The 137,913-nt window shown below is 50.5% G+C and overlaps 7 protein-coding genes and 2 pseudogenes across 7 annotated transcripts; all 9 read left to right on the forward strand.

Annotated features, from left to right (window-relative positions):
- The first annotated feature begins 6,872 nt into the window (after positions 1 to 6,872).
- On the forward strand, positions 6,873 to 11,711 carry LOC128950310 (keratin, type II cytoskeletal 4-like). Its single transcript, XM_054295192.1, has 9 exons — positions 6,873 to 7,376; positions 8,085 to 8,302; positions 9,373 to 9,433; positions 9,823 to 9,918; positions 10,010 to 10,174; positions 10,398 to 10,523; positions 10,895 to 11,115; positions 11,323 to 11,357; positions 11,461 to 11,711. Exons 1-9 carry the CDS (start codon positions 6,873 to 6,875, stop codon positions 11,709 to 11,711), a joined length of 1,677 nt encoding a protein of 558 aa, XP_054151167.1.
- A 4,826-nt stretch (positions 11,712 to 16,537) lies between these two features.
- On the forward strand, positions 16,538 to 21,303 carry LOC128950333 (keratin, type II cytoskeletal 1-like). Its single transcript, XM_054295215.1, has 9 exons — positions 16,538 to 17,149; positions 17,774 to 17,988; positions 18,185 to 18,245; positions 18,554 to 18,649; positions 18,790 to 18,954; positions 19,839 to 19,964; positions 20,215 to 20,435; positions 20,821 to 20,855; positions 20,960 to 21,303. Exons 1-9 carry the CDS (start codon positions 16,538 to 16,540, stop codon positions 21,301 to 21,303), a joined length of 1,875 nt encoding a protein of 624 aa, XP_054151190.1.
- Positions 21,304 to 25,701: 4,398 nt separating this feature from the next.
- On the forward strand, positions 25,702 to 37,499 carry LOC128950311 (keratin, type II cytoskeletal 3-like). Its single transcript, XM_054295193.1, has 19 exons — positions 25,702 to 26,280; positions 27,050 to 27,264; positions 27,410 to 27,470; positions 27,631 to 27,726; positions 27,894 to 28,058; positions 28,165 to 28,290; positions 28,499 to 28,719; positions 29,022 to 29,056; positions 29,141 to 29,472; positions 32,085 to 32,172; positions 33,886 to 34,403; positions 35,264 to 35,478; positions 35,624 to 35,684; positions 35,845 to 35,940; positions 36,072 to 36,236; positions 36,345 to 36,470; positions 36,584 to 36,804; positions 37,083 to 37,117; positions 37,225 to 37,499. The coding sequence occupies exons 1-19, from the start codon at positions 25,702 to 25,704 to the stop codon at positions 37,497 to 37,499; spliced, it is 3,630 nt and encodes a 1,209-aa protein (XP_054151168.1).
- An 11,943-nt stretch (positions 37,500 to 49,442) lies between these two features.
- LOC128950312 (keratin, type II cytoskeletal 1-like) lies at positions 49,443 to 54,261 on the forward strand. Its single transcript, XM_054295194.1, has 7 exons — positions 49,443 to 49,979; positions 51,237 to 51,454; positions 52,182 to 52,242; positions 52,849 to 52,944; positions 53,259 to 53,423; positions 53,507 to 53,632; positions 54,037 to 54,261. The coding sequence occupies exons 1-7, from the start codon at positions 49,443 to 49,445 to the stop codon at positions 54,259 to 54,261; spliced, it is 1,428 nt and encodes a 475-aa protein (XP_054151169.1).
- A 5,596-nt stretch (positions 54,262 to 59,857) lies between these two features.
- On the forward strand, positions 59,858 to 79,009 carry LOC128950314 (keratin, type II cytoskeletal cochleal-like; annotated as a pseudogene).
- Positions 79,010 to 84,928: 5,919 nt separating this feature from the next.
- Positions 84,929 to 90,385, forward strand: LOC128950335 (keratin, type II cytoskeletal 7-like). Its single transcript, XM_054295217.1, has 9 exons — positions 84,929 to 85,384; positions 86,373 to 86,587; positions 86,960 to 87,020; positions 87,643 to 87,738; positions 88,326 to 88,490; positions 88,570 to 88,695; positions 88,940 to 89,160; positions 89,411 to 89,439; positions 89,910 to 90,385. Exons 1-9 carry the CDS (start codon positions 84,929 to 84,931, stop codon positions 90,383 to 90,385), a joined length of 1,845 nt encoding a protein of 614 aa, XP_054151192.1.
- A 15,140-nt stretch (positions 90,386 to 105,525) lies between these two features.
- LOC128950334 (keratin, type II cytoskeletal 4-like) lies at positions 105,526 to 112,079 on the forward strand. The gene is made up of 9 exons (XM_054295216.1): positions 105,526 to 106,071; positions 107,176 to 107,390; positions 108,421 to 108,481; positions 108,755 to 108,850; positions 109,602 to 109,766; positions 110,246 to 110,371; positions 110,929 to 111,149; positions 111,498 to 111,526; positions 111,641 to 112,079. Exons 1-9 carry the CDS (start codon positions 105,526 to 105,528, stop codon positions 112,042 to 112,044), a joined length of 1,863 nt encoding a protein of 620 aa, XP_054151191.1. The 3' UTR covers positions 112,045 to 112,079.
- Positions 112,080 to 116,744: 4,665 nt separating this feature from the next.
- Positions 116,745 to 122,119, forward strand: LOC128950332 (keratin, type II cytoskeletal 5-like; annotated as a pseudogene).
- A 4,149-nt stretch (positions 122,120 to 126,268) lies between these two features.
- LOC128950340 (keratin, type II cytoskeletal 6A-like) lies at positions 126,269 to 133,844 on the forward strand. The gene is made up of 10 exons (XM_054295221.1): positions 126,269 to 126,287; positions 128,012 to 128,577; positions 129,137 to 129,351; positions 130,964 to 131,024; positions 131,645 to 131,740; positions 131,973 to 132,137; positions 132,516 to 132,641; positions 132,843 to 133,063; positions 133,359 to 133,393; positions 133,558 to 133,844. Exons 2-10 carry the CDS (start codon positions 128,014 to 128,016, stop codon positions 133,842 to 133,844), a joined length of 1,770 nt encoding a protein of 589 aa, XP_054151196.1. The 5' UTR covers positions 126,269 to 126,287; positions 128,012 to 128,013.
- The last annotated feature ends 4,069 nt before the right edge of the window (positions 133,845 to 137,913 follow it).

Below are 137,913 nucleotides of genomic sequence, written 5' to 3' on the forward strand. Positions count from 1 at the left end.
GTGCCCAGGTCCCTTTTTGGAGGTCTGGCTGTGTTTCGGGGTGCCAGGACCCATCCTGGGCTGTCAATATCTGTTTGAGGGTCCCTCCTGGGGCATCAGGACCCTTCCATGGGTGCCAGGACTTGTTTTGGGATGGCAATCCCTGTTTTGGGGTGCCTGGGTCCTTTCTTGGACGCCCAGAGCAGTTTTAGGGTGTCTGTGCCCACCCCGGGCTGCCTGGGACCGTTTTGGCACATCAGGACCCACCCCAGTTTTGGGGGGACAAGGTCCTTGCTGGGGTTCCAGGACCCATCTTGGAGTGCCAGGGTTTTTTTGGGGGTGGCCAGTTCCCTCAGGGAGTGCCAGGGCCCATCTCAGGGTGCCGGGGTCTGTTTTGGGGTTCCCGGATTCCCTCTGGGGTGCCAGAACCATTTCCAGGGTACTTGGGTCAGTTTGGGGGTACAAGCACCCACCCTGGGCCCTCAGAGCTCGTTTTGGTGTGCCTGGCTCTGTTTTGGAATGCCATGGCTTGTTTTGGGGTGCCAGGACCCCCTCTGGGACATCAGAATCCATTTTGGGGTGCCTGGGTCCCTTCCTGGGCTCATCCAGGGGTACCAGGGTCTGTTTTGGGGTGCCCGTGTCCCTCCAGGGTGGGGTCCTTTTCTCTCGGGGCGCCACCGCACCCCAAAACCCCTTGCTGCCCCCCGCCCCCCATTTTGGAGCAGCGGGGGGGGGGCAGCTTCCTCGTTTGGGGGTCCGGGGCCCCCCCAGTTGGTTTGGGGGTGTCGAAGGGGTGCCCTGGGCTGTTTGGGCTGGTGGAGATTTTGTGGGCACGGGCCATGTTTTGGGGGGCTCGGAGCCGTTTTGGGGGGCTCGGAGCCGCTCTGGAGGGTCCTCATGGGGCGAAGGGGGCCCCCCCCCCTCCGGTCAATCATTAACCCCTCGGTGCCCGGGAGGGAGGGAGGGTTTGGGGCTGGCAGCAGATTCGGGGGTCCCTCCATGGCTTGGGGGGTGGGTATGGCCACAGGGTCTGGCGGCCTTGCAGGTTTTGGGGTGTCCCCCCCCCCCCAGTTCTATTCGCGGGCCGGGGGGTGACCCCTGGTGTCCGTAATTAGTGCCAGCAGAGGGTTAATTAATTAATCTAATTAATGAAGGAGCTGGGGAGGCGCTGCAGTCCCGCAGCGCATTGAGCCCTCGGGGCTCTCCAGTTCCCCCCCAGGGGTTTTGGGGACCCTTCCCCGGTTTGGGGGGGCTCCCTCAGAGCCACCGCGAGCCCCTCAAATTTGGGGAGTCCTCTCGGAGGCCCTGGGATTCGGGGGGGCCCTGAGCTCCTGGGGGGGCCTTTGGGGTGAAGGAGGGCGCTGGTTCGAGGGGGGACTGACACTGCCCCCCCTTAAAAAAGGGGTGCGATCAGCGGTGCCCCACCCCCCCCGGGGGGTTAAATTGGGGTCACCTCCCTGCACCCCCTTCCTGCCCCTCTGCCCCCATGTCCGGTTTTGGGGGGGGGGGGGGCTGGTTTGGGGGCTCATGGGGTTCTTTGGGGCGGGGAGGGGTTGGAGGTGTTTGGAGTCTCCCCGCAGCCCTCAGAGCCCCCCGGCCCGCCCGGCCCGGTGATTTTGGGGTTCGCGGGCGCTGGAGGGCGGCAGAGGAGCGGGAATGGAGCCGCGGGCGGGGCTGCGGGAGCCGGGAGGTGGAACACCTCAATTTCGGGTGGGGTGATGGGGAATGGGGGGTCCCCATTGGGAATGGGGGGTCCCCGCCCGGGTCCGGCTCCACGGGGAATTTGGGGGCTGGGGGGCGGTGGGGGGGGTGGTATCGGGGGGTGGATCGGGGGGCAGATGGGGTTAGGGGGGAGCCTGATGGGTTTGGGGGGGTCGGGAGGGGTCCGGGGGAGTCTGGGGTGGATCTGAAGGTGCCGGGGCGGGGGGCAGGGGGTGGGTCTGGGGGTGTCTGGAGGGGTTTGGGTGTTGGGGGCTGCGGGGTCTGGGGAGGCTGGGGGTCGGGGGGGGTCTGAGGGTGTCTGCGGTGGTCTAGGAGTAGATGGGGGGTTCGGGGGGCTGTGGGGAGTGTGGGGGGTGCAGCCGAGCGGGGGGGTCTGGGGTCGCAGGGGTTTCGGGGGTGTGGGGGGATCTGTGGGGGTTGAGCCCCACGGACCAGTTTCCTCCTGGTTGGAAACTGGGGGGGCACGGGGCCCCTGCAGGGAAACAGGCAGGGATTGTTTGTGGGGGGAGCTGGAGCCCTCCGGCTCGGTGGGACCCCTGGGAGGTCACCCCGTGTCACCCTCGGCCCCATCTGGACCCCGGCGGGTGGGAGAGGGCCCCTCCCGTGACCCCCTCAGTGCCAGCACCCCCTGCTCGCTTCGCCCCCTTCCCCACGCGGGGGCACCCCAAGTCAGGGACGGGGCAGCCACGGGCGGTCTCTGGGGGCGGGGCTCTCACCCCGCCCCGCTGGGACACTGCGAGGGGAGCTCGGGGGTCCCGGGGCACCCAGAGCGTCCTGGGGAGGGATTTGATCCCCCCGATCACCCAAAGCTGCCGGCACTGGAGCTGCGGGCGCTGGACGTGCCCGGGGAGGGAAACTGAGGCACGGGGACATCGCGGGGATCCCTCCCCCCGCAGGATCTGACCCCGAACCCACCCTGGGGGTTCACGCCCAGGACCTCGGGCTCCCCCAGGGCTGGGGGGGCAGGCTGAGACCTGACCCAGCTCATCCCATGGGTGGGGCCGTGACTCACCCGCCCGGGGGGGCCCCTTTGGTCTGGGGGGTCCCTGAGCCTTTCGGAGCATTGAGAGGGAGCCGGGAGAGGGGACCCGGACCCTGGGGTCCCTTTGGGCCCATTCTGGGGGCCTTTGAGGGGTGCTGGGGGACATGGGAGTCCTCCGGTGTCTGGGGCTGGGGTCGAGCTCAGGGTGTTTGGGTTTCACAGCTTTGGGGGTCCTGGCTCCTTCTGGGGTCACCTGGGTTCCTCTTGGGATGGGGGAGTGGGGTGAGGGGTTTGGGGGTGCTGAACCATTGGGAGTGGTTCTGGGGCCTCATGAGGGCTGATGGAGGAAATGTGGGGGACCCTGCCCTTTGGGGGTCCCCCTGTGTCTGAGGATGACATCAGGCCCGAGGGACTTGGGGGTTTGTGTTTCCCCCCCAGATTTTTCTGCTGGGGAACCTGAACCCCCATTTCCATCCCTGAGGGTCCATCCAAGCTCAGACCCCCAAATCCACGAATGGGCTTCTTCTCCTCCAACCCCACCTCCCCATGGAGGGGATCCCCAAAATCTGGGGGCTCAGACAGACACTTCCTGCCCCTCAAATGTTCCTGGATCAGGGAGTCCTCAGCCCCCATCTCTGTCTTTGTGAGACCCCCCCTCACAAGCTCAACCCCCCACAGATCCAGGCCCTGAATGGGCTCCTTCACCCCAAAACCCACCTCTCCACAGAGGGGACCCCCAAAATCAGGTGCTCAGGTGGGCACCTCCTCACACAGACGTGTGAGGGTGTTTTTGGGGGGGGGGGGGGGTCTCTGCCCCACAGTGGGGTATCCCTGCCCTGTATTAGGGGTTGGTCCCTTGGCTGCCACCCGGGTGGGGTTTTGGGGTGCAGTGACAAGCTGGGGCCTGTCGGGGCAATTAACTGCGTAATTAGCGTCAGGAGGAGCCGCCCAAACCCTCGGTACTTTCACACGCACACCCCTGCACTCCTCTGCTCCCGGCGCCCCAAACCTCCTCCCGTACCGTCCCCACGATCCCCCACAGCCCCTGAGGCTCTGCACCCCCAGACCCAGCACGTTTGGAGTCAGCGTTGCCTTTTTAACTGGGGGAGATGTGCAGCGCCCCCAGAGCTGGGGAACCCCAGGAAGGGGGCCTGGGGGGGTGGCTCGGGGTGTGGTCTCGTTTTTGGGACCCCGGTTGGGCTTTGGGGTGCACTCCGGCCCTTTAGGGGGTGTTCTGGATTTGGGATCCCAAGGGCCTGGGGATGGTGGGGGGGAGATGGATGCCGGCATATCCTGGGGGGCAGCCCACCTCTTTCCCACCCTCAGGAATTTGGGGACGGGGTGATGCTGCAGCTGGGGGCCTACTGAGTTCAACCCCCCCCAATCCCAATGGATTTCCCTCAAAAACACGGGATCCCCCTACCTTGAGCACCTGTCCCGACCCTTTTAACACTGAATTGACCCCATTTTGGTGTCCTTGTTTGCCCCACACGTGGGAAGAAACTGGGGGACCTGGGTATCCAGTGGGTCTTTATTCCCATGGCATATTCATATGGATTCCTGTGGGACCCCCAGGGTCAGCCCTGCCCCTGTCTGGGGCCCACCCCCATCCTGTGACCCCCAGAAGGGTCCTCACCCCCTCATCACGGGGACCACGTGGGGCTGCAAGTGAGTGCTCCTTCCTGGGGCTGCCTCCCCAGCGATCCCAATCCTCCTTCCCTGGGATCTGTTTCCCAGCACTGGGGCTCAGATGAGCTTTCCCTCTGGCTGGGCATGGACAGATCCCCCCCCGTGACAGTGGGACAGCAGGAGAGGTGGCCCCAATGGCACCACAACAGGAATGAGCCAGCCCGCCCCTGGGGGCTGTGAGCGCTGGGACTGGGGGTGCTGTGAGCTCCTGCTGCCAGCCCTGCTCCCGCCGTGGATCCCGGGGCTCTCGGCAGTGCCAGGTGCCGCCCGTCTTCTGCAACACCTGCTTTGATCTCCCGGGAATCCATCTTGTTGTTCCAGCCGCCACCCCTCCTGCTCCCAGCCCTGCAATTTCCCAGCTCGGTGGCTGCCAGCGGAGCAGCCAGGAGTTTCCGGATCTGAGGTTTTCCCAGTTGAACCCAGTCCCAGCACGGTTCTGGGGTGAAAACAGCTGGATTTGAGCTCTGGTTCGGCTTCACATTGCCCTGGCTGGGACTGCTGGGCACCCGTGCTGGTGGTCCCATGGGATACACGGGGAAGGTGGGAGGTTGGGGTGCTGGGTGGGTGATGGTGGCCAGTGTTGGGTGGGTGACAGTGGCCAAGACTGAGCAGAGGATGGTGTCCAACGTTGGGTAGGTGATGGTGGCCAACACTGAGTGGGGGATGGCCCTCCATGGGTGCCAGTGTGTTAGGTGGGTGATGGTGGCCAACACTGGTGGGTGGATGGTGGCCAATGCCGGCTGGTGATGTTGCTCAGAATTGGGTGGGTCATGGTGGCCAGCACTGGTTGGGTGACACTGGCCAACCTTGGACCCTCAGCTTTGCTCCTGATGCATTCCAATCCCGGCAAGTGCTGGAGCATCAGAGATGCTCCACCTTGGAGTTCAGGAGGGATTTGGGAGCTGATCCCACGTCCCAGTGAGGTGTCTTCACCCCTTGGTGGCAGGGTGGGGCAGGGCTTTGCTGGCCCGGCAGCTGCTTGGGCAAGTGCTGGGCTGGCCGCAGGGCAGCAGCTGGGCCAGGAGCTGCCGCTGGAGCCACCCTGGGAACTCCTGGCAGGAATGCTCTCCGCCCCGGCTCCAACAGGTTCATTCGGTTTTGGGGCTGATCTGCCGGTTGCATAAGGCGAGGAGAAGCAGCCGCCGCCTTCTTCCGCCAGTTCAAACCGCTTCTCCAGCTGGAAAGCTGGGGAACCCCGGAGGGTGGGAGGGGGTTTCCAGGTGGGACTGGGGCATGCAGGACGCGCATTGTTCGAGGGGAGCATCAACTTCCCCGTTCCCTGCGCTGCAAATTCCCTGGGGCTGAAAATCCTGGAGCTTCAGGAATCCCCAGTGAGATTCAGGAGGAAACACCGGGACATGCACCCAGCCCTAGATTTACATCTCTTCAGTGAAAAAAAAAGCCGGGGTGAACAGTCTTGGAGGTGAAACTGGTTCCACAAACTCCTCCCAATAGACGGGATAATCCAGAGCTGGATTTTATTGGCAGTGTGGGGTTGGGGGAAGTTTTGAGGCTTTTTATTTGTTTTAACAGTGGGATAAACCGGGATCTTCAATGGACGCAGCTTAACACCTCATTTAAATAGAAATTTAAAGCAATTAAGCAATTAAATTGTGTTGTTTTAACAATGGGGTAGGCTGGGAGTGGCTTTGCTGAATACTATGTGCTGTGGAGGGACTGGAGATCCACAGGGACCCTCAGGAAACATCGCAAAATCCCTGGAAGGTTCCTCAGAGGAGGGATGTGAGCCCCTGTCAAAGCTGTGGGTCAGGGAACAGTCTTGAGCCTGCTGGGGTGTGCCCAACACATATATTGGGATATTTCAGTCTCTGCAAATCCCAGCGTGTCCCGCCCAGCTCAACTCGTCACTCAGAGGAATCCGGAATGACTTCAAAATGCTTCAGAAGGTTTAAGAAGGTTTTAAAATCACATATTGACATAAAAGTAGTTTTAGAACCCTGCCCAACACTAATGCTCCCAGTTGTGAAACGCTTTGGACAACCCACATCACCCCTCCTCGGAGCAGGAGGTTGAAACTGAGTGCATCTGAGGGTGTGCCTGGGAGCCTGGGTTTTTGTTGGAATTCAGTGAACCCAGCCACTGGAGTCAGGCCGAAAGTGACAGATTTAGCTAAAACAAGGGTTTCCCTCGAGGGTGTGATACATCTGAGAGTTCACGGGGCTTTGGCCACGGCCCAGGGAATTTGGGTTGGAGTTCGCCTCCAACACCAACAATACTTTTGTTTTTCTTTGCACTCTGGGGAGTGTTTGCAGGCAGGTCATGGTTGTGCCAAAGTGAGGAGGGCGTCCTTTCAAACCTGAAAACAATGAAGAGAATGAAACAATCCCCAAAAGGTGACATCTCCACTCCCCCCTGGCACCGACCAACTCCCTGTGCCCATAAAAAGGGGCACCCAGCAGCTGCTCCCACAGACTTGGCTTCTCTCGCCTCTCAAGCCCCAGCCTCAGCTTTTTGCTCAGAACTTTGGGGACCCTTCACCATGTCTCGCCAGTCCTGCGCTCTTGGCAAGGGGTTCAGCTCCAGCTCTGTGTGCTTCGGGGGCAAGAGCAAGGTCACGTTTGGCTCCATGCCCCGTGGAGGATGCCGGGGAGCTGCCGGCGGCTTCAGCAGCAGGAGCCTCTATTCCCTGGGGGGCAGTAAAAGCACCTCCTTGGGAGGGTTTGGGGGTGCCTGCAGAGGCTTTGGTGGCCAAGGAGGCTTCGGCTTTGGGGCCGGAGCAGGATTTGGGGGTGGCTATGGTGCAGGGGGCTTTGGTGGAGGCTCTGGCAGTGGCTTTGGTGGCTTTGGTGGAGGATTTGACGGTGGGATGGGGGGCCAGGGCTACCCCCCATGCCCCCCGGGCGGCATCAGGGAGGTGACCATCAACCAGAGCCTGCTGGCCCCCCTCAATCTCGAGATTGACCCCGAGATCCAGAAGGTTCGGACACAGGAGCGAGAGGAGATCAAGAAACTCAACGACAAATTTGCCTCCTTCATCGACAAGGTTTGGAGGGGCTTCACTCCAGGATGGGCTCTTGAGGGTGGGAGTGACAAGGAGATGCTCATCCAGGGGCACCCAGAGCTGCAGTTGCCCAGATCACCATAAACTGAAGGTGTTCAGAGCTGTTTTTAAGGGGAAAATGGGCTATTTTATGGGGAACATTGGGCTACTTTGAAGGAGCAGGTGAAGTTTTTTGGGTGTTTGGGGCTATTTTTGGTGGGATTTTGGCTGCTTTAGGCTTCTTTTAAGAAGATTATGTGACTTTAGGTGACGAGCTATTTTAAAGTAGAAAGTGCAATTTTTTAAAAAATATTTTCATGGAGATGTTTGGATTTGGGGTGCTTTGGACTCTTTTTAAGGAGAAGATGGGATACATACTGATTTAGGCTTTTTTTAAGGAAGCAATTGGACTTTTTGGGTGTTTTGGTCTATTTTGAAGGTGTTGGGACTTTTTTGGCTATTTTGAACAAGAAGATGCTGAAGCCATGAAGTTCATTGTGTTTCTTCTGTTTAGAGGCTCCAAAATTGGGAAGGGGACGTGACCCCCTTTTTCCCACTCGCCCCATTCACCGTGGTCCTACCTGTCCTGTAGGACTGGGGAGTTATCACACATTAAACGGGAATAAGATATGGAAAGCACATGGGGGAAAAAAAATCAATAAAAAGATGGGGTTTTGAAGGGAGAATCTGACTCTTTCCCCACCTGTTCAGGTCCGGTTCCTGGAGCAGCAGAACCGAGTCCTGGAGACCAAGTGGAAGCTGCTGCAGGAACAGGGTGGTGCAGGAACGGGGGGCAGGAACCTGGACCCTTTCTTTGAGACCTACATCAGTGGGCTGAGGAAGCAGCTGGATTGTCTCTCCAGTGAGAAGCACCAGCTGGACACAGAGCTGAAGAGCTTCCAGGACATGGTGGAGGACTTCAAGACAAAGTAAGTTGCTTGAGGTGTCTGGTGGTGAATAATCAGAGAGAAAAACTCACTTCAAACAGTGAAAAAAAGGAGAAATATTGATAATAATAATCAGTATTGATTTTTTTTCCCCGATGGTTAGAAAATGTAAAATGTTTTGGGAAAAGTGAGTTTGGATGAAAAGTGGTGCTTTTTCAAGGTATTTCTCAACTTTTCTCAGATTTTTTCAATATATTGCTTGAATTGTGTTTCTTCCTGAAGGAGGATCCTCCACTCTTTGTCTTCTTCAAGAAGGAATTCCTTAAGAATCAGTGACATTGTGATTTAATTCATTAATCAGTTGCTAAACCCAGCTCTAATTTCCTTATGGATTTCCTCATGATTCTTTCACATAATATCGTTCAGGATTTGAGGGTTTCTGGTTTCTGTGGAAGGCTGACAAGAAGTAAAAAAAAATAAATATTTCCTGCTGTTAGTTATTATAATATATAATTTGTTTTAGTCTATAAATATGAACATAAAATGTGTCCAGTTTGAAAAAATAGAACAAAGACTGGAGAAAGGAATCCACTTGAGGAATTACAAAAAACATTGGGCAAAGAAGTCTGGGAATCATGGGAATCCACAAGACCTGGGACCTACCAGAGGCTGCTGAGTGAAAATTGACTTTATATATGGAGACAAACATCTGGAAAATTTGAGTCCATTTGGGATTCTGGGGTGTCCTGCGCAGGGCCAGGATCTGAACTCGATGATCCCTGTAAGCCCCTTCCAAATCAGGAGATTCCACAATACCTGTGAGGAGCTGAAGGTTCTTGGATCTTGTAGAAGGAGCTTGGAGTGGCTGCAAGCACCAGGACTCCCTTTAGCAGAGCCAGAATTCCTCTTTCCAGGCTTTCCTCACCCAGGTGCTGGAAGTGCAGGAGCCAGGGCTTGTCCTGAAAGGCGAAGTGCAATTCCCTGTCCATAAATCTCCCTTATGGCAGATCTATTTTTGCTGGGTTTATGAGTCTGAGGCCAACAATGTTCATTAGCCTGAGCCGGAGCCAAAACAAGCAGCCTGATTCCATCTCCCTCCTTCCCATCCACAGGTACGAGGAAGAGATAAACAAAAGGACGGCAGCTGAGAATGAATTTGTGCTCCTGAAGAAGGTCAAGTCCTTGCTTTCACCTAAAGGGACTCCAGGAGAGCTGGAGAGGGACTTTGGACAACGGCCTGGGGTGACAGGACACAGGGAATGGCTTCCCACTGCCAGAGGACAGGGATAGATGGGATATTGGACAGGGATTTTTCCCTGTGGGGGTGGGGAGGCCCTGGAATGGATTTCCAAGAGAGCTGTGGCTGCCTGACCCCTGGAAGTGTCCCAGGCCAGGCTGGACGGGACTTGGAGCAGCCTGGGAGAGTGGAAGGTGTCCCTGTCCATGGAAGGGGGTGGAATTGCATTTAAATCCCTTCCAACCCAGACTGTTCCATGATTCCATGAAATTTTAGATTAACTGGTGTGTGCTGAGCAGGTTTTCTCATCCCATCTCTGCTACAGGACGTGGATGGAGTCTACATGGCCAAGGTGGAACTCCAGGGTAAACTGGATTCTCTGTCAGATGAGATCAACTTCCTCAAGTGTCTTTACGAGGCCGTGAGTACTGTGGGGCACTGGGATGGGGGAGAGTTGTGGCACCGTAAGGAAGCTCTGGAAGGGCTAAATCTGGGTTGGGCATCACCTGCAGGAGCTGGCCCAGATGCAGAAGACGGTGTCCGACACCTCGGTGGTGCTGTCCATGGACAACAACCGGAGCCTGGACCTGGACAGCATCATCGCCGAGGTGAAGGCGCAGTACGAGGAGATCGCCAACCGCAGCCGGCTGGAGGCCGAGTCCTGGTACCGATGCAAGGTGAGGGTCGCACACTCTGCTGGGGCTCTCCAGTGTCCAAGAGAATGGGACAGCTGCTACTGGTGGCAGCTCAGGCCATGGCAAGATCTGGAGCGTTGCTGGTGCTGGCCCATCCAGAGTGGACCTGGCACCGATTTGCTCTCCTTGGCTTCCCTGCGGTGATGTGGGAGCAGCTGTGAGGTTACAATGGACTCAACATTCTTCTCCTGCTTCATCCCACCAGTATGAGGAGCTGCAGGCAACCGCAGGCAAGCATGGAGACAGCCTCAAGGACACCAAGACCGAGATCTCAGAGCTCAACCGCATGATCCAGAGGATCCGGGCAGAGATCGACAGTGTGAAGAAGCAGGTGGGGGTTATGTTTTTGGAGGCAATGGGGAGGACCTCTTGGTCACGCCTTTTGAAACTTCCCTGAAGGGAAAAAAGTGTGGTGGGAATTGTTGGGTGTGGGAGGGACCTGGGAATAGCTGAGCCTGAGTGGCTCTGGCACATGTTGCCCAGAAAAGTTATGGATGCTCCATCCATGGAAGTGTCCAAGGCCAGGTAGGACATGGCTTGGAGCAACATGGGATAGTGGAAGGTGTTCCTGTGCATGCTCCAGATCATCTCTAAGGTCCTGTCCAACCCAAACCATTACATGTTTCTGTGCTCTGGGATTATGGCTGCATCTCTCACTGGCTGCTCCCACCCTACTCATCCCCCCCATGCCTTGCCCTGCAGTGTGAGACCATTCAGACGTCGATTGCGGATGCAGAGCAGCGCGGGGAGGTGGCTCTCAAGGATGCCAGGGATAAACTGGCTGAGCTGGAGACAGCCCTGCAGAAAGCCAAGGCTGACATGGCCCGGCAGCTCCGGGAGTACCAGGAGCTCATGAATGTCAAACTGGCCCTGGACGTGGAGATTGCGACCTACAGGAAGCTGCTGGAGGGCGAGGAGTGCAGGTGGGTGGGATGCAGCAAGAATTCCAGTGAATCCTGATCAGTCAATGGGAAAAATGTGTACCATCATCTTCATAAACATTAATGGTGTTGTTATGAGTCGTGGACCGTGGTCCTGTGGCTGTGTCAGTGGACCAATCCTGACTTCATGGAGTTGAACCCCTCCAGATGCTCTGGCTGGATTTGACCCTCCATCTCGTTTCCTTGCAGGATGTCTGGAGAATGCCAGAGCTCTGTCAGCATCTGTAAGTACTGTTCCCCCACAGGAGTGTGGTGGGCTGGGACTGGTGTTCCCAAACTTCTTTGTGGCATCAGAGGTAACCTGGTGCCTTTTGTTCCTCTCTGCAGCCGTGGTGGGCGGCAGCAGCTCCGTGGGCGGTGGATATGGCAGCGGACTGTGCCTTGGAGGAGGAGGAATTGGCTTTGGAAGCGGGAAAGGCAGCTGCAACACGGGCGGTGCTGGTTTATGCTTCAGCCTGGGTGGGGGTGGATTTGGTTCTGGGGGTGGATTTTGCTCCCTGGGTGGGGGATCTAACTCGGTGGTGGTGGGGGGATCTGGCTCCATCCTGAAGAACAGTGGCCCCACCAGGAGGGCATAGGAAAGGGATCAACCCCCTGACCGCGGCAGCCGGAGGAGAAAGGGAGCGAACTGCACGATGACCCCCCAGTGACCACCTGGTAAGGACTGAGATTCCCAACAGCAGCCAAGAACAGCTCAATCCCTTGTGCTGGACATCAAGGTGCCCAGCTCTCCTTTGGGAGCGGGACCTGCCCATTCATGGGAGCCCCAAACCTGGCTGGGATGAGCCCAGCACCCTCCAAGCAAGAGGTGCCCGACCCAGGCAGGAGCGGGGATGGATCCGAGCGCAGCTCCGAGTGTGCAGGGGAGCCTTGGCTTCTCTCAGGCTCTTGTGCTGGATCCAGCCGTGGTGCAACTTTAATCAATGTTACTCATCAGCCGCAGCTCGAGCTCCAAAACAGGAATTTCCTCCTGGTGCCTTGGCTGAAGATGTTTCTCACCCAACTGACTTTTTAGTTTGCTCCCCCAGAAGTTTCACTCGTGCTGTTGTAAAATGTTTATTTTTACTCAGGGTTCACCTTTTCCTTGGGACCATGGGAACAATCACGTGTGTTTGCTTAAGCCTTTCTCCTTGGCATGTGCCATCCCCCAATAAACATAAGAGGCAGAAACTTGGTGTGGTTTTCTCCCTAACCAAAGAGTTTCATGTTGTAACAAGTCTCATCTTCTGATGAGATCTGAAAACATTTCCTGACTTTCTCCTGCCCTTTGAAGTCTGAATTTAAAGGAACTCAGGTGAAGGGGCAACCGGGTCTCCTCTCGCCCCTCTGTCTCCAAAAATGTGGGGAGTTTGTGAGTTTTGCAGAACAAGGTGGGTCTCACTGGGGAGGCTGAAGGGACATTGGGTGTAAAATGACAGTGACACAGTTGGGGGTGTCATTGGTGACAGCCCTGGGAACGAGCCTACTCCTAGCAGAGAGAGAGGCAGCCCCTGGATCCTCCTGTGTGTCCTGCAGGATCCCCGGACGTGGCAGAGATTGTTGTTCCCCCATTGTCCCCACCAGGTCTGAGCAGACTTTCAGGGTCTGTAGATTTTAGGAGACTCTTCCCTTCCTTCTTCTCTTCCTAAACCCTTTCCATGCTGGAGTTAGGCAATTTGGGATGTTCCCCAGCTATCCCACCTCTCCCTGGCCACTGTGCCTGACCACACAACTGCCCATCCTGTCTTCCGAGGTGGCCCCAGCTTGGGGTGCCACAGCTGGAGCTCCCAGGACACTCTTTGTGTGCACTCCAGGTGCTTTAGGAGCATCCTACCATGGTTAGTGTGGGAGAAGGAAGAACAGTCATCACCCCTACAAATAATTTGGAGTTAATTCCTTGGTGTACATTATTTTGGACCCAGCCCTGCAGCTTTTCCTACTGTCTGCACTCATCAAGGATCCATGGATTGCTCTTAAGGCATCTCCAAAAGGTAACTGAGACCATGGGAAGGGACCTTCCCCCCCTGCTCCACCAAACCACACCTCTCCCCAAAAGCAGAGTATTTGGATAAATTTCGATCCCCAAACTCCTGCTGTGGTTTGACCTCTTGCTCAGGAGACCTTGAATCACATCCCTGGCCAACCACAGCCTGTGCTTGGGGTGACTCATCCCATTTCTCCCATGTTCCATTCTGAGCTGGTAAAGGCTGAAGACATCCAGTACCAGCAGTGACAGGCGGAATGTCACAATGGAATGTCACAATGCTGCCAGCACGGGCTTGTCACTGCTTGGGTGGGGACAAGGTTTGAGCGGTGGTTAAACATTCAGGGAGTTGTAAAAGTGACCTGAAGTGCTGTTGAAAAGGCATTGACTTCCTTCGGAGTCACCCCAATCCCTCGGAGTCACCCCAATCCAAAGTCGCTCCCAGCAGTGACTCCTGCCTGAGGAGAGACAAAGGGCTTCTCCAGGAACACAAAGGCTGTCGCTACAACAAACACACTTACAAGTCCCTCCCTTTTTGTTCCTGGGATTGCACCAGCAATTAGGGAAAAATTATCCCAGGCTGGACACAGAGGTGATATAATTTCTGCCCCTGGTTGGAGGAGAGACAATGTTTTCCATGGTCTGAAAACAGGATTGGATTCATCAGGGTTTGTCCCTGCCCATGGCAGGGAATGGACCAAGATGAACTTTAAGGTCCTTTCCAGCCCAAACCATTCCATGATTCTGTGATTTCATGGTTTTCTCTCAGTTATTCAAGGCCTGTTTATTTTCACAGCAACATGGAACAGTTTGGGTGGGAAGTGACCTCTGATGGTCATTTTCCTGCACTGGGGGTTCCAGGAGAGCTGTAGAGGGACTTGGAAAGGACCTGAAATGGTGGGCTAAGGGGTGATGGCATCCAACTGGAAGAGGGCAGGATTAGATGGGATATCTGTAAGGAATTCCTCCCTGTGAGGGTGGTGAGGTCCTGGAATGGATTTTCTGGAAAAGCTGCGCCTGCTGCATCCCTGGAAGTGCCCAGTTCCAGGCTGGATGGGGCTTGGAGCAGTGAGGTCTGCTGGAAGAAGTCCCTGCCCATGGCCGGGGTAGGATGGGATGATCTTTCCACTCTTTTCCCACCAAGCCATTCCAACTCTGCCCATCATGTCTGAACCGGGAGGTGATATCAATACCCAAATCCCAGTTCGATTTCCTAAGCCTGGCTGGAGCCAGGGCCGTGACTCAACGCTCTGCGTTATCTCTCCACGGGCGCTCGGGGCTCTGCCGTTTGCTGACTCGGGAACTCTCTTCCCCTGGGAACAGGAGAACTTTCAGATCGTGTCATCCCGCCCACAGAAGGAGAAAAAAATCCCAACAAAAATCCCCCAGGAAAGCGTAACCAGAGGTTTGATAACACTGAGGATGGTGGGTCTTGGCTAGGCAGTGCCCCAGCCCCCATTTTTATTATCTGTGTATTGATTTCTTGTCTAATTTTTTTATTTGTTGCCTATTAAAACCTCTGTCCAATCCACAACACCTCTCTTCCTTTGCTCTTGCAGTGAGATTTTGATATTAAATATTTTTTCAAAAGTAAGACTCGAAGATCTTGAAAGTCTTTTCCAGTCTTAACAATTCTATGATTACCTGATTTTTCTTAGCCTTATCTACCCCCCTAATCCATCTCCTTGAGTCCTTCCAGACCCACACGGGTCCTGGAGGTGGGATAAACACAGGGAATGTCATGTTTTCCAGTGGAAATGCCAGTTTAGCTGCATATCCGGGTCCCAAGGCACTTTTGGAAATGGGTGTCTGGGCAATATTTTTAGAGGTATTTAAACATCTGATGATACCAGAAGTTGCTGGTGTGGATTTTCCAGAAGCTCTTAATTAACATGTGTCCTGTGAGAATTCTGAGAGCTGCACCACATGGCTGCCAGCACAGTTAGGTGTCTCCACAGCTGTGGGTTTGGACTTCAATATGGCCTAGGTGGCTTTAAAATGTTGAAAAGTAATAAAAAAAAATCTATTTTTTCTATAAAAAAAGAAAATGAGACTAATTGCTGTTTGGCAAGCAAGGCAAAAGGGTGGATCTGTGATGGATTTTTGGATTAAATGACTTACAGAGTCAGCCTGAATCACTCCATGATTCTGTGAAGGGTGGTGCATGCCCAATGCCTGGAAATGTCCAAGGCCAGGGGCTTGGAGCCACCTGGGATGGTGGAAGGTGTCCCTGCCCATGGCAGGAGGTGGAATGAGATGGGCTTTAAGGTCCTTTTCAACCCAAACCATTCTGGAATTCTGTGAAGGATCATAGTCTGAATCCACCCTGAGTTGGGGATCTGAACTGGATGATTCTGACAAACTCCTGCCTTTCTAAAATCTACATCTGCCAAAGATACATTTACATACAAACCCCAAAATAAGTGAAACAGCTGAAAAACATGGTGATTCCTCCAAGCCCTGTGCTCTCCAGATTTTCACATCTCTATAAATGAGTTGAGCTCTATTAATTGCATTTAAATTGTTCCAGGGCATGTGATGTGGGAAGCAAGGTTTGGGATCCCTCCTCCCACTGCACTGGGGCTGTCCCTCCATCTTTCTGCACGTCCCACCATGGCAGCCGGTGCCTGGTGTCCCCTCATGGTCCTGAAGCTTTCAGAAAATCCTACAGGTTTCCCGGAGAAGGAATTTCCTCACCAGTGCTGAGATTATCTTGGCATGAAGACAGTGGGAGATGCTTTAGTCCAACAATAAATGAATTTCCAGTGCCAGCACCGGTGTCTCGTCACTGGTGAGGTTTTATTTATGAAAAAGGTGCAGAGCCTCATCAAAATGCAATTTGCTGAGCTCTGGCGGTAGATTGAGAAACTCAATTCTCCAAGCCAAAGGCAATTTTCCAAGTAAAAAGAAGGCTGAGGGTGTAACTTAGGTGTGTTTTGGGAATTGTGAAAGCCGGGCTACAACTTGGCATGAACTGCAATGCCTGCCTGCAATGGGGCTTTGGAGTGAGAGATTTAAAGATAAATACAAGCAGGGAAACAACCCCAGTGGATAAAAGGTGGAAAAAAAAATGGCTAGTATTTCGCAGGGAGGATCTTGCTTCTCCATAAGGTGCAGGATTCCTTAGTTGTGGAGTGCTGGGAGCCCCATTTGGATATTTTTTGCTTTTTCTCCTGCATTAGAGGGTGTGTTTCTGGGTAGGGTCAATGTTTGGCAAATTGGAGATGGAAATCTTTAGCCACGCCACGCTGATGAAGACAGGACCTGTCTCCTCCTTCACGCCCATGCAGACCCAGCCCACCTCCAAAAACACATAAAAGGGAGCGTCCGCTGCCCTCCAGCCAGAGGGACTGACTTCCCTTCTTCCACCCACCTCCTCACCCACAACCCCGTCGAGTTCCTCAGCTTCTCCATTCTTGGCTCTTTTGAGGATAACCAGTCATGTCTCGTCAGTCTGTCTGCAGGAGCTTCGGAGGGGGGAGCAGAAGGGGCTTTAGCTCCTGCTCCGCAATTGGCGGCGGCTTTGGAGGCGGCGGCCGGAGCAGGAGCAGCTACAGCTCGTACTCTGTGTCCAGGGGATTCGGAGGTGGAGGACGCTGCGGGGGCTTCGGCAGCCGGAGCCTCCACAACATGGGGGGCAGCGCCAGGATTTCCATGGGCGGGTGCTACGGTGGCGGGTACGGCAGCAGGATGGGCGGCTTTGGCGGGAGCTACGGGGGTCTCGGCAGCTTTGGGGGCGGAATGGGTGGAGGAGGAGGAGGAGGAATGTGTGGCTTTGGAGGAATGGGTGGAGGAGGAATGGGTGGCTTTGGTGGTGGGATGGGTGGCTTTGGTGGTGGGATGGGTGGTGGAGGAATGGGTGGCTTTAGTGGCCCAGGCTTTGGCATGGGTGGACCTGGGAGAGGTGGCCCTGGGATCCAGCCAGTGCAGATTGACACGACCCTCCTGCGCCCGGTCCATGTTGAGATTGATCCCCAGATCCAGCAAGTTAAAAACCAGGAGAAGGAGCAGATCAAGACCCTGAACAACCAGTTTGCCTCCTTCATTGACAAGGTGAGAGGGGGAGATTGTGCCTGATAAAGGCCTAAATTAGGAGGAACTTTACAGTTGCGCAGAAATGTCCTTCTGGAGCTAAATCCCAGCAGGCAGAGAAACTTGAGCAGAGCCTTTTCATTAAGGGAGGAGATGGGAATCTCTCCTCCACACAAGATCAAAGCCATGTCTCCAGGGCTTTCATCTGTCCTGTTGCACCAAGCTCTACTCTGAGCTTACGCTCTCAAGCAGGTTCAACACCTTCAACCTCCGCAGGTTTCGGGCACAGATTCTCCCTCCTCCACCACTCTCTGCCCAAACAACCTCCCATTTAAGTATTAATTTATATATTTTTCTCTTTCAAATCTCCAGGCTTCTAAATCTAGGCTGGATATCAGATTTCCACACTACCTGTGATGGGGACAGACTTGGAGTAAGGGCAATGTGTAAAAACGCCTTTGAGTAGAAAAATATTAAAAATTTCCTTCTTTTCCTGATTTTGAAACTTAGGCACCAACAGAAAGTTTAAAAAAACAGAGTTAATTGGTTCTCTGATCTCCATACAAATCTTTGTGAGTGATGCAAGCGATGTTTTGGTGGGAGCTGTTCCTGTGTGATGGTGGGTGCTCCATGTCTTGGCTGTAGGTCCGATTCCTGGAGCAGCAGAACAAGGTGCTCTCCACCAAGTGGGAGCTGCTCCAGCAGCAAGGGCCGTCGGGGCCCAGGAAGAACCTGGATGTCATCTTTGAGAACTACATCCAGAACCTGCGGAGGCAGCTGGAATCAATCCTGGCGCAGCGGGGCCAGCTGGAATCGGAGCTGCAGAACATGCAGCAGTACGTCGAGGATTACAAAACCAAGTGAGTGCGGAGCCAGGAGCAGCTCAAGCAGCCTTTTGGTCACTTTAATTTTCCCCCACTGCTTTTTATGGTGATAGTGGAGATAGTTTTTCAACCTAAATGTTTTAATTTAGTGATTTTTTTCCCTTTTAGTTTGTTTCTAATGGCCTTAGGCAGGAAAGTCCAGGAATACAATTTGCACTTTTCCTCTCCATAGGTATGAGGAAGAGATCAACCGGCGCACGACAGCCGAGAATGAGTTTGTGGTGCTGAAGAAGGTGAGTCACGGGAATCACAAAATAATCCCTTAATATTTCCCACAGCTTTACCTGTGCTTGAATGGGAATTGTGGAGTTTTAAGATGTCCCAGTTGATATCTGGAATCCCTTATAGTCAATTTGAATAAGTGGATGACACCATAACATTATTTACTTTTAATTATTTACATATATGGTTACTGAATTATATATAAGCATAATGATGTCCCAGTGAATAACATCAAACTCTCAGCACAGATGGCGATTCCCACAGGCCTGAAGGATTCCCAAGAGGAAAAAAATTATTTTCTGTGGGATCTTTCCTTTAGGATGTGGACAGTGCCTACATGACCAAAGTCGAGCTGGAGGCCAGGGTGGGAGCTCTGACAGATGAAATCAACTTCCTGAGGTGCATCTATGAGGAGGTAGGAGCTCTCTCTTCTCCTGGGGGACTGAAATTTTCATCAGGTGTGTGGTGGCCAAGGACACTGAGGTTGGACGGGGTGTCTGTGTCTGGGTGGATTTAGGCTTGAGATGATGCCTCTGACTCATGTCTTGGTTGCAGGAGCTGTCTCAGATGCAGACGATCAGCCGGGACCTGTCCGTGGTGGTGTCCATGGACAACAACCGGCACCTGGACCTGGACAGCATCATCGAGGAGGTCCGGCGCCAGTACGAGCAGATTGCCCAGAGCAGCCGGGCTGAGGCTGAGGCCTGGTACCAGAGCCAGGTGAGTCAGGGAGCAGTCGAGACTCCTGGGTGTGGCTGGGTGATTTACAATAATTTATGTCTGGGTGAGACACCTTTTCAAGCTAACGGGGCTGGAGCTTGTGGCGCAAGGAAGGTCCAGAGGGACTGAACTGCTTTTGAGGGATCTGACTCACTGTTTCCAATGCGTCCCAAACTCACCGAGGTGTGTGGCACAAATTGATGCCTTGGGAGGCTGCCTAGAACAGAGGCCAGGCAGTGTTAAAGGAATAAAGTAGGTATTTATTAAAAAGGCCTTCAAATGATACACCTTGGTCAGTACAAGAGCCAGCCAGGGCTACCAAGGTGGACCCAAGATGGACAACAGGTCATGAGTTTTCACACTTTTATAGGTTTTGGTCCATTTACATATTGAGGTTAATTGTCCAATTACAGCTTCAGGTTATAAAGTCCCATCCTTCCAGACTGTGCTCAATTTGCTGTTATTTTTGCTTTTTGGGCCTGAAGCTTGGCTTTTGGGCTGGAAAAAGATTGTTTTGTCTCACTAAACTGTGAGTAGAACTTGCTAACACTTTATATGAGGTTCAGAGTTATATACTAATGCAGTACAGAATCTGGATAATATGAACACTCTGGATAAAAATCACCCAAAATGCACCTTAATGAGAAAATTCCAGCCCAAGTGACTTTTCAGAAGCAAAGAGATGCTTTATAGTGTCACTAAGATCCATTTCAAAGCTCAAACCCCATGACTGAGTCCCAGAGCCACCTTGACCACTGAGCTGGGCATCCATCGTCAGTGCAGTGGGTCCTCATAGGGTCACCTGAGCCTTGAAACTGGGGGCAAATCTCCCTGAGGCACCAGGAACGTGTCACTGATGGGTCGATCTGTCTTGGTGCCATCAGTACGAGCAGCTCCAGAGCACGGCCGGCCGGCACGGGGACAACCTCCGCAACACCAAGATTGAGATCCAGGAGCTGACCAGGAATGTCCAGAGGCTGCGGGCTGAGATTGAGAACGTGAAGAAGCAGGTAGGGATTGGTTGATGTCTCAGGGATGAGATTTGAGGACATGAAGAAAGGAAGGGGCTGGTTGGTGTCTCAGGGGAGGATGGCAGCAGGTTGCATCACAAAAGACCATGAGTGGGGCAGAAACCTTCTGTCACCCCAAGTTCACTTCATGCATATATTTTTTTGCCTCTGGATTTCTCCTCTTGGGGGTCTGAGGACTGATCATTAGGGACAAAATGAGGTCTGAGAAAGCTCCCATTGTGCTCCCCAGAACCAACAGCTGCAGGCAGCCATTGCTGAGGCTGAGGAGAGGGGGGAGATGGCTCTCAAAGATGCCAGGTTGAAGCTGGAAGAGCTGGAGAGTGCCCTGCAGAAGGACAAGGAGGAGCTGGCTCGCCTGCTGAAGGAGTACCAGGAGCTTCTGAACGTCAAGATTGCACTGGATGTTGAGATTGCCATGTACAGGAAGCTGCTGGAGGGAGAGGAGAACAGGTAAACAACTGAGATCTCATTGGGTGCTGTGATCTACACCTGGAATATTAACTGAAATCCCAAAACAATTCTTTGGGCTAAAGGGTAAATGTTGTGCTTGATACTTTGTGGGGTATTCTGGGGGTCAGGACACTTAACTGGCTCCCTAGCGGTGGCAGAGCTGCTGCCCCATCTCTGCCACTGGTGACTTTTTAATGGACCTCAAATCTGGAGAAACCTCATTGTAAAGAGGAATTGCCAACCCCTTCCGTCCTCCAATCTTTTAGTGATTCCAAAGTGGTTTAGGAGGGTGAACCAGGAAAATGATTGGACAGCCAAAACACACTTTAAAGTTTTTACAACCTCTCTTTTATTGGGTAATTAAAATGTCCAATTTCCTTCACAGGCTCTGCAACGACAGCATGGCCAACGTCAATGTCTGTAAGTATCTGCCCTGGGGTCCTCCAGAAAAAGCATCAGACTGTTTTATCAGAGACAGAGCCTGCGACTGGGGAACGGGAACATAACCTGTGCTTCTTTTCCAGCTGTGGTAGGCAGGACGACTGTCTCTGGAGGCAGAGGAGGCATGGGAGGAGGATTCGGAGGCAGCGGCATGGGAGGAGGATTCGGAGGCGGCAGCTGCGGAATGGGAGGAGGATTTGGAGGCGGCAGCGGCATGGGAGGAGGAATGGGAGGAGGCGGCATCTGCGGAGGAGGCAGCAGCTTTGGAGGAGGCAGCATGGGCGGCAGCTGTGGGATGGGGGGAGGAATGTACTCCGGTGGCTTCTCCTCTGGAAGCGGAAGGATGTGCGGCTCTGGCGGGGGATCCTCCTCCGTGCGGAGATGCGTCACCACCACCTCGGTCAAATCTTCGGGAGTGAGATTCTGAGCCCCGAAGGTTGACAAGGAAAGAAGCACCTCCTCTCTCCCCCTGGCAGCAGCCCAGCCTCCTGAAGCCCAGCTCTGGTGTCGTGCAATGGGATGAACTGTGTCCCTCCCACCCAGCTTGTCCCAGACCCTGGTCCCACCCGGCGGTTTGGTGGTGATGCCGTGGGTGTGCTGGCACCGGGAGCTGCCCGGCAGGAGGGGCTGCTCTGCCTTCCTTGCTGTGTTGTACATTTCTTTTGGCAAATGTGTATAAAACTCCTCTTTCCTCCTCTCTCCTCCTGTTCTGTGTCCCTGGGGTGCTTCTGTGTGTGTCCATCCTGCTGTTCCCTTTGCAGGCCTTTGGGGTCAGGGTGGGTGTGAGGCAAGTGGGACTCATCCCTTGGGGAGGGGGCATCTCAGGCAGCGGCTGGAGGGAGGAGCTTGCCCAGGGTGGAGCTTTTGGGCAGCTTTGCTTTTTGGGAGCCCCAGGCGTGCTGCCAGCACACCTTCCCTGGAGCTACAGCTTCCATTCCACTAGTTCCGGCTCTCAGTGACACCTCCGACACCGCACAGACACCTGGACTATTCCTAAGGAGAACAAAACTGTCCTTCAGTGCCCAGCTCCCATGACACAGTGTAGTGTCCCCACCTCCCCCCCTCCTCTGTGGGCTGCCCTCCTTCCTTGAGATGTTTCCATTCCCAATAAATTGCAGAGAATATTCACGATTGCTGTGTTGTTGCTTTGGGAGCTGCTCTGGGCAGGGTGGGAGAGGGGGTTTTTCTCCTGCCTGTCCCTATGTTTTGAGGGAGCAGATCAGTGGTGAGGATGGATCAGAGCAGGTGCCCCAGCTCAGATGATGTTCTTGACTCTCCCCTGGAGGCACAAGCCTATATCTGGAATGGTGGAGGTCTGGATCCTTCTGCTGAACAATGAGAAATAAGACCCCAGGTTGGAGACCTGGAATCATTGAATAATGGAATGGTTTGGATTGGAAGGGACCATAAAGATCATTTAATTCCAACCCCCTGCCATGAACAGGGACACCTTCCACTAGATGGAAGGTGTCGCACCCCTTGGACCAACCAATGAAATTAAGTTGCTCCTTCTAAGGTTCCTTTGGGATCATCTCCAGGTGCAGGAGACTTTGACCTGCTTTAGGTGAAGGAGATGGCACCACTGTTGCCGTGTGCAGTGGTGGGAGGGCAGGTGAATATGGATCAGGATGTTGGTGAGGCACCTGCCACTGGCTGCAGTCAGGCACAAGCTCATCTGCCCCAGGATGAGCCATGATTCCAGCGTGGGAACACAATGGGCTGGGAAGGTGTGATTCACCCCCATCCATGAGCTCAGGTACCATCCTCTCCCTGAGAAGCCAATTAATTCCACAGCAGCTCATCCTTGCTCCAAGAGCAGGAGGGAGAGAGATTTGGAGGACCTCAAGGTTCTAGTTTGGGAGGGGAGTCCAGAGTGTTTGATCTGAGCTGTGCTGTGGTTCCTCCACCACCTGGAGAGATCAAAGAGGCACAAAATGCTGTCAGTGGTGGTTCAGGAACCCCACAACAGCCTCTGTGAGTTGCTGATGGTGCCAGAGTGGATCAGGAAGCTGCAGACTGAGGAAGAGGTCCAGGAAAGGCAACAGGGAATGACTACAGGCTTCTTGGAAGAGACAATTATACCATTGGAAGCCCAGCAGGAGGGTGCCAGGGTTGGGGAACGTGGCTGGGTTTGGTCCAACAAGAAGATGCTGAGAAGGCTCTGAGAAGCTGATGTTGTGCCAGGAGCACTTTGAGGTTTGGCTTGGGGCAAGAGTCACCTGTTTTGGTGCTTAATTTTAACAGTCTGTTTATTCTCAGCTTCAAAATCCAGAACACAGCATTGTAGTGCCATGTGAAGAGTCATTGCAACACCTCTTCTGTGCAAGATCCATGATGGAAGTCCTTGGCTGGGTCAGATGTGAAGCCGGAGCGTGGCTTTGGTCTCCATCCACGTTTTCTGCCGAGTTCACATTTTCCCTGGTGTTGATCTTACCATGTTCAACTCCTTGTGTAAGAGATCTGAAGGATCAGTTTGGTGTTGAGTCTTACCTGAAGGAGGCTGAAGTGACTCCAGGTTTGGAATAATCTGCACATCTTGTCTGAGGATGTCAGAGTGACTCAGTCTGGGCGTCTTATCTGCAGGAGCTGAGTGTGGTCAGCACCCAGGCATCTGGCTGACTTTGCAGATCTTCCTCCTTGCTGTGAACCTCCTCGTGGGATATTCCAGTGAAGTGCTGGTGCCTTCATAACATGGGTTTGGCAGCTGGGAGGGAGGCCAGGAGAAGGGACAATCTGCTTTCTCCACCTAAACCCGAACCACTCTGCAGCTGCCCAGGCTGCTCGTCATGAGCAAGTGAGCTGGGCTGCAGGATGGTCTGGAGAGCTTAAATGTCCGTCTGGGAGATGACCATGGAGAAACCAGCCCATCTTGATTGCAGCTGCTCTTGGAAAGGAGGGTGTCCCCTCCGTGCTTTGAGGGTGCTGTCCATTCTCCAGCTGCAGGAACACACACCTGGGCAACCTTCGGCCAGCCACTGGTCCCCCTCAAATCTGGATAACCTTGTCCCTCAAGGGTGGGACAATCCTTGGCCAACTCTTACCTGAATCCCTTGAGAGGGGGATAATCTTGACCAACCAGGAGCTAGGAGTGGGACAACTCTCATTCAAATGTTACTGAGCCCCCAGGAGTGGGATAACTGTTGGCCAACTGTTGAGTCTCCCAAGGGTGGGATAACCCTTGGCTGACCATTGACTCCCTCAAGGGGAATGTTCTCCTCTTCCTGTTCCAGGTTGACTGGGGGGCTCAGTACCCCTGTCCCAGTGACAGTCAGGGACATTTCAGTTTTTGATGCCTCTTGTTACCTTCAAACCACATTTAGTTGCCTAGATCTCACTGGGAACTCTGAAAATTTCTTCTCAAGTTCTGTGTTCATATACAGGTCTTTTGAATGGCCTTAAATTCATGTTTCAAGGGCTAGAACGTGCATTTTCTGCAATTTTTTCATTACTTGTGCTGTTTTCTAGGAAAATGTGAACATTCATTTTCTATTTAATTCATTAAATTATTCAGGTATTTAATTGATAATATCCAGGTACATAAAACCTTTAGAATGCCTCTTACATAGTATTTACAGACTTGGCTTCCTTTTAAACTAAAATCTACTTTTTTTTTTTTTAAACACATTGATATTATTTGTATTTTCTGTAATTAATTAAATTTCATTTACATGTAACACACAAAAAACGGTTTATTTCAGAGACATTTTATAAAATACATTTCTAAACCACATTCCTTACCCAATAAATTATTTGGAAGCAAAAGGTTATACTGTGCCTTGGGGGTCGTAACAGCTCCATTTCTCAGCAGGCTTTTCCACGTCAGTCATCTCATTTTTGGGGAAAAAAAGGTAATTCAGAGGTTGTGGGATTCACCAGAGTAGCAGGAACCCCTTACCATTTCAAATTGTTCATCTGTCGCTCCTCTTCCATAGTGTTTGTCTGTCTGTCCCTGACATTGTCGCCAAAGGGTTCCCAATGTGTCACTTCATTCTTCCTCAAGTTGTCATTCCCTGTCACCCTCAGAACATTGAGGAGAGTGGGATGATTCCAGTCATATTCTTCCCTCTGCTTCAGCATCATCCAAAGCCCCAGCTGGTTGTCCCAGATTTGCGGAGTTGCAAGTGGAGGGAATTCAGTCTACAGGCTGAAGACACTCCCACTGTAGTGACACCACATGCTCCAAGGAGATATTTTTCCTCTCTATCAGGAGAATATGCTGAGTCTCCTCAAATTTTGGTGTCATGAATTCCCATTTAGGATTGGGAAACATCTCCTGAAACGCAAATGCAATTTAACATATAAAAAGGAGATTAAGGGTGTGTGTAAGGAATTGTGAAAGCCATATTATAGCTGGGATTTCATCAAAACTTTTGTCTCCTGTGGAGCTTTGATAGGGAGATCTTTATCTGGAATTATTGGGAGTCACTAATGAGGGCTGGATAGCCAATGAGGGGCTGCAGAAAAGGGATTTATGAATAAAATTGATTTCCAAGATGTCATAAAGATATGAGAGTCCACTTAGTCATGGAAACGTGTCTCGAAGCTCTTTTTTTATTCACCTCTAGATTACAGGGTGTGTTTCTGGGAAGCCCCAAATATGGCAAAGCTCATGGAGAATCTGTCAACAACCCCATGCTGATGAAAATACTAAATTGCTTTCCACCTTCACACCCAAGCTGTCCCAGCCCACCTCCAGCAGTGGATAAAAGGGAATGCCCAAAGCTGCTGGAGCCAGAGAAGACTCTGCAGACTTCTTTCTGCCCTCATCAACTCTGTTGGTCTTTCTGCTCTTCTGGATTTTGATTCTGCTTGGAAGAAACCAGCCATGTCTCGTCAGTCTGTCTGCTTTGGAGTCGGGGGGAGAAAGGGATTCAGCTCCTGCTCTGCTGTCGGTGGTGGATTTGGAGGCGGTGGTGGCCGGAGCAAGATCAGCTACAGCTCGTACTCCTCATCCCGGGGAGGAAGCGGAGGAGGACACTGTGGGGGGTTCAGTAGCCGGAGTCTCCATAGCACGGGGGGCAGCAGAAGGATTGCCATGGGCGGATGTTATGGTGGTGGTGGATACGGTGGCAGGATGGGTGGCCTTGGTGGAGGAATGAGCTGTGGAGGCATGGGTGGTGGTGGAATGGGTGGTGGAGGAATGGGAATGGGTGGCTTTGGTGGTGGAATGGGTGGTGGGGCAGGAATGGGTGGCTTTGGTGGTGGAATGGGCAGTGGGGGAATGGGTGGAATGGGTGGCTTTGGTGGTCCAGGCTTCTCTGGAGGCATTCAGCCGGTGCAAGTTGACCCCAGCCTCCTGCGTCCGGTCCATGTTGAGATCGACCCCCAGATCCAGCAAGTTAAAAATCAGGAGAAGGAGCAGATCAAGACCCTGAACAACCAGTTTGCCTCCTTCATCGACAAGGTGAGAGTTTAGGACGGGGTTTTTTTGGAGGTGGAATGTCAAACAACTTTCTTGGGCTATGGACTGGGAATTTTTTCACCTACGAACAGTTGTTGGAGTTGTCAGACCAATGCCTCAGCATCAAATTGTAATTAGTCAGGTTTACTTAATAAGTAACACCAAACAATAGAGGAGGTTTTTTGCTAATGGAAGATTAAAGAGAACATCTGCAGGATATTCTGGGGATTGTCTAGCCAAGCCACTTTTGCAGCCTCATTTTGGGTGATTCAGGGCAAAGTCATGACTGTAAATTTAATTGTCCTAAGAGTTCTCATTGCTGGGATTTGCTTTTTGATGAAACTTTCTTCTCAAAGCCTGATTCTAGAAACTGCAGAGCATTAAACCCCTTTCCAATACTCTTGGATTATTTTAATTTCAAATAGAAGCCAAAGAAATATAAAATCCATCCCAAGAGAATGCATGGGTGGTTAGGGAATAAAAATTTCATCTTTCTTGACTTCAGTGCTGGAAAGATGATGACAAAGTCCAATCCTGATGCTATGGAAAATTGGGATGATATCTTTACTGGGAACATTGCTTTGTCCCCATGGAAGAAGTTCAGAATGACTCAAAATTAATTGTCGAATAACAAATAAATTAAAAAATGCTTCTCATGCACCTCAGGAGCCTGAATGAGACATAGATGGGGAATGATTCCCTGGGCACCCAAATCTCCTAGGAGCGGGATGTGTCTCTGGTGAATGTCTCACACACGCTTTGTTGGCTGTAGGTCCGATTCCTGGAGCAGCAGAACAAGGTGCTCTCCACCAAGTGGGAGCTGCTCCAGCAGCAAGGGCCGTCGGGGCCCAGGAAGAACCTGGATGTCATCTTTGAGAACTACATCCAGAACCTGCGGAGGAGGCTGGAATCAATCCTGGGGCAGCGGGGCCAGCTGGAATCGGAGCTGCAGAACATGAGGCAGTATGTGGAGGAGTTCAAAACCAAGTGAGTGTGGGGACAGACGGGGAGGGACGAGGGGGAGAGCGGGGCTGATGTGGAGACCCCACGGGTGGAGTGACCACTGCAGGGGAGCACCCCCAGGGGTCTCAGAGGGGGTCTCAGAGTCTCACCTCGTCCTGTCTTGCCACAGGTATGAGGAGGAGATCAACCGTCGCACGGCTGCTGAGAACGAGTTTGTGGTGCTGAAGAAGGTGAGTCTGGAAGACACCAGCAGGGATAGGGTGAGGGGGGACAGGAGGTAAAGACATGGCAAGGACTCAGCTCCAAGATGGGCAGAAGCCAACGGGAAGAGCCAACAGCTCTTGTGCGATGAAAGGAAGCCATGGTCTAATTCTGAGATCTTTCCTTTAGGATGTGGACTGTGCCTACATGACCAAAGTTGAGTTGGAAGCCAAGGTGGGAGCTCTGACAGATGAAATCAACTTCCTGAGGTGCATCTACGAGGAGGTAGGAGCTCTCTCTTCCCCTTGGTGAAGTTTTAGTGAGGGTGTGGTGACCAAAGTCACTGAGGTTGGACTGAGCGTCTTTGTGGATTTGATCTGGAGAGGTTGCCTGGAGCTACTCTCTTCTCCCCCCTCAAGAGATGGTGCCTCTGACACATGTCTTGGTTGCAGGAGTTGTCTCAGATGCAGACGATCAGCCGGGACCTGTCCGTGGTGGTGTCCATGGACAACAACCGGCACCTGGACCTGGACAGCATCATCGAGGAGGTCCGGCGCCAGTACGAGCAGATTGCCCAGAGCAGCCGGGCTGAGGCTGAGGCCTGGTACCAGAGCCGGGTGAGTTGGGAAGGGCTCAAGGCTCCTTGACAGTCCCCGCTGTTTGAACCACCTGATCTTTTGTGTGCTTTGTTCCTCATGGGTGTCCTTGTCCCCACTTCTCCAGTATGAAGAGCTCCAGAACACTGCTGGAAAACACGGGGACAGCCTCCGCAACACCAAGATTGAGATCCAGGAGCTGACCAGGAATGTCCAGAGGCTGCGGGCTGAGATTGAGAATGTGAAGAAGCAGGTAGGAGACCATCAGCTCCTCCTTGGGTAACAGCTTTGTGCTGGGTCAGGATGGGGCTGGGTGGTAAGAGGGAAAGCAATCATGAAAATTCAAACGCTTTGGAGAAGATAGATTATGTCTGTCTGTTTTCCCCCTTGTTTGTACCATGAAGATGCTCCAGTAGACCGTGGGCAAAAGGGATCTCACACACTGGTTTTCTCTTCCTCAGATCCAGCAGCTTCAGGCAGCCATCGCTGAGGCTGAGGAGAGGGGCGAGATGGCCATCAAGGATGCCAGGAGGAAGCTGGAAGAGCTGGAATGTGCCCTGAACAAGGACAAGGAGGAGCTGGCTCGCCTGCTGAAGGAGTACCAGGAGCTGCTGAACACCAAAATTGCACTGGATGTTGAGATTGCAATGTACAGGAAGCTCCTGGAGGGAGAGGAGAACAGGTACCTAATTGGGTAAAACCTTTGAACCCACACTAAAGATTGATTTTGTGCCATTTACGCTCTAATTCCCAAGTACATATTAATTATGTTAGGCTTAAACATACTTGAGTGGGTTTTCCATCTTAAAAGAATGTTGCTTGTTTCTCTAAAGAATAATTGGAAAATACTGAAAAAAATTTGAATAGGTTGCTCATTTTTTTAAAGAATAATTGAGAAACATAAACTTGTACAAGAAAAGGAAATTCTCAGCTGAAGAGCCGTGCACTTCCCAGTGGAATAACTGGTCCCATTTTCCCTCACAGGCTGTGCAATGACAGCATGTCCAACGTCAATGTCTGTAAGTATCTGCCCTGGGGTCCTTCAGAAGTGGTAGAACTTGTTCTTTTGGGCAACAGGTGAGTAACCTGTGCTTGTCTTCCAGCTGTGGTAGGCAAGACAACTGTCTCTGGAGGCAGAGGAGGCATGGGAGGAGGATTCGGAGGCAGCGGCATGGGAGGAGGATTCGGAGGCGGCAGCTGCGGAATGGGAGGAGGATTTGGAGGCGGCAGCGGCATGGGAGGAGGAATGGGAGGAGGCGGCATCTGCGGAGGAGGCAGCAGCTTTGGAGGAGGCAGCATGGGCGGCAGCTGTGGGATGGGGGGAGGAATGTACTCCGGTGGCTTCTCCTCTGGAAGCGGAAGGATGTGCGGCTCTGGCGGGGGATCCTCCTCCGTGCGGAGATGCGTCACCACCACCTCGGTCAAATCTTCGGGAGTGAGATTCTGAGCCCCGAAGGTTGACAAGGAAAGAAGCACCTCCTCTCTCCCCCTGGCAGCAGCCCAGCCTCCTGAAGCCCAGCTCTGGTGTCGTGCAATGGGATGAACTGTGTCCCTCCCACCCAGCTTGTCCCAGACCCTGGTCCCACCCGGCGGTTTGGTGGTGATGCCGTGGGTGTGCTGGCACCGGGAGCTGCCCGGCAGGAGGGGCTGCTCTGCCTTCCTTGCTGTGTTGTACATTTCTTTTGGCAAATGTGTATAAAACTCCTCTTTCCTCCTCTCTCCTCCTGTTCTGCGTCCCCAGCTCCCTTCCTCTGTGTGTGTGTCCTGCCCTCCTTCCCTGGGATGTTGCCATTCCCAATAAATTGCAGAGAACATTCACGATGTTGTTGTGTCAATGCTTCGGGAGCCACTCTGGGCAGGGCGGTTCATGCTTTGGGAAGCAGCTCGTTGTGAAGCTGGGAGGGTCATTCTTTGCTCAATGTGTCGTACCTGTGCTTTGATGGAGGTGAACAGGTGGGGTGGACCAGGGCAGCCATCACAGCTCAAGTGATGACTGACTCTCACCTGAGGGCACAAGTCCGGATGCTGGGTGCTGGATGCTCAGTTCACACAACACTCAGTAACTGAGGCAGCAGAAGACCAAACTGAGGAATACAGGAGCCTGCTCAATTCTTAGGCATCTCCTGACACAGTGAATCATACAGTTCGTCCCTGGAATCCTGTGGAGTTACTCCCACAGCAGATTTCTGCAATTGATGGGTCTGGAAAGCTCCAGCACAAAGAGTTCCAGTATCTTCCCAGTCATTGAGCTAATACAAGCTGCCCTGCCCCAGTTTTTTGGGCTCAGCTTTAGGCACACAGAGGCACTCAGTGCCTCAGTGCCCGCGTCACATCTCCCCAGATGTGGCAACACTCTGATTCCTGAAGCTCTAGGAAAGGGACTTTCTCAATCCCTCTTGGACTTTGGAAGCTCTGCAAAGGGTCTGCCGAAACCTGTGTCCCGGAATTTGGTCAGGAACATTCTCAGTGCCCCGTTTCCAGACCAGTAGAGACCCAAAGGGGCTGATGGATAATGAGAATCAGCAGCAGCAGGTGGGAGCCAACACTGGATAAGAGTCATCTGAGTTTTCTGCCTCTGAGTGGTCTTCGAGTTGTGATGAGGGAGTGGCAGGGTAGAAGCCCCTTGGGTGGGGGAGCTGGTGAACATGGGTCACAATGAATCAGGATGTTGGTCAAGCACCTGCCTCGGGTGCACACCTGGGCTGTGGGATGGCCAGGTGGGATGCACAGCTTGGCACCCAGAGAGCAGGGGTAGCACCAGAGAGCCACGTAGCATCCCTGACCAGCCATGGGAACACAATGGGCTGGGAAGGTGTGATTCATCCCCGTCCATGAGCTCAGGTACCATCCTCTCCCTGAGAAGCCAATTAATTCCCCAGTGGCCCATCCTTGCTCCAAGAGCAGGACAGATCTGGAGGAGCTCAAGGCGGGGGTGTTGCTATAGAGCACGACACGGCGCAAGTACCAAGACTCAGATCAGAAGGCTGTATAGGGCTATTTATTAAAGCAAGAGGTTGCCTTTATAGTTTTACAGGATATTTACATTTGCTTAACAAACACATACACTGTCCATTGGTCATGAAATAGAAACAAAACCTTCAATAGGTGAAAAGGAGCCATGTGAGCCAACTAAAGTCCATATCTTTTGATTTTCTCTCTTTCTTCATGTTGTCATGGTGATATCCTTGGTACCTTCCTTGAGAGAGATACAAGGCTTTCCTTATCTTTGGGAAGGCTTTGCTGGCTCACAAGAACAGCACAAAAATCTCTTTCCTACACGGGGGCTTGGGAGGGGAGTCCAGAGTGTTTGATCTGTGGTTTCTCCACCACCTGGAGAGATCAAAGAGACAGAAAATGCTGTCAGTGGTGGTTCAGGAGTCCCACAACAGCCTCTGGGAGTTGCTGATGTTGCCAGAGTGGGATAGGAAGCTGCAGACTGAGGAAGAGGTCCAGGAAAGGCAGTGAGCTCATGGAAAAGGGGGTTCTCCCCATGTTGAAGGGTGCTGGAGCTGGAATTGTGGCTGGGTTTGGCCCAAATAAAGATGCTGAGTAGGCAATGCCTGTGCAAAGCTGGTGTTGTGCCAGGAGCACTTTGAGGTTTGGCTTGGGGCAAGAGTCACCTGTTTTGGTGTTTAATCACCTGTTTCGGTGTATAATTTCAAGGGCCTGTTTCTTCTAAACTTTACAACAAACTTTACATGGCGTTGTAGTGCTGCTGTGAAGAGTCATTGCGACACCTCCTGCGTGCTCCTGGCTGGGTTAGATGTGAAGCCGGAGCGTGGCTTTGGTCTCCATCCGTGTTTTCTGCCGAGTTCACATTTTCCCTGGTGTTGATGATTCTGCTGTGCACAGCTCCTTGCGCAAGAGATCTGAGGGCATGGCTGGAGCCCAGCTGCCTGTCGAGTTTTACCTGGAGGAGACTCCAGTGACTCCAGGTTTGGAATAATCTGCACATCTTGTCTGAAGATGTCAGAGTGACTCAGTCTGGGCGTCTTATCTGCAGGAGCTGAGTGTGGTCAGCACCCAGGCATCTGGCTGACTTTGCAGATCTTCCTCCTTGCTGTGAACCTCCTCGTGGGATATTCCAGTGAAGTGCTGGTGCCTTCATACCATGGGTTTGGCAGCTGGGAGGGAGGCCAGGAGAAGGGACAACCTGCTTTCTCCACCTAAACCTGAACCACTCTGCAGCTGCCCAGGCTGCTCGTCATGAGCAAGTGAGCTGGGCTGCAGGATGGTCTGGAGAGCTTAAATGTCCATCTGGGAGATGACCATGGAGAAACCAGCCCATCTTGATTGCAGCTGCTCTTGGAAAGGAGGGTGTCCCCTTCGTGCTGTGGGGATGTTGTCCATTCTCCAGCTGCAGGAACAACACCTGGGCAATCTTTGGCCAACCATGACTTGTGTCCCTCAAGGGTGGGATAGCCCTTTGCCAACTGTTTAGTCCATTAAAGGAGGGATAATCCTTGGCGACCTGTTGTGTCCTTCAGTTGCTGAATAACTGCTGGCAACTGTTGAGTCCCTTAGAGTGGGATAATCTTGGCCAACATTTGAATCCACGTCAAGGGTAACGTCCTCTCCTTCCTCCCATTCCACACAGCCTGTGGTTCCAGAAGCATCGTCCCAGTGACAATCAATAAAATTCATGTTTCTGATTCCTTCTGTGGCTTTTGGAAATGTTTTCCTGGGCTGGTTCTCCAAAGTGTTTGCTGTGTCCATGGCCACCAGCTGATTCCTAGGGATGCTTTCAAACCACATTTACCTGCCCAAATCTCTCCGGTATGATGAGGAGAAGCAGCTGAGAAGCTTAAAACCAGGATATTTTTTGAGTGCTGAAATGCTTCAAGATATGTATTTCCCTTGACTTTTATTCATGATTTTAAGGAAATAGGAATGAAGGAAATGTTAGTGTTTTTTACCAATAAAATCAATAAATGTAACAAAAATATTTATTTGATTAGTGAGGCTCAGTAGGTACATTACAAGATGTCCTTCACGTGAGTGTCCGAACCCATTGCCGGGGAGCTGGTGCATGAAATGAAACATTATTGTCAGTCATCATTACAACATCTACTGCCTGGAGCGTCCTTTCCATCCTCTGTGGCTTGACAATCCCTGTGGCCATTGGAAAAGCACAAGCAAAGAGTTGGACATCCTTGTTCTCTTGCTCTGGTGCTCAGAATCCCAGGACCTGATTGTCTCAGACTTCGTGGGACACATTTTGGAGGGAAAAATTCCACCTGACGCTCTTAGGAAGGAACTAAGCAGCTCCTTTCTGGTTAAAACAGAAATGCTGACCTGTTAAATGTTAATGATACAGCATTTTTCCACTTGTAAAGCCATTGGGAATTTTCTGCTTAACAAGGCGATGAGGTGTGCTTGGGGGAATTGTGAAAGACTCATTCTATCTGGGTTTCACCAAAATCCTTGCCTGGTGTGGAGTGTCAGGCAAAAAAATCTCGAGTCAGACAACCTTAGGAGCAGGCAGGGAAGTGGGAGGCGGGAAGAACATGACAACATCACTGTAAAATATATTTTTCCTGATGACATAAAGATATGGGAGTCCACTTACTCACAGAGACCTGCCTTGGTGCTCCTGCTTCTCCCTCTGCATGGTGAAGCGGATTTCTGGGTGGAGTCACCAATTTGGCAAAAAATCTGTTAACCGCACCAAGCTGATGAAGACAGTAAATTTGTTTCCTCTTCACGCCCAAGTTGTCCCAGCCCACCTCCAGGAGCAGATAAAAGGGAATGCCTGGAGCTGTGGAGCCAGAGAAGACTCTGAGCACTTCTCTCTGCCCAGCTCAGCTCTGTGGATCTCCTCACCTTCTCCAGTTTGGGCTCTTTTGAGGAGAAGCAGTCATGTCTCGTCAGTCTGTCTGCAGAAGCTTCGGAGTTGGGAGCAAAAGGGGATTCAGCTCCTGCTCTGCTGTTGGTGGTGGCTTTGGAGGCGGCGGCCGGAGCAGAATCAGCTACAGCTCGTTCTCTACATCCAGGGGGATTGGAGGTGGTGGACCCTGTGCAGGATTCAGCAGCCGGAGCCTCCACAACCTGGGTGGCAGCACAAGGATTTCCATGGGCAGCTCATACGGCAGTGGCTATGGTTGTAGAATTGGTGGCTTTGGTGGAGGATTTCCAGGAGGATTCGGTGGCATTGGAGGAGGTGTCATTGGTGGAGGAATGGGTGGCTTTTGTGGCCCCATCAGAGGTGGCCCCGGGTTCCCTGGAGGCATCCAGCCGGTGCAGGTGGACCCAACCCTCCTGCGGCCAGTCCACGTTGACATTGACCCTCAGATCCAGCAAGTGAAGTGCCAGGAGAAGGAGCAGATCAAGACTCTGAACAACCAGTTTGCCTCCTTCATCGACAAGGTGAGAGGTTGGAGTTGGATTTGCTTGGGAATGGGAAAACTGCAGAAATTCCTTGTGCTCTGGAGAAGGAAATATCGTCCTTCTCAGTTCAGTGTTGGGCTGTAATTGTTTCCATTCCATTCCACCTGGTTTCCTCCTGAGGAAGTGTCAAAATTTAGCATCCACAGAGAAACTGAACAACTTTCTCCAGGTTTGGTGGATGCACACTGGTTTTCACTCCAGTGTAGACAGGCCAAAGGGATGGGGATATACTCAGTGATCAAAGTGTTTATTTAAGTCTGTCCTTTCTCTAGGATAATTTTTTTCTCAAGGAACTTAAAATCTAGGAATGAAATTTTTAAAAATTCCCAACCATTTCTTCTTTCAGTTTAAGTGCAGATGAGCCCCCTTTAAATAATCTGAACTGGGAGAATTTTGGTTATAAGCGTGCTCTATGTCTTTTAAATATATGATGTGTATATGGAATAATTTCTGTGGCTGATAAGAGGAATGTTCTTGAATATGGAGCCCAATGGGATTTCCTTCACTGGTAGGTCAAAAAGGATCTGATGCTCCTGAAAATTAATGTCAAAAAATCCTGACATTGGAAATAATTTGTAAGACTGGAATGGAAGCATTTCAATAGCTACCCCCAGGAAAAAAAGAAAAAAAAGAAAAAAACAGAGCAGAGACACTGGAGGAGGAAAGAGGAATTTAACAATAATGGGAAAAAAAAGGAGAAAAAAGGGAGGAATTTTCCCCTCAGAAGCAGTGGGAAGGGTTTTGGGGATTGATTCCCATGGCCTTACAAAGCTCCCCGGAGCTTTGAACAGTGGGATGTCTCTCTGGTGAATGTCTCACACACGCTTTGTTGGCTGTAGGTCCGATTCCTGGAGCAGCAGAACAAGGTGCTCTCCACCAAGTGGGAGCTGCTCCAGCAGCAAGGGCCGTCGGGGCCCAGGAAGAACCTGGATGTCATCTTTGAGAACTACATCCAGAACCTGCGGAGGAGGCTGGAGTCTCTGCTGGGGCAGCGGGGCCAGCTGGAATCGGAGCTGCAGAACATGAGGCAGTATGTGGAGGAGTTCAAAACCAAGTGAGTGTGGGGACAGACGGGGAGGGACGAGGGGGAGAGCGGGGCTGATGTGGAGACCCCACGGGTGGAGTGACCACTGCAGGGGAGCACCCCCAGGGGTCTCAGAGGGGGTCTCAGAGTCTCACCTCGTCCTGTCTTGCCACAGGTATGAGGAGGAGATCAACCGTCGCACGGCTGCTGAGAACGAGTTTGTGGTGCTGAAGAAGGTGAGTCTGGAAGACACCAGCAGGGATAGGGTGAGGGGGGACAGGAGGTAAAGACATGGCAAGGACTCAGCTCCAAGATGGGCAGAAGCCAACGGGAAGAGCCAACAGCTCTTGTGCGATGAAAGGAAGCCATGGTCTAATTCTGAGATCTTTCCTTTAGGATGTGGACTGTGCCTACATGACCAAAGTTGAGTTGGAAGCCAAGGTGGGAGCTCTGACAGACGAAATCAACTTCCTGAGGTGCATCTATGAGGAGGTAGGAGCTCTCTCCTATTGAGGGACTGGTATTACAATGAGGAGGCCAAACATTGAGGTTGGATGGGGTGTCTGGGTGGATTTATGCCTCTGGATGGTGGATGGTGCCTCTGACTCATGTCTTGGTTGCAGGAGCTGTCTCAGATGCAGACGATCAGCCGGGACCTGTCCGTGGTGGTGTCCATGGACAACAACCGGCACCTGGACCTGGACAGCATCATCGAGGAGGTCCGGCGCCAGTACGAGCAGATCGCTCAGAACAGCCGGGCTGAGGCTGAGGCCTGGTACCAGAGCCGGGTGAGTTGGGAAGGGCTCAAGGCTCCTGGGACAGTCCCCACTGTTTGAACCACCTGAGGTTTTGGTCTGCTTTGTTCCTCATGGGTGTCCTTGTCCCCACTTCTCCAGTATGAAGAGCTCCAGAGCACAGCTGGCCGGCATGGGGACAACCTCCGCAACACCAAGATTGAGATCCAGGAGCTGTCCAGGAATGTCCAGAGGCTGCGGACAGAGATTGAGAACGTGAAGAAGCAGGTGGGGGTTGGCCAGTGTTTCACGGGTTCTGTTTTCCCTCTTGTTTGTGCCATGATGATGCTCCAGTAGAGGGCAGGCAGAGGGAATTAGGAAATTTACTTTCTTCTCCCCAGAACCATCATCTGCAGTCAGCCATTGCTGAGGCTGAAGAGAGGGGGGAGATGGCCACCAAGGATGCCAGGAGGAAGCTAGAAGAACTGGAATGTGCTCTGAGCAAGGACAAGGAGGAGCTGGCTCGCCTGCTGAAGGAGTACCAGGAGCTGCTGAACATCAAGATTGCACTGGATGTTGAGATTGCCATGTACAGGAAGCTCCTGGAGGGAGAGGAGAACAGGTGAGACCTCCTACCATTGGCTGGGCCAGAGTTCTGTCTCACCGTGGATCAAATTCATCTTTAACCATCCCTCACAACAAATTTAACATTAAAATTTGATTACTTTCCTTTTTTCCTCCAAATTTTGAAGCCTAAACAGAAACATGGTTCCCATGGGGAGTACTTCTCAGGCGTCTTGATTGATCTTATATGAAACACGATATAAATGGAATATCTGGGGAATAGTTTTGCTTCTGACTGTATACAGATTTACAACTGATGTTCCTCTCCCTACACAGGCTCTGCTTAGAGAACCCCTCCAATGTGAATGTCTGTAAGTATTCGCACATTGTTTTCTCTGCTGAATTACCTTTATCCTTGGTTTTGTAAACATTCCCAGGATGTTGCCTGGTGTTCAGCGAGCCTCTCCCTCTCTTCCAGCTGTGGTGGGCAGAAGCACCGTGTGCGGAGGCAGATCTGCCAGCTTTGGAGCCAGCAATGGCCTGAGTGCAGGAGGCGTGTGCACGGTTGGTGGCCCGAACATCATTGGCGGCAGCTGCGGGATGGGAGCAGGGATTGTCAGCGGAGGCTTCTCCTCCGGGAGCGGGAGGATGTGCAGCACTGCAGGTGGCAGCTTCATGGCCGGGGGAGGCTCCTCCTCTGTGCGGAGATGCGTCACCACCACGACGGTCAAATCCTCCGGGGTCAAATACTGAGCCCTCATGTCTGTCCTCCCAGGGAAAGCAGCACCTTCCTCTTCCTCCCGCCAGCAGCACAGCCTCTTCCATCCCCATCGGTATTCAGGAGGAAAGAAACTGTTTCTGGGGGAAATCTCCCCAAAGTGAGATTGAAATCAAGACACATCCCTCTGGCCCAGCCTGGCTCTCACTGAGCCCCACTGGGGTGAAACATCTCACTTGTGGGTCCCCAGCCCTGCAGAGCTCCCCGGCGCTGCTGCACCAGCTGAGGAGTAGCAGTGGAAAACTGCTCTTTCCTGTCACTTTTTAAGGCCTGTGTTTCCCTTGCATCCCTCATGGGTCCCCCTCATCCTGCTCCAGCTGTGTCAGGAGCCCACATAAACAGAAGGAAGGAGATGATGCCCCATAGTCAGATTCAGGAGTGAGAAACAGGTGTCTGGAGTTGTCCACCTTCCCCAGGTGGAGTAATTTGGCAGCTTTAATGTTTTACGGATCCTTTTCCCTCCTCTCCTTCCTGCCTGGAGTGCGTGGCCCTGTTTCCCCCCTCTGTCGTGTAAATCAGCTGCTTCCTGCCGGTGCCCTGGCCCCAGGGTCATTCAGTACCAATAAATTGCAGAGATATAAAGATATTTTTGTGTTGTCTCATCACTTTATGCTCCCCAGCAGAGGAGAAACACGAGTTTGCCCTGGGCCAGGGTGATTGCAGGGCAAACACAAACTGAACTGAGAAGGAATTGAGAGCAGGCCTGAGAGAAGGACTTGGGTTGCTGGTGGGTGACAGCTGGACCTGCCCCAGCCCAGAGACCCACGAACCTGGGCTGAGACCCCAACATGAGCAGCAGGGGAGGGGCTGTTCTGCTCTGCTCAGGTGAGACCCCACCTGCAGAGCTGCTCCAGCCCTGGGGAAGGAGGTGGAGCTACTGGAGAGAGTCCAGAGGAGGCCACAGAGCTGCTCTGAGGGCTGGAGCTCCTCTGGGGCCAGGCTGGAAGATCTGGGGGTGCTCACCTTTAGAGAAGAGAAAGGAGACCTTTGAGACCCTTCCAAGGGGCTCCAGGAGAGCTGGAGAGGGACTTGGAAAGGGAATGATGGGACAAGAGGTGATGGCTTCAAAATGGAAAAGAGGAGAGTCAAATGAGATGTTGGGAAGGAATTCCTCCCTCTGAGAGGGATGAGGCACTGGAATGGGCTTCCATGAGATTGCCCCAACCCTGGAAGTGTCCAAGGCCAGGCTGAATGGGACTTGGAGCAATCTGGGACAGTGGAAAGTGTTCCTGCCCATAGCAGAGGGTGGAACAGCATGACCTTTAAGATCCTGTCCAACCCAAACCCTTCCATGATCCTATTTCGAGCTGATTTAGATGATCTTGTGGGAACGTCAAGGTGTTTCCTTGGGCATCACCCTGAGAACTAGGATTCATTATTCCCATTAGGGCTTGGGCTGGCTGGAGGTGGGTGGGAGCTTGGAGCAACCTGGTCTAATGGAAGGTGTCCTTGCCCATTGTGGAATCCTCTGAATCCTCCCACTCAGGGAAATCCCCAGGGCCTTGCCTTGGAAGAATATATCATAGAGTTTTCCCCACTCAGGCTGAAAGAGAGGACTCAGCCCATGGTGCTCTGCAGCACTACTGCCAATCTACATCAGATTGCCTCCCCCATTGGCCAGTTGACACTGCCCACCCCAATTATTCATTCCTCATTGCCCCTACAGGTTGCTGCCCTTGGCCCTGCCCTTTGCCCACCCCTGTGCCCTCAGGTCACTGGTCACTGACCCCATATTGGTCACTGACCCCACGCTATTTTGTCTTCATCTCTGATCCCTTTGGTGTGGTGGATGTAATAAATCTTCTCTGGAGCACATAATGCAAAGGCCCTTCCTCTCTTTCCTCTCCTGAGCTATCTGTGGGGTGTGTGTGTGTGCATGGACTGGAAGTGGCTGTTCGTGTCGCCTTTCTCAGAGCAGCTTCTGAAGGAAGTGTCTCAAAAAACGTTGCAGCATTTCTACCACCCTGCCACTCTGCACCAGCCCACGGCAGGGGTGGAACTGCATGGGCTTCCCACATTCTGTGATCATCACATTGCAGCTCCTGCCATGGAGGAGTCTCCAGTGGGGGGCTGGAGCCAGGGTGAGGAGGATAAATCCTCCCCAGGGCTGGCACAAGGATGAGCAGCACCCTCTACCTGTCTGGCTGGGCTCTTACACCAGCTCCCGTGAGCGGTGGGAAGGTCTGACAACTCTGAGTGGACACAAATTACTCACAAAGGAAAAAAAAAAACAAACAAACAAAAGCATGAAAGAGTAAGTCAGAGCCCAGAACCTGCCATCAGAGCTCCAGGTTGCCCAGCCAGCTTAGTCATTAGCCCTCTCCAAATGACATCCCACTGCAACCAAATTAATTTGATTAATGCTTCACTGGATTCTTCTGTAGCTCTGGGAGGAGCAAGAGATGAATCAGCCCTGACTTCTCAGCAATGTGTGTGATGGGGGGTGGGACCAGATGGGATTTAAGATCCTTTCCTACTTCAGCCATTCCATGATTCTATGATTGATCTGGCACAGAAAAAATATGGAAATGAAGATCAATGTTGTCAAGTCCTTATCATCTAAAGGAGCAAAATAAGGATGAAATTATTGCTTTCATTTGAACCAGAGTTACTTTCCTGCTGTTTTTCTTATTTACCCCCAAATTTCCTTCCAGTTCACCCTCCTGACTTCTGAAGGATGTTTACACCAGGCTGCAATGTGTCTTATCCTGCTGTTTGAGTCAAAAATAACATTTCTGATTCTAAAATTCGTAAGTTGGGATGGGAAAGATGAAAAAGTCATAGCCCTCTTCTTTATCCCAGGGAAGAGTCTGAAATAATCTCCTTCTTCCTCATCCCAGGGAAGAGTCCAGAGACAGAAATGGACCCAGGTGGTTCAAAGCCCAGGAGTGTCCTGGGGACACCCTTGGGAAGGTGGCAGAGAGGACAGTGATCTCCAGCCTGTTGAAGCCCTGGAAGCCAAAGGTGCTGACACCATCCTGCCAAAAACCACGGGATTTTTCTGAGTTCCCTGAGCTTTTCCTGGAGAGGAGCCAAGAGGTGCCGGGGTTTATCATTCCCACCTGCTGCACTCATGAAAAAGGGAGTTGAAGGAAATTGCTCCAGTGCATCGTGCTGGGATGAAAGGGTTGGGATCCCCTTTGCCTGCTCGGTGGGGCACTGTGAGAGCTGCTGGATCCCATCCAGGGATGCCATGAAAGACCCCGAGGGGCTGGAGCATGTCCAGAGACAGGAACAGAGCTGGGGAAGGGCTGGAGCACAAGGAGAAGGGTCTGGAGAGCTCCCGAGGAGCAGCTGAGGGAGCTGGGGAGGCTCAGCCTGGAGAAAATGAGGCTTTGGGGAGACCTTCTCACTCTCCAGAACTCCCTGAAAAGAGGGAGCCAGGTTGGGGTTGGAGGGCAGGGAGAAGTTACTGCTCCTCTGGGGTCAGGGCTGTGCAGGATCTTTTGCATTAGAACATGGGAAGAAACTGAATTGGTGCCGTGTTTTATGAGCTCCTTAGGAAGTTAACCCAAGTGGGATTTTATTGGCTGTAATTAGGGCTGGAATGAGTTTTTAATTGTTACTAATCACGTTTATGGTGGGAGGGCCTCATAAGCCACCATGTTGTTTGCCCTGGGTGGGTCATTGTGCAAACATGGAGGAGACTCCCCCAGTTTGGGCTTGCTGGAGAGCAGGAAATATTTGCTTTTGTGAAAAGCACTGGTTTGTCACCTGGGAGGAGACGACCCTCTGCATCCTCTAGACTGGGGTTTACCTGGCACACTTCTCCTGAGCAGCTGGAGTCCTTTGGGATCTTGAGGATGGGACATTCAGGGGAAGGAATTAAGGAGCAGAGAGATTAAAGGAGGTTAAAATTGGGGATCAGCATCCTTTGGTCCCCTCTCTGCACTTCAAACAGCAACACTGCCAGTTCTGTCACCTCCAACTCGACTGGCCTAAAAACCAGCTCAGATGCACACTAGGAAACCCTCTGACCTCCTCAAGAGAGACCAAAATCAGCAGCTTATGGAAACAGTGACAGCTACAGAGAATCTCGGCTTGGGAGGAGGTTTAAAACTCCTGTGGGCAAATATATTGACAAAGGTACCTAAAGCTGTGCAGCTTCTGAAGAAATTTAGCTAAGGGAAGCTCTTCCCTTTGCTTTCCACATTAGGCTCCTGATGTTTAGTCCTGAACACTCCATCACTTCCTTTCCTGCTCTTTGGACCCTGCCTTGGATTCCTTGTGAGTGAATCCACTGCCAGGCTCCAGCAGTGGCTTGTGCTGGGATCCAGAGGAATCTGTGTCCCAGAACATCATCTATGTCTGTGCAGAAAAATTTGGGCCTTTCATCTAATTAATATTCACCTCAGCTTTGCTTGGACAGGTTGAGCTGACATCTGAGCACTTTTCCTGCTGGACTTGGCCCCTATTGGATGCTGACCCTGCTCCTCTGAATGCAACAGCTGCTGCCACCCAGCCCCATGACCTGGATGAGCTGCCTGGGAATGCGGTGCCTCCCGCTCCCTCCCTGTTCCATCCAGGGCTGCCTCAGCTCCAGCTGGGACAGGTAGAGCCAGATTTGCACAACTTATGGCAACTGCATCATCCACACCTGCTGCTGACAGAGACCATTCCTCCTCTTCCTCCTCCCACCCATTGGGATGGTGGTGCTTCCTGAGCTTCATCTTCCTTCCACACTCCCTAGTTTTGTCCTTGGAGTGGGATGATATTCCACAAGGTCTTCAGGCGGGACTCCAAAACTCACATTATATGACCAATTCTCTTGGAGCATGGGTTGAATCAATTCTACCTCTCCCATGGCCTGGGGACTCAGCTGGTCTGGTGGGGGTGGACACAGCCACAAAATGTCACAAAATGTCACTGGAAGGTTTGGAGCCTGTGCAAGGGAAAGTTCTCTGACACAGCTGAATCTGATGGTGGCCTCCAGGTGCTGCTGTGACCCCTGAACCTGTCAGTGACCTCCAGACGCCACTCACACACCTGAACCTGTCGTTGTCCTCCAGACCTTCTGACATCCCTGTTCTGTTACTGTTCTCCATCCTGCTCTGACAACTGAACCTGACAGTGACCTCCAGGTGCTGCTCTGACACCAGAACCTGTCCCTGTCCTCCAGGTTGATGACAAATTGACTTTCCCATAAGTTATGGGTCAGGCTGAGACAGGAATTTCAGGTTGGGCACAAACCCACCACCGTTCCAGGTCATGACTCCAGCTGACAAAGTGACAGGAGAAGAGGTGGGTTGTCCCCATTTTTGTGATGGGCGTCTCTGGGCTGGGGGGTCTCTGCTGAGTCTGATCCATTCAGGATTTGATTTGGGGCCAGAATCAGCTGAAATGGGAAGTGCTCTTGTGTCAGCCTTGGACAAGGACCTCCTGCTGGCCCCGGGGGGCCTTGGAGCTGCCTCCCTCCCTCCACCCCCACAAAACTCCTCACTGAATAAATTCTTCCATTTGCAGGTGTTTGTGAACCCCTGGAGTAAAGGTTGGGCTGGCAGCCAAGGATTTGAGCCCTTCACCTGGATTGCTTTCCATGGGGCATCCTCTGGGAAATCCATTGCAGGGCCTTACTGCCCTCACAGGGAGGAATTTCTTCCCAATATCCCACCTAACCCTGCCCTCTGGCAGTGGGAAGCCATTCCCCCTTGTTCTGGCACTCCATCCCTTGTCCCCAGCCCCTCTCCAGCTCTCCTGGAGCCCCTTTGGGCACTGGAAGGGGCTCCAGGGTCTCCTTTCCCTTCCCCTCTCCAGGTGAGCACCCCCAGCTCTCCCAGCCTGGCTCCAGCCTTTGGAGCATCTCCATGGCCTCCTCTGGACTCACTCCAGCATCTCTGCATCCTCCCTATGTTGAGCAGCAGTCTCAGGCTCATTATGGAATTGTTAGGATTCTCCTGATCAAGGCCAGGAGTTGATGATCCCTGTCTGTCCCTTCCAGAACTCTAGATATTCTGGTATTCTATACCTGTTGAAGCTCTTAAACTGGCCTTCCCCACCCCACCCCACCCTCAGGCCTTTCCCTCCCCAGGCAGGAGATTTCCTCTGGAACCATCGTGGTTTTGGTGCTTTTTCTGCAGCTTTACCTTTTATGCACCTGTCTCGTTGTCCTGTGGTCGCTCCTTCTGCTGCTGCAGAGGCAATCGCAGCCATTTGGACCCATCAATAGAGGGATTTACTCAATTGATCACAAAGCCTGACCTTGATTGGGCTAATTATGAGCTTGGAGTCCAGCCCAGGTGGAGCTGGGTGTAGTCACCCTCCTGTCCTGCTGCTGATGGCAGAGCAGCACCGGGCCCACTTGGCAGGGACGTCGGTAATCACCTTGTTTACCGGATTTGGAACATCTGCCAGAATTAACTCCAGCTGCTTCAACTTCCTGTGGGACAGGATGTGATTAAAATCATCCTCAACTCACACAGCAGCTTCTGAAGCTGCTGAACACTCTCAGACTCTTCTTTACCTTGGGGACCAAGTGAAGAGGTTCCTGAGGTTTCAAATGCCTGGAGAGGCCATTCCTGAGACCTCGGATTGTTGGGTTACCTGGAGATCCTCATCAAAATCCTGCCCTAATAGAAATGAAAATAAATTTATATCATGACTGCCATGCCCATTGACTATTTTTCTGCTGAGAAACATGTGCACATAGAAAAAAAAATCTCATGTCTCCCTGTGTTTTTAACCTGGAGTTCAACCCAGTTTCCTCCTCCTCTTTCTTTTTCCTTATTTTAATATTTTTTTTCTCTGCAGGTTGTACTTTCCTCCTCCACCTCCTCCTTCTGAAACCCTTTGGAGATTTTATCTCTGCCTTGTTCCAGCACCTCCCGCCCAAGCCCGAGGGCATCAGCTGTGTGTGGAGGCACCCCACACGCTCAGCCTGCTGGAGATCTCAGGGATCAGAGGCTGATGCTTGGCATTTGCCAGTTAAGCAAAAAAATTAATGAGCTTGTCCTTTGTCCACTCGCCACTATTGTTAATAATAACAACAGCAATAGAAAAATTACTTCAGTGTACTCACAAATCATATTAAATTTAATTAATAAACTTTCACGTTATTGTCAGGGAAAGAGAAGATTAACTGATATAATAAAAATGATATCATAATTATGTTGTTATTTTCTGAATTGGTGATTTAATATCAAGGGTGTTATTGAGGACATTATTGTCTTACCTTCCTGTCAACCGCAAGTCACGAACCATTTATTAAAAGAGATTAAAAGAGCCATCAGACCCTTGTTAAGAGGATTGCAAATTAAAGTCAGGTTTTGGGTCGTTGGTCCCTAAATGAGCCTCACCAGAGACCCCCTACCTCAGGGACAACACCAGGACTGTCTGACCCTGGAGGTGATGACCTCCCTTCCCTCTCTTGGTGGAATCCACTCTGGAAGCTCCCTCTCGCCTTCTCAAAGTCAAAATTCCAGTTCAAAGTTCTCATCAGGGCATTTCACCTTTTTTTTTCCTGCAAAAATTACCATGTTTTTGGCATTTTCCTTCCTGCCTTTGCTGAGCACAGGGAGAGGTTGTGGCCAGTCCCTGCACAGATGTTTCTGCCTCTGGGGAAGCTCTTCCTGCTCTTTGAGGGCTTTCCAGCCCTTCCCACACCGATCTCCTCTGCTTCCCTCACTCTCATTGCATCTTGGACTCGATTCCAACCTCTATCAGATTATTCCGTGCTGCCCCAGAATCCTGATCTCCACTTCATCTTCTCATGCCCTCCTTCCCCTCCAAATAAAATTCTTCTGTGGTAGCAGAGTCATTCCTCCTGCTCTGGAATTCTGTGATCCCCCGGCTGCTTCCTTCCATTCGTGTTTGGGAGCAGCTTCTGATGGAGTAGCCCAGTGATGGGTCCTGTTCCTCCTTACCTGCCCTGTCTGGAGCACCCAGCACTGCTCCTTTCCCTCCCTGCCCCGGATCCCACAATTCCAACAGCGTTTCCATAAAACACTGCTGTTCAACAAAGGCGAAGGAAGATATCCCCCACCAAAGTCATTCCCAACCACCTGAGCTCTGCCTGTCTGCACAGGACAAATCCCTCCCGTTTAGAGCCTTCCCAGACCCCCTCCAGTTAGTTTTCTCACCAGAAAACTTCACTATTTATCACAAAGTGTTGAGAATTCATAGAATCCAAAAAATTCCCTGATAGTGGATTTTTTTCCTGTGGTTTAATAGCAGCTTCCAGTGTCACCCAGCTCTAGGTCTGTGTGAGGGAAACTCCATCTGGTCTCCCTGTCCCCTAAAGGAAGAATGTGGGATCCACTTTGGACTATCTGTATCATTAGGACAATATATATATTCTTGCATCTGGGAAACCTCAGGCTTAGAATAGGATAAACTTTGGGAGAGTATCAACGTTTCACTTCTTGTTCTGCAAAAAACACAAGGTTTTTTGACATTTCTTTCCTTTTTTTTTCCTTCTCCAAGTCCTTCACTGACCACAGGGAGAGTTTGTGGTTATTCCAGGGAGGGAGAGGGGGAGAAAAGGAAAGTCTGCGGGCTACAGGCATTTTTATGAGTGTGTCTGTGTCATCCCAGCCCCAGTTCCAAGTGACTGAGGGCCCTAATTATGCAGAAACTATGGCAGCTGGAGATCAAGATCTCTCTCGTGCTCATTTATCTCCTTCGTTGGGGCAGTTATTAAATTTAAATACTGTATTTCTTCATGTGCTACTGTATGGCTCTTGCATACTTCTTGAATAGTCAGAAGTGCATTGATATCCTTATTTATTCACTCTGTTCTGCCAGTGGGGCTTGCAAAGATCCTTCATTTGTATTTAGGATCTGGTTTTCCAAGACACCCTCAGGATTTTAGTAATTTTAGGTTTTGTGTTTTCCGTAGTTCTTTTTTTCCTCCCTTTTCTTTTAGTTCTTTCTATTTTCTGAAGAGTTTATGGCTGCCTCGTCTGGAGGTGCTCATGAACAGGTTGGGTGGGGCTTGGAGCAATCTGGTCTGGTGGAAGGGAGACCCTGGAGTCCCTTCCAGTGCCTAAAGGGGCTCCAGGAGAGCTGGAGAGAGACTGGGGACAAGAGCCTGGGGAGAAAAGACAAGGGGGAATGGCTTCCCACTGCCAGATGGCAGGGATAGATGCAATGTTGGGAAGAAATTCCTCCCAGAGAGGGTGGAATGGATTTCCCAGAGGATGCTCCATTCCTGGAAGTGTTCAAGGCCAGGTTGGACAGGGCTTGGAGCTCCCTGGGATAGTGGAAGGTGTCCCTGTCCATGGCAGAACTGGATGAGCTTTAAGGTCCCTCCCAACCCAGACCTTTCCATGACCTAATTTTGAGCTGATTTAGATGATCCTGTGGGAATGTTGAGGTGTATCCTTGAGCATCAGCCTGAGAACTGGGATTTATTAGTCCGTTTTAGGGTTTGAGTTGAAGGTGGACAGAAGTGGATGAGGTTGATGGAGTTTGGCAGGTTGTGCTCAAAAATCTCCAGTTTAGGTCTGTCTTTAAATTTCTGGATGTTTCCAGCATGTCCATCCTGGTGCTCTTCTGGTTCCCTCATTGTCCACAAAAAGTCACACCCGTGTCACCATCTCAGAGTCTTTTCCAGGTGGGAGGAACTTTCCTACCTTCCCCACCTACTCCAGGTACTGCTTTGGATGGACAGAACAACACAGGGGCCCTCAGTCCCTGCTCCAACAGCTGCACAAGGTGCCCAGGCAGGCAATTTTAATGGATCAAGTTTTGGGATGCAATTTAAACTTATCCTTAAAATCCCAAGACAAGTCAACACAGGTTGACCCTGTGGTTGTACCACCATGGTCCCAGGAAAATCCATCTCCCTGGAATGGATCATGGATGAACCTGTGATCTCTTTGTCCCAGCTGGGTCAGAAAGAGGAGGGAATGACAGGAAGCTCCCCTTTCATCCACAGGATGCGTGGACACCTCTTGGGATGCATCCCTGTTTCTGGAGCCAGCTTGACAGGTCCAGGTGTGGTTGGGATGTGCTGCCAAGGCTGATCCGGTGTCAGCTGCGATCACAACAGCTGCCCACACTCTGGTTACGGCACGTGGGGTGGGATGGCTGCTCTCTTTGCTCGGGCTCTGGGCTCCAGCTGCCACAGAAAGCTCAGAATTCACACCTGGTTCACCTCAGCTGCTGCACAGGGCAGGATTTTGGGATGGGCAGTCTCTCAGAGGTGTTCCACTCTCTGGGGTCTCAACACTTCCTTCCATGATCCACGGGGATTACCTGGAGTGTTGCCAGTGCAGCTCTGGAATGAGGCACTTACAAAGTGGGAAGAGGAGGGGTGGAGAGGGGAATCGCACTGGAGCCAGCACCAGCCCTTCTGAATCACAGCATCATTTAGGTTGGGATCATCAGGTCCAATGATTTCCTTGGCACTGCCAAGGCCACCACGGACTGTGTCCCCAAGTGCCACATCCGCACATTTCTTGGACACTTCCAGGGATGAGGACTCCACCCCTGTCCTGGGTAGCTGTGCTGGGGCTGGACAACCTTTTCCAGGAAGGAATTTCCCCCAATTTCCAACCTAAACCTGGCACCATTTGAGGCCATTTCCTCTCATTCTGTTCCTCATAACCTGGGAGAAGAGTCAGACCCCACCTGGCTCCAACCTTTCCAGTCTCCTTCAGGAATTCCCTCCCCTCTCCCCTGCTTTTAAAATACTGCTAATTGCACCATTTTAAAATGTTCATCGTAATTAATTCCTGCAGGAGACAGAATTCTCAATCCAAGTCAGATTTTTATACAGGTTTATAAAAAGGGGGAAATCAGCTGGAAATATGGTTGAATGTCTTCAGGAAATGTTGCTAATGAGTAAAATTTAATTACAAAATTAGCACAGAAGGAAGATCTGAGATACCAGTTTCGCTTTTCCTGATGTAAGGTGAGGTAAGGATTTTGGTAGGGAAAAGTGGATTTCTCAGCTGTTTTCCTGGAAAACACTGTGTTTCCGGGTGAGAAAAGTCTCTGAGCATCCAAAGTCTTGTCCACCTTGAGATATTCCAGCTGTTTTAATAACCTCCAGCTACAACCCCCTAATTTAGGGAGTTTATGAGGCACTTTCCAAATGGAGCCAGGATTGCACAGCCCTGACCACAGAACCTCTATGTGTAGTGGATTCTCAGCCTGGTTTCATCCAGTTCCTTTGGGAGGAAGAGAATCCTGCCAGGTGAAGTCCAGCTCCTCCTTAAGTCATGTAAGGGTCAGAGAGGACGTTCTTCCTGTGGGGATGTGGTTCCAGAGGTAGTTTTGTAGGAACCACATCTTGTTGACTTTTCAAGAAATTAACCCAGGCTGGAGCTTCCAAGTGGTGCTGCCAGCAGTGGGGTTTGGCTCCCAAATGCTTTTCCATATGTCCATAGCCACTGTGTGCTGGAGAGGTGGAGTCTGGCACAGGGATGGGGAGAGGAATGGATCCTCCCGGTGAGAAGCAAAAGTTGCTCCTGGGATATTCTGAGAAAGAGAGAAGGACAGGAATGGGAAACAAAGGGTGCAGCAGGTGCTTCTGGTGATGCAGTGAAGGGTCAGACACCCCCAAGGACAATCAAGGTCTTGTGCCCCTTGAAATACCAAAAGAGGTGGGGAAATATGGGAGAGAATGAGCTGTGGGGATGAGCAGGGGTAACTGTAATTACGGATGGAGGTTAATGAGATAAGGAGATCTGTCAGCAAAGCTCATGAGTCAGGCAGGATTTGGGGCATTTCATAACTGCCCCACTGGTGCTAGTGTTTATCTGACCTTTCTGGGCAGCCATTAATTGCTGCCTGATGAACCAAACCTAATAACAACATTAGAGACCTGCTAATTACTACGGAATGGAGATGAGCTCCTCCAGAACGTATAAAGGAGAACTTCCATACTCCTCTGGAGTAGCTGAGGATCCTTCATTCTCATTTCTCCTCCTGTTTTACCACCTTCTACATCAGCTCTCCCACCTGGAAGTGCTGCCATGAGACGATATTTCTCTGGATACGGGGACAGGAGTTTCAGTTCTTCTTCTGCTCACTGCGGGACCTTGGGTGGTGGAGATGGGAGATTCGGAGGGTTTGGCCATGGGTATGGCAGCAGGAGCCTCCACAACCTTGGAGGGTTCAGGAATGTCTATACTCATGGAGGCTACGGAGGACAAGGAGTAAGATATGGGAGATGCCTTGGGTTTGGTGGCTGGAGACAGCCTGAGAGGGGCTTTGGCGGAAGAGGATATTTTGTGGGAGGTTTTCAAAGTGGTGGAACAGGGCTTGGTGGCACCTACAGAGGAGGTTCAGGCAGGGAGGTACTCGGAGGAGGCCTTGGCATAGGGGTACAAGGGGCTGGGCAGGGATTGGGGCAGGCTGGAGTTCTCCGAGGCATTGAGGAGGTCCATGTGGACACCAACTTGCTGAGGCCAATACGGCTCCAGGTGGACCCCGAGTTCCAGCGAGTGCGCTCGGATGAGAGGGAGCAGATCAAAGCTCTCAACAACAAATTTGCTTCATTCATCGAGAAGGTGAGTCCTGGTCTCTGTGCTGTTATCTGGAAAGGGGGAAGTGTAAGGTAGGAGTGAGTCATGGGGACACCTTCATGTTCCATCTTCTCCCCCCAAAAAATCCCAGCACTGGCTGAATTCCCAATGCTGCTGTGAAGCTCACAATAGGTCCCTGCTCTGTGAATCACTTTTTGCCTTGGGCTAAAGATCTTGGAGTTGTCTTTTGTGGCAGGACAGTAAACTGCTGAGATGTCACCGGCACATAGACTCACTCCTCTTTTGAGGAAAGGAGTTTCTGGGAATATATATTCCTGTATTCCGGTGCCTGGAGGTTGTTGATGCCAGCAGAAAAAATGGGTAAGGGACTTGGACATCTTGATGAGTTAATATTTTTTTTCTCAAGCAAAGCCAAACCTTGCAAGAACAGGCTGTTTAGTGCCTTTCTTGCAGGGGTTTGTACTTACCAGAAATTGCAAGTGAATTCAATTTCTCTGAATTATTAAACAAATCACTTCTTGGTTTGGAAGCCCTGCCCTCTACCAGGTGGTCCATCTTCAGCTTTTTCATTACTTTCCATCTCTCCAGTTTTGTCTTCTCTTCTGCATCTACTCAAACCCACCACAAAAGCTCTTCTATCCTGCTGGTATCAGGGAGGTGTCTCTGTTTCTGCTTCTCTCTTTTACATGTGGAGACTTCAGGGTTTCCTATTTCACTGGACAGGACGTGTTGGTTACACTGAGGAGGTTTAAGGTTCCATAGTCCTGAAAAATTAGCATGTCAGTGACTTTTCTTTCCCTCCTAAACTTTTGGGTGTCCAGGTTATCACCTCGTCAATATTATAGAAATTGTGGAGTGATTTGGATTGAGAGAGACCTTAAAGCTCGTCCAATTCCTGCCATGAGCAGGAACACATTCTAGTAGACCCCTCTGCTCCTTGCCCCATCCCATCTGGCCTTGGACACTTCCAGGAATGGAGCATCTTCTGGGAAATCCATTCCAGGGCCTCACCACCCTCTCTGGGAGGAATTTCTTCCCAACATTGCATCTATCCCTGCCATCTGGCAGTGGAAAGCCATTCCCCCTTGTCTTTTCTCCCCAGGCTCTTGTCCCCAGTCTCTCTCCAGCTCTCCTGGAGCCCCTTTAGGCACTGGAGGGGGCTCCAGGGTCTCCTTTCCCTTCTGCTCTCCAGGTGAGCACCCCCAGCTCTCCCAGCCTGTCTCCATGGCAGAGATGCCCTCTGGAGACATGCAGCCCCTCTGGATCTGCTTCACCTCTCAGGTTCAGTGTCTGGAGCGGCAGAATCAAGCACTCTTGGCCAAGTGGGAACTTCTGCAGCAGCAAAGCTCTGGCCCTGAGGAGAGCAGGAACATCAACAGCTTCTTCCAGGCCTACATCACCAACCTGCAGCGGCAGCTCGAGATGCTCCAGAGCCAGAAGGAGCAGCTGGATCCTGAGGCCTACAACATGCTCCAGCTTGTTGAGGATTATAAAAACAGGTGAATAGTCACAAATCTGGGAAAACAGGTGCTAGGATTTTCCTAGGTGATGCTCATTGTGCCCTTGGATGGCAAAGCTCAGCTTTACGTCTGCAGGAGTTTGGAGTTTGTTAGCCCTGCTCTTCTTCAGGTGCATTATGGGGCTTGACTTTGATGCTGCAAGAGTTTGGTAAGGGTTGAACTCCCAAAAATGAGAGGAAAACCAAAGTTTGTGATGACCTCTCCCGTCCTTTTTCCTTCCCAGACTCTTCCTTTTCTTTCTCTCCCCTAGCAGTGAGTGACCCAAGATTCCACTCATGGGGCTCTGGTGGGAAGGGACAGAGATGAGCTTGGAGTCAAGTTGGGAAGAGTTGTCACCTTTTCTGGCTTAGATAATTTATGTTCACCCACAGCTCTGAAAAATGGAAAGTTAAGTTCAGAATTACTAAATTTAGAAGTGATCTGTACTGACTCCATTTTTTAGGCTGTTTTAGTGCCTCTTTTTGCAGAGGAGAAAATTTCTGGCACTTGCCAGAAATTGCAATTAAAGTAAAATGAAAACTCAACACATTCAGTCTTTGGTTGATTCTGTTGTTTACTGGTTCACCTGACTTAACAATTAATATCAATAATTAAAGATAATGGATAGATTAATTAAATAGATTAATTAATAATAGATAATAGATAATAGATAATAGATAATAGATAATAGATAATAGATAATAATCTACTTCCTTCTGTCCCCCAGATTCGAGGATGAGATCAACAAACGCACATCCAAGGAGGAGGAGTTTGTGGAGCTTAAAAAGGTGAATTAACCTAAGATCCTGAGCAAATCAAAGCCATGGAAATAAAAGCATATTTGGATGGTTGCCAAGGTTCTCAAAAGCTGAAGTTTTTATTGAGCTTTGTCAGATTTTAACCAAAGTAAATGAAAACCAGGACAGGACTGAAGATGGATTATTTCCTCTAGAGAATGAATCAGTCCTTTGTAGGACAAATATCTAAAAAGTGCTATTTTTTCCCTATTCACTCAATCCCAATCTAGGTGGAATATTGTCGTTAAGTTAAATAATATCTGTAGATGGCTTAGAAAAATAAAACTATCTGTGAAGAGAAAATTTAGGCAACCTTTTACTAGAAGTATGAATAAAAATTGTGTTTTCCCATTTCTCATGTTCCCCAGGAACAGATTTATTGCTGCAGCTGCAGTACTCATTTCCCAGCCAATTTTTTAATATTAAATACTTTCCCTTTGTTCCTCTTGCTTTTCAAATGAAATCTGAGATCTCTAGGCCACTATTTGATCCCAGGAATGAAGGCTTTATGGAAATATCCCAAGAATTGCGCGTCAGTGGAGCATTTGGGTCAACAACATGCAAATATATTACAATACTTTTGGGGTTTTTTTACAGGAACTGGATAGTGCCTACATGGGAAAAATGGAGTTTGATGTCCGAGCGGATATCCTGAGGCAGGAGCTGGAGTTCCTCCGGTGTTTATATGAAGCTGTGAGTGATTCAAATCTTACCCTCAGGTCTTGAAGGACGCACCCTCTGGAGATTCCCAGAAATTTTGCTTGGGTGGGATTTTTTGGCTTGGAGAATTAATTATCCTTGGCCTTTTGTGAGTGAAAAAGGGTCTGGTGTGTCCCAAAGGCTAGAAGACCTTGCAAATTACAAGCGGTGGGGGTACAGTGGTACCTGGGGGCTGCAGGTGGAGAAATTCCAGTGGGAAATTCGCCACAAGGTCCCATTTTTTTCCTCATAAAGACCTGGACTGACCACAAGGACTGTTAAAATCCCTAACCTGGTTTTCCCTGCAGGAGCTGTCCCAGCTGCAAACGGTTGCTGGGAACGTTGATGTTGTTCTGTCCATGGACAACCACAGGGACTTGAACATGGATGGGATCATCGAGGAGGTCAGGCGGGAATACGAGGGGATAGCCCACAGGAGCACGGCTGAAGTGGATGCCATGTACCGGGGCAGGGTGAGTGCACGCCAGGGGAACAGGAACACAAATCTCCTCATTGGAAAAGAAGCCAAAAATGTGTTGTGTCCTCTTCCCATCAGTACCAGGACCTGCAGAACATGTGGGTGAGTCAACAAGAGCAGCTGAGGAACAGTCACCAGGAAATCCAGGAACTTGCCAGACACATCCAAAGACTCCAACCAGAAATTGAAATCGCAAGGAAAAGGGTAAAGCTGATACTTTACAGCAGGCCTAAATGGCTTAAGCCCCTTTTCCATAGGATCTCAGTGCAGTATGTAGCAGCCAGTTGTTTGGAGGCAAACTTAGGGATGGAGTCTTCTCTTCCAGTTGAAGCAGATTTAGATTTTTGGGACCTATATGGGGTTTAATTGTGTTTATTTACCCAGTCCAATGTATTTTTGCTGTTCTGTCACTGAGAAAAGCCTTTTGATTTCCAAGGAATGCCAGGAGGGTGTGAAAATTGTGGGATTTGGGGGTTTTCCTGTGCTGGGATAGGAGTTGGACTTGATGATTCCTGTGGTTCCCTCCTGACAATGGATATTCCATTATTCTATTATAAAATCCTCCCCACAGATGGGACATGGTCATGTTCCCTTTGTTCCTTCTGCAGAATTCCAGCCTCCAAGACTCCATTAAAGATGCTGAGCACCGTGGGAGCTCGGCCATCAGGGATGGCCAGGAAAAGCTAGAGGAGCTGGAAAATGCCCTCCAACAGGCCAAGGATGACCTTTCTCAGCTTGTCCGTGATTACCAGGAGCTCCTGAATGTGAAGCTAGGCCTGGACATTGAGATCGCCATGTATCGCTCACTCCTCGAGGAGGAGGAGAACAGGTGAGGGCAAAATCCATCCTGAGTGAAACACCCAGACAAAGCAGCATGTCCATTGATCTGTCACTGGGATCTCTAGGATGCACTGGGCCTGGGAGGAGTTGCCTTTCTGCAGATCACTGATAAAGCCTAACCTGAATTTTAATTCTGATTTTATTGGCTGCCTTACCTCAATGTCGCTTTTCCTCCACAGGATCCAGGAAGGATCACCGGCCACGATATGTGAGTATCCCAAGGATTTTCTCAGGGCTTTTCATAGGAAACTGTTCCTACTTTGTGGTCTTGACACCATTGGAACGAACTATCCCAGTTCCCATCTTAATTCAGGAAAGGATTCAAAGGGGAGTTGGTGAACACACCCAACAATGTGGTGTTACACATTAATGTAACAAGTGGCTTTAGAATTATTGGCTAATTCCTAATAAATTTGGAGGAAATGTGAAACACTGCATTTAACCTGTAGGTCTGTTTGATGCAGGGCAGAAGGGAAGGAAATAAAAAATAGTCCTAAAATTTGTGGGAAAATTGAGGAAGCTGAAGGAGAGAGAAACACAGTCTTGGCCTTTGTAAAGAATAGGCTGCACTGAGTGTTCATGGGTGAAATAAGACATAAAGATGTTTAAAAAAAAGCTAAAAATCCCAGAAAAATGAGAAAATATTCCATAGGTTGATGTCTACTAAGGGAGATTCTTGTTGGCCCCTTCAAAGACAAGTCCATGACCACCAGGGTAGGAAGGATGATGCTTAAATCAGCCCCGCTCAGAATTTTTGAGGGTAAAAAGAATAAATTGAATGTAATTTTCCATTTCTTGCAGGTGTCATTGACCACAATGCCAGAGCTTCTGGAGTCTTTGGAGGCATAAAAAGTGGGAAGGGGATAATGAGTTCTGGTGGTAGCAGTGGGAGCAGAACGAAAGGGCCAGTCACTGGAGGGGGAAAAGGTGGAAGCTCTGGAGGGGGTGGATCCAGCTTAGGTGGGGGTGGTTCCATCTCTGGTGGTGGAAAAGGCTCAGGATGTGGAGGAGGGAGAAGCTCAGGCAGTGGAGGCTCCATGTCCAAGGGTGGCAGCAGCTCCGGAGGGTGGGGATCCAGCTCTGGTGGCGGTGGGTCCATGTCTGGAGGAGGAAAAGGCTCAGGATCTGGAGGAGGAAGTTCTGGCAGTGGAGGCTCCATCTGTGGAGGAGGAGGAAGTTCTGGCAGTGGAGGTTCCATGTCCAAGGGAGGAAGCAGCTCTGGAGGGTGGGGATCCAGCTCTGGTGGTGGTGGTTCCATGTCCGGAGGAGGAAAAGGCTCAGGATCTGGAGGAGGAGGAAGTTCTGGCAGTGGAGGCTCCATCTGTGGAGGTGGAGGAAGCTCAGGCAGTGGAGGTTCTATGTCGAAGGGAGGCGGCAGCTCCGGAGGGTGGGGGTCCAGCTCTGGTGGTGGTGGTGGTTCCATGTCCGGAGGAGGAAAAGGCTCAGGATCCGGAGGAGGAAGTTCTGGCAGTGGAGGTTCCATGTCCAAGGGAGGGAGCAGCTCCGGAGGGTGGGGATCCAGCTCTGGTGGTGGTGGGTCCATGTCTGGAGGTGGAAAAGGCTCAGGATCTGGAGGAGGAAGTTCTGGCAGTTGTGGTTCCATGTCCGGAGGTGGAGGAAGTTCTGGCAGTGGAGGCTCCATGTCCAAGGGTGGCAGCAGCTCCGGAGGGTGGGGGTCCAGCTCTGGTGGTGGTGGTTCCATGTCCAAGGGAGGCAGCAGCTCTGGAGGGTGGGGATCCAGCTCTGGTGGTGGTGGTTCCATGTCCAAGGGAGGCAGCAGCTCTGGAGGGTGGGGGTCCAGCTCTTGTGGTGGTGGTTCCATGTCCGGAGGAGGAAAAGGCTCAGGATCTGGAGGAGGAAGTTCTGGCAGTGGAGGCTCCATCTGTGGTGGAGGAGGAAGTTCAGGTGGTGGAGGCTCCATATCCAAGGGTGGCAGCAGCTCTGGAGGGTGGGGATCCAGCTCTGGTGGCGGTGGGTCCATGTCTGGAGGAGGAAAAGGCTCAGGATCTGGAGGAGGAAGCTCAGGCAGCGGTGGTTCCATGTCCAAGGGTGGCAGCAGCTCCGGAGGGTGGGGATCCAGCTCTGGTGGTGGTTCCATGTCTGGAGGTGGAAAAGGCTCAGGATCTGGAGGAGGAAGCTCAGGCAGTGCAGGCTCCATCTGTGGAGGTGGAGGAAGTTCTGGCAGTGGAGGTTCCATGTCCAAGGGTGGCAGCAGCTCTGGAGGGTGGGGGTCTAGCTCTGGTGGTGGTGGGTCCATGTCCGGAGGAGGAAAAGGCTCAGGATCTGGAGGAGGAGGAAGTTCTGGCAGTGGAGGCTCCATCTGTGGAGGTGGAGGAAGCTCAGGCAGTGGAGGTTCCATGTCCAAGGGAGGCAGCAGCTCTGGAGGGTGGGGATCCAGCTCTGGTGGTGGTGGTTCCATGTCCGGAGGTGGAAAAGGCTCAGGATCTGGAGGAGGAAGTTCTGGCAGTTGTGGTTCCATGTCTGGAGGTGGGCAGAGCTCCGGTGGTCAGGGATCTGGCTCCAGTAGCAGTAGATGCAGCTCCCAAAGTGGAGGCATGAGCTCTGGAGGTGGTAGCAGTTCTGGCAGGAGAGGTTCCATGTCTGGAGGTGGCCAGAGCTCTGGTGGTCACATATCTGGCTCTGGCAGTGGCAGATGCAGCCCCCAACGTGGGGGGATGAGTTCTGGAGGAGGGAGTAGCTCTGGTAGGGGAGGCTCCATGTCTGGAGGTGGAGGACAAGGAAGCTCTAGCGGTGGGGGATCCATGTCTGGAGGTGGCCAGACTGCTGGAGGATGGGGGTCCAGCTCTGGGAGGTGCAGCTCCCACAGTGGGGGGATGAGCTCAGGAGGTGGGAGCAGCTGTGGCAGGAGAGGCTCCATGTCTGGAGGTGGAGGACAAGGAAGCTCTAGCAGTGGAGGCTCCATGTCTGGAGGTGGCCAGAGCTCTGGTGGTCACATATCTGGCTCTGGCAGTGGCAGATGCAGCCCCCAAAGTGGGGGGATGAGCTCTGGAGGTGGGAGCAGCTGTGGCAGGAGAGGCTCCATGTCTGGAGGTGGAGGACAAGGAAGCTCTAGCAGTGGAGGCTCCATGTCTGGAGGTGGCCAGAGCTCTGGTGGTCATGGATCTGGCTCCAGTAGCAGCAGATGCAGCTCCCAAAGTGGGGGGATGAGCTCAGGAGGTGGGAGCAGCTGTGGCAGGAGAGGCTCCATGTCTGGAAGTGGAGGACAAGGAAGCTCTAGCAGTGGAGGCTCCATGTCTGGAGGTGGCCAGAGCTCTGGTGGTCACATATCTGGCTCTGGCAGTGGCAGATGCAGCCCCCAAAGTGGGGGGATGAGCTCTGGAGGTGGGAGCAGCTGTGGCAGGAGAGGCTCCATGTCTGGAGGTGGAGGACAAGGAAGCTCTAGCAGTGGAGGCTCCATGTCTGGAGGTGGCCAGAGCTCTGGTGGTCATGGATCTGGCTCCAGTAGCAGCAGATGCAGCTCCCAAAGTGGGGGGATGAGCTCAGGAGGTGGGAGCAGCTGTGGCAGGAGAGGCTCCATGTCTGGAAGTGGAGGACAAGGAAGCTCTAGCAGTGGAGGCTCCATGTCTGGAGGTGGAGGACAAGGAAGCTCTAGCAGTGGAGGCTCCATGTCTGGAGGTGGCCAGAGCTCTGGTGGTCACAGATCTGGGTCTGGCAGTGGCAGTTGCAGCGCCCACAGTAGAGGGATGAGCTCTGGAAGCTGGAGTGGCTCTGGCAGGAGAGGCTCCATGTCTGGAGGTGGGGAAGGAGGAGGAAGCTCAGGCTATGGTGGATCCAGTTATGGCAGTGGTGGCTGCATTGGTGGAGGAGAAGGAGGTTCAGGGTATGGAGGGAGCTCAGGCAGGAGAGGCTCCATGTCTGGAGGTGGTCACAGCTCTGGTGGATATGGATCAGGCTCTGGCAGCTGCAGTCCCCACAGTGGGGGAATGAGCTCCGGAACATGGAGTGGCTCTGGTAGGAGAGGCTCCATGTCTGGAGGTGGTCACAGCTCTGGAGGGTTGGGATCGGGCTCTGGAAGCGGTGGTAGCAGTTCTGGAGGAGGAATCAGCTCTGGGTATGGAGGAAGCTCAGGCAGCGGCGGATCAAGCTCTGGGTGCATTGGTGGAGGAGAAGGGGGCTCGGGGTATGGAGGAAGCTCAGGCAGGAGAGGCTCCATCTCTGGAGGTGGTCACAGCTCTGGTGGATATGGATCAGGCTCTGGCAGCTGCAGCCCCCACAGTGGGGGAATGAGCTCTGGAGGTTGGAGCAGTTCTGGCAGGAGAGGCTCCATATCTGGAGGTGGAGGAAGTTCAGGTCATGGAGGATCCAGCTATGGTAGTGGTGGGTCCATCTGTGGGGGAGAAGGAGGCTCAGGGTACGGAGGAGGAAGCTCTGGCAGGAGAGGCTCCATCTCTGGTGGTGGGGAAGGAGGAGGAAGCTCAGGCTATGGTGGATCCAGTTATGGCACTGGTGGCTGCATTGGTGGAGGAGGAATCAGCTCTGGGTATGGAGAAAGCTCAGGCAGGAGAGGCTCCATCTCCGGAGGTGGTCACAGCTCTGGTGGGTACGGATCAGGGTCTGGCAGTGGCAGCTGCAGTCCCCACAGTGGGGGAATGAGCTCTGGAACATGGAGTGGCTCTGGCAGGAGAGGCTCCATATCTGGAGAAGGAGGAAGTTCTAGTCATGGAGGATCCAGTTATGGCAGTGGTGGCTGCATTGGTGGAGGAGAAGGAGGTTCAGGGTATGGAGGGAGCTCAGGATATGGAGGTGGCTCTGGCAGGAGAGGCTCCATGTCTGGTGGTGGGGAAGGAGGAAGCTCAGGCTATGGTGGATCCGGTTATGGCAGTGGTGGCTGCATTGGTGGAGGAGAAGGAGGCTCGGGGTATGGAGGAAGTTCAGGTGGGAGAGGCTCCATGTCTAGAGGTGATCACAGCTCTGGAGGGTTGGGATTGGGCTCTGGCAGTGGTGGGAGCAGTTTGGGAGGAGGAATCAGCTCTGGGTATGGAGGAAGCTCAGGAAGCGGCGGATCAAGCTCTGGGTGCATTGGTGGAGGAGAAGGGGGCTTGGGGTATGGAGGAAGCTCAGGCAGGAGAGGCTCCATCTCTGGAGGTGGTCACAGCTCTGGTGGATATGGATCAAGCTCTGGCAGCTGCAGTCCCCACAGTGGGGGAATGAGCTCTGGAACATGGAGTGGCTCTGGCAGGAGAGGCTCCATATCTGGAGGTGGAGGAAGTTCCAGTCATGGAGGATCCAGTTATGGCAGTGGTGGCTGCATTGGTGGAGGAGAAGGAGGTTCAGGGTATGGAGGGAGCTCAGGATATGGAGGTGGCTCTGGCAGGAGAGGCTCCATCTCTGGAGGTGGTCACAGCTCTGGTGGATATGGATCAGGCTCTGGCAGCTGCAGCCCCCACAGTGGGGGAATGAGCTCTGGAGGTTGGAGCAGTTCTGGGAGGAGAGGCTCCATCTCTGGAGGTGGAGGAAGTTCAGGTCATGGAGGATCCAGCTATGGTAGTGGTGGGTCCATCTGTGGGGGAGAAGGAGGCTCAGGATATGGAGGAGGAAGCTCTGTAAGGAGAGGCTCCATCTCTGGTGATGGGGAAGGAGGAGGAAGCTCAGGCTATGGTGGATCCAGTTATGGCACTGGTGGCTGCATTGGTGGAGGAGAAGGAGGCTCAGGGTATGGAGGAGTAGGAAGCTCAGGTAGGAGAGGCTCCATGTCTGGAGGTGGTCACAGTTCTGGTGGGCTGGGATCGGGCTCTGGCAGCGGTGGGAGCAGTTCTGGAGGAGGAATCAGCTCGGGGTATGGAGAAAGCTCAGGCAGGAGAGGCTCCATCTCCGGAGGTGGTCACAGCTCTGGTGGGTACGGATCAGGCTCTGGCAGTGGCAGCTGCAGTCCCCGCAGTGGGGGAATGAGCTCCGGAACATGGAGTGGCTCTGGCAGGAGAGGCTCCATATCTGGAGGTGGAGGAAGTTCCAGTCATGGAGGAACCAGTTATGGCAGTGGTGGCTGCATTGGTGGAGGAGAAGGAGGTTCAGGGTATGGAGGGAGCTCAGGATATGGAGGTGGCTCTGGCAGGAGAGGCTCCATCTCTGGAGGTGGTCACAGCTCTGGTGGATATGGATCAGGCTCTGGCAGCTGCAGTCCCCGCAGTGGGGGAATGAGCTCTGGAGGTTGGAGCAGTTCTGGCAGGAGAGGCTCCATATCTGGAGGTGGAGGAAGTTCAGGTCATGGAGGATCCAGCTATGGTAGTGGTGGGTCCATCTGTGGGGGAGAAGGAGGCTCAGGGTACGGAGGAGGAAGCTCTGGCAGGAGAGGCTCCATCTCTGGTGGTGGGGAAGGAGGAGGAAGCTCAGGCTATGGTGGATCCAGTTATGGCACTGGTGGCTGTATTGGTGGAGGAGAAGGAGGTTCAGGGTATGGAGGGAGCTCAGGATATGGAGGTGGCTCTGGCAGGAGAGGCTCCATCTCTGGAGGTGGTCACAGCTCGGGTGGATATGGATCAGGCTCTGGCAGCTGCAGCCCCCACAGTGGGGGAATAAGCTCTGGAACATGGAGTGGCTCTGGCAGGAGAGGCTCCATCTCTGGAGGTGGAGGAAGTTCTGGTCATGGAGGATCCAGCTATGGTAGTGGTGGGTCCATCTGTGGGGGAGAAGGAGGCTCAGGGTACGGAGGAGGAAGCTCTGGCAGGAGAGGCTCCATCTCTGGTGGTGGGGAAGGAGGAGGAAGCTCAGGCTATGGTGGATCCAGTTATGGCACTGGTGGCTGCATTGGTGGAGGAGAAGGGGGCTCAGGGTATGGAGGAGGGTCAGGATATGGAGGAGTCTCTGGGTATGGTGGAGGTTCAGGGTATGGAGGAGGAAGCTCAGGCAGGAGAGGATCAATCTCTGGAGGAGAAGGAGGAAGCTCCTCTGGAGTTTGGGGATCGAGCTCTGCTGGCACTTGCAGCCCTGGCAGTGGGGGGGAAGGAGGTTGGGTTTGTTCCGGTGGGGACAGTTGTTATGGTGGAGGGACCTGTGAATACGGGACACCCAGCTGCAGAGATGAGACTGAGGAATCCCGGTCAGGAGGAGAGTGGTCTTCTCCAAGCCCAGCTTACTGGTCTGGCTATGGAAGCAGCTCAGGTTCCGCTGGAGATGCTGCCCACAAGTAAAATTTGGAAGCAAAAACTCACCAATGGAACAAGATGAAATTATTCCCCCTCATTGTTGGGGGCAATGGGACTTTCCTGCTGTCACCACTGGTCTGGACGCGCTGTGCATCATCCTGAGCTCTCCCTGCACAACCATCCCTGGACCTTCTAGGGATCCCACTCCTCTGCTGGATGCTGATACTGTGATGGTGTCCCTTCCTTGGGCTTTCTCAGACCTTTTAATCTCAGGCTGTGTGGAACTTTTATCTTTGGCAACTAAAAGCTTGAAACCCTGTCTGATGTGTTTGTTTTGGTCTTGGGTAGGGCAGAACTCTGACGTCTCTGATGAGACATTTGATAGAACTTTCTATATAAATGAATTAATGCAAATCTGATCCAACCACAGAAAAAAGCTTCTGGAAAAAATTTAAAAAGTGGAAGAAAGTGGCTGGAAAAGAATTACAAATGCAGACTGTCTGCTGTAAAAATAGGGTTTAGGGCCAAGTCCTTTATGTCTGGCCTGGCCAGTCAGGCAGGACTCATGGCTACACCTCAGATCCATCATTCCCTCCAGGAGTCACTCATTAAATAACTTGGGGGCAGATCCTCTGTATAGCGTTTTTTTTTTTTTTTTTTTTTGTCACTGCAGCTGCAGATGAAGAAAGGAGCAGAAAGTCTGGGAATAACAAAGTCTCATCTCACTTTTGGTTCCATTTCCCTCTGGAGTCCCAGGTTAAGGTGAGATGGGGTGTACCTGAGGAAACATTTCTTGGCCAGTATCTGATATTGGGGCTGTCCTGTGCAGGGTCTTGAGTTGGACGTGATGTTTGTTGTGTACCACTTCCAACTCTGGATATGTGATCTTATTCAGTGGTGGTTTTTATAACAGGAAGCAAGATATTCCCTAAATTTCTCCCAGAACCTCCTTAAAGTCCAATCAAAAGTTCTAACAAAGCACAGAGCAGCTGATTTTATGTCAAAAGTTTGTTCAAGTTCAATTTAATAATGTCACCCTTGTTTAGCGACACTCCACTGAGACTACTGGAGCATACCAATCCCATTGGGAATACTTCAAGTCCTTTCTACAACTGGAGGGAAGGAAGATTCTCTCTTTTGGAGAGAATTCCAACTGTGAAGAGTCCTGGGAGGGGCAGAAGGGTGATGGGGAGAGACCCAAATTTCTGGGAAATACACTGTGGAGACCCTTTTGCAAAGGGCTGTAGAGCCACAAAAACAACCACAGCATCCAATGGAATTATGGAACTATTTTGATAGGAAGTGATCTTTAATGGTCATTTTCCTTCATTGGGAGCGCCAAGAGAGCTGGAGAGGGACTTGGAAAGAAGTGATGGTACAAGGGGTGGGTTAGAGGACAGAAGAGGAGAAGGTTAGGCAGGACATTGGGAAGAAGTTCTTCCCTGTGAGGGTGGTGACGCCCTGGAATGTATTTCCCGAAGCATCCCCCATCCTTGGAAGTGTCCAGAGCCAGGTTGGATGGGGCTTGGAGCAGCCTGGGATAGTGGAAGATATCCTTGGCCATGGCAGGGAGTGGAACAGGATGAGCTTTAAGGTCCCTCCCATCCCAATTGTCTTGATTTACAAGACAGGTGTCTTCTAGGGAAGGCAGGAAAGCCTCCCTTGGAATGGAGAATGTAAACCCCCTTGTCATGGTTTGACCCTGGCACAGAGCCAGTGCCCCCATGAGAATACCCTCTCCCTGGTGTCTGCTGTGAGATGTGACCAGCAATAAGCAAAGCAGGCTCCTGCTTAGAAATAAAAAACTTTATTAACTAAACTACAAGAAAAGAAGAAAAAAACCACAAGGAAAATGAAAACCTTACAAAAGCATTTCCCTCCTCCCCCCACCACCAAATTTCCCAATGCAATACATTCCCCCAAATCACCAACTCTCAGTCCGGCACCACCCTTTAGAACACTCAGTCTTCAGTTCATGAAGAGGAGAGGAGTCCTTCTTGTACCATAGGCTTCCCTTGGAAACACGTTGAAACCTCGTGTGTTTCCATGTCACTCGGCACCGCCCGGAAAGTCCTTTTGCCATCGTGACATCTTCCTTCCATGCCCAGTGCTCTCACCACTGTGCATGGACCAGAGCTGCTTTTAGGGTTGTCTTTTAAGGATGCCTTGTCTCACTCCAAAAAAGGCACAGTCTCTCCTTCGGGACATCTGTCCCCCCCATTTTTTTCACCCCCTGGGGCCGAGGGGTACTCACACTGAACCCTCCTGGTTCTGAGGCACTGCCTCCCCCTAAATGCAGTCTCTGTGTCACAGGAGAAAAAAATGTTTCCGTCTATGGCTACACAAGAAAAGTCCAGCCAAAAGGCCACTCCGTCATCTCTCCCCCACTCAAGAGTCTTCTGCACTTCCCTCGTGGCCCATCCCTTCTTATCTCATCTCTTATCTCTCTTCTCATTCAGCTCCAGGAGGATCAGCATTTTTGCAAGGTCTCAATCATGTAAGGAAATGGTTAAAAATTTCAGTCTCTGCCTGTCCCAGAGCTCCGGCACTCCCACACTGCCCTGCCAGGCACCTTCTCGCTGCACTCCCCCCTTCTCCTCCTCGGCTGGCTGCTATCACATTCCATCGCCAGCTCTCCCTCTCTCTCTCCTGGGGGGGGTGGTGTGGCTGCCCGATGTCTCTTGGTGCTTCCACCCTTCCATCCTCAAGGGCCTCCTCACCCCGCATCTCTGTCCAGGCCCAGGCCTACCGCATGGCTGCCCCACCCCTGCCCAGCAGCAGCAGCAGCAGAACGGGGGAGGAAGATCCGACCTCTTTGCCTCGAAGTCCCAAGAGAGCTTCCCAGCTTCCCAGGGCCGCAGCTCTGGTTTTTAACCCCTGTGTGTTCTCAGAGGTGTGTCCGAACCCCAGTGGCTACATCAGGTGCCAATATTAAAATCTGAGCACCCATTGGTTTGACTACAGCATCCCAGAATTCCCATTTTCCGGTCAAACCAGCACACCCCTCCCTCTGTATTATTATAATTTTGAAATTAGAGGGCTCTCAGGCAAAGATAAGAGAGAGGAATAACAATTCTTTTAAAATGTGGGTGTTAGAACGGCAGGTGTTGCTGCCTATCCCCTGTCCCCAGCAAGACTTTCCTGTGAAAAATCAAGCTGAGTGAACATTCAGGCAACACAGTCAAACCTCCACTCAACACTCACTGCAGCTGGCTTAGTGATAGAGGCAAGAAAGGCTCTTTTGCAAGGTTTTATTCCAGCAGGGTAACACAGTCATTGAAGGACAAACCTGGGGAAAGAGGATGAACCATGCGGAGCAGCCAGCTTATAAAGGGGAAGGGGTAGAGGGCAGAGCTAAGGGCTGGGCGGAGGGGACTGGCCTCCAGGGGAAGGGGGGTAGCCACCAGGAATGCCAAGCCAGTGACAGAGGAGGGAGAAACCAGAGGAAGTTGCCACACCAGCTCCATGGGGGAGTCTGTTTTTCCCTTTGGGAGGGCTAACTATGGTAAGTAGTTAATGTTTCCAGGGCTGAGTGCTTGGGGATTGACCAAAAGGAGAGAGTTCATGGGATGCTACAGTTCTTTACTGGTGTATATAATAAAGCAAACAAACAACAACCACTCCGGCACCAACACCAAATAGAACCCGAACCCAGTCCCAGCCTTTGGGCTGTGGCACTGTCCTAGGGTGACCTTATGATGCTTGTATCCCCATTCCTGTGTTCTATTTACGCTGGATATCATGTTCTGTGCCTTCAGGACTGGCTCTGAAGAGCGAATGGTTTGTTTCGGTTTTGCTCTCAGCCACTCCCCCACGGCTGGCAGGACACAGAGACAGGGCAGTACATGAGTGCTGCTTTTGCTTTTTGCTTGGCTTTTCGCTTTGCTCTTGCTTATGCTTTGATCCTGCTTTGCTCCTGCTTTGCTCTTGCTTTTTGCTTCTGCTCATTAGTTAGTTTAGCTAAGCAGTCCAAATTCTTCCTGGACTGTTTTTCCTTTCCCTTTTTTGGACCTACTCAAACCTGCTCTGGACTGGGACCTGGGAAACACCAAGAGTTTGCACCTTGCGGCTGCAGTAGCTACCCCAGCACAGGATGGACTGATAACAGAGCAACTACCCTCAAGAGAGACTTTCTGAATTTGTCATCTTTTTCAGAGCGGTGACAGAGTGGTGTCATCTGGTATTGTTAATTTTGAGTGTTGGGGGGTGTTTTACTTGTTAAATAAACAGGTTCTTTCCACTTCTCTCTGGGGAATCTTTCCCGAACCGGTTGCGGGAGGGGCTGTGTGGGTTTGCTTGCTGGAGGGGCCCCTTTGAAGGTTTTCTCCCAAATGTGCCTTAAACCAGGACAGGCACTTTCTGTTTGGTGCAGTTCCCAGCACGGCCAGCAGGGGCGCTGCTGGCTCCCGGCGGGCAGGGCAGGTGCGGTGATCCCCGCGGGGCTGCAGGGGGCGCTGTGGGGCGGCGCGGGGAGCCCGCGGCAATGGCGGCTGGGCCCAGATGGGGAGGATGGAGGAGAGGGTTTGCTCCACAAACCCCGCGGCAGCTGAGCCCCGTGCCCCAACAGGACTCTTGGGAGCTGGAGGATGCAATGGAAGGGATGAGCAGAAATCCCAGGGCAGTGGACGAGATGTATCAAAACTCCACAATAATAGCTGGAACCTGCGGGATACCCTGGCAGGGCAGGGGTATGCAGGGCCTATTGTAAATGTAGGGCCACTGATGTTATGATTAGAAAAGTTGTCAATTTTTTAAAGGGTTGCAGAGTTCACAAGTTAAACCAATTGCTGCCAAGTTGGAGTTCTAACTATTTGTGGTTAATAATGTCATGTTGTAATCCCCTGTTGTTAATAGTTTTCCTTTAGTTACCTGTTCTTGATGGTTAGAAATCCCCCTTTGTCGAGTATCACCCTGCTGCTTCCTGGAAGACGGCACCCGGGACTGTGAGGAGGAGGTGACATCGGGGTTGGCATGCAAATGAGGAAACCCCTCGCCAAATCTAGCAGGAAAAACCCCTAAAAACAATGAGCCACCACGGAATTAAGAGATCGAAGTGATGTCTAGACATGAAGAACAGAATCCAGTGTCTGCTAAGACCATTTTACCCCTCAACCTAACCTAAAAATATGTCGGCTAGAAAGAGGATCTCGAATGTCAAACTGAAAAACCGGGAATCTCCTGGTGCTCTCGTGAGGACGGAAGCCCCAGCTCTGCCTGCAGACCAGCGGACACAGCTGCACTCTTCCTCCTCCTCAGTGCCATTCCTGGGAGCAGCGGCGGCGTGAGAACAACCCGTTGGTTCTCCCCACCCGAGCTGATTTATCTTCTGCCCTGTTTATTTCAACTGACAAAGGAAGGAATGATGAGGAGGACTCCATCTTATCAGAAGGCTAATTTATTACTTTATTATACTACATTATATTAAAGAATACTATACTATACTAAAGAATACAGAAAAAAATACTTATTGAATGATAAAAAGATAATAATGAAAACTTGTGACTCTTTCCAGAGTCTCAACACAGCTTGGCTCTGATTGGCCAATGAGTCCATACAACTCACACTGGCATCCAATCAAGCAATCACCTTGGGTGAACAATCTCCAAACACATTCCACATGAGCACAACACAGGAGAAGCAGATGAGATAAGAATTGGTTTTCTTTCTTTTCTCTGAGGCCTCTCGCTGCCTTTCAGCTTCCCAGGAGAAAAACCCCTGGGTGAAGGAATCATGTTCAGAGAATGCGAATGCCACAGGGGCCCAGCAGCAGAAGAAAGGATCCCCGCTGGGTTATAGTGGTGGCAGTGAACTCCCTTCTGCAAGCTGCAGATCCAACCATGCTCCCACAAAGCCCAGCAGTGAGAGAGTGGCTGCCCCAGCCCCATCTCTTTTTAACTGCCCCCATTCTCATGGTATCTTTGCTCCCTTCCCCCCAGACAAACTCCCAAAAACCAGAGGAGTTCCTTCTCCCCATCTCAAGAGCCCAGCCATCGGTGCTTCTTAGCAGCTTAGTGGGATAAATTCCACAGGTAGTAAGGAAAGAACAAGAAAAAACCCAACCCCCAACACCAATGCATTCCACGTTTCCATGTGGAACCACAAAGGGCTAAACCAAACTCGCAGCAAAGTCTGGAGGCACTTTGGAATCTGCATGAGGGAGCCTCAGATGTTGTAGTTCAAAACTGGGTCTCACCTGGCTCTCACCTGGCCTCACCTTCATGGCTCTCAAGAGCCTTCATGATCCAGGTGAAACCTCAGCATCTAAATGAAAGCCACTCTGCATCATCACAATTCTGTTTTTAATCCAAGGGATTAGGTGTTAATTCAGGCAAAACTTCATCTTTTAGGATAAAAAGTGGAGTAATTCTGCACAGTCTGGATGGTCACAGGGCTTTGGTTTTACGGATAAATTAATTATGCAGCCAGGCTGTTTCTCATCTCTAATCAGAAGAAATAATCTTTAATAAATAATAAGAATATTGGATTATTAATAAAAAGGATTGATGATACAAGTATATAATTAATTTAAAATAATCTGATTAATGACACAATATTATGTTGACAATGAAAATGAGTATTGAAAAAAATTATTGATAATAAAGATGTATGATAATAAAAATATTGAATAGAATAGAATAGAATAGAATAGAATAGAATATATAATAAAATATTGAATGCAAAAAGATTGGACTAATATAATTATCCTATCAATAATATAATTATCTGATTAATAATGTAAATATTAGATTATGGATTAAATATTTGATTAATATTAAGCTAATAATAAATGTATCAGATTAATAACTAGAATATTGGATTGCCAACAAAAAATCTGCTTAGTAAAAAAAATTGGAATTATGATAGAAATATCTGATTAATAGTAAAAATATTTTATTGATAGTAAAAATACGAGTGCTGTGGTCAGGCCTGAGTGTTTTTTACTGATCCCTTTTTTAGTGTGAAAGGACAAAAAGGAAGAGAATGGGTAAGAAATGAGCACCTCTGGAGGAATTGCCGCATCCCATGCATGCCTTTCCCTTGGAGGGGATGAGTCACCTGCTGGGGATCAGACACAGCCTCTGCTCCAGGTGCCGCCAGACTTTTGAGGTTCCGAGGAGAGCTGAGAGCAGCAGCTGGGAACCCCCGAGGGGTTCAGTGCTGTTTACACACTGGGAGTGTCCCAGGTACCGCAGGGGAGGCTTGGGAGGGAATATCCAAGCCTGTTCTGCTCATCAGCCGAGCCATCAAGGGCTGCCTGGTTTCTGGAGACGTGTTCCGGCACCTCCTTCCATATCCAATTATACCTGTTGGAGTAGGAGGGCAAAATCTCATCTGGCATTTGAGTTGCCTAAAAACACCATATTTTTTAATATTTATGGTGGTTCCTTTCCTCCGTGAGCTTTTGATCTGCCTCCGGCTGGTTCTGCAACAAGAGCGTCTGGCCCACTTTAGGACTTTGGACCACACGGATTTAAGACCAACACCGAGTTTTAGGTCATTGGACCACATGAATTTAAGAATAAGACCAAATTTTTGGGGTTTAGACACAAGTTTAAATTCAAGTTTTAGGTCTTGGGACCACAAAATCTTAAGACCAACACCAATATTCAGGTCTTTGGACCACACAAGTTTGAGATCAAGGTCAAATTTAAGGTGTTTGGACCATAAAAACTTAAGACCAAGGCTAAATCCCAGGGGTTTGGACCACAGAGATCTAAGGCCAAGTGCAAATTCCACGTTTTCAGACCACACAAATTTAAGACCAACACCAACATTTAGGTCTATGGACCACAGAAATTTAAGATGAAGGCTGAGATTCAGTTCTTTGGACCATTCAGATTTGAGCAGCAGTGATCAAGCAGATTATTTTCTTTCCAGTGCCAAAGCATATTGAAAAATGTGTTGAAAGCATCAAAAAAAGATGCAACGTTGATGTTTTCAGCTGCTGGCTCCTCGTTGGCTCATCCCAAAGTTCACAGAACAACAGAATATATCCTGAGCTAGGTGGGACCCACAAGGATCATCCAAGTCCAGCCTCTGTTTCAAATGCCAATTTGAGATCACCCGTGAAAATGTCATGAGATTTACCCCATAAGGCTGCAGACATGTCGAGTTCTGGCATTCAGGGGCTGAGCTGAAGCCATGAGAAGAAGAGGGCGCCCCAGCTGATGTCTTGATGTGCGTTTTTCATCACCATGGAGCTGTCAATGCCGAGAGAAGGAGTTTGCTGACACCGTGTGCCCAGGCAGAGCAGGAGCCTCTGGGAGTGCTGGTGGATGAGCAGGATCTCAGCAATGGGGGGAGAACAGGGAGAAGGGAGGAGCTGGAGGAAGGTCACTTCTCTTTGGAGCTGGTGGTGACTCTGTCTCGTTGCTGGTTTTATGCCAGAGGCTCACATGTGTTGTGCAGAACATCCCAGGCTGAGTCAGCCTCGGAGCATGAGTCCATGGGCAACGTCTGCTTCCATGGATTGAGGACCTCGTTGTCCAAGTGCTGGCCTAAATATTATCCCCCCTAAATATTATCCCCCACTGCTGTAACAACCTCTTGCTTGTGGTGCCCTGGGAAGTTCCTGAGTGTTTCCAGGGAACTGGCTCATCCCATGGAAGCACAGAACCATGGAATATCCTGAGCTGGGAGGGACTCACAAGGAACTTTGAGTCCAACTCCTGGCCCTGCACCGACATCCCAAAAGTCCCACTAACTACAAAATCCCACCTCCTGAGAGCATTGTCCAAATGTTCCTGGAGCCTCCAGGCCATGTCCATTCCCTGTGGAGTTTGGGCAGTGTTCGACCATTCCCTGGGTCTCGTCTTTTTCCTCATATCCAACCTAAAGCTCCCCTGGCACAGCTTCAGCCATTCCCTGGGTCCTGTCCCTGGTCCCCAGAACAGAGATTGGAGCTGTCCCTTGGGATGAAGCTGCAGCACTCAAAGAGTCTCCTCCCAGGCTCCTCCAGCCAGACAAACCAACCCTCAGCTGCCTCTTGTGTGGCCTCTCCAGACCCTTCCCCATCCTCACAGCACTCCTTTGGGTGCTCCAGGATTCTCCAGGATGCTCCTGGCACCCTCAGGGAGCCAAGCAGGGGCCCAAATGCATGAGATGTCACCATCTAGTGGGAGGAAAAGGTTGTGCTGTGCTAGGATGGAGCTGGTCTTTGCCCCAGTTCTCCCAGTCTGACTGGTGGAGTTTTTTACATCTTTGCTGTGCAGATGTGACCAGAACAAGACGTTCCCTCCTGATTTACTTTGGCAAAAAGCCATGAAATTAGTCATGGCTGTATTGTAGCACCATCAAAATTGTGGGGCTCATTGCTGGGCCTCTTTCCAAAATTCCTGGTGATTAGAAGAGCACTGGTGAGCTGTGATTACCCTGGTACACAGGCCACATCCAACCCTCCCTGTCCTGGGAGGGAGCTGCAGAAAGGGGACTGCTCTGGCACAGATACACCGAGTTCCCCCAGCTGGGTGGGAGAAGTGGATAAGGCCTGGTGTGCTTCAAATTTGGGGACCTTTGGCTGTCCAATGAGGCATAAATATTTTGTCTCCTACAGCAATTTGTGTGGGATGGGGTAGAACTGGGATAGGGAGGCAGAGCTGATGTTGTGGCCCTGAAAGCTACAGCCCAAGGGTGGCATCAGGCGGCCCCAGGTACCTTTTGGGGACTCGGAGTCGTAAGGGGTCAAGTGAGCTGGGAGCCAGAAGAGAGGGGGATCCAATGGATGAATCTTTTGTGACATCCAGGGCTGTGAAAACCCAAATTCAAAAGTTTGGCTTAGAAAAGTAGAAGAAAACTCAATTAAACCATCCATGACATTTTGCAATTTATTCTGGGAGGACAGCCTGGACCCAGCCATGAACCTGTTGGCTCTGGCCACAGGAAGGAAATAAAGACTCTATGTGAACTCTTTCTTTGTTTGAACAGCTCCAAATTTTCAAGGCAGGTGCTGTGAGAACCCTGGTCAGGGCCCTTGGGGTACCTCAGGAGTACCAGGAGGGGATTCAGCAGAGCCCAAGAAGAGACAAGCTGGAGGCACAAAATGAAGCTGAATCAGAGCAGCTCCAGGCCAGAAGTCCTCCCCTGGGCTCCAATCCTGCTCTTCCAGCTGGGAATGCCATGGACGCTGCCTCTGTTTAAATGAAACCTTCAGACTTCAATTGCTGCCCTGTGTGGGTGTAATTGATAGCGCTGTCAAGAACCCCTAATTAAGCTGCTTGTCTTTCCAGCTGCCTCATCCTATCAATTATCTCCCTTGCTGGGCTGAGGGCAAAGTGTTCCAGAACAGAACATTTGCAAATAATGAGGGACAGGAAACCGTCAGCATCAGCTGCTCTTAGAAACAGAATTCCAGCAAGGCTCCTGGTAACCAGATTGGTTTTTCATCAGTTTTCTTGTGAAAACTTCTTTGAACTGAAAAAATAATTTAAAAATTTAAAAATTCCAGAAAAACCAAGGAGGGAAATTAGCAGGGGAAATATTATCCCATTTCTAGGTGATTTAAAATGCTTGAATGTTTAATGGCCACAAAAACACTGACCAAGGTTTGAGCCTATTGAAAAAGTTCAGGATTGATCTGGCGGAGTAGCAGAGGAAAGTGATTTCTTCTGGGTGATCTGAAATGAAACCTTCACCACTTTTTGTTTTGAAAGAGACTTTGGCAGGAAGCCACGAGCAGAGAGATGGAATCTTGGCTCCACCTCTTGGGCTCTCAGCAGCTCTGTGAAACTTCTCAGCCTTTTCTTCTCCACTTGTCAAGACACTCCAATAAATCCCTTTTCATTTGCCTCGAGCTATCCCGAGGGTTTTAATTACAAGCTCCCATATAAAGGATAGTGACAAGGAGGAGCAGATGGATTAATAAGGAATTTTGCAGGATACAGGTTGCTTTATGCTCTGCCCACCACAACCAGCTCAACACTGCTCTCAATTAAATAATTAACCAGCGTCCAATTAACAGACTTGGGATAGAGCCTCCTAGTTTCAAAGTTTTTTATTGCCTTCTCCATGTCAGTCTTGTTCTCCAGGTGTTCTCCACAAGCAAAGCCAAAGACTTAACAAGAATCACAGAATCATGGATCAAGTCGGAAGGAAACTTAAAACTTGTCCAGTTCCACCTCTGCCATGGGCAGGGACACCTTTTACTTCCAGGGTGCTCCAAGCCCCATCCAATTTGGCCTGGGACACTTCCAGGAATGGGGCAGCCACAGCTGCTCTGGGAAATCCATTCTGGGGCTTCCCCATCCTCACAGGGAGGAATTCCTTCCCAATATCCCACCTATCCCTGCCCCCTAGCAGTGAGACGCCATTCCCTGTGTCCTGTACCTCCATCCCTTGTCTCCAGTCCCTCTCCAGCTCTCCTGGAGCCCCTTTAGGCACTGGAAGGGGCTCCAGGGCCTCCCTGGGGCCTTCTGTTCTCCAGGCTAACACCCTCAGCTCTCCCACCTTGTCTTCATGGCAGAGGAAACTGTCCTTGGAAGAAAGAAACACTCTCCAGGTGATGTGGTTCAACAGGAAACAGGTTTTATGGGATATGCTGTGGTCACCAATAGATGTTCAGATTTTAATACTGGCACCTGGTTTGACCACTGGGATTTGGATACGCCTCTGAGAACACACAGGGGTTAAAAGCAGAGCTTCATGTGCTGCTGGCACAGCTCGGCCTGCGGCGGGAAGAGGAATCCAGCTGTTTGTAGGAGCTTGTAACCCTTTGTGGACAATGAAAACTTTGCAGAGCATTGACCTTTCCTGGAGGGGAGATGGAGTGAAGGATGAAGAGGGAACTGAGCGAGTGTTGAAGGTCTGAGCAAGGGAGAGATGTGAAAAGAACTTTGGGTGGAAGAGATGGTGGAATGGCTCTTTGGCTGGACTCTTTTTGTAGCCATGGACAGAACCATGTTTCCTTGTGATGCGGAGACTGCATTCCAGGGGGAGGCAGTGCCTCGGAACCAGGAGGGTTCAGTGTGGGTACCCCTCGGCCCCAGGGGGTGAAAAAATATGGGGGGGACAGGTGTCCCGAAGGAGAGACTGTGCCTTTTTGGAATGGGACAAGGCATCCTTAAAAGACGACCCCAGAAGCAGCCCTGGTCCGTGTTCAGTGGTAAGAGCACTAGACATGAAAGGAACAGGTCACCATGGCACAAGGAAGGACTCCCCTCCTCTTGATGAACTCTTGATGAAGATTGAGTATTCTAAAGGGTGGTGCCGGACCGAGAGTTGGTGATTTGGGGAATGTATTGCATTGGAGATTTGGTGGGAGGAGGAGGTTATGTATTTGTAAAGTTTTCATTTTCCTTGTGTGTTTCTTTTTTTCTTTCCTTTGTAGTTTAGTTAATACATTCTTCTTTATTTCTAAGTGGGAGCCTGCTTTGCTTATTGCTGGTCACATGTCACAGCAGAAACCAGGGAGAGGGTATTTTCATGAGGGCACTGGCATTGTGCCAGTGTCAAACCATGACACCAGGCCATTTCCTAACCTGTGTTCACTTGTTCTCCTTCATGTAAGGAAGGAGAGCAAACTAACCCAATAAAAGAATCCGAGCCGACTGCATTTACACCTAGAGAAATTCCACTGGATTGCACAAATGTTCACTTGTATTGTATATTGAAACTTCCTAATTTCTACCAGGTACTACAAACCCCAGGAAAAGCCCAAATTATTCCTCTTCATCAAGCAAGCTCCACTCCTAATATGTGTGTAAAGGAGGAGCACAGATGTATCAGGGCAAAGGGATCCTTCTGGGTTGTGTCCTCTCCTCCATGGTGAGCACATCCTTCCAGCATGAGCCAGCAGCTGTCAGCTGGGTGAGCTTCCCATGGGAGAAGATTCTTCTCACCATCCTCTGCTTCTAGTGGTTTGACCCTTGGCTGAAGCAGCACTTTGGCCTCCTGGCATTGTTTGGGAGAGGCTATGGAACCTGGAGCCATGGACAGAGACTCTGAAACAAAAAGGGATGGAAATGGGTTTGTTCTGGGCTCTGGGGAGGTCAGGGGTGCTGGGGGACCGGTGGGTTGGTCAGCAAATGTGGAGGTGCTCACCTCGTGCAGGTCAACAGGGACCTCCTGCAGCCCCTGGATGTGAAGGCCAACCCTGAAATCCAGTGGATCTGAAAGCAGGAAGAGGGAGCAGCTGAATGGCCTCCACAGCCAATTTGCCTCTGATTGACAAACTGAGAGTTGAGAGAAGACTTTGGCATTCCACACTTTGGTATCTTTTCCTCTCCACGGCAGTTCATGAGCCTTGAGCTGGTTTTGGTATGTGTGACTCCAGTGCCATGACCAGAGGTTGAGCACGTTATCTTTTTTTAATCTGATTTATACTTTTAAATACTCTGATGAACTGCATCTGGTTTTATTATTAATAGTGGGAGGGGACTGTTCCTCCAAAGTGTCCAGAGGGGCTTTGGCACTGTTGGCTTCTTTCTTCCATGGTCTCCTATCCATGAATGAGGGTTTCCACTTTCAGCCCATTGATACAGATTTATTTAAAAGTTTGGTGTTTTGTTAGCTGCCACAAAGGCTGTGCTGTCCAGGGCTTCCTTGGGGAGGGGATGAGCAGCAGGCTCCCTTTGCTCTAGGATTCATGGAATCATGGAACTACAGAATATGCTAAGTTGGAAGGCTCAACCCATGAGGATCATTGAGTCCAGCTCCCGGCCCCATGCAGCACACCCCAACAATCCCCACCATAAATGGCTTGGCTTGGGCTGAGATGGACCCCAAGGATCATCTAGTTCCAATCCCTTTCCATGGCAGGGACACCTCCCACTTGATTGTAGGCTTAGGAAGCTCCCATTGACCCCCTTTTTCCTCTCATCCTGCTCGATGAGCCTGGGGACTCTGACCAGAAGAGCAGATTCTCTGTATCCCCCTCACTCCTGTAGTCCCAGGAGGAGTCATCCCAACAGGCCTACCTGAACAGGTGGCTTTGCTCTCTGAGTGCAGGGGAAACTTGCAGAGCAGCAGAACAGGGTGTTGGCTGCCTGATGGGATGTCCTGTGACAGCAGGTGCTGCCAGCCCAGAGGGACATCAAGGATGTCTTGGGCAGCATTGCCTGCTGCTGGTGGCAGTGGCTGGACTCACTGCAGTGGCAACAGGACCAGGTGGAGGCCAAGCTGAGCCACTCTGAGGAGTTTGTGCAGGAGTTCAGGTGCCAGTGAGTGAGGAGAAACTACCCTTGGGGCAGGAGATCCAACAGCTGCACTAAGGGGACTCTTGGCTTGGGCTGTACCAATAGACTTCCAAAAAACCGAGATAACAAAGTCTGTGATTCAAAGGGCTAAGACTCAAACAGCTGAAATCCAAAAGGGTGACATGCAAAAATCTGGGATTCAAAAGGCTGAGATCCAAAAATCTGACACCTGAAATCTTGAGATCCAAGAGCCTGAGATCCAAAAGTTTGAGATCAAAAGGTTGAGATCCAAAAGGATGAGATCCAAAGCACTCTGTCCCCTCAATATCCACTCAAACAAGGTCTCCATTCTTGGAATGACCCCTTCACTGGTCTTCTCTCTTCCCCACCAGATATGAGCAGGAAGTGCACAGATGCACTACTGCTGAGAGCAACTGGGTGTTGCTGAAGAAGGTAAGGAATTGGGATCAATGGAAGGTTTGGGTGCAGAGATCCAAGGGGTTTCCTCTGATCCACTCCTTGCAAGGCAAAGGGCAGGTCTAGAGAATCTTAGATGTCCTTGGACAGGTGTGGGGTGTGGAAAAAACATGCCACTGAGAAAATACTTCATTCTAAAGTGGTGGTTTTTTGCTCCTCATGCTTGAATGATGATGGTTTTTCAGCAAGAACTCTTCAATGATGGATATATTCTTGGGGACCCCTTAGCTGTTGCTGGTCAGGAGACAACTGAGTTTCTCAAGCAAAATTTCTTACTCCAAAAATATAATGGAATTGCCTTAGATCCTTGTGTAGGCATAATTTTTACTCCTAAATGTCTGGAAACTCTTTCAAGATGTGGAGTGTGTCCATCTGACCAAGGCAGAGCTGGAAGCAAGGGTGGAAACCCTAAAACAGGAGGTGGAGTTCCTGAAATGTATTTCTGCTCAGGTAGGGACGCTCCTGTCCCAACTGTTCCTCATGGCAGCTCTTCCTCCCATCCACTCATTGTCTATATGAATTTAGGCCAGATTAACCAATCAAGCTCTTTTTGGGAATCCCTGTCAGGAAGATTTTGAGATTTGAAAAAAATAAACCAAACCCAGTTTCAACTCCTGGGCTGTGGCTCAGGTCAGATTCTACATGGTGGCATTACTCCACTGAGGTGTGAGATAAGAAATCCTGGGACAGGGATGCTCTGGTGACTTAGGGCTGCCTAGCACAGCTTTTAGGAAAAGTGAGCTGGAGAGAAGTGCCTGTGATGCCTCTGTCACTGTGAAAACGGGCAACAGCTGAGCCCTGGATAGGGGGGCATCCTCAGGGGCATGGAGCACTGGCGTGACGGTATAGCTTGGAAAAGCAAATCCCAGTTGGAAGCATTGTACTGAACCAGGGTAGGTCTGGTGACAGCTTCTTAAGCCTCTCACTGTCAGAAATAACAGTGCAAAAGTGGTGGGATTTGGTTCCTGTCTTCAATAAGTGATTTCTGGATCTAATTTCCCCTTTCTGATAAACTCTGTGAGTCTCAAAGCTGGGAGAACACCCCTGGAACAGAGGTGATGGCATGTGTGAATGGGGAGTTGTAGGAGAATCAACCATTTTCTGCTGGCACTCTCAGGATCCATAAATAATCTTCTCTAAACTGAGTTTAATTCACTCTGGAAAGAGACTCAAGGCTCCTATCTAAGCCACAAGTATCAACTCCCAGCTCTCTCCTTCCTTACTAACAGTTCCAAGAGCTTGAGGAGGAGAAGCGCCGGCACTTCAAGAAGCTGAAGTCCCACCAGCAAGAGATGAAAGAGCTGCGCTTTGTGATCTAGAGGAGGCAGTGTGACCTGGAAAACATGAAGGATCAGGTGGGAAGGATGGGATTTAATGTCGGGATCCTATGTGTCACATCACAAGCTGTGTTTTCTACACCTTTGTGGCATCTATAAAAAAATGGGGACAAATTTCTTAGCAGGGCCTGTGGCAATAGGACAAGGGGCAATAGTTTTAAACTGGAGAGGGGTGGATTTAGATTAGACTTGAGGAAGAAATTCTTTCCTGTGAGGGTGACGAGGTCTTGGAATGGATATGCCAGAGCAGCTGTGGCTGCCCCACCCCTGGAAGTGTCCAAGGCCAGGTAGGATGGGACTTGGAGCACCCTGGGATAGTGGGAGGTGTCCCTGCCCATGGCAGGGGTGGGACTGGATGAGCTTTACTGCCCTTTCCCACCCAAACAATTCCATGATCCCACGAGTTCTTTCATCTTTATCAAAGTGAGTTGCCTCACACTGGCTCCATTGGTCTAAGGAAGTTCTTCCCAGAGCTAAGCAGGGAAGAAGGATTATCTCCCAGCCTATTTTCTGCCGGATCCTTTTGATTATTGCAAAGAGCTAATTGCACCAAATTAGATCATGGGATTAGCTACAGCTCTCAGAAAATTGCTGAAATTGCTTCAACAGGAATTCTGGCTTCTGACATGGATTCAAAGCATTCAACGCATGGGCAGAATTATGACTCACCAGTAATTCAGCACCTGTAGAAACTGGTATAATTTCCAGACCATCTAATTCATTATATAGTTTATAACGGGAAGCAATGGGAAACCTTAATTATTAGTTCCAGTTAGGGCAGAGTATTGGTATCCTCCAAAAAAACCTCAAACCCGTCTGGCAGTGCAGGGACATGTTCAGACTTCCTGGAGTATTTTATAATTGATTATTGATTTTGGAAATGATTAGTTTTCCTAAAAAAAAAAGCCCTGATGCCCCCTCAGTTTGAGACTCAAAAAATAAGCAGGATTTTTTCTTTTAAAGGTAAGAATGATGAGAAAGAAGACGCAAAAAGGCAGGATGTCTCGTCCCCCCAGAAGGTGTCATTTTTGCAAACATCACCTGGTGACATTGAGCAGCACGGGGGTCATGTTCTCAGAGATGCCTGGGGGAGGCTCAGTGAGCTGCAAGATGAGCTCCAGAAGGCCAAGGATGAGCTGGCATGGATGCTGCAGGATTCCCAGGAGCTGTGGAATGCCAAGATGGCCCTGGATATTGAGATTACAACCTACAAGACCCTGCTGGAGGGTGAGGAGAGCAGGTGGGCTCCATCACAGCTGTGTGTGGGCAATGCTCAGTCCCGGGGCTCCTCCTCCAGAGCCCCAGGAGGGTGAAAAGTGCTAGAAATGCTCATTGCATCATGGATAACCTTGTGACCTCCTTCTCCTCTGGGATCTGCCTTGGGAACCCTGCAGGAGCACGTAAGTAAGAGAAAGGTTTTCAAATTTCCTTACAAAATTGAATCATCTCACTGTGGCTTGGAGGGGGAGGAGAAGAAGGAGGAGGAGGAGAACGAAGTCTATGTCCTCCCCGTGAGTGACTCCCGTTATGTTTACCCACAACAGTGAATTTCCATCAGCTCTGGGACTGGCCTGGGATGAGGGCTTGGACAGCTCAGAAGATTCAAGTCCTCCTGCAGTGCTGCATCCCCACCCCACGACATTTGTGCCCTTCATGGAGGATTTACCTCCAGAAGTGTGGCTGGCTCCAAAGTGAGGAAATTTATGCCTGGTGCTCCTGGCTGCATCCCCAGGAGAGAGGAATTTAGGGCTAGAGCTGGGGGCTCAGCCTTTCCAGACACTGGGGCACTTGGGAGGTGTGGGAAGAGCTGCAGGGCTGCCAAGAGCTTGGGTAGCTCTGCTCAGCCATGAGGGATGTGTGGACCAGGGGTGAGGATTTCAGCTGGACCTCCTTGTCCCAGGAACGGCCAGATCTGAACTTCAGCTGTGAGGGTGGTGACAAGCAGGATTTAGGGGCTAAAGCAGAAAAATGAAAGTACTGCTCCACTTTTAGTGCTAAAAGTAACCTCAACTCCACCTCAACATGAGGGAGGGGCAGACTGGGTGTGAGAACAGTGGAGCATCAGGAAACCACATCAGAAAAGCTCCTCCCCTGGGATCACATCAAAAAGGGACACTTGGAACATTGAAATCCCCCATATCCTTTTGATTTCCATTCTTTCTTTAAAGAGTTGTTGGTTGTGTGATTTTGAGTGATAGGGGCACTTATCACTCAATTCCTGTTTCCCTTTTATTTTTCCTCATTAAACCTTTGCTATCTCTGTGCCAAACAGTGTGATTTAATCCAGAATCTTTTCCCTAAAGTGTTCTGGGAAGTGTTTCTGGAAAAGGAGCTCATAACGTCTCTCTGATGTAGCTTTAGGAGACTTAGTGGAGTTTTGTGGGGGGACACAATAGGTCATGGAGAGGAAGGAAGGATTTTAGTGATGTCCTGGGAATGACTGGTCATGCATGTGCAAGCAGGGAAGCCATAAAGAAAATCTTAATTCAGAATTCCACCTGCTGAAGTCAACAAAGATTAATTACTCCACTGGTGCTCCTTGGACACACGTAAATTACACCACTCCCCTCACTTCTCCTGGGTGGCTTTAAACCTTTTGCTCCTTTTCCAGTAAAATTAATGGAGAGCCAACATGTTACCGTTTGCTTTTAGGTGCTTACCAAAAGTACAGAAATGGCCATTCCTTAATTGCACAAGACATATCTAATGATTAGAAGTCTTAATTAAACAGAGGAGGCAGAGCAGTCTGGAGAGAGTCATGGAATCAGGGAATGGTTTGGGATGGGAGGAACCTTAAAGCCCATCCAGTTCCACACCCTGCCATGGGAAGGGACAACTTCACTGGACCAGATTGCTCCAAGCCCCTTCCAGCCTGGCCTTGGAGACTTCCAGGGCTGCGGCAATGGGGACCCAATAATGTAGATCCAGTCTTTGGTTGGTGTAAATTTAAGGTCTTTTAAGATGATTTGCACCAAATTTGACTCCTACCTGGATTCAAATGGGTGTTCTAAAATTCAGAATGAAATCATGTCAGCCTTTGTGTTTTTATGTCGTGTCTGTCGCAGACATGTGATGACAAAACAAACTTTTTTATAGCTCTTCAAAATCTGCTGGAAGAAGTTATGGGGGGAAAAGCCTTGTAATGTGCTTGGTTGGTTTTTCAACATTGTTTTTGAGAGCCTATGAATATGATTCAGGTTTTCAAAAAGATCAAATGGGGATCTTTTTATTTCATTGTACAGTTGAGCAGATTAAAAAAGAAACCAGAAATGAGTAACATAAATCAACATAAAATTTATGATAAAAAAGTATTAAAGTGTTTTGTGATTAGACTGATGAAAGAGCACAACAAAGAAATGAACCTGAGGTTGGGCAGATATATTTTACTGAAGGCAAAATTGAGAATAAAGGTCTTTCCTCACCAAAATTATCAGGATTCAGAACTGCAAGAGCTTCCTCTCCCCCCACACTCTCATGTGATAAGAAGTTATTTCCCAATCAAATATGAGAAGCACAAGATACCTCAGGCTCAATCATTAATGAAGGAAACCACAAGAAAGATTTGACAAGAAAAGAGCAATCAAACAGGTATAAATATTCATTAGGAGGGCTCTGATTGCCAAAGGTTTCCCATTAGAAACAGACCATCCTCTCACTTTTTATACAAGAGGAGAATAAATCAGTGCAATGACATGGAATTAGGGTTATTTCTCTGCCTCCAAACTCCCCTACCACAATTTCAAGATGTGATTAGCTAACTTGGCAAGTGTTGAACTTAAACCTGTCCCTGAACATCAGACATTCTGCAGCACCTCCCAAAGCTGCACCAATCCAATCCAATCTAATCCAATCCAATCCAATCCAATCCAATCCCATCCAATCCAAACTAATCCAATCCTTTATTTGGGCACTGGACTTTTGGCATAGGAAGAGCTTTTCTCCTGGCTGAATACGCTTCCCACTTTCCACAAGCAGTTCCTTCCTAGGATGGCTCAGGGAATCTCTTCAACTGGAAAACCACTTCAGCTGGAAGGGATCAGCAATCTTGTGGATTTACAGGGACATTTCTGTTACCTTTTAACAACTGAGGTATTTTTCTCACCTTTTCTAACCCTTTTGCTGTGCCAGGCAGTGGGACACCATCCTGACCCAGGATGCCCATACATCCCACATTCATTTCCACTGCAGGAGGAAGAAAACAACAGCAGGGAGATCACAACAGGAGGAAGATCAAACCAAGCCTTTGCTTTGTTGGGAGCCTGAGCTCTGATGCCTCCAATCGCAGGATCGGGCGACGTGGCACCGCGAGACGAGTGGATCCAGGAGCGTGGGATGTTGGGGCTCTCATTAGGACTTCAAAGGTGCTGAAGAAATTTAGTGCCCAAAGGCTGGGACTCATTTCACCTCCCTCAACCTCCCCAAGCAGGCGCCGGGGCCGGTGTCTGGTTGTCTAGACGGCCTCTGGTCTCCAGGAAGAACAGAGGGAAGGAGCTGCAGAGGTGGATTCCTCCCACCTGCTTCCACTGCCTATTTTGGGAGGTGATGAATCACTGTCTGGAGATGCCAGGTCTCTTTCCATGAGCCACGGATAGAGTCTCAAAGAGGAAATTAGAATCCGTGGCCAGGTTGATGGCTGAAGGAAGGAGGAAAGTGCACCCAGGCCCAGTGTTTGCTGAGTTTTATGAGGAATATCCCTTGAAAAATCCCAGCTTTGACTCCGCACGTGGATTGTTAATGAGAGGCAAAAACATATGACCAGACTGAGTTGCCTTGGATAACTTTGGCTTTAGGATACAAGACACTGCACTAATCAAATCAATCCTCCAACATGTCATTAATAACTTGGACAAGAATCTGCCCAGTCCAAGAAACCGTGAAAGTCCATGTTCCAACCCAGTCGTACATGGATCAAATGGCTGTGGCACAGGCAGATTCCTGCCATTGTCCAACCTGACTGTGAGGAGCCCTCAATGGCTAAGGATAATAACAGAGCCCTTTGAGACTATCGCATAAAACACCTTCTGAGAGCTCATCCGGATTCATTTCCAGAGGCAACAAACAAATTAGTGAACGCCACTGTTCCTCTAATGAATTCCCTTTTCGGCGGCGCATTCAAGGGAGTGAAATGCTGACAAAGGAAGCGATTGCAAGTTGTCAAAATGACTCATCCAATCCCTCATCAAAATATTTTTCTTTTTGATTTCCTCACTTGTTCCCCTCTGTTGTTTTTTTTTGGTTGGTTTTTTTTGGTCTTTTTTTCTTTTGAGCCAAAAAGCTGCAGGTTTTTCTTCGGAGTGCTCTCCCCTTTCCCACATCCATATTCACAAAAACAAATGGGTTACTCTTGAGGTCTTATGCACCACTTACTATTCCTTGGAAAGACCTAGAAGACATTAAATGAAGCTGCCTTCCCACTGGAATCCAGAAGAAACAACAGAAATTTGGCCAACACACACATTCTCCCAATGCTGAGCAACTTTACCCAAAATCTCTTCCCTCTCAGGAACCCAGTGGCTCTCTTGAGTTTGGGAAGTGGGGCTGCTGCAGCACAGCTGTTTCACAGATGTTTAAATGCAGCCTATGCTGCATTCCAAGTGTCTCCCACACATCCGACTGGGATAATGGAGCGCAGAGTGGGAATGGGGCACATCTTCAGTCTGATGATGAGGCTGGTTTCCTCCACAGGATTCCGAACATCGGCTCTTCTTTGGAGTTAAATCTGCATTTTGCTTCTGATAATCTGTTTAGAACTTCAAGGACTGTGGAAGTTCCAAACTGCAGCATTTGAAGCCTCTCATATTTGCTTAATCTGATCTTTCCAACTGTGCTGGCAGCCAAGTTTACACTGTAAGCCTGAACTACTGTAAACAAAGGTGTCATCTGAATGTTGTAAATATCTGGAATTAGCCCTTTTGGATACAGCAAAAGTAGCAGTTTACACAACTAATTTATACCACCAGCCCCTCAAACTCACAGAAGTTGCAATTACAGGTTCAATTAATGGCTTTGGGGATCCTGGAGCTGCTGTCACATCCCACAGTTTCCATGTGCATCTTCTTTTCAAACACTTGATATTAGAAAGTTGAGTGTTTGGAGGAGGTTTGGCATAATTTTTGTCATCCTGACTCTCGGAAAATGTTTTTGGAGGAGGTTAATGAGGATGAGGGAACATAGAACCTGGGTCTCCAGCTGCCACTCCATTATATAATATGGAGATTCCTCCAAGAGTTGCTCCCTTCGAGAGGAAGGACTGAGGGTGTTCAGTTGTTTGAACTATAGTGTCCTTTTTTTCTCCCAAACACTTCTTCTGCAATGAGCTGAAAGAGCCCTTTTGTTTTGACTTTCCAACTGCCAGTTTGGAGAAGGCCTGGAGAGGTTTCCTGCCTCACCTCCTTGGGCTGGTGATTAGGAGAGAGAGGGATTCATCTCCCCAGTGTGAGTCAGAGCCTTCCTTGTTGTCCAGCCTAATCTACTCATTAAGACTTCCTCTGTTGGTGCAGAAAGCCCAGCCCCTGCGGAGAGCAAACTGCCCCCATTCCCCCGAGCACGGCCCCAGGGACTCCTTGCCTTGGAGCCGTCTCCCCAACTCTCAAGGACATGTCTGGCAAAGTCACCCAGATTCAGCCGTCACTTGGTGAATGGGGCAGATCTTGCCAAGCTGGAACAGACTATTGTTCCTTTTTTGTTCCCCGTAGAGACTTCCAGGAGGCGAGTCTAAAAGGGCTCTGACACCCAGCCTTGGAAGAAGCTCCAGAATAGTGAAAGCCAAAGAATTAGCTGTCACAAATAAGAACTTCCAGCATAATTCTAGGAAAAATGGTCACTGATGGCACAGAACATACATCGGTGAGCAAACAGAAATATGTCACAGATCCTGGGTGAAACCTGATCTGCTTCACTGGTGTTTCAGGGAAGGTCATTGTGAAATGCTGCACATTCCCAGGCTCCTGCACATTTTCAGAATTCCCATAATTCTGTGATCCTGTGCATGTAACTGGGAGATATTTTGAGTCCTTGCATACAAACCCAGACCTTAAGCTCAGTGAATTTACTGGTGTTTCAGATACAGAAATGATCCATTATGACACAACTTCCACAGTGTTTGTTCTTCTACAGTTGACTTTCTTCTTTTATTTTTCCTTTGAGTTACTTTTCCGCACCCAAAATTGTGAAATTACCCCCACAAAGTGCAAGTCCGCAAAACATCCCATCACACACAGCCCTATGAGACACAAAACCCCAAACGACACACTGCAAACAAATCACAAAGAGTTCTTCAAAAATGTTCCTAAACTATAATTAGCACTAAGTTAGGGGAGCACTTCAAACCATAATGTATTCGAAGGCAACTTGCAAACAGAGCACTTTTAGATTCCTTTTTATTTCCTCAGTAGTTACTATTTGCTGGGCTGGTTTGCATTTTGAGGAGCATTTATTGCTGCCAGGCAAACCAAACCCTTAAGTACTTAAATTACCGTCCTGATCCTATCAAGGCCAGCTTCCCAAAATATATATAAGGGACAGCATCCTCGCATCTCTCCAGTGGGATCCCTCTTCCTATCCTGCACCAGCACAGCCCCATAACTTTGCGATTTAACCTTCAAATAAGCCACAATGAGCAGGCAGGCACCAACGGTGAGATCTGTCCTGGGACGAAGAGGCTTCAGCTCAGCCTCGGAGATCTGCGGCCGCAGCTACGCGGCGTCGGCCAGCCAGCCGGTGCGCTGCGGCGCCTACAGCAGCAGGAGCGTCTGCAACCTGGGCGGCAGCAGGAGGATCTCCTATGTCAACGGGGGCTGCGGCACCGCCTGCTTTGGGGAGATGGGCTTCGGCGGCATGGGCTACGGGAACGCTGCAGGAGGCAGGGTTGGCCTGTGCGGCCCCCGCGGATACAGCATCGTGCGGGGGTACCCCGAGCGCAAGGCCGACGGCATCCAGGGCATCTGCATCGACGAGCGGCTGCTGAAGCCCCTCTGCGTCGGGGTGGACCCGCTGGAACACGAGATACGCTGCCAGGAGAAGGAGCAGATCAAGACCCTCAACACGCAGTTTGCCTGTTTCATCGACAAGGTGAGTGCAGTCCTGCTCCAGAATTGCTGTCCCTTGAGGAAAACAAAACCTGACCGAACCCCTCCAAAACCCATCTTGTGCCACGAGTCCATCAACATCCTCTGAAGCCCCAGTCCAACTCTGCCATGAATCCCTGAGCTGGATCCACGTAGGGGTCCAGCTTTCCACAGAAAATTTTAGGAAAATTCTAACAGTTTTTAATAACTAATAATAATTTTAAGAGCATGTTAATCCAGATTGAGATCTTTTTAATGGGGTTCATTTCAGCCCTGTCCCTGCTCTGGCATTCCATGGCCTTTGAATCACGGCCATGGTTGCAGTGGACTTTCTTGCAGGTGTTTCCTCTTGTTCAAATTGGATTTCTTGCTGCAGCTTAGGTGGAAGTTACAGCCTTGACTAGTTCATCCTTCTGTCCTGTGTTAAATAATTCAAATAATTCCCTCCTCTCTTTGACTTTAAATAAATTGACAGTTCCAAAAACTTTCCCGAAGGCAAAGGTGGTTAATCTTGATCCAGACATGTGAAGGTTAGAGATGAAATCTGATCTGTCACCCAAGGATCCCTTTGTATAAAAAACAGAGACAAAGCAGTTTCACTATCTGGGGACTCGATTTTATCCTAAAATACATCAGAGGCACCACCTGGAGTTTTGTTCCTAATACTTGTTAAGAAATGCAGATTTAGACACCAGGCTCCTGGATTTCTAAATAATGTAGACATGGGAGTCTTTGATTTCTAAATAATGTAGACATGACATTTAGATTTCTAAATAATTTACATGTCTGAATTCCAGATTTTGAAATAATTTAGACTTGTGGCATAAAGATTTCTTAATAAGGGCAGATAACTTTCAGATCATGGTGCCATATCATCTCTCACTTCCTGAAAATCCCATTCCTGCACTTGTGGTTAAGAGCATAGAGTTAAACAGGTGTTGAGTCCCTGCCTTCACCTCTTTACTTGAAGAATAGCTATCTTTTGCCTTCAGGTTCGATTCCTGGAACAGCAGAACAAAGTGCTGGAGACCAAGTGGGGCCTCCTGCAGCAATACGTGCTGCCAAAAAAAGGGAAAAACCTGGAACTGTACTTCGAGAATTACATCTGTGACCTGAGAAAGCGCCTGGACTGTTTGCTGTGTGAAAAGCAGAAATTGGGCAGTGAAGAATGTGCCACAAGCCAGCTGGTGGAGGAGTTCAAGTGCAAGTAAGGACCTTCTGAGCTCCTCTAGCTGATGGCATTTTGCTTTTCTGGTTCATCTTGGGCAACTTCTCCTAGACTTGTGGCATGTCCCCTCTGGGAGTGCCACATTCTTCTGTCTCACTGGCAAGCTCTTTGCATTGGTAATGTTGTTGTTGCTCATGAAGAAGCTTCTGATCTTGAGGTGGTTTAATGTTGGTCTCCAGACACTGATCTGGCAGTGCCTGGTGGCAGTCCCAGCAAGAGAGAGTTGTCATTTTTTTACCTGGTGGTTATTGTCATTTGTACCTGAAGTCATTATAATTTATACCTGATGGTTGATGTCTGAGTGTCTGAGCAATTTTGTTCCTCAGCCCTTTTTTCCTCCTTTTCCAACAGGTATGAAGAGGAAATCAACAGGCGCACAACTGTGGAGAATGAATTTGTGGCACTCAAAAAGGTGAGAAGCTCAAACGACATGAATAGTTTTACCTGTAGTAGGTTTTTTGGGGGCAAAATTGGCTGAAATAGTTAATTATTAACAAAAAATCACAAAAGTATTACGATGAGTTGGAGAGAGAGTTAGAAAGAGGTACAGGGTTGGGAAAAGAGGCAAGTAGAAAGTAAAAATAATGTCTCCCCAAAGTTTACATCAACAGCACTACAGCACCAGTTTTGTTGCCTCAAAAACCTTCCTGAAGTGTGGGAGGGGGACAGAGAAGGACAGGTCACACCAGAACACCAGGTTATTTCTGTCTGTCTCTCCACATCCTTTATTCTTGGACATCAGAAAAGCAGGAATCATTTGAAGAATATTAAAAATTGTGTTTAAATACTCATTAGACAGTTGTGGGTTTGTAGCTGCGTCCTAAGTGATAAATCAACTAATTCCTGTAAGTCATGTTGGAATGGTTTCGTTTTCCTTGAGGAGGCACCAGGTTATCCTGACTCACCCTCTCACGCCTTTTTTCCCTTGAAATCTTGTTGAGGCACATTTCTGTCTTGTTGGTGTTGCCTCTGTGTGTTTCTCCAACATTTACAGCTAGGTTTGGGCTGGAATGTGTATGTCTCTCCTCTTGCAGGATGCAGATTGCATCTTCTTAAACAAGGAAGAGCTGGAGGTGAAGGTGGATCTGTTAAGGAGGCAGCTGGAGCTGCTGAAATGTGTGTTTGAGGAGGTGAGTTCCTCTGGTACATCCTGGGACTTCGGTGGTCCTGTCTTATCCTTCAGATGCTCCAAATTTCTACAGCTTGAAACTCCTCTGGGATGTGTCTCATACAAAGCCCTGAATAACTAAAAGCATGGAAGTACAAGGTTGATATAAAATTAACATGATTATGCTGGAGATAGGGTGGTTCCCCCTTCCTTCATGCAGCTCCAGGTAGGAATTGGCTGTGTCCTAACTCTACCCTGGAGAAAAGATGAGTCCGTCTCGTTCCTCCAGATTGCAGCTGCCTGATTAGAGCTGAAGCAACTCCCAGCTCAGTCCTGTCATTAAATCACTCAGGCAGCAGGAGATGAGAGGATACCAAGGGTTAAGTCACTCCTATTTCTCGCCCTTGATGTGGACAGAATTGCTGCAGGTCAGCACGTAGGTCAGCAGTCACAGGTGGCAACTCATCCTGCCGCAGGATTTTCTGCTGAGCCATCCCGAGGGACATTTCTTGACTTGTTCTATCCCTCAGTCACTCCATGTGCCAGCCCTTCCCTCCCTGCAAAGCCTGAGAGGTGAGAAGAGCTGACAAAGCCCTTCCTACCCCACAGGAAAGGGCCCAGGTCGATCGCCAGCTCTGCGACACCTCGGTCATCGTCAAGATGGACAACAACCGAGACCTGGACATGGAAAGCATCATCAAGAACGTCGAGTGCTGGTACCAGGAGATTGCCCAGAAGAGCAAAGAAGAAGTCGATGCTTTCTACCAGAACAGGGTGAGTAAGGGGCCAGCTGGGTCTGTGCCTGGCAATGTCACAGGCCAAAAGTGACAACTGTCCTATTTCTTTGTTCCAGTTTCAGGAGCTGCAGGATAAGAGAGGGAAATTCTGCCATGACCTGCAGAGCAACAAGTGTGAGATTTCAGAGCTGACACGGATGATCCAGAAGCTGCAGTGTGAGCTGGAGAGCGTCAAGAAGCAGGTAGGAGATGTTTCCAGAGAAGTAGGACAGCTCAGACACAGGGCAAGGTGATGCATTGATCTTTAGAAGACTTGACATCTGCTCTAGGCCCTGACTGGAAAGTGCAAAGTGGGTGGAGAGGGATGGGATGCTGGTGGGTTTTCCCTGTTTGCAATTGGGAGAGCAGATTTATCCAAACCCAGAGTGTCCAAAAACCAGGATAAGAAGTTTCGCAGACACCTACACTGCTGTCCTCCCCTGACAGGTCTCCTGCCTGCAAACCTCCATTTGTGACGTTGAGCAGCGTGGGGATTGTGCCCTCAAAGATGCTCGAGAAAAGCACGTTGAGCTGCAGAATGCTCTACAGAAGGCCAAGGACGAGCTGGCCTGCATGCTGCGGGACTATCAGGAGCTGCTCAATGTCAAGCTGGCCCTGGACATCGAGATTGCCACCTACAAGACTCTGCTGGAGGGTGAAGAGAGCAGGTTGGTGACACTTTTCCCTCCTGTGTATCTGAGGCTATGGCAGCTCCCAAGTGAATTCTACCTCCAAGGTCTCCCCAGGCTCACAGAAACTGGACCTGGAGAGGTGCCTGGAGGCCATGAAGGCCACATGGGTGCCAGCAAAAACAGTTCCTGTCCCAGGGGTAGTGAGGCGTGTTGCAACAGGGGACTAAGTGGTCTGGATTGTGGCTGGAAGTTGTGAGTAATGTGTGTTTCTCTTTTCTCCCCACAGGATATGTGTGGGGAACCCTGTGAGCGTGTGTAAGTAACTGTGCATTTTCAGCCATGAAGGTTTCTTGTTTTAGGACAGATACCTTTGGGAGCAACATTATCTGTCTGCCCCAGGTCCCTCTGCCTCCCTTTTCCAGTTCTGGAAAGTTTAGCCCCAGAGATCTCAAATACCTCTGAATTTAAAAAAAACCCAGCTTTTGGAGTGAGGGGAGGAGGTCAAACTCAAGACCCTTTTCTACCCTTGGAGGCAACAGGGAGATGTCCTGGGGACCATGGGATATGTCCTGAGCCTGGGAAGCACCAGCAACATGGGAAGGGGGAGGATGCATGAGGGGATGTGTTGGGACACGGGGGAGGAGTAGGACGGAGCAGGGGCTCAGACACATTGGACAAATCCAGAGGAAATCAGGTTTGGTTGGTTCGGTCACTCAAGAAACAACATGCCTTGTGGAAGCCGTCCAGTTTTCCTCCCTAACTGACTCCCATGGGCTCTGTTGCAGCTGTGGTCAGCAGTGGCTACAACATCCCTGACGACTGCGGGATGATGGCCAACGGGGCCGTGTGTGGCTACGGCTCCCTGGGCAGGCGGGCCGGGCGCCACAGCTCCCAGACCGGTGGGTTCAGCTCCCGCAGCGCCGGCATCCACCCCAAGAGAGTCCTCAGCTCCGTGGCCAAGCAGTGCATGCCAGAGGTGTTCTGCCAGGCCGGAGGGGTCAGCTGCAAAGCCGGCGGGTTCAGCTCCCGCAGCGGAGGGTACCCAGCCCGCACCGTGGTCAGCGCTGGCAGCGCGGGCATGAATGCCAGGATGGGGCCCTGCCAGGCTGGACAAGTGCTCAGCTTTGGGAACCAGGGCTGCGTCATCCGGCAGCTGGCGGGGCCCCCCGTCGTCGTGTCCAGCAGCACTGAGGTTGTGGGGTGCAACAACGGCGTGGTGGGGAATTTTGGGGTCGTCAGAGACCCCTGTGTGGTCCCATAGGTCAGCGGCGCTCAGATGCGCCAGCCCCATGCCAGCACGATGCAGGGTGATTCCTCTGCCCCTTAGCAGCAACATTTGTCACCAAACCCACTCCCACATTTATTAGCCTCAGATTTATCCCCCCCGAGCTGTGTTTTCAGAATCTCCAAGCCTAAAGGTCCCTCTAGAAACTTCTCCTGCAGGTGCTCAACACAGTGTGATTTCTGAATCCTTACTTTAGGTTGTCACAGCTTTAAGGGTTTGTTTGTTGCACTGCTTCCCCCTCTGTCTTTTCCCATAACAAGCAGATTAATTAACAATATTCCCCCCTCCAAGAGCCCTCTTTTTTCTTCCAGCTCCTCCCAAAGCATTTCAGAAAAGAGAGCGAGGATTTAACTGCTTAAACCTTCCCAGGAGATGCTGCAAAGAGCAGACTCCCTCTATTTTTATCCTGTCTTTTTTTGGTCCAAGAAAACCCTGCACTGCAAATTTATGCTTAAATCTGAAACAAAGCAATTTTCAAAGCACCTGATGGTTCTTCACAGCCATCAGCTTTTTTTTTGTGTGTGTGAAATTTGCTCATGGATGAACATATAGTACTTTTGTTTGCTTCTGCATGTTGGGGTGGCTGGCTTGAGGAGTGCTAATTTTTAGAACAGATCACCCCCTTTCCTTTTCCATCCCCCCAGAATGCCAAGGGAAGTTAATGGTGCATAAATTGTCCATGTTGACATGTTGACAAATGGAGCTGTTCCCATTGACTCAAACTTCCCAGCTTCTCACTGAGTCCTCAATAAACTGCTTTGAAAGGACATCTTTTGTCTCTCAATTTTTCCATAGATGGTATTTAAAAAAACTACAAAGTAGGTGAAAAAAATACTCTGGGGAGCATAAGAACCAAAGATACCTTTGGATTCTCTGTGGGCAGTCTGGGACATTGTGGGGCTCAGGTGTCACTGGGGTAACTGTGGTTTATTTATCTCCCCATAGCATATCACATAAGATATTTTATAGACCAGTTAACAATTGATGTCAAAGATTTTTAGAAACCTCCAAAATAATCCTGAGCACCACAGGGTAGTGTTTTCCAACCTATTGCAACCTCCAAACAATGCATTTGTTTGATCCTTTCAAGTCAGAGCAGTTGAATGAAGATGAATTCAGCAGTGCCCTTCTGGGCTCATAGGTCTGGTGATCAAGGCTGTGACACCAGAGACGTGTTTCAGACACAAAAACTTGGCCTTAGTGGCTTTGGTGATGACAAAGTGTTATTTGAACTGTGTGACATAAAAAGCACTGAGATGTCTTGGCCATAGTGAGGTGGGATTGACTTTGCCCTGGTTTTGGAGTCTCCCACGTTGAGCTCAGCAGGGTTGCTGGGGATTCATTTCTTGGAAAAAACGACATTTCCGCAGGGTGATTCATCCAGCCAAACACAGGTGCATAATTTAGCATGAAATGCATGGAGCTTGAGGCTGTCTGCACCAATGGGATCCGTCGTGGCTCTGGAGGCAGCCCCGGGCAGGGGGATTAACCCAAACATGGGTGTCCCATGCCAGGCACCTGCAAATTCCCAGGAATCCTCCCTGCCTCTCCCGCCGGACTTGCAGACGTTATTATCACAGGGAATTTCTTCCTGTCTCCAGCCCAGGCAGAATTACAGGCCACGCAGCCCCAGTAATCTCTCCACTCTCACAGGGCAACATTCTAATTGCAACCTGAAAAAAGGGGACAATTAAAGGGTGAGGTGGGGAATAAGATCAGCACCTTTGGCGAATGGCAGGGGATGTCATTTCTGTGCTGAGAGTGGAAAATGCTTCATCCAGCTCTGACCAGCTGCGTGTCAGACCCTGGTAAGGTGAGGTGGATGCTTGTCCTCCACCTGTGCCCTCTCTCCAACAAGGAATTTCAGTTCAGGAGTTTCAATTTTAATTGGCTCCAAGTAGATGGGATGGAGCTCACCTCAGTGGGGAATTCTGCACTTGAGCTTGCTTCATTCACCACTTGCAAATGGAATTTGGAAATAGGAGTCCCTCCCATCAGGCAGCTTCCATTAATTGCGTGAACATCATGGATTCATGATGTGGTGTCCAGATGTCACTCAGCCTTGGCCAAGTGTTCAGGAAACTCTGAAGCTCCAAACCTGGGTCCTGTGTCTGTGAGGAGGCCTGGCCATCTCTCCATAATCCATACCCAGCATGACTCATCCTGGCTTTGTGCCAAGGTCCCTTTCTGTTGGGTTTGCTAAAAAGATGGCTTCTTGAGGAAAAGGAGGGGAAGGAAGCCCTGCTTTGGAGCTGGGCTTTGGTCCTCTCCTGGCTGACCTGACCCATTGCTCTTCCCCTACCTGGAGCCAGGCTTTGGTCCTCTCCTCGTTGACCGGACCCATTGCTCTTCCCCTGCCTTTTCTGCCTTTATGGCCTGGACAAACAGGAACTGGCTTTGCAAGGCATTCCCAGCTCAGAGGGGCGGGGGCCTGGCACGCCCCAGCATTTCCAGAGCTTCCCCCCTGACCATTAAAGTCAGACACCGAGGCAGCCCCAGGTGAGAGAGGACTCGAGCCTGGGCTGTCCCTGTGGGGCCTGGGGCTGAGCTCAGACAGAAGCCTGAAATATTCGGAGCATTACCAAGGGTGACTCTTCCCATTCCTGACTGAGGAAGCAGGAGGTGACTGCCTAATTTCAGAGGGATAATTAACTTTTACTAGCCTGAATAATAGAGAGAAGAAAGGGAGGTGATCCTGCCTCATCCAAAACAAGGGCAGCTCCTTTCCTCCTCCTCCTCCTGGAGCCAACACCCAAATATTCTGAGGTATATTAGCAAACCAAAGAGGGAAATGAAGGCTGCATTTATTTCTCTCTCTCTGGCTACAGTTCTTAAAAAATTTGTATCGGGAGCAAAGGGAAAAGGTTCATCTCAAATGATTTTCAAACCATTCATTAAAGCTGTAAAACAAGCTCAAAATTCTCTCCTGGCAAGGCATTGCTACCTGTCTTCCCAATATTTATTTTGTGTTTTAATCTTGGGGATTGTTTTGACTTTATTATTTTTATTTCCTTTTTAGTCTTAAGGAATGTTTTGCCTATTTTTCCCTTCCTTTTCAATAGCAACAAGTTCAAACACTCGTTATAACTTGGGGAACTGGAATTTCAATTAAAAATAATCAAAGAAAACACGTTGATACTGGAGCAATGTCTTCATGAAGTTCTTCTAGCAAGAAAAAAATATTTAGAAATACCATTCCAGGAATTTTATTCTATTAAATATCTTGGGTTTAGTTGACTAATTTAATAAAATTAATGTCATCCCAACCAAACCCAGGACATCAAACCAAAGCCTACCATGGTTGAAGAGATGAGAAGAGAAAGGGGAGAAGCAAATCTATCCAGGCTGAGTGCACAGTCCAGGTCTCTTCCATCATCCAGGGTACACGTGGACAAGTCAGAGGGTTCCCCCTCCAAAAAACAAACGTGTGCTGCCAGAAGACCAGCGTGAGGAGAAGGGAGATTCTCCTCCTGCATCAGACCCCTCCCCACCCTTCCTAACAAGCATCTTCCAGTTCAACCATCCTGAGCAGGGTGGGAAAATTCTGCCATAAATTCATTTTTAAAACAAGAGAGATTCATGACACCAACCCACCCAACCTGAGCCTAATTTATAGACTAGAAAGGTGAGGGTTGGGCCTGGCACAGATTGCTGAGAGAAGCTGTGGCTGCCCCATCCCTGGAAGTTCCAAGACCAGGTTGGACAAGGCTTGGAAAAACCTGCAGTGGGATGGGCTTTAAGATCCTTCAGTGGGATTCTTCTTCTCCCATATCATCTCTCTGCACTGGAATGCAGAAAGAGGAGGAAGAGGTGGGACTCTGGCAGAAACAGAAAGTAATCTCTCAGAAAATCATCTCTCAGAAAATCAACTCTCAGAAAATAATCTCCCAAAAAATAATCTCTCAGAAGTCCTGGCCACAGCGTGTCCCTACAGCACAAGGCAGGAACAGCAGCACAACTGAAGCCACAGCAGGAAGAACACCCATCCCAGTAAATAGTTGAGCTGGTAATTAACCCCAGCAGAATGAATGGAACAAGGAAATATTCTCCGAGCCAAGGCTGTCATTTAAGCTTTTCCACTTGCTCATTATTCCCCGTGTGTAAGAGTTACCAAAATGGTTTTTTTACGTCAAAAGCTGACACCAACCATCACAAGTCAAACAAAACCAGGCAAGCTCAAGAGACATTTCTTCCATGCAGCCTGGATAAGGAATCCAAGATAAAGAACATTTTCTTAAGTCTGTCACTAGACACGCTCTTCCCTGGCCTCTCTGTCCCCTCCTTCTCTCCTGACCTGGAATAAGATAAAGATGCTGAACCTCTGCACTTTAGCATTGAATGAGGAGGAGTTTTTCAAGCCTTTTAGCTCAGGAGCAGCAGAAATGGGAAAACCAAACTCATGCAGCCTCTGAATCAACAGTAACAGCAAAAATTAGATCAGATTTACAGGAACAAGAACCCTCTTTGGCCTCTGTGGAGATGGTGGTGATGGAGCACATCAGGAGGAGGCAAGAGGGACACGAGAAGAGGATGTTTGTGCCTTAGGCTTGGCTTTAACAATCTCAGAATCTGGGGAGTGCCGAGATTTGGTGTTCTGGCAGCAGAGAAGTTGGATGAATCCTGATCAAGGTGATCCCAGCTGCTCCCACTCTGCAAAAAAAATTTAATAGTTGGAGCACAAGCAGAGATCCTGGGATGAACCAGCTGGGACTGTGAGAGAGATACAGAAATCTCATGAGCAAATCTGCCTCCTTTGCTGACAGTTTAGGAGTGGGATTTTTGCTTTACTCCACTTTATGGCGGATTCCTTACAAAGTCAAACGGGGAAGCTCCCAGTCACACCACAATGATTTGGTTTGCAATAATCTCACTTTAAACCAAATCAACTTGTGCCATTTCAGCTTTTGATTTTAGGTGTTAACAAAAAGGTTTAGATGTCTCAGAAGCTGTTCCTGGAGGACAGAAGGTGACTGGTGAGTTCCCATTCCTGGAGGTGTCCAAGGAATGACTGGACATGGTGTTCATAGCTCTGGTGTGGATGACAAGGTGGGATCAGTCACAGGTTGGACTCGGTGATCCTGGAAGGCTTTTCCAGCCTCAGTGATTCTGGATTCTGTGGAGTAGATGCAGATTTATGGCATCTTTTACCCAGGGAATAATTATCAGGAATAATCTGGGCTTCTTTGTTTTCATTAGCCAATTATCAGTCCGTTTACAGCTCCTGGGAAGTCCAGTGGTTTTGTTTCCCCTTTCTGACCCCAAATGAGATGTCTATTCTCCTGAGACATTGCTTTCCATTAATTACCAAACACACCATTTACTACACCTGTTACTCTATTTTTGCTAGAGCCAAATGGGGGACTCGAAGCTGCACTGATGGCAAATCCAAGGTTGGATTTTCAGCCTTGCAGCCCCAGGGAGGTGGGAACAAACAAGACCCAGAAACAGAGGAGATTGGATAGATAGGTAAGAAATTAATCCCTAATTAGTTCCTCCTGCCAACACTCATCCCTTGCAGTCAGGTGGCTCCACAATCCATGCTTTATTCCAAAGCAAGTTGTTCCCTGTGATGTGGTCAGTGTCACTAACGAGAGGGAGAGGGAACGTTTGCTCAGAGATCTGAGTTGTGAAGGTGTGGATCAGGGCAGGACAAAGATATTCCAGGCCCGTGGTTCGGGCTTAGCATGTGGGGAGGATTCTCCACCTCCTTGGATAAAGCAAAGTGGGATCATGCAGGGTTTTTTTCTCCTCTGCTTAACATGGCTTTCCTTTAAGGTGGTTTCAGTGGAAATCCCAAATTTTTTTTGATTCTTCAGCCCTGGAACATGGGGAACATTGGACCTATTTCTTTGGTGGGCAAACTAAACATCTGGGTAAATTCTGACCTAATTTTAAGGGATTCAGGGCTTTTTTTCTACAACTGTGAAATCTTCTCAGGAAATTTGCTCTTCCCAGAGCACAGACAAGCAGATTTATCTCCGTAAAAGCTGGACTTGGTGATCCTTTTGAGTCCCTTCCAGCTGAGAATATTCTGTGACTCCTCCTCTCTGCTTTTTCCAGGTCTGTGTCACTGAGGTGGCTCGAGGAAGCTCCTGACCACAGCCAACACCCTCCACAAATCTGCTCACAAGAAAGGAGAGGAACCCATGCCCCAGCCAGCCATGCAAAGCAGCCCAGCGTGAACCAGTGTCACCGGTCCTGCCCTGGCTCCGGGAGCTGGAGGCTGCCCTGGGGCAGGCAGGAGCTGGGCTTGCTGAGATGGGTTTGAAGAGCAGAAATCCCTCCCTTTCTGTCCATAGGGAAATGCAGGGTGGATTTGCTTTTTTTTTTCCTGGAAAAATCCTTGTGTTCAGCACAGCCTGGTTTGGTGGTGACAGAGCTGGGCTGTGTTACCCACCAAAGTTTATGGGCTGGTTCTGTATGGGAGCAAAAATACCACCAATGTTCTCCAGGGTTCAGGTGGGGAATCCTCTGTCTCCACCCAGCGCTCACTGGCCATGGCCCAGCACAGTAGGGAGATTTATTAATTTCTGGGATTAAAGAGGCTTTGGTGGTTTCTTCTGCACTGAATCACCCCAATCTGGGCTGTAGCTGCAGGAGGGAGACTCCCATTAGATAATTAGTTCTGCATTTCCCCAAAAGTGATGCAAATGAGGGGGATTCACTCTGGACAGCAGCTTTTCTACAACCTTTAGGCACAAGGTTTGTGATGCCTCCACTGCAGTGAAAATGGACAATTTCTGGGATTCAGGCCCTGTCAGAAATCACAGGGCGCAGCCCAGGGCAGGCTTTGAGACTTGGAACCGTAAAGGAAGGAGGAATCAGCTACTGAATATTATTGCACAAGAGCACTTCCAGTTCTGGAGGAGCCCAGATGTTGATCTGGGATAAGGAATTAAACAGGACCTCTGCCAGCTGCCTTGAATGGGTGGTTTTGTACGAAAAAAATTAAATTGGCAATTGCTATGTGAATAAAGTAAGGGGAAAGAAGGGAAAGGATAAAAACCTTTCAGATTTCAAGGTTCTTTTTCAGTGTTGGGGTCAAAGAATGAGGATTCAGGGTAAGGGAGTGAACTGTGCATCCAAGACCTCTGGATTCAGAGTGGTGGCCGACAGGCTGCCCTGCAGAGCTCTGTGTGTGACAGTGACAAGGGTTTGGGTGGGAGGGAGGTGCTAAACACCGCAGGGGGACAGGCACTTATGCCAAACCCAGCAGCAATCTCAGAAGTAACGAGTCCCCTTTATCATGAGCTCTTGGAGTGACTTGAAAGGAGCTGCTCAAAGTGGCAGTGATGTTTTGGGGACAGCCCAAGGTGTTTGTCAGCCCTTAATGAAATGAGGATGAGGAAGCCACAGCTGTCGTGCTCAGTAATTAAAGGGAAAGTAAAACCTCCTGTCTGTGCTTCGGGAGCAGCCTGGCTGCAGACAGGATCAGGGAGGCTGAGCTGAGCAGTGACAGCATTGCAAAAACTCCCGGGAGGAAAAAAAACATGGAATGAGTTCCAGGGGAAGCCAAGGAGGAGCTTGGAATACCAGGGGTGCAATTATTGGGATGCCTTGAACACCAAGCTGGCATTGGATCATCGGGATTTCTACATGCAAACCACTCTGCATGGGGAACAAGAGACGCAGGTGCTTCATCCTCCCTGGGATCACACGCAGTGCCCAGCAGGTGGATTTCCCCATGGGATATTAAGGGAGAAAAATCAACCACATAATAACAAGAACAAAGGGAATAACAAGGCCAAACACTGATGTGTGTTTGCTGCTCTGAGAAATTGCCCTGGAGTTTCCCCAGTGAATGCCCCCAGTGTGTCTATCCTGCCAAGCCGAGGGGGAAGAGGGAGCTTGGGATCACCCGGGTGCTGAAACGAAAATGTGAATTTCTAAGATCCCACTCAGCACAGTTTGCCCACAAAAGTGTAGGTTTACCTAAAGTGCTTTCTTTGATCCTCCAACAGAGCATGGCCAGAGAGTCTTGTAGGCAGGAAACAGAGATTCATGGAATGGTTTGGGTTGGAAGGAACCTGAAAGATCATCTAATGCTACCCCTGCCATAGGCAGGGGCGCCTTCCACTCTGCCAGGCTGCTCCATACTCTGTCCAACCTGGCCTTGGACCCTCACAAGGAGGAATTTCTTCCCAAACCTTGCACTCTGCCAGTGGGAAGGCATTCCCCCCTGTCCTGGCATTCCAGGCTCTTGTCCAAAGTCCATCTCCTGCTCTCTTGGAGCCCATTTAGGTACTGGAAGGAGCTCCAAGGTCTCCCTGGATCCTTTTCTTCTCCAGTCTGACCCACACATGCCATGGCAGGGACACCTTCCACTGTCCCAGGCTTCTCCAAGCCCTGTCCAGCCTGGCCTTGGGCACTGCCAGGGATCAGCCACAGCTGCTCTGGGCACCCTGTGCCAGGGCCTGCCCACCCTCACAAGGAAGACTTTTTTCCTGATACCTAATCTCCACTTTCTTTCAGTGGGAAGCCATTCCCCCTTGTCCTGGCACTCCACATAGTCTCTCTGTATGTTCATTGTTGACTCCTTCAGGCACTGGAAGGCCACAATTAGGTCACCCCAGAGCCTTCTCTTCTCCAGGCTGAACAATCCCAATCCTCTCAGCCTTTCCTCACAGCAGCTGCTCCATCCCTTTAATCATCTCCATGGCCTCTCTCCAGCAGCTCCATGTCCTGCCCGTGGGGCTCTGCAGGTGGGGTCCCACCTGAGCAGGGCACAGTGGCAGAATCGCCCCCCTTGCCTGCTGCCCACGATGGGGTCTCAGCCCAGGGCAGGATTCACAGGAGGATTTTCCATTCCCAATTCTCTCTGCTGTTTCTTGGCTTTCTTTTCCAGTCACTCAGTGCTGGGTTTTCCTGCAGCCCAGGTTCCCAAGCCTGGTGCCAACAGATGGGGCCCAGCTGGATTTCAAAGCTAGCATGGGCCATGAAAGGAAGAGTTTCCCAAAACAGGAGACTGGGTCAAGCAGTGAAGGAATCTCCATCAGAAGCAATGAAATCAAAGTGTGCCTTGGCACCTCCAAAGGAAGCTGTGGCTGTCCCTTCCCTGGAGGTGTCCAAGGCAAGGCTGGGTGAGGCTTGGAGGAACCTGGGATGGTGGAAGGTGTCCCTGCCTATGGCAGGGGCAGAACGAGATGAGCTTTGAGGGCTCCTCCAGCCAAACCATCCCGTGGTTCTGTGATTCCATGACCTTGCTCAGTGAGGGGAGGGATCATCACTCCATCATCACTCCAGAGGTGCCGTGACTGCTGCTTTGCTGCATCTCCAGGAACGTGTGGTTTTGTGGCAATTCAGGGTGTTAATCTCTGGGAATGAAGGTTCTAACCCTGCAGGCTTTGCTGAGCCAGGGAAATAAAGAGTGCAGAGCCCAAAGCTCCATCTGGCTGCTCCAGGGCACTGGGGCTTTAGGGAACGTTGGAGCAGGTGTTCCTGAGTATTAGGGCTGCGATGGAGGTGGTTGCCAACTCCTCCAGGACAAATCCTGCCTTTATCTCCGCTTATTTCAGTGGAGAAACCATCACACACAGCACACACACTGAGCAGGGATGACACACTGAGGTTTTCTGCATGTTGGTGACAAAATGAATCACAAAAGTGACTCCAACCATTCATTAAGGTAATAGGTACATCCTCCAGAAGCTCAGCTTTCTGTCATCTCCTTAATCTGAGTGTCCATCTGGGAAGTTTAATGAATAGGTGCTCACCACACCATTGTTAGTTCTCCTGCTTCGAATTTGCTCCTTTATTTTGCTGAGGCAGCTGTGGAAGATAAGAATTTCTGCTCTGGGATCACCCTCCATGGGCCCTGCTGACTCCCGTCACCAGGTTCTCCTGCAATGGTGGCTTTAGAAAACAATCTTTTCCTTGATGATCCCAAGCTCTCTCATTGGCTATTCACAGTGTTTCTCTTCAACTTGGTGCCTGTTTTTCAGTCATCTGAATTTAGGTAAAGGATTCCCACGCTGGGATTGTTTTTATTTATTGGTGATCTCACCTGTGGAGTTGTTTTTGTATGGCCTGTGAGAGGCTTTGTTCTCTAACCAATACCTCTCCTTGTCCTTCCTCACTTTTAAATTCAGCACAGAGATCATTTTGCTGATAAATTCTCAGCCTTCTCTGCTCTGCTGCCAGCAAACAGCATGAAATGTTTGTGCATTGTCTCCACTTCACTTTTGCTTTAAAGAAAACTCTACAACAAAAGTTTGCAAAATTAACTCTGCTACCTCAAGCACTGAGCAGCTCCTCCCTGTGGTGCTGCAGATACTGGCGTGACACACAGACAGATTTCCACACATATCGATGGGAACTAGTTGAAATTCTGAGGCTGAATTTCCCTCCTCCCACACTCCCTTTCACTCAGCTGCTGGAAGGCACCTCCAGGATACCCAGCTGGCTCTGTGCATGAAGGAACACCTTTTCTGAATAAAACCACCTGTACCATAGAAGAGACAAGACAGCTATCCTGTGAAACAGCATAGCCCTATTTCCCACTTCCACATCTGATGCACTCCCCATAGGAGATTTTTTGCCAACCTTTCCCCAAAAAACTCTTCCAGTGGGCACCTTCTGCCTTTGGGGGGCTCCTTCTCTCCAGGACTCCTTTCTGGCTGTTTTTCTTTCATCCTGACACCACCACTCTGATCCCACCCCATTACTTAGAGCCCTTGTGTTCCCCTCGGCCCTGAGCACTGGCACAAAGTTGTCTGAACGATGTCAAAATGCCTCACAAATTCCTGTGCAAAGGAGGAATGTTACAAAGAAAGGTGTGGACACTTGTGGTGGTTGGTATGAAACCTCTTTGTCTCTTCCAAAAGAGGCTCCATGTGTTCCTCCTGCGAGACACCACTTTGGTGGGGGCACTTTATAGAACCATGGAATATCCTGAGTTGGAAAGGACACACCCAAATCATCAGTCCAGCCCCTGACCCTGTACAAGACATGCCAAAAATCCCAAAAATCATGTGCCTGAGAGCACTGTCCAGAGGCTCCTGGAGCTCTGGCAGACTTGTGCCCATGACCATTCCCTAGGGAACTTGTTCAGTGCCTGACCACCCTCTGCAGGCAGAACCTTTTCCCAGTATCCAGCCTGATCCTGCTGAACAGCTCCAGCTGTTCCCTGGGTCCTGTCCCTGCTCACAGAGAGCAGAGATTAGAGTTGCCCCTTGAGACAAAGATGCAGCCCCTGACGAGTCTTCCCTCAGCCTCCTCCAGGCTGACTTCATGTGGCCCCTCCAGACCCTTCCCCATCCCCATGTCCCTTCTTTTGACCCTCTCCAACATCTTTAGGTCTTCCTTATATTGTGGCACCCAAATCTGCCCCCCAAATGGAGGTGAGGCTGCCTCAGCCCAGAGCACAGCAGGACAATCCTCCTCCCTGGCCTGGCCAGGCTGTGCCTGGTGCCACCAGGAGGTGGTGTCCCTCCTGGCTGCCAGGAGGGCAGGTGCATCCTATTCCCTCAGTTTGCTCTCTGAGCAGACTGTCACAACACCCCAACAGTGGTGACGGCACCACAGGGGTCACCCAGAGTCCAGCAGAGGGAAGGGTGAAGTTCTGGGAAGGCTGTGCCTGGAAACACCTCAAATGCAAGCGGTACATATGGGCAGGAGTCATGGAACAGCCTGGAAGGAACCTCAGGAATTCTTTTCCATCTCTTTGCCCAAAGCAGCATAAATGGACGGGGATGACCCAGGCTGAGGGTGAGGAGCGGCTGTGGAGCAAGGTTACTGGTTCCCAGTTTCAGACCATCATCTCTACCCCATCTCTACTAATCCCTGTCTGCTTTGATGTGGGAACCGAATCAAGCTGCACTTACAAGATGGAACAGCCACCTTTGGAGAGCAGGACCAGCAAAACCAGTGGGAGGTGTCCTGAGAGCCTCATTAACCCTTTTAATGGTGACTTTGTGTCCCTTCTGCAGGGAGCCACAAAAACTGCTGAGCCTGCAGGGAGGGAGGGAGCACACCACCAGCACCAGCCCTGACAGCCCTGTTTTTCAAGGAGAGGGTCTTAAAAAGAGCTTTTCTCGCTGGGACAAAGCAGACTCGGGAGCTGTTGGATGTTTTTTTCATCCAGAATCCCAACAACAGGTTGGAAATATCCCCAGGCTCTCCCTGTCTACAGGGGTGGCTCAGCAGGTCCCAGTTTAGTAGGTGCTTAAGCAGAATGAATTTATCTGGGCACATGTAAATCTCAAACGTTCTAAAGTCTCATGAAAGCCACCACAGCTCAAGGAATGTTTAGGGCCAAGCAGCTCAGGGGTTTCCCCTGTAAACCTGGGTGGAAACTGTAGGTTTAAATTCAAGATAAATCCCTGAGAGAAGCGGTTTCATGTCCTCCTTGGAAGGTTGGGTCCAACACCATCTCACCCACAACCAGCCAGGACAAAGTGAGGACACATGAAAAGGTCTCAAGGAAGATGACCTGTGCATGAAAACCATTGCAAACCTTCTCTTGGGAAGCCCAAATCCCATCGGAGTCCTTGCTGCTTTGAAGTTGGTGGAACCTCCACCATGTGACTCTGAACTGGCTTTGTGAAAGCTCAGCAGCTGCAAACCACAGGTGCTGCCCTGGACTGACTTCCTCTGATGTGCAAGGCTGGGCACCTGGAAAAGCCACTTCTTAGGGACAGGAGCAGGAGCCAGAGGTTGAAGATCAGGTTTTTTGTGGAGGAACAGCCCAACAACTCTTCATACACAAGAAGGGATCTCAGGGCTTGCAGCTGGTGGAGGGTGATTGTCCCATGAGCAGCATTTTCCCTGTTTTCCAACAAAACCAGGGGTTTGGAGGGTCTAGAGTCCTGAAATGCATGTCACTCATGTGGAACAAGGCACTCCACGGTGGCTGAGCAGAGACATGGGGGATAACTGGGACCTGACCCCAGCCAGATGCACATTTCTCACAGCTGGAAAAACTGGAAAGTTGCTGTCTTCAAGGGAAAAGGGCCACATCTTTCTGGCCATGAGGAGGAGATGCAGTCTCTCTGAGGTTCTGCTGGGCAGCAGAGCTCGGAGCAGCAGCTGCTCCAGATCCTGCAGCTGTGCAGGGCTGAGCCACATGGAAAGCAGGACTGGAGCCTGGCTTCCCCCTCTTTTCAGCTTGCCCGTGGTTGTGGCAGCCTAAAAAAGTTCATGAAGGTCATGTCTGGACTCCCTAAGGGCTCGGTGATGCTTTGTCCTACCTGTGAACACCCTGTCCCCAGGCAGTGCTCCATGTTTGGCTTCACACACCCAGAGTCTTCTCCAGGTATTGCACCAATGCTTTGGCTCAAAATAAAACTCATCTCCAAAATATTTCTTCTCTTTTCACTTGCATGCAAGAGGTCCCAGTGCCTGGGTTACCTTGAAGGGACATGAAGGATGTGGTGCCCAAAAGCTCATTTGATTTCTCCAGCTCTCTGTGAATGAGAGCAGTCTGGGATAGTGAAGGGTGTTTCTGGCCACAACAGGGAGTTGGAATGAGATCAGTTTTATGGTCCCTTCCAACCCAAACCATCCCATGATTCCACAACTCTATGAAAGTACATCTCATTGCAAGATGTGCATCTATGTATACTCAGACCAACATAGCTATAACAGAACCACTACATGATTATAATTAAATATAGTAATTTTTTCATTTCAACCCATTATGAGGTCTGTTAAAAAAAAAGGGAAGATCCTTCCAGGAAATACTCCAAAAATATTCTAAATATCCTGATTCTTCTTCCTGACTTCCTGTGCATTTCACATTGACAATAGCACCGAATCCTCTCAGAAACAGTTAATTTTGCCCCAGCAAAGATGTAAAGATTTCTCAGGGCAAGCTCTGCAATTCCTTTTGTTTCTGTTATTAGACCCCCTTTTTAAGACAAAAAAGGAACTTTGTTTCCAAGCAAATTCAAAAATCTTTTTAAGAATTTTAATTAAGATGGGACGATGCCTTCTCATTACCAGATACTACTGGATGGATTTAAAGTCAAAAAGGTGTGTCAAAGGATGACCAGGCAAAACCTTCACTCCACCTGACATTTCTCAACCCGCTTGTAACACTTCCCTTCTTTGTTACTTCTCCTGTTCCAGTGAATCTGCTGTGTGCCCGGTCCCATGTTTGAAATGTAGCACTTTCCCTGGGCACATAACTCAGTAATAAATCACTCTCATTTCCCAGAAATGCCTTATCTTCAATTTCAGGTACGCTAAGGGGCAGTGGAAGCCCCACTGGGCTGCGGCAAAGGCTGTCCAGAGAAGCTGTGGCTGCCCCTTCCCTGGAAGTGACCAAGGCCAAGCTGGATGAGGCTTGGAACAAGCTGGGGCAGTGGAAGGCGTCCCTGCTCAGGGCAGAGGGTGGAATGAGATGAGGTTTAAGGTCCCTCCCGAGCCAAATCATTCCATAACTCCACGATTCTGTGAACCCCCAGTCTCCCAGAGCATCCTCCCCATGACCAAACTCATCCTCGGCACCACCTCACGCGGCTCCTGCTCCATCCGTATGGGAGCCACCAGCCCCATCCTGACGGTCAGCACCCGAATTCCCTCCCAGAGCCACAGCCATCCCCACAAGAGGAAGGAATAAATGCTTACGAGAGCGCTCCCAACAACGTCAGTGCTGAGCCGGGCTGGATCCGCCTTCCCTGTCCCTGTCAGCAGCGGTCATTGCTCAAGAGCCCGCCCGGAGCTGGCCGTGGACCCTGAAAGGGGCGGCATCCCCACGACATTCTGCAGGAGGTCCTGAAATGTAATTAAACGCTGTGGTGAAACCAAACCGTAAACAAGCCATGAATAAAAACCCCTTGAATTATTTTGCTAAACTATAATTACACAATAAGGAAGCAGATTAATTAAGTAAAATATAAGTCCTGAAACAGAAGCTTGCAAGCAAAGCAGTTTATTTTAATTTCCACATTATTTCATATGAGATAGAAGTGTTTGCTGTGGGTTTAAAATGTTGGAAGCCATTCCTTGCTGCCAGGCAGACCAAACCCAGTGGATAAATTAAATTTTTGCATCTGAGGCACCTCCTGAAATGTATATAAGGAGAAGGGCTCTGCCTCAGAGGAGCTAAAGGAGATCTCCTTCTTCCAGGCCCTGCTCCTCCGCGTCGCTGTCACTGCCCACCCACCCCAGCCACCATGAGCCGACAGTGCTACACCTCCGGCTCCATCCTGGGCAGACGAGGCTTTTCCTCGGCCTCCGCCGTCTGCGGCCTGGGCAGGGCCAACAGCAGCTCGGCCTCCGTCTGCCAGCCCGTGGGACGGAGGTGTGGGATCGGTGGCTTCAGCAGCCGCAGCGTCTGTGACCTGGGCCGAGGCCAGAGGATTTCCTTCGGTGGCAGCTGCCGCAGCGGCGTCTACGGCGGGGCTGGCGTCGGGCGCTGCGGCGTCGCGTACGGCGGGGGCCGCTTCGGCACCGTCGTGGGCTTTGGGAACTGTGCGAGCTTCGGGGGCCTGGGCAGCTACAGAGGCCTGGGGGATGGCGTGGCCATGGGGAGCTACGGCGGCGGCATCGGCATCGGCCTCGGCGGAGGGAGGTCCGAGGGCATTCGCGGCGTCAGCATCCACCCGGAGCTCCTCAAGCCCCTGTGCGTGGGCGTGGACCCCGAGGAGTGCCAAGTGCGGACCCACGAGAAGGAGCAGATCAAGAACCTCAACAACCAGTTTGCCTGTTTCATTGACAAGGTGAGAGCCCGCTTTCCCCACCCCGTGTGTGTCCCCAGAGACAACATGGGGAGCTATTTCTCCTGGTGCCCTGGTATTTAACCTTTCTTATGAGCCATGGTGGTCCTGGCCTGGGCACCCTCTGGATTTTAGCCTTTCACCAAGACAACACTACTAGTGTTGTACCTTTGGATGGTCACTAACCTGCTAAAGGGGTCAGGACCAGCTCCAGGGATATTGTAAATCCAAACCTATGAGTGATGAGATGAAGCACTGAAGGATAGGAAATTTTATTTCAAGTGTATAATCTGATGTTGCTCTCACAAATCTATAAACTCCAAAGGACTTCTGCATTCTTAAAATAATTTGTGTTTCATGAAGGTGATGTGGAAGGATGAATTTAGTTAAAATGGGAGGAACGATTTTAATTTCTTTGTCCCTCCACTCTATGAACAAAATTATTTGGTGATTTCCTAAAAAGATGTAATTTATCATTGTTTTCTTGGCTACATGTAAGAGTTTTCATGGCTGTTTAGAGAGCTGTTATGGGAAAGAATTTTTCAAACAGCAAAGAAAATCTGCTCTGTCTGATCTGATCTTGATTTTCCTGGAGAGTTGTTCTGCAACCGGAAAAACTGAATCCACCCAGGAGCAGCAACTCCTGCTTCTTCCCATTTGTAAAATGACTTATTCATGACCCATCAAACTCCTAGAGAGCCCTTTAATCTAGAAGTGTAAAGGCATGATAAGTATCCACGATTGGAGTTTAAATCAGATACATCCAAATGAGGTCCTGGATGGAGCTTTTAGTGCTGAGAAAGACTTGTTACTGCCCTGGGCCGAGGATCCAGTTCTGGGGCAGGAGTGGAGGTGTCTGGCTGAGCAAGCGTTGGCTGAACCCAGGCTTGGCCTCCACACAGAATGAAGGCACTGATGTTGCTCAGCCTGAGATTCGAGTCCTGGGTGGGACCAGTTTAGCTCAGAGAAGATGCTGGTGCCGCTCAACCCCCTGAGACAGCAGCACCTGACCATTTGCAATTCTGATTTGATTTTCACTTTTCCCCTTGGGAAGTACAGAAACCCTGGGACAGGAGAGCCTGACCCTCCCATCTCTTCCCTGCCCAGGTGCGGCTGCTGGAGCAGCAGAACAAGGTGCTGACCACCAAGTGGGAGCTGCTGCAGCAGTATGTGCTCCCAGCATCCCGGAGAAACTTGGAGCCTGTGTTTGAAAACTTCATCTGCAACCTGAGGAAGCAGCTGGAGTGTGTGATGGGGGAGCGAGAGCGGCTGGAGAATGAGGAGCGGTGCCTGCGGGACCTGGTGCAGGAGTTCAAGTGCAAGTAAGTCACACACAGGGAAGCTGCAGAGGAGGATGTTGCTGGCCTGGGTGGTGTCCCTGAGTGTGAATCTAAGGAAATTGCACTGGATGGATCAACAAACTGGGGCACAGGGCAAGGCACTGCAGTAGTGGGTGAATTTCCTGCACTGGAGATGGACTGGGAGACGTTTTGAAGCCCAGTTTCCTTAGGGAGCAGGATTGGAAGCCATTCTTCCTCTGCTTCCTGCAAACCCATGTGGTTTGCCATATCAAATCTCCCCCACCACCTGTTCCTGTGTTTCCCCCAGTGCCATCCATTCCCACAAAACAAACAAAACCCTCAGCCAATTTTCTCCACCGCACTCTTTTATCCACATCATGCTGGGATTCATTCTCTCTTCCCAGAAGGAATGTGGGAATTTTTTTTTTTTTTTTAATCTAAGCTGTAGATGCTCCTTAATATCTCCCCATGTGCTCTACTAAGCCACAAACGAGGTCACTGGATCAACTTTCCCCAGAGTTCACCATCTGAGGTGTTTTTTCTTGCTGAGCCACTACTGAGCAGGTCCAACTCACAGAATCAGCATCTTGTGAAAGTTCTTGCAGGTCCCAATTACTGATTCATTATGCCCTGACTGTGCTCCCCACTGCACCCTGGAGTTTCACAGTTTGCTCAAGCTCCTGAACTTCCCCTGGAGCATTTTGGCCAGTCTCTCCATAAACACTCTGAGCACAGTCCTGGATGCTCTGCAAAAACATCTCACAAAGCAGAAGGGCTGGAAGCAGCAACCCAAGCCTCCAGCTTTGCATTTCTGGTGGTTTGGCTGGATTTTCTGTCCTCTGACTCCAGCCACCCAAAGCACTGGCATGGCTAAAACTGCTGAGTAAAACCCAATGAGGGGGTAAGAAACAGCAATGAAACCAAAAAAAAAAAAAAAGATAAAAAATGAGGTGCAAAGTGAAATCTCATTTCCCACAGTCTGCAGTGGATGGTTGGGTGATGGAGATGGGACCCCCAGGGCTCAGCACCCCCCTGCTCTGCTTTCCTGCAGGTATGAAGATGAGATCAACAAGCGCACGGCAGCAGAGAACGAGTTCGTGGTGCTCAAGAAGGTGAGCCAGGGCCAGATAAGGGGGGGCAAACCCTGGGTTGGGGTCAGTGGGAGAAGTGGGGAGTCCTGGCACCATGGCACAGCGTGATGCCCCAAAACTGAGGCAACCCAAGGAATCTGGAGGGCCTCCCTGAATTATTCAGCACATGAAGCCCAAACCCACATAGTGCTAAGGGCTGGACATGGTGGAGTTTTCTCCTAATGTAAAGAAAATGTGGGATTTGCCACAGTCATTCCTTCACCTCTTTTCACCAAATTCCTGGTATCTCTCCAGGATGTGGATTGTCTCTACCTGACCAAGGAGGAGCTGGAGGTGAGGGTGGGCCTCCTGAGACAGCAGCTGGAGTTCCTGAAGTGCATCTATGCCGAGGTGAGAGCTCCTGGCCCAATCTGCTCCCTGGGCTGAGGCATCATCTCCTGCCCTTCCCGCCTGAGTCTTACACCAAGAGTGCAGGGAAAAGTGTCTTTTCTGAAAATCCTAGAATTGCAGCCCAAAACTTGTTGTCTTTTAGATGTATTTGAGAACAATGCTGTCACACCTACTTTGGGAAGGCATTATTTAGTCTTAGTTGCTACATTGCTGCTCACAAGGGGAGGGATCTTTTGCCTGAAAACCTCTCAAATTCTAATCCAAACCATCCCTGGGCTGGCCAAATGTTTCTAGCCCTTTTTTTTTTTTTTTTTACAGTAGTCAAAATGTAAAAATATTTTTATGAAAATAACACTTCTGTTTACAATTCCACAATTTTTAACAAAACACACAGGGGGCACTTTGCATGGACACCTTTTTGAGCTAAACGCCCTCAGCAGGGGTCAGTGGGGCGCAAAGAACGTGAGGATTCCCAATCCAGGAAAGCACTGGCACAGCCAGGAATGCAGAAGTGGCTTGTTTCACCAGAACTCCCCACCCTCCCTTAGGGAACTGCATGCAGCCATCCCTTGTTGTGCCACCAAAACAGGTCCCGGCTGCCAGGTGTACCTGGACACAAGTTGCCCAAGTGGAAAACCCCATGCTGGGAGTTCAGAGGAGAAGCTCCTCCAACCAGACCCCCCTTGCTGGGCTTGCTGCTGGCCTGGCTGGGGCTGGGTGAGGGAATGGAACTGATGCTCTGGTCCTGCAGGAGAGGGCTCAGCTGGACTGTCAGCTGTGCGACACCTCTGTCATCGTGCAAATGGACAACAGCCGGGACCTGGACATGGAGGGCATCATCAAAAGCGTGGAGTGCTGCTATGAGGAGATTGCCCAGAAGAGCAAGGCCGAGGTGGAGGCTTTCTACCAAACCAGGGTGAGTATTCCACAAATTTCTGTGACAGACCATTCCTGAGACCATTCCTGAGACCATTCCCATCCTCCATGATACAACTTTAACCCACCTCACACTGTGTATTGGCTTCAGTTTGCTTAAGAAAGTTGTATCAAAAAACACCCCAAACACAAACCAACCTTAAAAGTGTGGTTTGAGACATTTTGGTACACGCAGAGCAGATCAGAGTGTTTAGAGATGTCCCCTTCATGCACTCTGAGGAGCATCATTACTTCCCAAAGGGCAAACCATAGAACCCTAAGGCTGGAAAAGAGCTCCAAGATCAGCAAGTCCAGGACCCCCTGAGACCCTCACCTTATCCGGGCTGAGGCCATGTCTGGGTGGTGCCCAGGGAACACTGACCCTGGTGCAGCTTCAGAGATTTCCAACTTCCCGGGGAGGAGGGGGGCCTGGGAAGGGGGATTTGGGTGCATTGACATCATCCCCTTCCCGTGCAACAGCTGGAGGAACTCCACAGCAGCCGGGGCAAGTTCTGTGATGACCTGAAGAACAACCAGAGTGAGATTGCCGAACTCAACAGGATGATCCAGAAGCTGCAGTGTGAGTCGGACAATGTGAAGAAACAGGTAGGACCAAGGGATGGATCCACCTGGGAGTGCAGCTCCTCCATCAAAGGGCATTGTCCTACCAGCTCCCACCCTGTGGGGCTGCAAAGAGCCCCCTGCCCCAGATTAGGTCTATTGTAACTTCTCATCTGCTGCTCATGCACACAAAAAAGCAGATTTACTTCTCACTTTGCAAATAAGAAGTCCATGGGTTTGGCAGTACCAGAATAAGTGTTTGCTGTGAGCTCCCACCAGGCTGTAGCCAACAGATCCCATTCCCTTCATCCCAAGTATCTTGGCCACCACAAATCCAGCCTAAATCTTGTCTCTCTGGCATTTCCTGGCTGAGGAATATATGAGCAACACTGTGGAGATACCCCTTAATATCATCCTTGGCTGCCCTCTTGCCCAGAGGAATTGTGCCTGGAAGGAACCACATCCAATGCCAGGCTGGATGTGGTTTGGAGCAGCCCAGGCTAGTGGAGGATGTCCCTGCCCATGGCAGGAGATGGGACTGGATGGGCTTTACCTTACTTGACTGAAGCTTTGTGGGAATGTCCTCCTGTGGCTGTCCCCAGATCTCAGCCCTGCAGACAGCCATCTGTGATGCCGAGCAACGAGGAGACTGCGCCCTCAAGGATGCCCGGCAGAAGCTGGTTGACCTGCAGACAGCCCTGCAGCAGGCCAAGGACAAGATGGCCTGTCTGCTCAGGGACTACCAGGAGCTGCTCAATGTCAAGCTGGCCCTGGACATTGAGATTGCCACGTACAGGACGCTGCTGGAGGGAGAAGAGAGCAGGTAGGAGCAGCCCTGCATGCACCTTGTAAGGATGATCAGCAAAAGACAACGGGAGGAGAAAGAAATGCTGCACCCAGGGCTGCAGAGGGGGGCAGAGTCCCTTTTCCCTCCCACTGGGTGCAGAGGGGATCACACCCCCATCCAAAAAGAGGATGGGATATTAGTAAGACCATGGAATTAGGGACTCAACGCTGCAGTGCTTTGGTGGGCAAGCATCTCTCAGCAGAGTGCCCCTAACGAGCTGAAGGACGTCAGGTTTCTAAGGAGGCAGTGGCTGGGCTCTGTTTGCTTGTGAATTTGAGGAATATGTCCCTAAATACATGTCTGACACGTTTCTTTCCTTGACAGGATATGCACCGGCAACCCTGTGAGCGTAGGTGAGTTAATGAACCCCGTCTCGATTTCCTTACAAGCTTTTTAAGTTCGCAACGCTCCTTTTGAGCCGGGTTTTGGCTGCTCCGGGCGTGACCGAGCGTGTTTCTCTCCCGCAGCCGTGGTCAGCGGCGGGGGCACGGTCGGGGAGTGCCGGTCCCTGTCTGGAATCGGAGGCAAATGCACCGTGAAGAGCGGAGGGGCCGGCGCGGGGCTGGGCATGGTCTCGTCCTTCGGCAACGCCGGGTTCAGCGCCCGCAGCGTGGATTGTGTGCCCAAGGTCGGGGCGGGATTCGGGGCCCGGAGCGCGGTCAGCTGCGTGGGGAGGGAGGTGCTCACCGGCGTGGACGGGGTGCAGTGCGCCGCCGGGATGGGCAACCTGGGCAACCTGGGCAACCTGGGCAGCGTGGTGTGCGCGGGCGTGGAGCAGTGCGGGCCCGGCGCCGTGCTGATCCCCGGGGCGCCGGGGGTCTGCGGGAACAGGTTCAGCACAGCCGTGCGCGTCGTCAGGACGAGCCGGTAGAGAGCGGCGGGCCCGAGACGGCAGATTTTATAATAATCAGCATTTCTGCAATAAAACAGTATTCCCCCTCCCTCTGACAGCCACAGGGATCACACAACCATGCGCTAGGACACCGCTCTGCCTGAACCCTTAGCCTGATAAAACCCACCCTCTCCCTGATGTCTTTCTTGGGGGAAACTCCCCCCTGCCCCCCCGTCCCCCCCAGCCAGGTGAGATTTTAATTTCAGAGACCATCTCCCTGCCTCCACTCATCATCTTGGCTTTTCGGTCACCCTGCCCTGCTTGACCCCTTTCCAGCAGAGACTTTTAATGCAGCTATTGCGAAAGGATGAAAAATCTGGTCATCCCAACTTCAGAGAGAGAAGCCACAATTTAATTGTCCAAGAGAAAGCTGCAGCTGTAATTTACTTCTTTAATGACAGCAGAAAATCCAATTTTTCCTGTTTACAAGAGGGTTGGGAATGCTTATGCAAATTGGTCCAGGTTGCTACACTGTGTTTGGTAGAGCAGATTTTAATTACACCCCAACGAGCACCTTATATTTCTGTAGTTAAATGCATGTGTTGTTTTTCCTGTGTGCAATAGACGGAGTTAAAGCTTTTCATGTGTAAGTGAACAGAGTTATTACCCTTCGCTTACTCCAGACTTTCAGCTGTACCTTCAATAAACTCCATGCATAATTCATGCTGCACTGCCTGGGCTTTGTTTCCCTCCCTCATAGTGCAAATCATAGAAATTTCCTCAAACCTGAGTCTCCAAATGGGTGGAGTTTGGAGCTTCAAGAAGATTTTGTCTGCTCTCTTTCCTGAAGCACCTTTGCATACCTTTATTCCATCCACTGATTAGTGTGGCCACAAGGAAGTCTGGAAAGGAGGCTATTTACCATCTGTGGGTATGCAGTTTGCTTGGGATCTCTCACAGTGTCTGGGATCTCTGGAGATGGAACAAAAAGGCAGCCAGGCCCTTCTTTAAGGAAATCAGTGAGAAGCAGCTCAGGGAGGAACAGGAAAATAATCCCATACCACACCTGTGAAACCCTCTCACAAGAGTGGGTTGATTTTAGAAGAAGGTAAGAGCAAAGTGCAGTTTCCCAAAATGCAGCTCCAGGGGCTTCTTCCTCAACTGCCACCTTCCTTAAAATACGTGAACTCACACAAAGAGCAGGGTCTGGAGATGTGGCTAGACATGCTCCTCCATCATCCCTTCCAGGGAGGGAAAACCCTCTCTCACAATTTTAGGAAACTGGGATTTAGGAGAAATCACATCATCCTCTCCTTTTTCTCCGTGAGGTTCATAGAATCGTGGAATATCCTGGCTGGGAAGGGACCCACAAGGATCATCAAATCCCAATCCTGGCCCTGCACAGGACACCCCAAAAGTCCCACTAGATGCTTGAGCGTTGTCCCAATGCTCCTGGACTTCTGCAGGGCTCCCAGTTCCCCTGGACAGGGACGCCCTGATGGGTCTCCATAACTTGGCTGGGAGGACCTTGCCATGGTGGCAACTCAGCCCAGCTGGATGGACAGCTGGAATCACAGGAAAACAAACCAGCCCTGCAGCTTGTCGCTTCCCACAGCTCCCCATGGCAGAGCCAACAGCCCCTGAGCCAGCTCTGCATCACCCTTGGAGAAATCCCTGTGTCCAGCCCGGGGCAGCACAGGCTGCGGGCAGGTTCATGTGCCCATGAAAGGCTCACCAAGAAGCAGGGGCTGGAATTTATCCCCCCATGTCCCACCCTGCTTCCAAGACCTCCCTGCTGACTCACAGCTTCTTCTCCTTGACCTCTGCAGGGCTGGAGGATGAGCTCAGCCCCCATGCCAGACTCTGTCCTCGTGGGTGGGATGGGGATGAACCCAGTGTGGGATGAGCTCTGGCCTCTGCTGCTCTCCCACCATGGGGCATTCTGGCTCCCCTCGTGGTATATTGGATGTGATCACTGGGAGCAGAGCACTAATTCTGTTTTAATAAATGCCACAGTTGGCTGGGGGGTGGTGAAAGCCAAGTGGGTCAGCCCTTGGTGAGAAAGCAAAACTTGCCCTGCTAAAGATGTTTTTGGAAATGTTGTCTTCAGCTTTTCTGCTCTGTGAACACAACTCAGGCTCCATCTCATTTCTATGTAAATACCAAGCAGAAACACCCAAAACAAGAAGCTTCCAGTGCCCCAGCAGCTCATAATTTATGTTGATCATCTCCCTGCAAAGCAATACCTGAACACCAAACACCAGCCAGCTCCCCAGGGGGCAAAAGCAGTCTGGCAGCTCTTGCATTTCTGGGAAAAAACCTTTAATCATCCCTGTCCTCAACTCCCAGCTATTGCAAAAGCCATGTTTGCTGCTGCCTGCTTGCAGATGTTCATGTAGATCAGGGTATTTTGGAGAGAAAAAAGCCAGGAATGTGGGTTTGGGGTGGGTGGAGGTCAAATCCTGCACAGTGTAAATCTGGACGGACCCTTTTGTAAATTGATAGAGTCCAAAACTATGGATTCATGGAATGGTTGGGTTAGAAGGATCTTATAAAACTTTCTTCTTCCACCCCCTGCCATGTCCAGGGACAACTTCCACTATCCCAGGTTGCTCCAAGCCCCATTCAGCCTGGCCTTGGACCCTTTGAGGGATGGGGCAACCACAGCTTCTCTGGGAAATCCACTGCAGGGTCTCCCCGCCCTCACAGGGAGGAATTTCTTCCCTATATTTGGCTTTGACTTTCCCTCTCTCAGCTTGAGCCCAGCGCCTGGCAGAGTTGATGCAAACAGACATGAAAATGCCACATCTGCCTCTGGGTTTGGAGCGCCAGCCCTTGCGTCCTCCACACCACCAAGCAGCCCAGGAGGGAAAGGAGCATTTTTCAGGTGGCCTTTGCGTCTCTCACATACCCTGTGGATAACGAGCCGAGGGGAGAAGAGTGTGGGAGCCTGAAGTGACAATTCCTTCTTTCTTCTTGGCAGCCCCACCTTTAATCCCATTACATTAATTCAGCTCCAACATCTGATCTGAACCCGTTCTTCAGCTTCAGGACAAGCTGCCTTTACTGGGGTCAAGGAACCATGAATACAAAATCTCATTTTCCCATCGCACCCTGGCTTTGAATTTTATGCAAATCACGGAGGCAATGGATGCTCATGAATTTCAAGTGACATTCCAGGTTCAGACCCACATTTTCCAAGAAGAAACAAGCTGACCTGCACCATCTTGAAATAATGTCTCACTGCAAAGGGAAATTCTCGTTCAGTGCCCCAGCTCTCCATTTGAGCCTGCCCAGCAGCATTTATCCAGGGATAATCAGATATTTGGTCTTCTGTATTCAGTAGCACCTGTTTAGGTGTTCTTCCAGAGATGGCAGTGGGATTTTAGCTCCTTAATGATTTTGTAGCTCTGGGGCACAGGGATGTGTTTTGAAAGGCAAGTAGAGTCCTGTCCTGTAAATATATTTAAGCTCCAGTCCTGCAGAATTCAGGTAAAGCCACCAGGGCAGCCTCATGCCAAAGAACAGCTGAGCTCTGACATGCAAGGGATAAAATACTCTCAACATTGCAGTTCCACAAAGTCTGAGATACCAGAAAATGTCACCACACCCTGTTGAATGTATCTTTTTTCCCAAGGACTCCGGGAAGTAAAATAAGGAGGATTTGTGGGAGTATTTTTCATGCTGGTTAAATCTGCTTCTGGCAGCGTTTTGGATGGAATGTTCAAAGGTCTTTAAAAGAAATCAGAGCTAGAGAGAGACAGAAACTCAGGACTGATTACATCCTAAAGTGGGAAAATCACATCATTCCACAGAGATGGGCAGAGAGTTTTTCAGAAAATCTGCCTCTTTTTTTGAAATGGTTTTTAATCAAGATGAAAATGCATCAATCACATCATCAGCTAGCTGGAGAAATCACAACACAGCCTCTGCATGGAATGGAGTTGTCCTCTGGAAATGCAAATATCCAGAGGAATAGCATAGAAAGTCTGCCATAGGCCAAATAATGAATATAATTGGGCCAAATTTGAGGTGGTATTTACATCTGGAAAGGAGAAAGAGGAAAACTTGATCAGGACCTCTTTGTCAAGTCATCCCAAAGAGATGGTCCCTGCCCAGGGAGTAGGAACAGCAAACTGGATAAATTAGAGCCCCAAAAGGGGTGTCAGGTTTCATGAGCATCAAGCCACCTTCTGCCTTCAGGTGAAGAAACCCCATGAATTATTTTTGTTCAGATTTAACCATTTTGTTCTGTCTTTCACTTGAGTTAGTCCAGAGGACTCTCCACTGATCTCTGTGTTGATGTGCTGCATCCTTTAAGCAGAATTGTGAATCAAAGACATTATTTCTGGCTTTATCACATTTTAATTTTATTTTTTTTTCACAGTAAGGAAATTATAGAATCATGGAATCCCAGAATGGTTTGGGTTGGAAGGAATCTCAAAGCCTATCTCATTCCATCCCCCCCACAGGCAGGGACACCTTACATTAATCCAGGTTGCTCCAAGCTCTCACAACCTGGCCTTGGACACCTCCAGGGTTAAGCAAAATAATACAAAATGCAATAACCCATCTCTGTGAGGAGATAGAAATCTGGGTGTTAGATAACTCTTCCAGCTGAGCAGATCCAGCCCCAGGAGGCGTGTTTGGGTGCAATCAGGGTTTAACAAGTCTCAGGGAGACAGCTGCCTCCTGGCACGTCAAAACCATGAAGGCACTAAATTGATCGCTGGACTTCCATGCAGCCAAGCCCAGATCCCCGGGGGATAAAAGGGGCACCCTGATTGCCTTTCCCCAGAGAGCTGCAGAGTCTCTCTGGCTGTGTGGGGCCCTTCTGTGCCGCCGCGATGAACCGGGCGCTCAGCATGAGGGCAGGAGGGGGAGGCCGATCCTACAGCGCTGCCTCGGCCATAATTCCAAGCAGCAACAGGGCTGGCTTCAGCTCTGTGTCTGTGGCACGAGGAGGAGGAGGAGGAGGAGGAGGAGGCTTTGGGAAGCTCGTTGGAGGAGGTGGTGGCGGCAGTTTTGGCGGTGGTGGAGGTTTTGGCAGCAGGAGCCTCTACAACCTTGGTGGTAGCAAGAGGATTTCCATCGGGGTTGGAAGCAGCTTCCGAGCTGCTTTTGGAAGTGGAGCTGCTGGTGGCTCTGGCCTGGGAGGTGGGGGTGGGTTTGGCCTGGGGCTTGGTGGTGGAGGAGGTGGGTTTGGTGGTGGTGGGGCTGGTGGTGGCCTTGGGTTGGGGCTTGGTGGTGGAGGTGGTGGACTTGGCTTTGGTGGAGGTGCTGGGGGGCTTGGCTATGGTGGTGGCCATGGAGGTGGGGGAGGGTTTGGCTTTGGTGGACTGGGGGGGCTGGGAGGATTGGGAGGATTCCCTGCAGGAAGGAACCCCCCGGGGTTTTCTGGGGGCCCACCTGGAGTGGGTACAATCCAAGAAGTGACTGTAAACCAGAGCCTCCTGGCACCGCTGAACCTGGAGATAGATCCAAACATCCAACAGGTGCGGAAAGATGAGAAGGAGCAGATCAAGACCCTCAACAACAAATTTGCTTCTTTCATTGACAAGGTGAGACTTGTTGGGTGCTGTGGATCTGTGGTAGAGGGGGAGTGGGGATCTAGTAGGCACCAAAATAGCACTTTAGAAATCTACAGTCTTTCACACATTTCCTCCCTGCATGTCTTGGTTAACAATAATGTCCTTCTGAACATTGACAGGGCAGAAAATAAGACAAGAAAATTGTAGTAATGGGATTAGATCCAGGTTTTGTGCCTGAGAAACAACACAGATTAGTTGAAATGGCATAAGTCACTTTTGGGTCGAGGTCTAGTGGCTCAACACCACTCACTCTCTGGGCAGTCACAGCAGATGTCTCACTCTTTGTTGTTTATTGCCTGCAAGATAAAATCCTTTTTGTATTGACTCAATTGACTCAACCACTCAAGTCCTTCCTCAGCTTTTAATTGGATAAATATGTTGTAAGTGTGAGCGAAAGGAAGGGCAATTAAGCAATTTTAGCATTAGTACTCAGACCTTGGCTTTAATGAAGAAAGATATGTATCTTACAAAGAAAGAAAACCCAGAGGGTGTGAAAGAAGAACTTCACTGTCTGATGAAGAAAGACCTGAACCCAAATTTTCTTACCATTGCTTGTTGGCTTCCTAAACCAAATTGCCTCTGAAGAGAATTGTCCACTAAGGGTGGATTTGCTCAGCTACAGGTTGGGCTAACATAGCCCTGGATAATCTAGAGGATATTCTCAGTTTGGAAACTCTTAGTTCGGGACTCCCTTGGCTCCTGCCATGCATCACTGCCAGCGTTGAATATTGGCTGTCAGCTCACAGGTATCTTCTGCCTAAGCCTCTTCTGCCTCCCAATGCTCAGGTTCGCTTCCTGGAGCAGCAGAACAAGGTGCTGGAGACCAAATGGACCCTTCTGCAGGAGCAGGGCCAAAAAAACAATTCTGGCAAGAGCAACCTGGACCCGCTGTTCGAGGCCTACATCAACAACCTGCGGCGGCAGCTGGCCAACCTGCTCAATGAGCGGGGACGCATGGACGGGGAACTGAAGAACATGCAGGACCTCGTGGAGGACTTCAAAAACAAGTGAGTGTGAAACGGGCTGTAAATGGTTCAGCTGAGCATTGAGCAGCGGGAGTTTGCACCCAGAGGGTAGCCAGGCACTGAACAGGCTCCCCAGGGGATGGTCACGGTCCCATGGCCACCAGAGCTCCAGAAGGGTTTGGACAATGCTCTCAGGCACGGGGTGGGGTTGGTGGGGTGTCCTGTGCAGGGCCAGGAGTTGGACTCAAGGATCCTCATGGGTCCCTTCCAACTCAGCTGATTCTATGGTTCTATGATTCTGTAATTCCATGATTTTATGATTCATGCCAAAAATTTCAATTTCTGAAAGTCAAACATCCAGACTGAAGTATTAATGGAAATTTCTCTAGGAAAGGGGAAAAAATTCTCCAGTTTGTGCTCCAACCCATAACATAGAACATCTCTAATCACCTCCAATACCCCCTATCTCTCCCTGCAGGACTCATTTTCCTCAACAGCACCAAAAAGGGTCATCGACATTTTTCCCATCAAAAAATGGAGATTCAGCCAGGACACAGCACCTTGGGATGGCTCTAAACCAGATTTACCTTCCTTGTTACATCTGCATTAAGTAAAAAATATCCTTTCAGCCTTCTGAGAAAGGGGAATCTCACACATTGGAGCTGGACAGTTCCCAGGAGGTTGATTTGGAGATGCCATCCCCAGTCCAGATCACTTTGCAGTCCTACCTGGACACCTGTTCTGCTTCTTGAGGTCTGATCCAGCACCTCTTTCCCCTTATTTCTGTAGATATGAAGAGGAAATCAACCGGCGCACGGCAGCAGAGAACGAATTTGTGGTGCTCAAGAAGGTGGGTGAAACAGGAGGTGCTGCAGATGCTGAGCCAGCCCCAACCGTTGCACAAACTGGGAATATCCTGAGGGATGGGACATCTCATGGAGCTGCATCCTCATCCTTTAGAAGGGTTTTAATTCACCATTTGTTCATGGTATTGCGGGAAAGGAATGGAGTGGCTTGTAGGAAGGAAGCAAAATCTCTTCCCACTCTGGTCCCACCACACACAGAGGTGCAAAACAGACCATGTAGGGACAAAGGGGGTCAGTCATGCCTGGCAATACCAGGTACCAAGGCCAAAGAGCCAGGACCTCCCTCCTTATCCACTTCCAAATTACACACAGCACTTTTATGGGGCAAGAGATGCCGTCTTGGTGCTCTTCCAGTGGGATGTGCCAAGCACAGCTTCTCTACCAGGCAGCAGGGAAAGGGGCAGCCTTGTCTCCAGGCTTGGCAGTTTCTTGACTGTGGCTAGGAATTTCTTCCTGGCTGAGAAGAGGATCCAGGTGCCACAGGTGTCCCCACAGCTGCTCTTTTCCAGGACGTGGATGCTGCTTACATGAACAAGGTGGAACTGGAGGCCAAGGTGGACGCCCTGAGTGATGAACTCAACTTCCTTCGAGCCCTCTACGAGGCGGTATGGACAAATCCCTGATTCCTGCCCTGCCGTTGTCCTTGGCTGGGGAATGCCACCACTCTGAGGGTTGGGAGAGGTAAGTGCAGCTCCCATGTGCTTCCCACAGGAGCTGGCCCAGCTCAGCGCCCAAGTGTCCGACACTGCTGTCATCCTGTCCATGGACAACAACCGGGACCTGGACCTGAGCAGCATCATTGCCGAAGTCAAAGCTCAGTACGAGGACATTGCCAACCGGAGCCGCGCCGAGGCCGAGGCTTGGTACCAAACCAAGGTGAGCTGACCCATCATTGCCACACGAAATCCCTGCTGCCCCTAAGAGGGGCTGTTTGAGCCTTGTCTCCTCCAGCCAGACTCCTCAGATGATTCAGGTTACATCTTCCTTCTCACCTCAGTTTGAGGAGCTGCAGGCCACGGCTGGGAAACACGGTGATGACCTGCGCAACACGAAGGGTGAAATCTCAGAGCTCAACCGGCTCATCCAGAGGATCCGCTCTGAGATAGAGAACACGAGGAACCAGGTAGGAATGGCAAAAGGAGCCAGCAGAGCCCCATTCTGTTGTCCCTCAACACCACAACTCAGGTTTGCTGATCAGGGACTTTTCCAGGCTCGTTAAAGGTGTTGAATTCCCGCCTGAAAAGGGCTTCACTCTGTAAAATTTAACTATTGAGTTGTTCTTGCCAGCCTGGCATTTCAACTCCAGCCATGTTAGCTCAGCTGGAACATTTTCCAAGAACACCACAGCCAGAATGGGTTTCTTCCTTGGGTGACTCTCACCCAAAGCGAAGAGCAGCTTTCCAAGACCCCCCATCCCTTGCAGTGTGCCACCCTGCAGACGGCCATTGGAGACTCAGAGGAGCGCGGGGAGATGGCCCTCAAGGACGCCAAGGCAAAGATGATTGACCTGGAAGACGCCCTGCAGAAAGCCAAGGCTGACATGGCCCGGCAGCTCCGGGAGTACCAGGAGCTCATGAACGTCAAGCTGGCCCTGGACATCGAGATTGCGACCTACAGGAAGCTGCTGGAGGGCGAGGAGAGCAGGTGGGAGCAAAATCCTTGTGGGGATAATAGTGACTGTCACTTTTCCCATCAGAGATCGGTTCCTCTGCCTGTATCCATAATTTTGCTCTAATCTTCTCTAATCCCCCAACAGGCTCAGTGGGGAGGGACTGAACCCCATCAGCTACTGTAAGTATCACAGTTCTGGATCCCAAAGTCTGGCTTTGGGAGCAAGGCCTGGGAGAAACCGTGGGGAAAGGGAAATTTTGCCCCACATAAGACTTTTGGAGCCCTCCCCTGTCATTATGGGCTTGTGCAGGGGACGGAAGTTGGGTTCAAGTCCTGTGGGTCAAAGCCCTGATGGTGGTGCTTCCTGGAACTGGGTGACTTCCCAGAGAAGCTGCCCCTTCCCTGGAAGTGTCCAAGGCCAGGTTGGAGGGGTGTGGGGGAGCAACCTGGGATAATGGAAGGAGTCCCTGCACATGACAGGGGCAGGGATGGGATGACTTTTATGGCCCCTTCTGGCCCAGCCCATCCCATGATTCCATGGCTGCCAAGCAGATGTCCAACCCTCTGATTGCTTTTCCTTGCAGCGGTCATCAGCTCCACCTCCGGCATTTCTGGTGGAGCTGGCTTAGGAGGAGGATTTGGTGGACTGAGCCTGAGTGGAGGAGGCGGCGGAAGTGGTTTTGGCCTTGGAGGAGGTGGTGGAAGCAGCTTTGGTCTCGGAGGAGGTGTTGGAAATGGTTTTGGCCTTGGAGGAGGCGGCGGGAGCAGTTTCGGTCTTGGAGCTGGCGGCGGAGGAGGAGGAGGAGGAGGAGGAAGCTACAGTTTTGGAAGTGGAGGAGGACTCGGACTTGGGGCTGGAGGTGGTCTTGGAGGTGGATTTGGAGGAGGGAGTGGTCTGGGCACTGCTGGCAGCTACAGCCATGCCGGGGGTGGCAGCAGCGCCCTGAGCACCAGTGGAGGGAATTTCAGCTCTGGAAGTGCAAAAGGCACCAACCCAGGTGTGAAAATCGTCTCCAAAACCTCCTCCAGCAAAAAGAGCATAAAAAGCCAGAGCCTGAAGAATGCCACAGAGCCTGAGTAAAGCCAAGCCCAGACCCTCCTCTGTTCCTCCTGCCCACCGTTCTCCCCCACCTCCACCCTTCCAGCTGCCCCTGCCCTGCTCCTGCTCTGTAGCTCCCACACATTTGGATCTTGGGTCAAGAAAAGCAGTGGAACACACAGAAATCAGAGCTCTCCAAGTCCCTGGAACAGGAGTTAAAGGAAAACATGGGCCTAAGTGATTGTTCTGAATGGGGAATTGGTTTGGTTTTCCATTTGTGTTTAATAAGGCCAAACAACTTGTGATTGTGGCCACCCACAGCCATCAGCTGAAACAGAGCAAACAGCAGGGAAAGTTTTAGCTCAGTTCTGGCTTCTTCATCCCAGAAGCCCAGGCATGGGCTGGGAATGTGTGTTTAGCTCACCCTGCTTTGCCTTCACTGCTGGAATGAGCCCAACTCACTCCTTCACAAGACAAGCTCGTCTGCATCAGAGCTCTGGGTTATTTTTCTGCTGTCTAGAAATACCCCTGGAGGCTACCCAAAGATCCCAGGCAGTGGCTTGTAATGTCCCTCTTAAAATTTTCTTCAATCTGAGTCACTCTGGTGAGATGGAAAATCCCTCTTTCCTCCATTCACAGGCAAGTTTTGAAAGATATGATTCTTCCAGATATTGTGAAGTTTTGCTGCTGAGTCAGCTCAGGCACTTGAGCCTGACCAGGGATTTGGAGCACTAATGTTGGAGTAGCAGCCTGAGATCCCTCCACCCACAAATGAGAATTCAGTGTGCCACAACCTTATCAAAAAGCTTTTCCCAAATCACTCTCCCCTTCCTGCCCTTTCTCTTCTTAAATGAGTTTGCCCACAGTGGCCCTTACATGTAACTTTGGGGGTGGTTTTTGTCAGAGGATTGACCAGTGATTGATCCAGAACCTATGAAAAAGGGCTTGTTTTCTAAATTATAGGATTTAAAAATTCTAAATAATGTCTGACACAATGAGTTCTTCTAAAGCAAGAGCAGTGCTTGCTGTTAAATGGGGTTTCTGTCCTGTCCCATGCAAGGTGTTGCTGGAATGTCTTCAAAAATTCCCAAATCCTCCAGCATCCAAGTCTTGCTGTCTTTCCCCGTGGCCTTGGTCACAGCAGGTGGGAAAAGTCTGAGATTGCGAAAATCACGCAGGAAAAGCTGCCTGAAGGGCCGTGTCCACAGCTCCTGGGGGAATTCCAGCATCTCTTCTCTGTGTGGGTTCCTCTGCCACAAGAAAGACCTTTGGGAAACTGGGAAGTGCAGCCGGTTCCAGCCCAGTGTGTGGGAAACAGGGATCCCAAAGGAACTCCAGCATCCCAAATCTATTTTCCCCTTTTCTGGTGGAATTTACCCCTCTAGCCTTCCACTCTGTCTTTTTTTTTTTGGAAAGCACCATTAAAAAAGAAAATTGCAGCTTTTTATACTTCCATAGTAGTGACGCGACTCCGTGTTTCCCTTCCTCTCTCTGTTTGGAACGTGTCCAATAAAACCAGATTGTAATTTATTTGGTTTTTTTATTTATCTTTTTATTCTAAACCAGAACCAGCAATAGAAAGTATTTCCAACCTTCATCAGAATGAGCTGAAGGCATGTTTTCTTTACTTCCAGGGAAAAGCTTTGAAATTCTGATTAAATTATCATGAAAATCTTGAAATTGGTTGTCCCAAAATAAATTCAAGAATTGGAGAAAACTGGGGGAGGAAGAGGAGGAAGAGAAAGAGGGTGGAGTTTTATCCATAAGTGACAAGATAATTAATCACCATTCATTTATTAACTTACTTGGGTTAATCCAAAATATTTTCTTCCTTGGAAGGGAGGGTTTGGGGCATCCAGGCAAAACCTCAGGATTCAATTTTTCCTTTCTTAAAAAGCCAGGGCAAGCCCAAGTGTCTGCAGGGCTCTTGGGGAGGCCTTATCTGGAAGATCTGGGATGGGGATGGGTGCTGCAGCACAACACCACGACTGATGCAGATATTTCAGTCAGTCATTGCAAAAGGAGAATAAAACAAAGTGGAGAAAAAGCCCTCAGCCAAACATTATTGCAAAGCCCTTACTGAATTACAAAGGTTCAGATGATTTGCTCTGCCCTGACCTTGCAACATCCTGGCCCTGCATAACTCCGGGCAGATCTTGGGAAGGAGCAGGAGCAGGGGAAGGAGCAGGAGCAGACATGCCAGCGTGTCCTGGCAAGTTCAAAGGAGATGCTTCAGCAAAACCTTGCTCAAACCCAGGTGCACCAAAACGCAGCAACATCTCATCCCCTTTGCCCAGGAAATCAAAGGAGCCTCAGTGAAAGATTAAATCCAGGGACAAAACCAGACTCAGAGTCCCAGAACCCCAGAATAGTTGGGGTTGGAAGGGCCCTCTGGAGCTCACACAGTCCAACCCCCTGCCAAGGCACAGATACCTGGAGCAGGTGACAGTGGAGGGCGTCCAGGTGGGCTTGGAATGTCTCCAGAGAGGGACAATCCATGCCCTGCCAGGGCAGCCCTTCCAGGACTCTGCCACCTCCATGGAAAGAAGTTCTTCTTCACGTTGGGGTGGGATTTCTTGTGTTCTGGTTTATGGCCATGATTCCTCGCTGCCCAGGGAGGTGGTAGAATTGCCATTCCCAAAGGTGTCCAGGGGATGACTGGATGTGGCACGCAGTGCTCTGGGCTGGTGATGAGGTGGGGATTGGGCACAGATGGGATTTGATGACCCTAGAGGTCTTTTCCCACCTCGGGGATTCTGGGATCCTTGTCCTGTCGCTGGGCACCACTGAACAGTCTGACACCATCCTCTTTCCACCCCTTGGAGATGTTCACATGGATTGATGAGAAACCCTCTCAAATGAGATATTTTAATGGATATTTGGGTATTCTTATGATTGTTGGGATCCCCTCTCAGCCTCCTCTTCTCCAGACTGACCACGCCCAGCTCCTGCCATTTTGCCTCATCAAAGAGATGCTCCAGACCTCTCATCACCTTTTTGGCTTCCACTGGACCCTCTCCAGGAGTTCCTTGTCCTTCTGGAGCTGCAGAGTCCAGAGCAGAACACAGAACTCCAGACGTGGCCCCACCAGGGCCAAGCAGAGGGGCAGGATCCCCTCCCTGACCCACTGGCCATGATTTTCCTGAGGCATCCCAGGATTCCATTGGGAATTCCATTCCTTCTGATCATGAGCATTGCTGGCTCATGTCATCCTTGCCTGTCATCCACCAAGACTCCTCAGTCTCTGCTGTCCAGAGGATGTTGCAGACAGGCCAAAAAACCAGTGAAGGTTAAAAATAAACTCTGAGTCACCTCGATTTCTGACCTCGCCAAATTGCACAGGTTGGGTGCGAGGATTTAACACAGCTCTTGACAAGCCAACCTTAACAAAGGAGAGTTTTTAACATCTTTTTTTATAGTCCCTTCTGAAAAAAAAGAGCAAATCAGAGCTCAGAGGCAGACAGGAGCCCTGTTCCTCCTCCCCTTTCTCTGCAGTGCCCTCACCCCCCAGACAACCCCCCGTGACATGTCCTGCCTCTCCACAGGGAACTGTCCCACCTGAGAGGACAGCACAGCCCCCCTGCAGCCCTGAGCACCTTCAGTGGGACATCACTGCATGTGAGTGTCACAAAACGAGAAAGGAAAGTGTGAGGGACCGAGGGGTTCCATAAGAATTTTCCGTGTTTTGGTGCCTAAGCCATCCTTTGCTTTGCTCTTCCAAATCCTTTGTAATAGTCAACTTAATTGCCATTGTCTGCAGCAACAGGCTTTCCTAGAAGAGCTGGGGAAGTAATGATTCCCTTCCACATGAATCCTTTCCCTCTGTTTTAATTAAAACCTGTGCTCCTGTTCCCAGGTGTGACTTTGCATAAGCAATTTGGGAGTCAAAGGCAAGTTCCGTGCCTGGCCCCCATCCGCAGGCTCCTGGCACAGTTGTGCCAGTTCACATGGGCAGGCATAGGAAAGCAAATCTCCATGGATCTGCCATGCTTGGAGCAGAGTTCATCTATTTTCAGTAACACTGCATTATTTTCAGCACCCAGAGGTCTCATGGCTGAGGTTGTTGCCGCTGTGAAACCGGGAGCCGCTGGGTTTGGGTGGAGTGAGGGGTGAAGTTTTCCCAGCAAAACGCTGCGTTTCCAGCAGGATATTCCCACATCTCCACTCCCGGGGTGAGAGCACCCCCTTGCTACAGTCCAGCTGCCTCCCAGTCACGGGAGGGATTTTGGATCAGCCCATTGGGGCTCGGCTCCCATCGCGTCTGCAGTGACTCACTATCGGAATCGAGAGCGCTCCAAAGAGATGGGAGTTGGGAGCGCTGCTGCTTTCTGATTGCGAGGAGACAAAACCCAACCAAAGCAAACCCAACCCAACCAAACCAAACCAAACCAAACCAAACTCCTCCTGCTCAGGCTCTTTCAAGTTCCCAGACAGAAAAAAAGCAGCGGTTGGAAACGCATCAACACAAACAAGCTCTGAGACGCAGCCGATCCGCTTAAACTCCTCCTTTTGGATTGAGCTCCTGCACTTTTTGCTCACGTAGATGAATTTGGGAATTTTTTTTGGTTGAGCTGCTCAGGATCTCATCTCTCTGTCTTTCACTATTACTTCACCTGGCCAAGGTGGGCAGCCTTGGCCAGTGGGCAGAATCCAGTACACTAAAGTATTTGGGGATGTATTTTGAGTGGGAATGAGGGGATTTCCTCTCCTGTATCTCATGTCCAGCTCTCCATGGGCACAAGAGAAGGATCCCTGGCTCTCAAGACTTTACACAACCCAGACTCATTTGCGGGGGTTGAAACTCCTGCACAAGGGTTCACCCAGTAGCAACATCAAGAGGCAAAAGCTATTTTAGAAAGTTTTTCCAAGTGTGTGATCTCAGTGGAGTGAAGGTGGGGCTGGGGAAGAAAGTGGGTGAATTCCCCTCCACAGAACATCTTTTAGAGCCAGCAATGACGTGGAGACTGTTGGATAAATATAAGGAGGGGAGCGGAGGGAGGCAGAAAAAGTGATAAAAATACCACTTCAGACGGAGCTTTTGAACCCTGAGCCTGACAAGGAGGTACTATAGAACCACAATAATTTTGAGCAGATTTTTAGTAGTATTTTATAAGTCTATATTAAGGAAAGTACTATTTAATCTATTTTGACACGATTTTGGAAAAAGCATTTACTAGCTGTCTTTCAAAATTGTGTTGATTAATTCCTCAGTTCTCCCCCGGAGTGAGGCAGATGATTTTTGGAAAGATCCCAGGAAATACTGCCATGACACAACTTCCATTCAGCTCCTCTCCTCAAGCCCATGACCATTTGGATCCAGAAAAAAAAAAAATCAAACTTGAATGTTAAAAAACCACAAGGTCAGCAGTGATCATTAAAACCACCTTCAGACCCAACTTTCCCAAGTCGACAACAGGACACGCATGGCCAGTTGTAGAGCTGGAAATCTTGGAAAAGCCCCTTTTTTTCTTGCCTATGCAACGTGCTAAACCTGAAAATGCGACTTGCAAAATCTTGGCTTTGCTCAAGCGAGCGAGTCGTTGTCTCGCCTGAGGGAAAGCAGCTCCCAGGGTCTCGGGAATCATGTTGCATCCTGCCCTGAGCGCAGACCTCGTCCCATTCAATGCTAATTCCATGACTCAGAGCGGCAGCTTTGGTGGAGGGGGGAGCTCCCTCTCGCCGTTACTTTCCTGCCTGCAAACAATGCATTTTTCAGCGCCTCGCCGTAGCCGAGGTGTGTTTGACAAGGCAAGTTGCTGCAAGGCACGTCAAGTTCTGAATTCCCGTGCCAAGTTTTCCAAGCAGATAAAAGAGGAGGCTCCCAAGCTCTCCCATTACAGGGGTTTCTGTCTCCATTGCCCTCTGCTCTTTTCCTGCTGCGCAGCCTTTTTTTGTTTTCCTCTCTCCTACTCTTTGTCTTCCCAACTGAACCAGCCATGAGCCGTATTTCTTTCAGATCATCTACTGGAGGGGGCATGAGGGGCTTTAGCTCAGGCTCTGCTATCGTAGGAGGTGGTGGGACCAGAAGCAGTTTTAGCTCTGTGTCTGTCTCCAGAGTTGGAGGAGGAAGAGCTGGAGGTGGAGGAGGCTTTGGAGCTGGCGGTGGCTTCGGCAGCAGAAGTCTCTATAACTTGGGTGGAAGCAAAAGAATTTCCTACAGCTCGGTCGGTGGAGGTCTACGGAGCGGAGCCGGGGGCGGATACGGCTTCGGTCTTGGCTATGGTGGCGGAGCAGGCGCTGGCTTTGGCTTAGGAGGAGCCGGTGGTGGTGGTAGCTATGGGCTGGGAAGTGGATTTGGGCTGGGAGGGCCCGGATTTGGTGGCCGAGGTGGCCCCGGGTTCCCCGTTTGCCCACCTGGTGGCATCCATGAAGTGACTGTCAACCAGAGCCTCCTGGCACCCCTCAAGCTGGATATCGATCCGGAAATCCAGAAAGTGCGAACGCATGAGAGGGAGCAGATCAAGACCCTCAACAACAAATTTGCCTCCTTCATTGACAAGGTGAGAGTTTGGTCTGAACCATCAAGCCACGCATGCTATCAGTTGCCTCGGGAAAAAACCTTCAGGAAGAAACTTCATTTGGATTTAGGGACTTGCCTGGACCGATCCCAGCCGACAAAAAACACGGGCTTGGCTGAAAACTAAGAACTGTTTTATGTTTTCTCTTAGCAAGGATGTTTTTTTCAGCGCCTTTATATTATTGACAAAGTAATTCTCTCTCTTCCCTGTAAAAACAATCCTGGGGTGGATGACTCTTCTCCTCTACAATGGGATACAACCAGTTTAAACCAGTAAGGTGGGCTGAACATCTGCTGGGGGGAGAAACATTAAACTTGCAAGTACAGGTGTTTGGCCTGATTAAAACTCCTGAAAAAAATCTTGCTAAACATCTCCAGAAGCTTCTAATACTTTAAAGAATCCAATGCCCCAAACTGGGACACTCCTAATAATTCCCTTCTGATTGTCCCAACATCTCTGGACCTTTTCTGTTGGTGATCCCACCTTTTCCTGGCAGTTGGGAGGTTTTTCCACACGTGTCCCTGGTTTTGTTTCTCTCCAGGTGCGCTTTTTGGAGCAGCAGAACAAGGTGCTGGAGACCAAGTGGACCCTCCTCCAAGAGCAGGGTCACACTGTCACCAGGAAGTCCCTGGAGCCCATTTTCGAAGCCTACATCAACAACCTCCGGCGGCAGCTCGACAGCCTGGTGGGAGAGAGGGGCCGGCTGGACTCCGAGCTCCGCAGCATGCAGGACATGGTGGAAGACTTCAAGAACAAGTAAGGGATTCTGCTCAGCAGAGCGAGTCGTCCCAGCCAGGAAAATCTGGGCCGTTGCCCATTCCTGCTGGTGTTTGATCCGGGTTCCTCTTCCCAGCGTGAAACGGGTTCCCAGAATTATCCCGTGTTACTTTACATTTATCGCAGGCAAGGTCAGTGTTTAGGGCAGAATTCCTGGGGAACTGTGCTCCAGCACAACAGAGGTCATAGTCTGATCCATGGAGTCTCCTGACATAATATACCAGGAGACAGAAAAGTTAGTAAATTGTGAGGATAATAGACAGGCAAACCCAGAATGAAATGTAGCCAATAAACTTCCAGCTCCAAAATCCCCCATTTCCCATTCTGTGAAGGAAATTCCAGCCTTTCTAGAGGTCCCAGATGACCTGGGAGTGCTCAGGCTCACTCAGCTCCCATCACCTGGAAGATGATCAGCCCTTTGCCAAAAATTTCCCTGGGGAGAGCATTAACCCCATGCTGGGATCCAGTGCAGGGGGGATGGATCATTCTCAGGACACAGCAGTCAGCACCTGCTGCCTGGAAGGGATTTTTTGGGGGGGATTTTTAGGTGAGGCCATTGACTTTTATTTGGCTGAGAACAATATGTCCCTTCTTCAGCCAGTCCTGGCTGCAAATTTGAGAATCGCCCTGCAGGGATGGAATATGTTAATATTAGGTAGTTAAGCATGGGAAGAGACAGATTTTTTTGGGAGGGGAGCTGGGAAGACAACACTTAGATCCAACGGGAGGGACTGGCGGAGCTGCTGGTGTGGTTTTGGGTGCTTTTGAGGTCTTGAAATGTGTTCTAGGATTTTTGAAAATACTGGTTAGGCCCCAAATGATCAATTCTACAGTCTGGATTTTAGAGCTACCTCTTGGAAAAGAGAACACAGTTTAAGTCTGGAGTTTGTTCCCAGTCCACTGGCCTGTTCCCACCTTTCCCTTGTCCACTAACAGATCTGGCTGCAGGGAAAACTCTGCCAATATTGGTGAGAGGACTGGCACAAATCTGCCTTTGAAAGCCAGGTTTTGCCTCAATAGCCTGCATGTTTTGTCTGCTTTCTAGCCAAGCCCTGCCCTGATTATCTGATGAGAGAATGTTGCTCAGAGCCATAGAAAGTTCCACAGAACCACTGTCAGAGCTGTAATGATCCCCTCTTGCACAACCATGGAGTTTTTTGTTTTAATTAAATGCTGCAGTGGGTTCTTCAGAGCCATTAGCATTATTATAATATCAAATACCAAATGATTGCTTTATTATACATTTGTAGGCATTGCAGTGCAGCTTTGTTGAAAGTCTTTTGCATAACTTTGCTTGGAGCGAAGGTCACTGGGAATGGCTGCTCCTGCTTCCTGCCAGAACGGGCTCTGAATCTGCACATTTATGTATGAGCTTGACTTTATGGGCAGTGATTAAAATATATTAATTTAGCTGGGACTACTCACACCATGGAGTCCCACAGTTCAAAGACAGTAATATTTGCTCTGCGTCTGCTCTGGATAAACATGTGGGAGTAGGGAATATATCCATGAGCCACAACTGATGATTTGGGAATGAGGTGCTCCCACCTCTTCATTCCATCCAACCCACCTGGCTCTTTTATCCCGGCAGATATGAAGATGAGATCAACCGGCGCACAGGTGCTGAGAACGAGTTCGTGGTCCTCAAGAAGGTGACTGAGTTAGGAATTATGGGCCAGAAAAGGGAATTAACTCACCTTGCAGAGTTTGAGCAAGACTTGGTGGGAGTTGGGGTCCTGCACCCTCATGGCTGGGTCAAGCTGGGAGATCAGCACATCCTGGGTTGGGTCCTCCTGAGGCCAGGAATGGGCACAACCTTCTCTGTGCCAACAGAGCTGCCCTGTTTTCTGCTCTCTTGTGGCTCAGCTCAACTCAGTCTCTGGTCATATCCTTGTGAGTCAGAGCTTTGCCTTCTGCCCAAGAACCTGGTTCTGGCTCACAGTCAATGTCCAACATTACATTTAAAAAAATACCTTGATCACAGGGACACAAAAATGAGCCGAAGGAACTGCTGGCAGTGGCACAGGTTGCCCAAGGAAGCTGTGGCTGCCCCATGCTTGGAAGAGTCCAAGGCAGTATGGTCTGTGGAAGGTGTCTCTGCCCATGGCAGGGGTGGGAATTGGATGAGCTTTCAGGTCCCTTCCAACCCAAATCATTCCACGATCCCACAATTCCGTGAATAATAGACCTTGAAGCAGACACAGTCCCACTGGTGTCCTGAAGCCCCTTTGTGTTCTGGTTTCATCAGAAATCATTGGTATCTTCTCTTTAGGATGTGGATGGTGCCTACATGAACAAGGTTGAGCTCCAGGGCAAGGCTGATGCGCTGGCAGAGGAAATCAACTTCCTGAGAGCTCTGTATGAGGCGGTGAGTGGCTCCTGGAGAGCATCCCCAGCTCCTGCCCCGTGGGTACCACACCCAGGGCTCTACGGGACCCAGCCTTTTGGAAATGATAATGCAGAAATAAGTTACAAAATGGAGACAGAGCAAGGGAAATGCAAGAAAATATCTTAGCAGGGAGGACTCCCAAATCACCTCATCTCTGTGGTTTCCACCGCGGACACCAGACCATTAAGTTAATATTTTGCATCTCCTGCAGGAGCTGTCCCAGATGCAGCAGCAAGTGTCCGACACCTCCGTGGTTCTCTCCATGGACAACAACCGGAACCTGGACCTCAACAGCATCATCGCCGAGGTCAAGGCGCAGTACGAGGACATCGCCAACCGGAGCCGCGCCGAGGCCGAGGCTTGGTACCAGAACAAGGTGGGTCACTGGGGTGACAGACTGATTTCCGTGCTCAGAAATGATCAGAAATTATTTTCCATCAGCTGAGGGGAGACAGGGATGAGATGTTCAAAAGTTTTGACTTTGGGCTCACAGAGTCACGGGCAGAACTGGCCTTAAACACTTCCCCTTCCAGGTTCTTGTAGGTGACAACACCTAGGTCCCCTGTGCTGTGAGGCACTGCCTTCCGAGCAGATACTGAGAGTTAAGGGCAAGTGACATTATTCCATGAGCAGATTTCAGAGGAATCTTGTCCCCTTAAGCCTCAACCAGACTTGCCCTTTGTCCCCTGAAGTCCCCTCACCCTTCCTTGATCTCCAAGTGCTCACCAGTGCTCTCCTCCTTTCCCCACACCAGTACGAGGAGCTCCAGGTCTCTGCTGGGAGACATGGGGATGACCTGAGGAACACCAAGATTGAGATTTCAGAGATCAACCGGATGGTCCAGAGGCTGCGGAACGAGATCGACAGTGTGAAGAAACAGGTGGGAGAGGGATGGTCCTGCAGAGCAGGAGCAGGTGGGTGGGAGGTGATGGTGGCCAGGCTCAGCAGGAAGAGCCAGGTCCCATCAGGAGCCCTCAGTGCCATCCTGGGAGCCACCAGCCACTGCCCACAACCCCCCAGCAACAGAGAGAGTGGTTTGGGGAGCCCAAATGAAACAACTGCCTGTTCTCCTCCCTCCCAGTGTGCCAATCTCCAAGCAGCCATTGCTGAGGCTGAGGAGCGCGGGGAGATGGCCCTCAAGGACGCCAAGGCCAAGCTGACCGAGCTGGAGGATGCCCTGCAGAAAGCCAAGGCTGACCTGGCCCGGCAGCTCCGGGAGTACCAGGAGCTCATGAACGTCAAGCTGGCCCTGGACATCGAGATTGCGACCTACAGGAAGCTGCTGGAGGGCGAGGAGAGCAGGTGAGGACACGTGGACCTGCTGTGGGCTGACCAGGGACCATCTCCTTGGCGTCAAACAGCTCTTCCCAAGGGGCTGGAGCATCAGGGCAGACAGACGGGTGGTTGAAATTGTGAACTTTGTAGGCAGAGTTTTGTTTCTGCAGCTATTGGTGCCTGATAATGATAAAAATGAGCACTGTCACCTTTCACCTGTGACACAGACATACCCCACGCCACCGAAGGACATGCACTCCTAATTAGATGGTCCCACGGACGAGGTTTTGTCATTATTGCTCACTTTTCCCTTTCCCAACAGGCTGGCTGGAGAAGGAGTCGGAGCTGTCAGTGTCTGTGAGTACCACCTCCCTTCCACCTCTTCCTGTCCCCCTCCTTCCACCTCTTTGTGTCCCTTCCACCTCTTCCCACCCACCCCTCCCCACGGGGGTGACACCGCAGATCTCCCCACTTCGGGGGCCCGGCTGTGCCCTGACACGGCTGTTCCTGCCTCCTTCCAGCCGTGGTCAGCAGCTCCAGCGGGATGGGCTACGGCGGCGGCAGCTGCCTGGGCATGGGCGGGGGGCTCGGCATGGGCGGCGGCGGCGGCGGCAGCTACACCATGAGCAGCAGCGGCTTCGGGGGCGGCAGCGGCGGCTTCGGCGGCAGCGGCGGCTTCGGCGGGGGGCTCAGCTACGGCGGGGGCAGCTCCTTCAGCTCCGGGAGCAGCCGGGGCGTCAGCTCCAGCACGGGAGGCAGCGTCAGGATCGTGTCCAAGACCACCACCAGCAAAAAGACCATCAGATAAGGCTGGCAAGCACGCACGGCCGTCAGCGATCCCGGCCTCCTGCCCTGCAGATCGTGGTGTAAATAGCTGCGCTAGAGCCTCTCCTTCCTCCGTCCTTCACCTCTGGGGCAGCGGGGGGACCAGGAGCCCTCTGTGAGAATCTGGAGCGCCTTTGGCTGAAGCTCAGGTTGTAACAGGTCACTGGCTGGCACGGACCCCGTGGTGCCCCTCTGTCAGCAAGCCCTTGGTCTCTGCTCAAAGTCAGGCGTTCAAAGGGAAATGGAAGCGCTGTGGAACAGGGACAACCATTTCATTCATCCCGTTCCAAGGGTGAATCACAGCCTTGTGGAACCACAGTCCCAGGTCCTCAGCAGTGAAAACATCTCCAAAAGGCTCTAAAAGCCTCTGCCCCCTAAAACATGTTACAACCTCCAAAGGCTTTGTCTGCAATTCAAGGTTTCTTCCAGCCCCTTCTGTTTTCTCCGGCACTTGTGGGAAAGGTTTTTGCTTTGTGTGTATAAGATTTCTAACTACTCGTCCTCGTGGCTGCAGCATCCTCACTTCCCTGCCTAACCTACTGTAAGGTCAAATAAAAGAGCATTTGTAATTTTTAAACTCGGCTGGGTTTTGGCTTTTCTTCCCTCCTCCTGCTGTGGGTGTTGGTCTGTGCCCTGTCCCTGCTGCACTGGGGACACCCTGAGGACAGCTCCTGAGACAGGATTGGCTCCTTGAGGAAACAAAACTCAAGTTTTAGGACTTGCCTGTCGGGGCAAATAGAAAGGAGGGTAAGATGAGCAACCTGGTCTATGGAAGGTGCCCCTGCCCATGGCATGTGGGTGGAACTGGATGGGTTTTAAGGTCCTTTCCAACCCAAGCTATTCCATGATTCCATGGATGGAGAACTGAGGCACAGGAAGGAAAAGCTGCCTCAGAACAGAGCCAAAAGCTGGATGAAGCCCACTGCAGTGGTTACCTGCAAAGTTGCCCTTTCTGCCTGTCACTGCAAGAGGAAGGAAGTGCAGGGAAGTGGGGAAAAGGAAGGTGATTCCCAAGGGTTTATTTGGGATTCATGGGCTGGTTCATGCAGGGCATAGCTCAGCCATTAGTTTGTACAAGCAGGAGTAAATTGTACATCAGGGGAGCCCACCTCTGGCATCAGCACTATGGCAAGGACGCAGCGAGACTGGCACACAGCAGGAAGGGCTTGGAGCAGGTGGGCATTGCCCTGGTTGGGAAGAGCAGCTGCAGGGGCAGGCACAGGGCAAGGTACCCAAAATCTGCACACACACACACACACACACACACACACTGTTGCACACTGACGTTTCTCTGGGATGTGCAAATATCCCATGAAACATCCTGGCTGCTCCTCTGCAAGGGCAGTTTCAGGGCCTCAGGTTCATTTGGAGTGAACCCAAGGTCTGCCAAGGTGCCCACAGCACTTCAGTCTCCCAGTTCCCACCCAGCTGCCCAGGAGGTTTCCATGACCTGCCTGGTTGGGGGGTTTCAGCTGAGATCTCATACCAGCCCCAGGCTCCTTCCTGTGGCTTCACAGGCATATCCTGATCCCGCTTCCTGCCAGTGCCAGGTGTGGATCCTGGCAGCAATGGGGTAGCACCAGGCAAGGTGGGAATCCAGCCCCAACAGCAAGACAAGAACCTTGGGCAAGGAAAGAGCCAGGGCAGAAGGGGGGCAGACGAGGAAGGACCCAGAGCCCTTTGGGAATGCTGGTCTCAAAAGGAGAAGGTCAGTGCCCATCCAGCCATCCCTCAATCCCTGCAACCTCCAGCCAGGGCTGGAGAGGAGAAGGGTCTGCCAGAAAAATCCCCTCGTGCAACATTCCAAAGCAGCTTTCCAGGGAAAAGCCTCCAAGCTCCCACACCAATGGGACCCCCTCATCCATCACCTGGTGCAGGTGTGAGAGTCCTGGCCAAGCCAGCCCAGCATCTCCAGCAGGTGGGGACCCAGAGCAGGGAAAGGGATGGTCCCGCCCAGTGGTCCTATGGTGGGATGAACATCCCGAGGCTCCACTCCAGCAGCTGGGAAGGGTCATGGAATGATGTCTTGGGAAAGCTGGGACAGCCCATTTGCACCAGAGGAGGTTTTATGGTGGGTGAATGGTTGACCTCCATGAACTGAAGAGTTTTACCCACTTTTCAATCATCTGGCCTTGTTCCTTAGACTGATTTGAGGGAATGGGGACAAGCTCCCAGAGCTGAGGCGGTGGTTGGAGGTAGAGCAGCCCAATTTGTTGGGTTTTATTATTGAAAATGTCAAATCTGATGGTTTCTGTTTTTTAACCCAAGTTGCACGTTGGACCGTTGGCCATGTCAACACATGGGTCCACCACCAATGAACCCTCCATGAAACATCTTTGCCAAATCCTTACCCATGCCCATGGCACCAGGACAGCTCCTGAGCCTCTGTGAGCCAGTGCTGGGTCTCTCTGCTGCACGCTGAGGGTGAGGATGCAGCCAAAAAAGCCCTGAGCAGCTCTGTGTGTTTTCTGTTTCCAGTGAAGTGTTCTAAGAGCCCATCCCGGCACATCTTCCGAGTGAATTTCCAGAGAAGACGCAAAAAGATGTATTCATCTTCCATCCTCCTGACTTGCAGAGACCTGAAAAATTTGACACGCTCAAGTCAAATGTGACACGTGATTTTAACTGCCACCAAAACATCAGGTGAAACATTTTCTGAAACCCAGCATTTAATTTCAACGTTTCCTATGGGAATGATTCTGTCCCAAAACACTGAACCAACTCCCCTTAACAATTCCAAAATGAAACTTTGCAGCTTTTTGACTCAAAAGCAGAATTTCCATCAAAGAAAATTATTTTAATTTGCAAATTGTTTATTTGCACAAACTGTAAATGAAACAAGGCACGAAATGCCTGCAGGGAAGGCAACACAGGGTGCAGCAAATCCAGAGTGGAACAATATTCCCAGCTGCCATCTGCTCGGTTGGAGCAATATCCCACTGCCCAAAGCAGTTGGAGGCCAGGAATGGAACAAATCCCTTGGTAAATAAACACAAGGCCCCTGGGATCGCTTCCCTGTGATTGGATCCACTTTACAGGACACATGGACAATCCTTGTTTGTCTTCCCAGCTCCTTGTGCTGATCCAGACTGGTTTTAAAAGGGAGAAATCAAACTCCACGCCAGCACTGTGGATCTTCAGAAGGAAAGCCAAGCCAGGAGCAGGATGGAGCTGAGGGACGTGGAATGTGCACAGAGCTTGCCAAAACTGTGGGACTCCCCAGCAACACCATTTCCAGGGCTCTGTGTTCTTTACTGCGAGAAAAGATGTGCCCCAGGGCCAGGAGAAAGGATGGGATAGGACAAATACCCTGGGACCACCATCAGCCTTTGGAGTTCATGTTTTCATGTGGGGTCACAGCCCCAGCAGCCCAGCCCAGGGCAGGGGACTCTCCAAAGGCATTACAAGGAGATGTGGAGGATCCAGGTTCCTTCAGGGGCCACTAGCCAGGCACCAGAACAGGATAAAGGAGGTACCAGACCCCTCCAAAAGTCTGAGGGTCCTTCAAGATGCAGCAGACCCGGGGAGAACAAGCCCTCCCAGGCAGCAGTGATGGAGCTGAAGTTCTCTGCAAAGCCTGGAGTGCACCCAGAGTCTCCGTGCTGGCACAGAAAACAATTATCTGGGGAAAGCAGGTCACACCTACACTTCAAAGTCACCCAGGAGCTGGAGCTGACTGGCCTCCAGATACTGCTGGGAACAGGCTCAAAGGACCCAGCACGGGGAAACACCTATGGGAAAACTTCTGAGGAGCTAGTCCTAATTCATCCCTTCGGGAAATGGGATTCATGGACACTCACCTCCCACCCAGGAGGTCTCAGAGGGCCCAGCCCACAGCACAGAGATGCTGTGAGTTCAGTGGTCTCCCGTGGAAAAACCTCAGTCTTGCTGGTCTTCATTAACGTGAGATGAAATAGTAAATTACGCCCGAAATGAGTCGGGTTTGAATTTAGCTTGGAAGCCCAAGTTTAACCCAAAGGCTTTAATTTAAGAAATTAACCTAAATTACAGCCTTGACTTTGCTGATAATTAAACTGAGATTAGGTAGCACA

Source organism: Melozone crissalis, unplaced genomic scaffold (assembly GCF_028551555.1).
Source record: "Melozone crissalis strain CALT ecotype California unplaced genomic scaffold, PUWL_Pcris_2 ptg000537l_1, whole genome shotgun sequence".
In the NCBI taxonomy this organism is placed as follows: Eukaryota; Metazoa; Chordata; class Aves; order Passeriformes; family Passerellidae; genus Melozone; species Melozone crissalis.

Bases quoted from the DNA above. Each gene is read 5' to 3' on its own strand.
- LOC128950310 (XM_054295192.1), top strand. From the start codon at position 6,873: ATGTCTCGCCAGTCCTGCGCTCTTGGCAAGGGGTTCAGCTCCAGCTCT. The intron at 9,434-9,822 runs GTCAAGTCCTTG...TCTCTGCTACAG, and splicing joins AATTTGTGCTCCTGAAGAAG to GACGTGGATGGAGTCTACAT. The intron at 10,175-10,397 runs GTGAGGGTCGCA...TCATCCCACCAG, and splicing joins AGTCCTGGTACCGATGCAAG to TATGAGGAGCTGCAGGCAAC.
- LOC128950333 (XM_054295215.1), top strand. From the start codon at position 16,538: ATGTCTCGTCAGTCTGTCTGCAGGAGCTTCGGAGGGGGGAGCAGAAGG. The intron at 18,650-18,789 runs GTAGGAGCTCTC...TCTTGGTTGCAG, and splicing joins TGAGGTGCATCTATGAGGAG to GAGCTGTCTCAGATGCAGAC. The intron at 20,436-20,820 runs GTAAACAACTGA...TTTCCTTCACAG, and splicing joins CTGGAGGGAGAGGAGAACAG to GCTCTGCAACGACAGCATGG.
- LOC128950311 (XM_054295193.1), top strand. From the start codon at position 25,702: ATGTCTCGTCAGTCTGTCTGCTTTGGAGTCGGGGGGAGAAAGGGATTC. The intron at 28,059-28,164 runs GTGAGTTGGGAA...CCACTTCTCCAG, and splicing joins AGGCCTGGTACCAGAGCCGG to TATGAAGAGCTCCAGAACAC. The intron at 35,941-36,071 runs GTAGGAGCTCTC...TCTTGGTTGCAG, and splicing joins TGAGGTGCATCTATGAGGAG to GAGCTGTCTCAGATGCAGAC.
- LOC128950312 (XM_054295194.1), top strand. From the start codon at position 49,443: ATGAGACGATATTTCTCTGGATACGGGGACAGGAGTTTCAGTTCTTCT. The intron at 51,455-52,181 runs GTGAATAGTCAC...TCTGTCCCCCAG, and splicing joins GTTGAGGATTATAAAAACAG to ATTCGAGGATGAGATCAACA. The intron at 53,424-53,506 runs GTGAGTGCACGC...TCTTCCCATCAG, and splicing joins ATGCCATGTACCGGGGCAGG to TACCAGGACCTGCAGAACAT.
- LOC128950335 (XM_054295217.1), top strand. From the start codon at position 84,929: ATGAGCAGGCAGGCACCAACGGTGAGATCTGTCCTGGGACGAAGAGGC. The intron at 86,588-86,959 runs GTAAGGACCTTC...CTTTTCCAACAG, and splicing joins GTGGAGGAGTTCAAGTGCAA to GTATGAAGAGGAAATCAACA. The intron at 87,021-87,642 runs GTGAGAAGCTCA...CTCCTCTTGCAG, and splicing joins AATTTGTGGCACTCAAAAAG to GATGCAGATTGCATCTTCTT.
- LOC128950334 (XM_054295216.1), top strand. From the start codon at position 105,526: ATGAGCCGACAGTGCTACACCTCCGGCTCCATCCTGGGCAGACGAGGC. The intron at 110,372-110,928 runs GTAGGACCAAGG...GGCTGTCCCCAG, and splicing joins CGGACAATGTGAAGAAACAG to ATCTCAGCCCTGCAGACAGC. The intron at 111,150-111,497 runs GTAGGAGCAGCC...TTTCCTTGACAG, and splicing joins CTGGAGGGAGAAGAGAGCAG to GATATGCACCGGCAACCCTG.
- LOC128950340 (XM_054295221.1), top strand. From the start codon at position 128,014: ATGAGCCGTATTTCTTTCAGATCATCTACTGGAGGGGGCATGAGGGGC. The intron at 131,025-131,644 runs GTGACTGAGTTA...TCTTCTCTTTAG, and splicing joins AGTTCGTGGTCCTCAAGAAG to GATGTGGATGGTGCCTACAT. The intron at 132,138-132,515 runs GTGGGTCACTGG...TCCCCACACCAG, and splicing joins AGGCTTGGTACCAGAACAAG to TACGAGGAGCTCCAGGTCTC.